A 139791-nucleotide genomic window follows, 5' to 3' on the forward strand; every position below is an offset into this window, starting at 1 on the left:
GATTAATTTTGACCACCTGGGGTTCTTTAACGTGCACTGCAACGCAAGCACACAGGCGTTTATGCATTTCGCCTCCATCGAAATGCGGCCGCCGCGGCCGGGATTCGATCCCGCGACCTCGTGCTCAGCAGCGCAACGCCTTAGCAAACTGAGCCACCGCGGCGGGTGCTGTGGAACTACGGTGTGAACAGTTAGCTTATAAAAGCCCGTAGAACCCCCTTTTATTTCTCTACTGTACCACGCTTCAGTGCTCAAAATTGATGGTACCACAGCTTTTCTTTCTCTTTTTTTTTCTTTTTTTGCTATTAATTCTGCCACCACGATGGCCGCGTGATGCCTGTAGTAAACTACATTTTTAGCGCCAACTTAAGTAAACTGCATGCATAAAAATATTATGCAATGCTCTATGGCTTTAGAGCAATGGCAGTAATTTTATTTTAGAGTAATGGGAGTAATGGTAATTTTGACAGCACACCGCCGCCCATAGCGGTGCTGCAACAACATTGAAATCAGTTGCTAGGCTGGTTATTTCATATACGAACGGCTAGGGACGTCACTTCCCACGTCGCAAGCTGCCATCGCCGCGGCAGCTTGCGCAACAGTAATCTTTAGCGGGAAACGTGCGCGGGGAGCGCTACGAGCTTCGCATTGCTATCAGGAGCGCCTTATCAATTATGTGGTTGGGATGCTTGTTTTGAGCTTGTTCTTTATTGAAACGTATGCTGTTTTGGATGTTGCATGCGTGATTCCAAAAAAAAATGTATGCACTGTTCGCTTCACTTTGCTCCGTGCTTGTAACCTCTACCTTACGGGGTTATGAGCCATTGATGAGTCGCTGCTTGTAGCCTCTGCCTCACGGGGGTATGAGCCATTGCTCTGCCCTGTACTGCCGCCGGGATCGGAACCACCATTGTTTTCTGTCGACATTACACCACGAAACCCTGGCATCCCAGCTATAGACAGCTTTGCTGTAAAAACAGCATCGCTGCAAAAAACGCTTTGAGCATTGACAGAGCGCTGCCGTTTATGTAGTAGAAATCTAATATCGTAACAAGCGTGCCCCTTCAGCGCTGACGAAATGCCTGGCATCTGTGTTGTAGAACACGAAGACTGAATCAACGTGGCCTTCAAGGCGCTGAAGGAGTGCTGACGTCTATGCAGTAAAAGAATGAAGAGCGAAATAACTGCGGATTTCAAACGCTGGCACTGCAACCGTCTGTAGTAGTCGAAGAAAAACTAAGTGGACGTGCCGAGTTCGTCCAAATCGCATTGAAAACGGAATTATTTCCGTTGACGAGCTGATCTCGTCCAAAGCAAAATCGTCCAGTATCGCGTTTAAGCTCGGCCAAAACACCTGAATGGGTTAAATTTAAAAGAACCTAGTAATTTGTAAACGCAAACACACAAGTACCCTCTTGTGTCACATCACGCATCGCACTCACACCCCGCCTTCTCCATTTCGCCAAGATAAATTTAATAAAAAGGAAGAAAAGAAACCAGCTCCGCAGGTGGTCAACACTGATACGGTGCAACTCAAATTCCCATCCGCGTTGTTTTTCATGGACATTGCCGTCAAGCAGTTGTTTCTTGGGGTGCAGCTACAGCGACCGTGTCGCTTGGGTGGTATAACATATCGGGTTTTACTTTCGAAGCCTTACGGTACGGCAATTTATAAAGAAAGATGCAAGGGTCCGAAATTGTACCCTCATTTCTCTCTTGTGGCAAAAGTTGTAGAACTTCCTGTGTTGCAGGCAACCCCTGGATATCGTGAGTGCTATGAACAGCACCAGGAGAGCTCCGCAGATTAGTCTCCCGCACATCTGCAAAAAAAAAAAAAATGTTATAAATTTTTTTTCGTGCGGTGAAACCACTGCTCTGTATCGACAAGCTACAAAATGCGGCATAACGCGTAGCATAGATGTCAGCGCTGCCATTATAAGTTTCGGCGTACACACAAGACCTCCGCTGCATGGCATATGCGAAGGAGCTCAGGGACATGCGGGGCCCAGTTACAATAAATTGCCCTCACATGAATCTTTATTTTTTTATTTTTATTTATTTATTGTTTTGAAAATTTTGTACTTGTCTGCAAGCTTTGAAGAATTTTGGGTCGACAAGCGGTGAACAGCTGAGAAAAATCGGAACGCTATCTGTAAGCACTTATTTGAGGACTATCTTTTAGGGGCGAAGCTCCTTATAGCGGCACCCGTTCGTCCCCGTCGTCGTAGTAGTAGTGTGTAACCAGTCTGAGAAAAATGAGAAAAAAAAATTCCGAAGTTGTGTCCGTAGCGCGGAATCGAACCAGGGACCCCTCGCTTCCGAGCGCGCGGCGTTAGCCCACTACGCCACGAAGCGGACATGGACACACGCACCACGATGGCAATAAATACCCAACATTAACGAAAGACCGCGTTTCTAGCGCGTTTCTAACGCGTTTGTGCTAGCGCGTTACGGCCCGTGTAAGAAGCTGGTGTAAGACGCTGTGGCCTCTCCGCCTTACCTTCAACGCGTTTCGAACGCGCTGCCCAAAGCGGTGGCAAGTCAAGTTCATGTCGAGGAGCGTTTATGAATACGGGGGGTATACTCTCTCAGCAGTCATGTGATGGCGTCGGCAAACGCGGTGCACGTTCCGGCATGTGTAAATGGCTGCGTAAGACGCTGTGGCCGCTCCCCCTTACTAGAGAGTACTGCACGTTTCTAACGCGTCTGTGCTAGCGTCCCCTTAAGCGGGAGATCCGATGATTCCCTCCGGAGCTTCGCCCACTCATCATCATTCACCCCGTGGATATGCTGTGAATTTTTTTTTCTTTTGCTTACTACGCACTGTTCAGTCTCTAAAAGCAGTATATCACGATACACATCTGCTGGAAGTCTCAAGAACATATAAGTAAAAAAAAATTATCTGCGTTTGTGACTTCAAACTGAACAGTCTCTGGCTACCCTGCACCGGGCCGACTTACTGCCACGTCCACTCATAGGTGACGCCATGACGTCACCTGCTTCGTTACACAGCGCTGTCCCAACTAATGCGACGCGTTCGGCGCGGTGTTTGCGTTTGCATCGCTGACGTAACACACATAGGAAAGACTTCACGGAACAGCAGGCGCACAACTCTACCGAGGAAGAATCGAAAATGAGGTCGTCACGTCGGAACGCTTCCGACAGGACCGCTGCTGGGACCTTCGCTTATTCCTCGGAGCCGGGGTCACAACGCGTTCGCCTGCGATGACTCCTCGTCTGAAACGAATTTTCTGCTCGCCACCAGTGCGCGCCATCCGCTTACACGTATAATTTTCTAGATCAGATGCGAAAGTGCGAACCGTGTGTTGAGACGGTTGCCACGCTTCGCCTTTCTCGTACCGTATTTGAATGACGTGTGCCACGAGCCGCTTGCGTCATTCAGTCAGATGGCCGCACGTTTCCTTCTGTTCACACTCCAACAAAGATGCAGACCCAGCGGCACACGTTTAGCCCACGCGATGACCACTCGTTCTTTCACTTTTCTTTGCCTTCTCCACGAGCTGTCAGAAGCTCATTACTTCGTGTCGACGGCGCGGACAAGTTTTGAGCGCGGTCTTTCCTTCAAACCCTTCTCTGCAGCTGCCACCAACGTCGCGTACGGACAATCGCGTTCGCCGCCGTAACGAGAACTTCGAAATCGTTTAGAGCGTGATTAACCCTGTTCGCGCGCTGAACTACAATACCGCGCCTATTGAATAGCCACCGCTAAGGCCCGCTTTGTGTTTCCGTGTGTCGCGTAGGGTCAATTCGCCTGTTGTTACGAGATTCAACAACAAAGAAAATGAGTGCCACTTAGCTGCGCGTGCCGCGTAGCGGAAATCACTCACTGTCGGATGGGAGTTGGCGGCACGTCAGCCGGTGTCAGGTGATGCGCGGTCCTGTGCGGGGTCGTGCATCGAGGACAACCTTCGTAAGAAGAGCTCTCTATCGTTCGTGCCTGCAGCGCCCATATGTTGTTGCGCTGGATTCAGAAAAGTGTGGAGGTGTTTCGGTGAACTGTTTTATTGTGAGGATGAATACACTTTGTGTCTTCGATGAAGCTTTCCTATGAAATGCTTGCCCGGTTGAAAACATTCGGTTTCTACGAAAGAGGTTCTGCACATGCGTTCTAGCTTTTTCAAACGTTATATCCTTCGTCGGTGTTGCAGCTCGAAGAATAGTTGTTAAAACTCGGCTAGGCGACTTTTAAGGACTGGCAGAATCTTTTCGTGAAAACATTCGGGCTCTTTCGAAGGCACAGCTCAAATTATGAAAGCCCGCAATCATTACATGTAGACTGCGTACATTAGATCTCACAGGAGACTCGCTGTGAATATTTTTACATCACCAATATTGCCGTACACCAATGCACACTGTATGTGAATAGTATTAAATGGAACTGCATCGCTAGGCACAAACGCTACATTTTTGTGTGCGCTCACCAATGTGGTCGTGTGTGCTACACTAGAAGCATTTTCAAGCGTTTTATTTTTTACGTGCAGTATTCCTCTATGCACTTCAGTGAAGAAAGAAACTCGGTACTTATACGCTGCATACCTTCTCGTTAGGAGAATTGCACTGGAATAGATGCGCCGATGAGCGAAATCAATATCATCAAACAAGCAGCCGTCATTATACCTCAAGGCTTCACAACATACGACCCGACAACAGATCTTTAGCGGTCCATGGCCGACTTTAGTCTTCTGCAGTATGCTGATGCTGCAAACGCAGGATGCTCATTTAGATGAGAAAAAAGACAGCTTATCCGCCAAACACAGTGCACGACATGAATCGTTCGCAGCGTCAGAGACATTAAAATGCGCATGCGCAGTTCCCTTGTTGAGGGCGTATAAGAAAGGCGCATGACCACTGAACGTATTCGTGACGTTAGCAACGCCATGACCGCATTGTTGGTACAGCGTCCATGATCAAATTTAACATCCCAAGACGCTTCAACTGAGTAACACCAAACAGGCGGCCTTTTCGCGAGCAAAAGATGCAACGTTTCCCACTAAAGTGTGGCCCAAGTGGTTGTCACAGAAGTTGGTCTTGGATCTCGCTGGTTTTGTGTTGTGCAGCCCTGCTATACATATACATTTAACCACAGTGGTTCCTCAGGCAGGCACTAGCTTTTCCCACCTCTTTTCACTGAGTTCGCAAATATCCTGATTGTAATACATAAATAATACATCATGCTCATGTGGACTTCGACGCTCTTTCGAATGTATAGTGCGCGTAAGAACGAGAATTACAGAAGTTGAACTCTCTGCATGAAAGCTTTTATTGAGGGAAGCCAGCTTTTCAAGCGTCTGGACATACGATGCACACGTCCTTAAAGCTGGCTTCACCACGGTAGGATGGCTAATGGGGAGGCGCTTGCTTTTCTAATTACTCTACCGCTACAACTGCCATCTAGCCTTTAATTCCGCGGCGAAACAACCTTGATGTGCCGCTTGTGGCTGGGAGTGACGTTCACGAACGCTTACTGTTATCGTACGGAGTAAGCTTACTCCTATCGTATGAGGCAAGCCCATACCACATGGTATGGGCTTGCGCAAGCACACCGCAGCTCACACCCATAACACAGCCCACCACACGACAATGGGCGGCAGCTCCGTCTAGCTCCGACTCGACGGACCAGCTCAACCTTGTCAACCGAGCTAGAAGGGCAACTAAGGCCGCTGGACTCCTGTACTGAAGGGGCCACCCACTATTGAGCGGAGGAGCTACCTACGCTCATGTGCTCTTTTGCATCAAGTTCATTCTCTCTCTCTCTCTCTCTCTTACTATCGTATGGGAATGGCCAAGAGCCCGATGTGCGTCTCCTGTAGCTGCGAGGAAACTTGGGCAGTGATATTGTTTTAGATGCGAGAGCCTCTTATGCTCGGGGCAGTGTCCATTCTGCGGCGTCCGCACCCATACTGCGCTTGCGCAACTCTCCCTCATTCTCCTCTCCTACGCAGGTGCGCGCTCTCCTCCTCCCCTCTCCCGCTCTCCACCACAGGTGCGGCGCAGCAAATCATTGCATATAACTCTCTCACTCTCTCCCTATCTCTCTCACTCTCTCCCTCGCCGCGCAAGTGTTGCGGCGCAGTATAAAGCGCGCGTTTGCTGTGCTTCCGTCATTCTCTCTCTGTGGAACGATGTGCGAAACGCCATGAACAACGTCAACGTCGGCGCTAGTTGCAGCGGCAGCGCCACCGCCGCGGAGCAGAGGAAGGCTCGGGAAGCCGAACGTAAACGTCAGCGTCGGCAAGCGGACCCCGAACTTCAGGCCAGGGAAGCCGAACGTAAACTTCAACGTCGGCAGGAAACTTCTACGGAAGCAACACGGGCTCGGCACGCCGAAGTGGAACGTCAGCGTTATCAAGCCGACCCCGAACTCCGGGCTCGGAAATTCGAAGCGCAACGGCAGCGTCGAGCGGCAGCTCCCGGTCCCGAAGCGACGAGGCAACGCGAGTCTGCGGCCAGAGCAGCAACACGTTCGAGGCCATTACAACGCCCGGGCTTCGACGGTGCTGACGCGCGGTTCAAGCGCGTCAGCACCACTTTACCTCGCAAGGAGCATGGTAGAGTACACCAAGACCTACAGACACGTGCCCTTCATACTCGCAGGGGACTTCAACGTAGACATACTGACAACCGATTGGCTGGTGCAGCACATGAAGGACGTATACTCTTTGCGATGCATTTCCCAAGATCACAAGCAACCCACCACCATCAGCGGAACATGCATAGACCTCGTCTTCGCAAATTTCAAACTCGACCCTCTGCAGCAAGACCCATTGACGCTACACTTCACCGACCACAACGCCATCGTCTTCAAGATACCGCGCGCGCCGACGCTAGCAATCAAGTACGATCTCTAAATAAAAACGCAACAACCCCGTACAAACGTCTCCTCTCTTCTCAATACATTCTCTCACTCTTTCATTGGGTTGTGTTCCCAAGTGAAACGAAACGGAAACTCGATGCGCACCCACCGCGATGTTTCGCATCCCACCATGGTTGCCCGTACGGTGAGATGATGTGATTTTTTAAAGACGATAGTCTTGTTTGGGGAACTTAAACGCTGAAAATTTGGTCTGTCTGTCTGTCTGTCACCCGATTCAGCCACCCGGCCAAAGTTGGACCACTTGCTTACCGCCCACACTACTTAAACTGGTACGGCTGTTCATACTTGTGAACGTTATCGATCACAAAGTAAATATTACGCATATCTGAGGCACCACATCACTAGGTAAGTATTAGGAGGTGTGTTCCTTTAATAGAAAATACATAGATACGTAACTCTAAAGACCCTAGTTTCTTAAGCTGCGCTGAAAATGCCATGCTATGCGCGCCGACGAACGACGTTCCCCGACTGCGCGCCGACGAGCGCCCTCTGCCATGGAGGAAGGAAACCCTCTGCACAAGCTCATGTTTCCCGATGTATTGCCAGATGGCGTCCATGTCTCACGCAGCGCCTCCTCAATTTTATCAATGCCAGCCAGATGCGGCCGATTCAACATAAAGGAAGCGCTGTCTGAGGCAGGGCAAAACATAAATGGCCGCTTGATGAAATAATGCGGTAAAATGAAATCTGTTCAAACAAACCTTCATGCCAGGAGGGAAATGGTACGAGAACAGCATCACGGGTGGCCGCGGATCAGACCAGCACTCATGTAGTACGGCCGGCAGAAGACTATCGTCTTTCGACGACATTTGCAGCGAAGCACGCAGATACGCGGCAAATTTTTTTTTTGTTTGTTTGTTGTTATATGAGTGTTCTTTTACAGCGAAGCTGTTTAGGGCTCACTCTTCGATGGTCGCTTCCGGATGTAGAAAAAAACTCTCAGTGGCTGTATGCTGTATGTGCGAGTGAAAGCGCGCGAGGGCGAGGGACGCGCGCTTTCACAGGGAGCGAACGCGCGGCGGAGAGCAAACGCGACTTCCCAGTGGAAGGGTAGCGGTGGGCGAGGAGGGCATCGAGGCACCCTAGACTGTGCGTGTGTGTGCCCGCTCTCCCACTACGGCGCATGCGCGCCGCCCTGCCGGCCTATGCCGCCTGGACCGCCGACTCTGGGTTCTCGTCCGCCTCTCCCCTAACAGTGTCGACAACGGCGTTTAGCCGTTCCGTCACGTAGACATCGCCCTAGCGCTCTTATCAGTTGCCCTTATCATTCGCCATGGCCCGGCCACGTGCCGTTCGTTCGGAGGAACAACGTAACGAGCGACGGGGAACTGGCGACTGAGGACAGCGGGAAGGCAGCGTGGGAGGGAGGGGTTGCGGCTTCTGCTCTGCGAGCAACTTGTACTTTGCGCGGCGCCGGGCGGTCGCGCGCAGCGTATCTTGAAAGTGATCTGCGACATGGCTCCTACCTTTGTATGCGCTGTGCTTTCGCCGCTCAGTTTCCCTTAAAGCGATAGACCGCATGAACCTTCGCCCGCTGCGGCTGGCGCGCTTGCTCACGCCAGCGTTTTGAGAGCGGTTGTGTGCTGTCACACAAACAACGCGCAGAACTGTTTTCGACGGCGGCGGCGTTTTGCCCGCGTTCGCACCGAACGCGCACGGCGTTGGTGACGTGTTTATGAAGAACGTGCCAACCTTTGCCGTACGCCCTATGGCGGTGTACCGCAGCGACCATAAGGCCATGGTCCCTGTGGTCACTAAATAAATGAGAACCGCCGGATCATATATATTTCTCATTCTTTAATAGTTCAAATAACCAAATGCACCATCACATCTTAATAGTCATAATTGGAAATACATAATTCCCACCATATAGTGACAGCTTCGCTGGTCTTCCATCACCACCCCAGTGGAAGGGCTGACAGTTTGTTTTTTTTTTTTTTCCCACAGCGAAGCTGTATATGGCTAGGTTCTGACCAAAAGTGCGTGCGTCGACAGGGTATGTAGAAAAAAGTCGCGTCGACAACATTGAATCCACAGTAGCCTGCTTCGCGCCGGGGGTCCTCCATGACTCCGGAGTGGATGACGGAATAATAAAACGTCATTTTGTACCCACCAATGTCTGTGCCTCATTTCCTTGTGACGTCGACATCGCTCTAGCGTCGTTATCAGCAGTTGTACTTTGACCTTGCTATGGCCAGGACGCGCGTAGTCTGCACTGAAGAAGAAGAACGTGCATGGAAAGAGCGCCGGCGTGAGCAGCAGCGAGAATGGGCGCGAAGGCGACGGGGAGCCGTTATAACCGAACGCGTGTCGTCCGAAGGATCCGCAACGTCGGGTAGCCGCTCGGTTGCCGAAGCATCGGCAACCAATTGCAGTATATCACAGTGACCACAAAGCCATGGTTACCATGGTGACAAAGAAAAGAGAAAACACAAGACGATAACAACAACGAAGTTATGTGTATGTGTCTTTATTCAATAAATACAGCAATTAACTATATGTAGCTCAATATGGTCATCAACAAGTACAGCTTCGCTGCTCTTCCATCTTCACATAGTGGAAGGGCTCTTAATTGTTATTTTCACGTTTATTTCTCTATTATTGACGGCTGCGAGGGCAAGAGACGTGTATAGCCATGAAAGGCATCCACTTATTCAATCAACGCATGTCTGTAAACGTCGTGCGTGAAGAATGATCGTGATATATGCATATTGGCCCGAACAGCACGCATGTGCATTTTACGCCGATGCTGGCTGAATTCGCGTATACTGCGCTTGTCTATTCGCGCATGTGCACGCACGATGCGTATTTCGCGTGAAATGCAGCGTCTCTATAGTCGCGGTTGCACGCTCCATCGCACGCGTGCCTGCATGCGCTGGAGACGAGCTTGCGCAACCGCGAAAACCCCGCCACTGCTGGCAGCATGCAGCCATCACCGTTATTCGGGATTGGCGAGCACCGTTTCAAGGCTGTGGGCGTTCTTTCTCACGCGCTTCGACGTTGAGTCGGGTGCAGGTTCTTTCCGGAAGACATGTCCTCTCTTTGGTTCCGGATTACGGTAATTACGAGCGTCGATGTGGCGCGGTCAAGGCGCGCTCCCGGGAAATGTTTGTATTTGTGCGTGCCTCACGGCCGATGCGTGAAAGGATCGCCCTTGTGATTTCAATGGTCAGGTATATAACACGCTTTTGCGTTCTTGCTTGATTTGTAGGCGTCATGAATAGGCAACTGTCTCTTATTTATTTTTATTTTTTAATTTCAGAGGTCTTCTTGCGTGTTGCTACTCTGCTGTCTTGGGACAGCTCACATTATTTCTTATTTTTTTTTAACTGCCGTTGAGTACATAAGCTAGGAACAATCGCAAAGGACAAAGGTGCCCTTTCTTCTGACTTGCTGTGTTTGGACAGGTTGCGCTTAGTGTGGGTGTCGATAACCATTGAGGTTTGAAGCCAGATTACGAGAAATTGACCATCCGTACCCTCATGTGCACATTGGCTTCTAAACGCACGCCGATGTTACAAAAAACGGTAGTGTCGCATATTTCTCTCTCTCTCTCTGCTCTTTTTGCGCTTCACAAGCAATACCTTTCGTTTAACTGAAACCGAGCAGCACGCTTAAACTAAACAACGTGAACATCATTAAAGCTACTTTTCAGTCTGATTCACGGCAGAACAGGATTATAGCAGGAGTCAACATGGGAAGTCGTCTGCATAATCGATCTGTGCCCAATCGCGCCTCTCTCCTTCTGGTTGTATACTGTACTGAACCTAACTCTGAGCCCCACGAGGACGACACTCTCTTGCTTAGAAACGGGTTACACCACGTCGTTCCGAAACTTTTGGCGCTGAAAGCTCACCTGTCCGAGTCAGGTATAAGTAGGTGCAGGTGTCAGCATGTCATCGTGGTTAGGAAGGAAAAGGGAGGGGGTGCGAGCAGGTATTATTTTCGTCTTGTTTGGTTTTATTTCTTTCTATCTTCTCTTCCCACTCAAGCCATTTGATGGGGCAATGAACGAAACTTGGTTAATCACTGCTTTGGATAAGTTCAGGGTCATCGAGGCGCCGACGATCGCATACGAGGCAGCAAGAGCAGTTTCACGGTCGGCAGCATTGTTTAAACATGCACCATGGTGCGGACGTTGCTCCCTACGTTTGTGTTAACGCATCACCACTTCTCATTCAAGCTCTCTTTCTCTCTCTCGCTCAAATTATCTCGAATTTTCTGCGTACGTCTGACCGCGTTGTTCAGGCTCAGTGGCGCTGTAATTGCAAGTCTCGCCGCCACCGGAGCGCATTCCCGTGAAATCGGACGGTTTTCAACCCAACATCAGAGCATTCTCGAGGAAGCGATTCGCGCCTTTCAAGCTGTCTGAAGTTCGTCTGAGCAGTCAGGTCGAAGGCATCCCACATGAAATGCCGCTTCTACTAAAGTTACGGTCGACATACGACGCCTTCCCCGAGCCGGCATGGTGTTGCGAACCAGTTTTAGCAACCCACTGATCGAAACCGCCGTGGGCAGGGCGCGGCCATCTACGGCTGCGCTGACTGGGATAACGATGGCCACCGGCCTCTCTAGCGTACATTTGTGAGTCAGATTTCATAATACGAGACGTGCAGTTAGTGTTTTCAGATATCGATTTTGAATAGCGAGGCAAGAATGGTCGCGAACAAATTGTCCAGCTTTTCGGGCAGATAAAACTTGATGTACGAGTACAGGGATGCAGGATTCACTGCGTGGAATGGGGGGTATGGGTCAGGTGATTGCTGGCACAAAAATGCAACGTTGTATCCGTCTATATACATGAACACAGCGCTCGCATGCACGATCGCACGCACGCAGTTGCTGACTCACTCCATCAGATCTACCCTTGCCTGCTGGGTGGCGGTAAACAGAAGGTAACCGCTTGCGAGCATTCTGGCGGATAGAGAGAATTTCTATATCGAAACTATGCAGCGTTACCTAGTTATCTAATACGGAGACCCTAACGGTGGCACGGACACCAGCTGCGACGTTGATCCTAACTCCGCGCCTAACCGTAATAAAACCTAGCAGCTAGGAATAATGATATAATGGGCCATAAAGAGTGATCCACGTGAAATTCAGTTGGCTTGTCAATAATTCCAATAATGCACCATAACCACGCAGCTAGTCCGCGCAGCAACAGAGCTGGGTCACAGTCATTTCCATGCATATTACAGATACCGGGCGTGACACCACAAATATTTACCGTTCCGAAAGGAGAAGAGGTGGGGGGAGGGGGGGGGGGGAAGACATAACATGTAGTTAGTTTTCCATTGGTTTCAACAGCCTGGTTTAAAAATGACCACATTGCAGCTTTTAGGTCCCCCCTATGTTGACATGCGTTCGCTTTGTCCTCGCGCAACATAATACCAGTCATTTCCGTACTACATTATTTCTCCCGCGTGCAGCCAGTGCGGAACCACCTTTTGCGTGGTTCAAAATGCAACGAAATGCAGCATTTGTACTGCACCACTTTTTTTCTGCTCTTTTTCAACTTTCACGACTTTAAGCAATGGGTGATGAATCACCTCCAGTCTTCGAGAAAGCATGTCATTTGCATTACGTCATGCTCTTCTCGTCGAGAGAACCAGCGTTTTCTCTCGCCCTTCTCAGCAAATGTGAATACGTGGAAATGAAAACTGACAACGGCATATACAACATACCTAGAGAAAAAAAAAAAACAAAGAAACCGGACTTGTTCTAAGCTCCCCCATTGAGTGCTGCGGCAGTGTATAATCTCCCGTAACACACACACACACACAAGCCCACGTGCACGGAATAATAAACGTCTCGAGGATGAAGTGGATGAAGTCCGTATGAATCACGCATGCAGTTGCAATCGTACGGGTAAAACGGGAGCCGTTCGCATCTTAACTCGCCACGACGGCGACGATCTCACAAGCTTGGCATGTTGTGTACTAATACAGTGAGCAGCGCAAGTGATCGTGCACGCGGCCTCGTTCGCGCGTTTGAAAGGTGCGCCAGCCACGATCTCACGCGAGGTCATGACGAAGACAAAAAAAAAAAAAACGAATAATTCGGCATCAAAAGCGAGCAATGCTTCGCGACTACTTTAAAAACGCAGGCGCCACACGACCTTCGTGCGCTATCAAGAAATATGAAGATGCCAGCCACAGCGAGCTTCATGGTCAGCCATTTGCGCTCCTTCGTTATCTATTCTTCGCATCGTATCTCTGCTCATTGTTCGTTGCGCGTCGACAGCCAAGCTCTTAACTGTCTAAAATCGACTTAGTGGAGAGGTTCTACCGGATTTTGATGGAAGTGGCATCGATTCGTGTGAGTGTATTGAGTTCTTAAATCATATATTTATTCCTGTAATAAACAATCTTCGTTCTGCTTTCATTCGCTCTCTTGTAGAGTTTTCAGAGAAGATGCATCTTTGAGATAGCAGAGAGCATCCTGAGATAGAAAATCCAATACAAATGATAGAAAAAGAAAACGTCGCATGTTTCCCCTGGCAAACCTTCGCGGTGAAGCCGGCGAAGACTTGAAGATCACAAGATTAGCTACACAAGCCACGAACCTATCGCGACGGACTGGATGAAGTGAAGAGAAAAACAAAATGGTAATAGATACGAAGGAAATAATAAAACCAGCATTCGCAGAAAGCGATCCTATTGGCTAGTTGTTTTACGAGAGAGCTTTCAACTTTCGCGAGGCATTGTGCTTCCAATAGACAGGGGGAAGCAAGTGCAAGGCGCTACATTTTTTTAAATTTATTTATTCATTATACCTTACAGGCACATTGAAGGGCATTGAATAAGAGGGGTACCAGTTTCTACATAACAGAGAAAAAGTTAGCATCAAATAAAATTGCAACAAAACAAAGATTACAATTGTACTGTGAAACATCATTATGCAATGTTATCAAAGACTGTATTCAGGTTATCACGAAAGAAATACAGACAGAAAGAAACCTTGATAACAGCGTGACGCCAGGCACGAACGCATTCATGTTTGAATGACACGGTGACTGCTGAGGGCGAGATGTCAACGGGTAGGATAAAAAGTATTTCACTATTTTTGTCTTTCTCATCTGAATAACGCGTGGTGAACAAATCAGCTGTTGTAATTCACCTAAGACCCATTCGGAATCCTTTTTCAAACACTGGTATAATACAGGTGATATAGCGATGTTTCAGGCCCCCATTCCATCAAGCTGTCGGTACGGGATTTCTCGCCTTGAGGACCTCCCCAATTTTTTTTGGAAAACTATGAAACCGAAAATGAAAACAAAATCAGCAAGGTGATTGCCCCCCGTGAGAACACTTTCAAGTTAGCACTGACGCTAAGCGCTCGCATTGTAATCCATGATAGCGCCAACGGCAGTCAATAATACGCCTCGTCTTTATTTAAACCCAAAGGATATGTTCGGTGTTCAGTGGTGTTGGATTTGCGGGAAAGTGAGCGCTTGGCTGCCACTTCACTCCCACTTCCGCGCCCTTGCGGGCCAAGCACTTCCGACGTCGTCGCCGCGGGAGGCTAAGCTGATGGGAGAGAGAGCTAGCACTGCTGCCTCACTGCCTCACATCAGCGTCACAATTTTTTTTTTCAGCAAGCCTGCACTTGATAAGTCCACATAATGCCGACATCCCGCGCGATCCTTCTAAAACCCTTCAGCCAGCGTCCTAAGAGCTAAATAAAAGTATGAAGCGTACGCAGCATACATATATTCATTTCCCTGAGCAGAGGAAAGTCCCGTCGTCGGCACGCGTTACGGCAAGATAGACGTGACACACCGCCTAGTAATTTCCCATTGCGTCGCTCGGTACCGCACCCGCGTACCGCTTAGTACACGGTCTCCCACTGACATACACACGGACAGTATCCACAAGTCGCATGCCGACTCCACTACGCGCGCGCGCGCGCGCGCATCTTTTAGAAAACTTCTCCAGCGTCCGCGCGTGTTCTTCCGCCTCGTGACCCGGTGCACGTCGGTATTGCACGATTCTATGTTTGGACTGCGCGCGCTCACGCAATCACCACTTCCGTCACGAACCACCACCGCTGGCGACAGAAACAAAACCGCCGCTGACGCAAGAATTGTTCTCGCGCGCACTTCCCCGCCGGGAGCATCGCGCGGTCGGCTAAATTTGCCGCATCGCGATAAGATGCGCGGGAGGCGGCATATAGTGCGGTGGCAGGAACGGTGGCAGGCGCGCGACGGCGCGCTGGTGCGCTGAATCGGCGCGCGACCGCAGATCGCTACGGGAGAGTGACTCCGTGGCCACGTGTGGAGCGTCTCGCCGCGTTTGCTGACCGAGAGCGGCATCCTACGTCATCGCCGCGGAGGAAAGTGGTTGCGAAAGAGGGTCACCGATTGCGGCGAGCGTACTGCACGCGTCGGAAAGGTGTACGCCGGCGTGCAGTGTATACTGACGACTCGCACGCGTGTGTCTGTATGCGCAATATACAGCTAGAAGAAAACCCCTGGTGGTTTTTAACGCCTACTTTCATTTGTTTTTGATATATTCAAGCACACAGTGCATCCGTGACTCAAGTGTCCTCCCATCATTATTTTGGAGGTTGGCTCTCACTACGAGAGAAGGATTATATAATATTGAACGGGGTTGCACCTGCGCAACAAGGAATAAGGAGGAACATTTTATAGTTCTTATTTGTTTCCTTCTTACTGAAATTATAGGCTATATCAAGGAGAAGTCGTGAGGAACAACGCACCTCACCTCTTCTCACAAAGTGTTTTTTGTGCGCCAAAGAAAGCGAAACTGAAGCGAATAATTCTCATTAGGATGGCCTGTAAACACTCGCCGGAAAACTAACACGCGAGTCTGCTTCGCGGCGTGTTTCAATCGCACGCACACACGCATGCACATATGTTGTTCCCCCCATCACTTTTCCCTGTTGCTGTGGGTTACAGCAGAGCCCTTTTACTGAATTAACGGGTGGTTTCACATAACACACTCAAACATTATGACAAGGTCTTTTACTTCACACTTTCGGAAAATAATATTCGCCATACGGATGCAATGAATGCATAGCACTTTGTCTTGACGTTTGGCCTCTTCCTTATTGGCCCTCGCGAGCGCTAGCATCGAATTTTGCTATAACCTGCTGAGACCCGAACACAACTATGGAACATAACCGCTCTTCAAATTGGTTTTTATTGTCTACTGTTATGCTACGAACTTGAAAAAATAGTTTTTAAAACTTATATACCATGGTTAGATGCCAAAAGCTGCGTCTCCATGTGCGTGAAAAAATAAATAATAACTGTCTCCATCATCTCCTCAGGTTTTCTACGGTAAAAACTGCATTTCATTGATTAAACGCAAAGATGAAGATAGAACAACGTGTAGCACATTGTCATGTAGCTCCCGCTTCGGGTATTTTCACACAATCTCGTTGATTTCGAAACATACCTCAAGGTTCTGGCTTCCAGCCTTCTGGGACAATGGAGAGGTGTAGATCAATTTAGTTTCAAATTTCTCAAAAGCGGATGACAAGAACATGAGTAAACCACTTCTTTACGTTGGACACCGGCTACACATGCACCGCACTTCATACCCAGAATGAATATTTTGCCTAATCACTTCCAAGTGAACTTCGAATAGTTGTTGAAGGTAATGTGCAATGTATTGTACAAGGAGTCTCAGGAGGATAATACACTCCCCGATGTTCGTTGATCTGGACTTGAAGCATTGTGTTCAATTCCTCAGTGAATATTATACTTCACGACACATCGTCCCTGTCGGCTTACCCAGAATCCCTAGTCTATACAGGTGGCCGCAGCAAAAACAAGCGTTCTCCGCGACCCCAAGGTCGGCGCCTCTGGACCGCCCGCCGCCCACTAGTCACGGCCGCTGCTCATCGGGGACCCGGTCCGTGCCGTCGCAGGTCAGCACAGCCTGCAGCTGATTCATGCGATTGCTAAACTCGCCGCCGAAGTCGCCGACGCCACGCCGCGTTGCTTTCTCCAATCTTCGCCGCCGTCTCGCAAGTGTGCCACTGCAGTCTATGGGCCGCAACTGCTGCTGGTGGTCTTCTCCCCACTGCGTGGTCTCCAGCTGTTTCCCTCTCGCGAGGCTCGTTGGGCGGCTGCTGCTGTTATTGAGAGAGAGAGAGAGAGAGCGAAAGATTGTGTGTTGTGCGCTGTCGCACTACGCGGCCTGCGTTCGCGCAATGTCCCGTACACGACGAACGACGGTTCGGCCCGCACGCATACAGACATATACGCCGTGGGGCTACAGCCTTCGCTGCCTGCTGCGGCAGAGGCTCGCCAACAGGAGGCAGTGTCGTTTCACGCCTCGATGAGCGCGGGCGCCGTTCGTAAACGACGAGGTGATTCTGGAGACAAATTCGCTCTCATTCATCATATGTGTTTTCTCCTCCAAAGCCTTTGTGTGCCAGTTGCAGTGACGGTGGCGATCATAACGCATCCCCTTCTCCTCCTTCTCCTCCTCCGATTCGTGGCTAACTTTTAGTTTCTTTGTTGCCGCTGTTGCTGCTCTCCCTCCAATGCGATGAAACTTAAAGACGAGGGACGGTGAAAAAAGCCAAGGCCACGAGCAGAGCAAGCTAGTGTATTGCTTAGGCGATGCCGGCCGGCTGCCAAGTCGGGCTGGTTTGAAGCGGTCTTTATTCCGCTCCTCCAGCTTCTCTTTGATGGTCGAGTATAAGCTGATTCTGATTCTGAAGCACGGGCGTGAACCTCGAGCGTTTACAGGCTTCGCGCCAATGATGTACTCGTTCGATGCTGCCACGAAATTATTGTGCACGTGCTCTAAATCGAGTACTCCGGGCAGGGCACTAAAAAAAATGGTCTGCGCTGACGAAGTCCATCGATTACTCGAGAATAATACTATCTGATACATCAATTGCTCCTTTAATGTGAGTCGGATGTAAATAGGACGCGGTTTTGATTGCGTTAATACGCAACATCGTCAAACTCACAGTCTCATCCCTAAGTGCGCGTTTGAATTGGGCATCACTGTATTATTCACGCAGTTCTTTCTAAGTCACGTAACGTTCCAATAACTTCACATCTCCGCTACTTTTCACGACACTCGTGTACAACTCAAGCCGAGATCTCGTTTTTTTTTTATTTTCTTGGCTTTATTGTCTGCTGGCTTCTTCATGCGGTTGTTCCTAACCAAAAGCCGAGTCACTCGATTTTCCTGATTCTTCTCACTCTTACTATGAGTGCGAGCTGCAACTATTTGTTCTAAAGCAGGTCAAGACAAGGAAAACAAAATCGCACCGCATGAACAGCATCATATATCGCGCTTATACCCATAAGTTCACAGAGACTCTTCAGGAATGTAATGACTCCTGTTATTTTATCCCCGGGCCACGAGGTTCTCAGTCCCTGAGCCTATGCACGGTTTTTCTGTTCCTTCATTCATTCTCCCCACCGTTCCCCATTACCTCCCCGTGTATAGGGAGCTTCGAAAGGTGGGCCAGAGGTGACCCGAATCCCAAAGTGTGAGCGGCGAAAAAAAAAAAAGAATCGGTTCGCTTGACTCACAGCTGCTAAGGTGACACTTGTTACACCAGCATGCAAAGGCACGCCGTTTGCGACCTTCACATGTCAGCATCGTTTTTCTCTCGGTGCTCCAACGTATTGTCCCGCTCGTTTCCCAGCGCCGCACATACTGCATATAGTCGCGTAATCGAGAAAGAAAGCACGTCGGCCGCAGATCACCGAGGCTGATAACATGGCCTCCGCGGCGGCTTTCTTCTGCCGCATTTTTTCGGCTAAGCGCACGCAGCTTGCGCTGTTCTTGGTTTGACGTTTTATGGTTTTGGCTTTGGCTGGGCCGCGCTTTGTACGGAGCGCGTTGCCCTCTCGCCCTCGTTCGCCGTTTTTTGTCTCGCGCAGTGATTGCTGACTGAGCTCAGACGCTAGGATTGGTGGCAGCAGCATGGCAGCATGGGTAAGAGTGACAGGGATGCATTAGCTGAAGGGCATCTTCCCCGCGCTTCCGCAATAAATTTGGCAATGCCAAACATTTAAAATTGAATTCTATGGTATTACGTGCCAAAAGCAATATCTGATTCTGAGGCGTGCCGTAGCGGGGGACGCCGTATTAAATTTGATCGCCTGGGGTTCTTTAACATGCAGCTGAATCTACGTAACACGAGTGTTTTTGCATTTCACCACCATTTAAATGCAGCCGCCGCGACCGGGATCGAACCCAGGCCTTCGAGCTCAGCTGCGCAACGAGCGCAGCAGCGAATTAGCAAGCTTGGTTTGGCGGCTGCAACGTAGTCGGCGAGCCGAGGTCAGAAGCGAAGCTCGTTCGCATTCTGGGACATCGTGAGCGGTTGGCATGATTTGTGTATACCCTTCGGGCGATGTTGGCAGTACCGTGTACGCGCCGTAGATGAGAACTACCTCGTGACCTAGTGTCATGACGTCACGTGACACGAGCACATGTCTACGCCATACATCAGGCGTTAAAGCAGCGCGTAAGATTCATGGTGTCCCACACACTGTTTTTGTTTGCTTGTTTGCTTTTTTTTCTTTTTTTTTGCTTTCCCGAGGCAGTTTCCGATTTTCATAACCAACAGACTGTGTCCTTCTAAGTGTCAGCAAATAACATATACGCTTTAGTCCAATTACTTCATATTTAAATTTCTTTCGTTGTATAACTAGTTGGCGTAGCTTTGGATCTACATAAATGCGCTCTGTAATCAAAGTATACAAAATATTGTACGGAGTGTACCTTAAATTTGCATAACTGCTAACTTTGCAACATTTATTCATTAGAAAGATACTTTCAATCCCCTATATGTGAAAGATGCACCTTTTCAAGATGCTAATGTTTCAATCACATTGATCAATTACCACTGAGTGTTCTCTTTTTTTTCTATCTATGATATGCATATGGCCAACATTCACCTGGCTACAGCCGTCAGCTCGAACACTCTCTCTAGGTCTCATATACTTCTACGATCCCGCATAGTCTCGCTCATATAAAAAAATTGGCTGTGATTTAGCTCAGGTTAAACCTAGTCGAGTAGCGATAGCTACAGACCCCCGGCTGCGCTTAGGCTTCGCTTGTAGTGGTTTCCCACTGGCCTCCTTCAGGCTGGCCGACTTCTCACCATCCATACTGCGGCCTCAACTATGGCTGCGGCGACGCGAGCTCTCCCCTTCTATTGACCCTTTTCGCGGAGCAGTTTGTTTTAGAGAAACGAGATGGTGCTCACGGCGGCGCGCCATACCTTTCCTCAGCGACCGCGCACGAATACGAAACCATTACCGATTCTACCTTGCTTCTGTGCGATCAGCTGTCGGAAATGCAACTGAGTGTTCGTTAACACACTGTGCTCCAATCATGCTAGATTGAATCATGTGGATTGAAGACGTGTGCAGTAGTTGGCTACAAAAATAGTGACTGGGATGTTAAGGAATAGAATAGCTCTGTGTAGGCGAAGTTCGCGGACCGCTGCTGAAGCTGTCCGAACGTGTTACCGGCACTTCGTGATGTACGGCTTTCCTCGAGGATACAGAAATTTGCTGATCCGCCAGCCTTGTATCGCTAACCTTCAAAGAAAGGGCTTCATCCCCAGAACGTCGACAAATGTGAGTACCACTCGTTAAACAATTACAAAGGGAGTAGCGCCGCTTCCTGTCATAGTAAGTTTCGCGCACGTTATCTATACACATCTGTCCCAAATGGCAGAAAAACTTACGCCCACTCTATCGCCGATGTATTAAGAATAAATGAATGGGCGCACACTTGAATATATGCGCACTGTATACGCACAATAAATGACGAACTACACCTATGGCGCACGAATGGTCGAAGCTGAATGTTTCGTGATGGTCCACAAGAGTAAGCGAGTTACTGGCTGTAATATATTTTTGCTACAAGGTATTACAATGTACAAAACAGCTACGTTTCAAGCCTTGTGCGCAGCAAGAACAAATCTATTGGAACTGAGCACACCCGCGAGCGATTAGGCAGAAAAGGATCAGATAGTGGCCGCACCGATGAACTTCACTGAGTCAGAAACTGACAAGCCACTGCTTCAACATACTTGCCGAATAAAGAACAAAAAGCAAAACACACTAATCCTGACTGAATTCATAATCGGAAAGCTTGGATAGCTTGGAATACATATTTAGCCCCGCTTTTAGAACAAGCACCATATACGCTGCTTGCGCCGTTCGGACATAGCTTGATCAGCTCCGAAAGCGCTTTTGCATGTTCTCTGAAGCTGTGATCAAAGCTTCGTGTCGTCCACCTAGTTGCCGTTTACGATATCTCCGACAACACAGGTTTTCTACGCCGGGCCGGCGTCATACACTTCCATTGTAAACAAGGAGGCAACGGAGGCAGTTAAAGCAAGCAATGGACGCGTCACCACGTGATCAAACATGGCAGCGCCCACGGCATCGCCGCGAAAGGGGTCAATACTCCCGGTTATCGCAGCTGTGGAGCGCGGGATGTGACGTCATACAGAGGGCGCAGCGAGCGCCCAACGGCTAAAGTCCCCAACGGCTAGGGCTAGGGTGCCGCCTCGATGCCAGAGCCGCCGTTCAGGGTGGAGACAACCCGCTGGCGCCGCCATATTGAATCACACGAGCTCAGACTCAGCTACGCTTGCGTTCATAAATAGTGTTACTCGCAACGCACTTCCAAGTGCTTTGCCTTGATGATTTTTTTATCGGTATCGCATCTGCACATCTTTATAAGCAACAGCCGTTAACTCGTCGAAGGTCGAAGACGTAAATGTATGGCGCCAGGAACATGCCCCAAGTTGCCTAATTCAATCACATTTAATATGCTGTGTGTATGTTTGAAATACGCACTATTTTTTTTTTGCGCTTCGATGGTTGGTATACAAGGTTTGCGACCCCCTGTGTGTGGAAGTTTTTCTTTTTCGTTGTTGTATTTTGGTTTACACGTCACGCCTCCTTTACCGTAGCCAGCCAATCACGCACGGCGGTTAGTTTCCCTTGCGTTGTGCGTGCTCTTCGCGTTCGTTGCAATTATTTGACGATATCTCCGCGCAATTTTGCTTTTCTTGCCCACAAAACTGTGCGCTGACAGGATTAAGCTGGTGTAAAAATAACTGCGATGTGAAAATAAGGTTTAGTTAGTGCTGTAGAGAAAAATGTAACGTAATTTGTCTGTGTTAATCTTGCGTAGTACACACAAGAAACCAAACGATGCACAAAATACATTTACTAAGTAATGTCTAGTACAGTCAGTCATGAAAAGATATGTACATGAAAAATTATATGTACTGTGTGGCGCCTGTAGGTTATGTTGAAAGACGAGATAAAAAAAATTCGCGAGGTAGGCTCGACACACACAATTCGGGATAGGGAGAGTTTTTTTTTATTATTTATTCATTACATGGGGGGGGGGGGGTTCAAGTGAGTACACACAATATAAATGGAAAACAAGATTAGAAACAAGAAAACGCAACCGCGGGTAATATTAATCAAGATATCCAGCCAGAATACATCAGCTACCATCGAATACGTCGTATCAGCCAAACACATCGATGGCGAGTACAGAACATTTTATAAATAACCATTAGAACACTGATAACTACATTGAAAAAATAAACACTGCATACATATCGCGTAAAAAACCGTAAATGAAACTAAGACAGTCAAATATAGATTAGCAATGTTTTTCACTTCGAAAATATAGTCCATGATGATGTAGGGCTGTTGACTTTAACAGACGGCGCCCATCCTGTCGATTTCCCTCGTACTGGTCCTCTTCAAAGTGTTTCTAAGTACAAGTAAAACAACAAAAGTGATTATTGATATGAAAAGTTGCCTTGTAAATACAGAGAACCCATTACAGTGCTTAAAAATAAATTTTCGCAGAACTAATGCTGTATTACCTCGCTTCACACGTTTCGAAGAAATGCACAGGCTACAACAGACACCATGCCAGAAAGCGCCGAAACATTTTGGTCCCATGATACCCCTTAACTCTACTACGCCTGGGCATACCGCGCACAGGCATTTAAAGACCGTCACAGTACCCACTACGATCGGGAATGAGCACGAATGACCATCGGCTTACGACCACCACGCTACAAATATTTTCGTCTAAAAAATCAGCTATATAACGTAACAACCTGAGATCCGCAAGATATATCTGCGGAGAAATTAGAGAAAATCACAATGCTTCGCTTGCCACGTACACAACAGCCGCTCTCCCCGGAAGGAGCACTGCGTTCTTTAGTCCCAAATGACCAGTAGCGGAAAAAAAAAAACTGAGGAAAAAAAAAAAAAAGAAACGAGACACACGATGTGTGCTTCCCGTGAAAAAGTAAAATAGGTGGTTTACATGACGATTTGCAGCTAATGTAAGACTATTTCGCGGCGAAGCATTTTTCGTCAGTCCTTAAAATAAGGGTACTACTCGCATAGACTGCGCCGATCAAAACGGCAAAAGCCTATGCGACGCGCGCTCGCAAACCATAGGCTACTCAGACAGCATCGGTGCAGTGCTTAGTTCGTGAGCGAACGTAGGTGAGCGAGGATCAGAGAATACTTTCTTATTTAAATGAAATACACGGTGCGATAGTCTAAACTTTCTTAACACTTACCTCACAAATGTAGGAGCTATCCGTTGCCTTCCAGTGATACCGCTTTACTTGGGCTTCCCATCTCTTCCTTCGCTCTGGGTCCCGGGGGAAGCGTAAACAACGAAGCCGTTTACGCGTCGATCCGGTGCACTTGGGAACACAACAGCCCGTCATGTCGACTCGATGCACTTGACAAGCTTGTCATTCATGCGGCTGAACACTGTCCAGCAAGTAGAAGCGTCAGCGAAGCATCCGCGCGCACTGTGTCTCGAACTAAGCACCGGCACCAAGCAATCGCAACCGCTCGCTGTGATTCAAGATGGCGTCGCAGCGAGAAAGCGGCGGCGCGGGGGCGGTCAAAGGATGGCACCACCCTGAACGGCGGCGCTGGCATCTAGGTACCGGCGCTGGCATCGAGGCACCCTAAGGGTGTCTCGATGCCAGCGCCGCCGTTCAGGGTGGAGCCCTCCACTTATCAGAACTGATTTTGGCACGTAAAACCCCAGAAAGAAGAACGGACTGCAGGCGCATCAATGGACTTCAACGGCGAAGCGATGGCGGCGGCTCCGCTAAATCGAACCGGAAACAGCTAGCAGACGGCGCATCCCAGAATCCCTTGCTATTTTACGGGTCACCTATTGAGGGCCGTGGTGTGACGTCACAGTGCGGCCACGGCTCAAAGTGCGGCGACGGCGAAGAGGCGAAAACCAGTCGTAATGTAGCTTACGCTACAAAAAGTCCTGACCAACTCGCGAACGGCAGTGCGTCATCTGTAAGCAAACCGTAGCGTGCAGATAAATTCCCACTTATATTGGTGTGGCAATCTACAAGGCAGCAGTTGCGGTTGCGCAGTGGAACACTGCGCATGCTTCATTACTTTGTTTCTTCTTTCTCCCCCCCCCCCCCCCCCCCCCGTTTTTCGATAAGTTAACGTGTTTGGAATAAACGCACGTTTTTGCTGGTCGACGCCTGTCCGTTCACTGCGGTGCGGCTTAGCCGCCCGCGTTTGTAACTGTGGCGACGAGGTTTTCACTCACTCACTCACGCACGACCACGACGACGAAACGGGCACACGGACCATCATGAGCCACGCGCTGCCGGAGTTCGACGAAGACAGCGATAAGTTGTCGTCTTACCTTATCAAAGGTGAAGCCTATTATGAAGCAAATGCAATCAATAATGATGCTAAGAAGCGAGCATTGTTGGTAGCCGCACTTGGATCGAAGACAATTGATACCTTATGTGGAAGACTTGCTTCAGACAAGCCAAGCTCCGCAAAGTATGATGAAGTTGTGAAGGCACTTAATGACTACTATGATCCTGAGCCGCATGAAATTGCAGAAAGCTTGAAGTTTTTCAGCCAATGTCAGCAGGAAGGTGAATCAGTGCACACGTTCATGGTAGAAATTCGGAGGCTTGCGCAAAACTGTAAATTTAGTTCTATGAGGGATAGGATGCTAAGGGACCGGATTGTATGCGGAGTGCCATCAAAGAATTTACAAATGCAGCTGCTTGCGAAAAAAGAATTGACTCTGAAGGATGCGGAGCTACTTGCATTAGCAGCAGAAAATGCTGAAAGAGGTGCAAAATGTATGGGCACAACGTCGTCAGAGCAAGGAAATGTTCTAAGAATGAAGCAACAGCGCCAGTCTACATATGGGAAGGTTGAACAGCGTGGCAACGAAAAGCAGTGCAAGTGCTGTGGTAGTTCGAGTCACCGCGACGCGACTTGCCCGGTACGCAAGCGTAAGTGTTTACTGCGGCCAACAAGGCCATTTAGCTCGAATGTGCGGGCAGCACAAAACCGCGAACATAACGATAGCCATGATGGTACAGGGCGCGAGTGCCGAAAGCGACAGTCAGGCGTCACAAATTTGGTCCGTAACAACCGCTCGCACACTGGTTCCACCTTTACGAGAAATTTTCATGTCCAAGTCGCGCAACGGCGTGAAAGTAAATATGGGCATTGACACCGGCTCTCCAGTTTGTGTTATACCGAAGAACGACTACGAAGCCCACCGTCAGCAGTGGCCGCCACTACAAGAATCGCATATCAAGCTATCATGTTATCTTTACAGTTCCATGCAGTTTGGTGGCGCTAGGCTGCAAGGGCCCTATAGCCTCTGTGGTCGTGAATTGCTGCAGAAGCTGCATGCCGAAGGACAATCCCTCTGGCACGTCGCTGCAGTGACGGTTCCGAAGAGCACGGACACTACCCTTAAAGAACAGTTCGCGGACTTGTGCACGTAAGAGCTTGGACTCGTCCGGCAAGGGGCCCGCCAGCGCGCCTGCTGATCCGGAATGGAGCAAAGCTCAAATTTTGCAAGGCAAGAAAAGTTCCATTTGCACGGCGAGATAAAGTTGCTAATGAGCTAGACAGGCTGGTGGCCGCGGGAATCTTGTCACCCGTCACCAACTCCGAATGGGCCGCACCAACAGTTCCGGTGCTAAAAAAAAAGACGGGGTGGTAAGAATTTGTGATGACTTCAAGGTCACGTTAAACCCAGCATGTGAGCTAGAACAATACCCCCTGCCCGTGATCGACGATATGTTTGTTAATTTGCGCGGTGGCGAGCAGTTCAGCATCATAGACGCTTATAATCAAATCCGTTTAGACGAAGGCGCACGGAAATTGACAGCTATCAACACACGCAAGGGACTTTTCCGATACAGCAGGCTGCCTTTTGGTATCTCGTCAGCGCCGGCAATATTTCAGAAAAAAATTGAAGCAATATTGCAAGGGCTATCGGGAGTGCAGTCATACCTGGATGACTGTTCTCGTATCAGAAGAAAAAAAAAAGGGGGGGCGGGGGGGGGGGGGAGGAGAGAACAACTTGAAAGCGATTTTGCAACGCTTCCGCGAAAATTTTATACAGCTTCGTTCAGACAAGTGCCGTTTGCAGGAGCCATCAGTAACTTATCTTGCACATCATCGATGGCAAGGTTTTACATCCGATCGAGAAAAACGTCGAGGCCATAAGATTAGCCCCGGAGCCGCGGAACGTCAGTGAACTGCGTTCATTCCTCGGCATGATTACATTTTATAATTAGTTCCTGCCTAACCTATCAACGATTCTGGCACCGCTGTACAGACTGTTGGAAAAAGAAGCCAGATGGGCGTGGGGCACGAAAGAACAAACTTCGCTTTGTTCAGCGCCTGTGCTAGCCCATTTCAATCCGGACCGTGAACTCCTGCTTGAATGCGACGCGTCGCCTTACGACATTGGTGCCGTTCTCTTCCATCGCATTGACGGTGAGCAGCGACCTATGGGATTCAGATCTAGAACGTTGACAGTTGCCGAAAGAAACTATTCTCAAATTGAGCGAGAGGCACTCGCACTTGAATTTGGTGTCACAAGGTTTCGAGATTACCTACTTGGGCGAGAATTTAGTCTGGTTACGGATCACCAGCCGCTGCTGGGCTTGCTAAGACCAGACCGTCAAACACCTGTGATGGCCGCAGCAAGGAATTCAAAGATGCCTCAAGATGCCTTTCGCCTTTTCTCTGGCTCTCTCTCGACCTTAGTTGGTCACGAGACCATACACCACAAGAACAAGATACGACGTCACGGGTCGCAGCCAGTAATGCAAGCCAGAGATTCCTGAACGCAGACAATGTAACTGGTACTGCTTAAATCTATATTGACGCGATTGAATTGAATGGCACTTTCAACGGCTGAAAATATCTTCAACGTTTCACTTTTCGCGCTTTCGTATTTTCCGTTGAGATCGTATGGCTCGCCACGGTGAAGGAATACTGCTCGCCATTTCTAAATCCATACCACGTCATCACGTCGACTTTCACACGGAATTAGAATAATGTTACGCAAGTGTTACACGTTTGTAAAACGTTAAGGCGAAAGCCTGATTGCACACTTGGTCGGCTTTTTATTACGATTAAGATACGTTTATGAAGAACTGCGGCAACTGTCCATCGGAGCGCATGACAGAATTCGCCGAAATCGCCAAACCTACTGGTAGTGGGCTAGTGCATTCAGCGTATTCGCAGATGAAGGGGCCGTATGGGAGCGCTGGCATGATGAGTTACATCGGCGCCAGTGGTGGAAGAAGACGACGAACGTGTGAGGGGCCGTATGGGAAGAAGAAAAACGCGCCAGCAGTGGCACAAGCGCGTCTCTGTGACCACGTGACGTGTGCAATCAGGCAATCACTAGGCACACCCTTAGTAAGCCAGAACCATGGAAGGAGCAGCCATTGCTTCAGGGAAGCGTCCTCGTTTCGCAGTCCGGAGGCCTGAGTGTGATTCCCACCCAGACCGCAATGTGCCAACTTTTCTTTTCAAAGCAACTATAATGTACTTTGTTTACATGAACCTCTGTGAGAAATGTGGCGTCAATCCGAGCACTTGCTCACGTGATTTTACTCTTTGCGGCGTCGGCCATTTTTTGTCACGGCGCAGTTTCGCCAGGGTCACCGCCCTGTGCTTCCAGCTATTGAGTGTTGCAATTATCCAGCCATAGATTTTATTATAATGGAGCCACTTGGGGTACAAAGTGTGATTAAAGCTTAAGCTCTGACGCTGGCTTGGTTAACGTAATTTTTTTTGGAAAGCACTGTTACATATTTATCTCTGATACTTTCAAAAATATTCCAGCAATCTATGGACCGCCTGTAGACTGGAAAGTCGGGAAGGTGGTCCCACTTCACAAGTCTCGCAGCGAAAGTTCGCCTCTCAGCTGCCGCCCCATTTGTCTCACTAGCATTCCTCGTAAGGAACTCGAGCATATGTTTTCACAGTTTATTAAAGCATTTAGACAATAATTTATTCTTCATACGAGCTCAGCTGCACTGCTTCCTGAACAGTTTGTCCTGTGAAACCCAACTTCCTTCATCTTAGTCTTGATAAAGGTTCATGCTCTGACTGTTTTCTTCGACTTTTCCAATGCATTCGATAAATTATCTGTCTTAAATTGCTTCTTTTTAAGCTTAGTAAACTGAAGCTTGATCCTAACCTGTTTTCGTGGCTTGAGCACTCTCATCTTAGGGCCCATTCACACTTGCGACTAGGTGAGGTCGCGCGACCAAGTTAGTCGCAAAGCGACCAGTTGCAAGTAGTCGCAAATGGTTGCTTTTCTCGAAATGCGACCGTTTGGGGCCAGTCGCTCACTGCTCGATTTTTCAGTCGCGCGACCGCAGTCGCAGAACAGTTGAACCAATCAGGTGCGAAGGAACAGGACGTCCGAATACGCTGACGCTTATTTTACGCGACGATGACATTTTAAGCAGACGTGAACGGCATATCGTGAGACATTTCGGTTTAGCGACTCGTCGGTCGCATTTGTGAGTGTGAACATCGTTCGTCTTGAGTAGCTTTCTGGTCGCCAGTCGCAATTGGTCGCGCGACCTCGCCTAGTCGCAAGTGTGAATGGGCGCTTCACAGTTCGGTCACAGTTCGTTGCGTTAAATAACCACGTCACTCCATTTAGCCCTGTTGAATCTCGTGTTTCCCAAGGACCCATTTAGGCCCTGTTCTGTTTAATATACGTTAGTAATCAACCTAGGGGAATTACTTCGACCATTTACTTTTTTTGCTGATGACTTCGTTATCCTTAGCGAAACTTTGGAGAATGCTGATACTAACACCCTGCAACACGATATTAACGCCATCTCTAACTGGTGTGACATATGGTTAACGCAAAGTTAATCCATTTAAGTGCAAAACTATGAGTGTAATTCGACGCGAACTTCCTCCTCCGACCTATTCCTAAACAATTTACTACCTTGGAAGTCGTAACGTCTTACAGATACGTAGGCGTCCGCATAACCTCGTCACGTTCCTGGTCTTTACACATTGATAACGCAATCAACAACACTAATCGCATTCTAGGCTACAATCGCCGAAACTTCTATTCTGCTCCTCAAATTAGAGCTAATTTTATAGAAGACAAATTAGGAGTAAAATGAAATACGTTTTATCATCTGGAATCCGCGTTCTGAAACCCTGATTCAGTCACTCGAACGAGGGCAAAATAATGACGCGGGTTTTACTTCTAGCAATTATTTCACACCGAACATATGCGTTTCACCTCGCATTGATCGTTGTTCGTATTGCGCTATGTTCTGTGCCTGTATCAATTCCCCCGGCGTATTGTGTAGACCCAGATCGAGTAACCTGTCCGTACTTGTGTTAATCGGTAGCACTATTGCCTGTTTGTAAGCCTTTCTGATTAAGCGTTCCTTCTTTGTCTTCTCCGCAACCGGCCTAGTTGAGGTAGGGTGCCACGTACGTTATTCGGCTAATTACGAATGCCTGAACTAGTTTGATCAAGCTACCTTCTTTTATCCCGCTGTGTCTGTTGGATATGCGTCCGAGTAACCTGACGATCTGTGCGATCGCGCCTTCCAGCCTCCTGCGCGTCTCGCCATTGAGGCCGTTGGCCGCGATGTTTGTAAGCCCAGAACCCGCATGCTATCTACCCTGGGCACGGGGCGCCCGTCGGACGTCGTTAGTCGTATGTCCCTATACCGGGATCCTCGTCGTTCGTCTCGCCGTTCGGCTTGCGGCCTCTTCGCGTAGGTCTGTGAACTAACAGTTCGGACTTCTCCGCGGAGCAGGTCAGTCCAGTGTTCTCCAATTATTGTTCGACCGCCTCGATAGCACGTTGCAACGTGTGTTTTATCTGGCCGTCGCAGCCCTCGGTAACCCACAACGTCGTTGGCGTAGAGGCTGTGATTGAGCCCTTCGATTTCGTTTAGCTTGGGCGGCAACCCAGGCTTGGCGGGTCATGGAAAAACGTAGATAACTATTCCACCGATACCTATCAGCCTTAAACTAATTATATGATATATTTGTCGATACTGTATAGTACGTAGCGAAATATTGCCGGGATGAAAATGAGCTATCGCGTTCTCTCGAAGTAAACAGTGTCCCGGTTAAGGCTCTCAGAAAAAAAGAAAAAAAAAAAAGCATCGGCAAACGGTGCGCCGGAGATTTGTGGTTATCTTACCGCGGTCTTAGTGGTTGTGAAATCGTCAAAGACGGTGACTGCGGCGAGATTTATATCCTGAAAACAGGAATTGTGTCTTTTTCCCTGACAGCGTGACCTACATTGACAACGACGTGGCTCCCCTTCAAGAAAACACTCATCTCACGCCTGCTCTAACTTTAACCACGTTTACTGCGCTCAAGTCGAGATCGAGATTTTTGAAAATACGCCGATTGGCTGTGAAGCTTGCGCAGGAAAACAAAGTAGCACCAATGAAAGCGGCGTTATTTCTCCAGGAAACACTGCGAGAAGGCGTGTGCAGTTTGTCGGCAGTGCTGAACTCAATAAAAAGAAAGCTCGTTTTGACTTAACCTGTTAAAGGCATCACCGCAGCCACTAATTTAAGAGGGCCAATGAGCGAAAACACAACCTATACTTATAGCGCCATATCCCTGGCATGTGTTTTTACCAAAGCGCGAACGAGCCGGGGGCCTAACAAGCTTACGTGTATTTGCATAAACTCGACAAAAGTGCATTGGCAGGATGTTTCAGCTTGAGAATATTACCTTTATGTGTTTTCTGTCAAGATCTTACCCCATCCCCCCGTGCAGAGTAGCCAACCGGACACTTAACCTGGTTAACCTCTCTGCATTTCGTCTCTTATTTTCCTTCCTTCCTTCCTTTCTGTCAAGATCCTGCTACTGGGTGCTCAATATACGTTCTCGCTGATTACACTGGACCACATCGCCCGCGTCTCACGTTCTGCTTTCGAATAAGGTCGTCAAACCTTCGTTATTAACGTAAATGGCAGTGCTCTTGAGAAAAAGGAAAGCTCAATCATTAGTTTTTAACGCGAACGCTGAAAACCACAACAGCGACGAATTTAAAAACATGTTGAGACTTCAATTACACTTTATAACAACACTGAGTTCCTTGTTGTAGTGGTTAAGAAATTAAGAAAGTATCTCGTTAGGCAACCTTTGTGCGAATAAGTTTAACATAACTTGCTGTATTCAAAATATTTTAAAGATATATCTAAGGAATAGTGATGCTTGAATGAGACCTATGAGATTTATAGCCTGACACACTTTGTCAAAGATTTAGTGAATTAACAAGAATATAAATGAAAGTCAAGCAACCTGTTAAAAATCGTTTACAATGTTGTATTTTTGCAGTAAAACTAGACGTTACTATTATGCAATATAGATCCACTAGGTTGACCAATGGGCACGAAGTCGACACATTACTTCTCAGTTCTAACACCTAGGTATGCAATTTCACGAATAAGGCTTGTCTTACCCTGATTTAACAGTTGTAACAATTTCACATGAAATCACGCAGATATCAGTAGCGTTGAAAGCTCCAGTATTCGCGGCTCATGCAATTACATCAATCGGTTTAATTTTTCCGGAGGGGGGGGGGGGGGGGCTTATTTTACAGAGTTGTACACTTGGTTTGTTAAAAACCTTAAATCATGCAATTGTCACCCAGCTTTTCGAGCTATCTGATGGCTTAACTGGAAATTCTAGCTCTATAGGTCAATATAAATTCACATTTTTTTGCTGGCGGAGAGAAGCGGGGGCTTAACAGAGGCTCATTCGAGGATTCATACCTATATCCTTTGTTCGGTAAAGTTCTCCTTGTTCAGCATAATCGGAGCATCTCTATTTTTCGCACATATGTGAACACAGAAACCGTAGCAGACGCCACAACCTCCTTATAAGGGATCCGAGAAGCGAGGAAACCTTCCGTGTCGTCTACTTTACGTGTCTCTAATTGGCTACTACGCCGAACTAAAGCCCAATATGGTCGTTGTAAAGGACGCTCATGCAAAAATGCAGACAAACGACACCGCAAAGTAACTTCGCCGGCCAGACAGAACAAAGGAAAGGCCAGTATCCATTTCTGGCAGACAACGCCGCGTCCTTTGTGGACGAAGCATAATGGTCACTCAGTTCGCGTTCGCTGGGAGTTCGGATTCTAACGCACCAAGTATAGAACCGGGACTAATCGGACAACTTTCTATAGCCAACGCTGGAACACTACCGTGATCTTGGCTTTCGATACGGGCGCTTGTCGGCCAACGGAGAGCAGCCAATTAGACGAAAGCGCCACCGCCTCGTCGACGCCAGGTAGCGTCGACTCGAACAGACGTCGGCGTTTGCTTTCGAGGACGTATGCCGGTGGTTTATTTTTTTTTTTCTTTCGCTGCAAAGCCTTTTAGGAACGGCATAGTGGAAGCGGTGCTCTCCAATTTGCAGTCTGCGCACTGTGCGGTCTCTTCAAGTACGATCTTAACGACAGCCCCAGAAAGAGAGGCAACCCATTGTCCTCCTTCGAGACGCACAACGTCAGAATTAATAAAGACAATGAACAGAAAAGCGGGCAATGAAGAGAGGAACGTTCGCTCTCGAAGCTGTGTTTTCGGGAGGGGGGCTGCATATTCGAGAGCGGACTGTTTTGAGCAGATCTCTGTAGTCCAGAAACCAAGCAGCGGCTAAAAGAGGTAAACGGTGAGAGATAAACGAACGTATATACAACCTCGTCTTTCCCCGCCTTAGACAGTAAAGGAAGAAGTATACTACAGTGGAGACACAAATAGCCGTACAATGGACAAATTACTGTTATCGACATTGACGTCGGACAGGGACGGCGCTGTAGATAGATAGCGAGAGATATAGAGAGAGGATGTCGCTGAGTATCGACTTGACAAGCTGCAGTTTTTTAACGTGCAGCGAAATACCAGCAGTCGAAACGATTTGCGTTTGGACCCAATCATAGTGTGGCCGCCAGGGGAGAGATCTCAACTCTTGACTTCGGTGCTGCGGCTGTCACAACAGTGAGAAAAACTTCCCTTGGAGCACCTCCCCATGAGCGATTTGTTTTAGTGGAGTCATTTCTAGTAAGAGCATGACATTCATGATAAGCGCGTTAGTACTTTGTGTGCTCTGGAATTTGAGTGCTCTGGAATTTAATTAGCACTTGGTGCCAGACCCCATTTGAATGGTTAAGATTTTAGCGCGAACTTATTTTAAACTTTTTTTTTTTACTTATTTTAAACTTGTTGACTCATTACTGGTAGTGTACGGTCTACATGGGAAGCGAAACCCACATATATCGTGTTTTTTCCTGCGTGTTGTGTCTTATCTGCAGCTACTTGCTGCGAAGGCTTTCTGAAAACTTATCGAACAATTTTTATTTATTATTTTATTGTACCCTCAGGACCAAAGACGTTATAGAGGGGAGTGGGGCAAAGACAAATAAACAATGAAATAACAAAATAAGGTAGCAAGTGATAATGATTAAGGTCAAGTGAAACGTGGAGCGATGATTTCGGCTATGGCCACGCGAAATTTTGCGTTTTGTTCAATCGTAATAAACATGCCTGGGAGGTAGTTAAATTCTTCAGAAGTCCTAGGAATAAAAAACTCGGAACAGGCTGTAGCGCAGCACTGCCAACCGTCGGAGCAACCGGGCACAAAATTCGATTCACGCTGGGACCACGCGAGCGGTGCCGTACGCATGCGCCCTCTGGCTGGCAAAACAGATAACCAGCGACTGGCAACATGCAACAGCGTGGTCGCAGCGTTTGTGTGCTGGCGACCAGCAAAATTTTGGCCCGAGCCAGGATTTCGTTATGACGTTTGTTTTCTTATTAGTTAATTTTCTGATTTCTTAGCTCAAGCGGTTCGCATGTGCCGGCATCCGACATGAAGAGAGACTCGATGACCACGAGAAGGCGCGTGTGAAACGGTGGTGTTGATGAGAAGCGCTGCCCGTGGGCAGCGCGTGCGAAGGGACACACCTGTAGCGCTGCACTGCCGATCCGGGCAGCATTGCATGTGTAGCGTGCGTTGGAAAATGTGGCCCGACTATTACTAACTGTGATGTGAGCGCGCACAAACAACATTAATAGATCACACTGAATGACTGCAGACAACGACTGTCAAAACGCTGGCAGCAAGCGGCGGCGGCGAAGGTACGTGCGGTCTATCGCTTCAACGGGAACTGAGCGGCGAATGCACAGGTCAGAGCCGTGTGGAGATAAGAGACGGTGCGAGCGAGCGACGAGCGCGGTTGTTGGCAGAGTAGAAATGCGCCCCCCCCCCCCCCCCCTGCGCTGGAGCCGCTGCGCTTCTGACTGGCGTTTGCCAGTGTGGTATAACCATGGAGAAGGAGAGCGCAAATGCTGCTCAACAGCGCAGAAGAACGGAGAAGCTTGACTCATAAGAATAATCTTATCTTAAGAATAATCTTAAGAATAAGCTAAGAATAATCAGCTGAACCTTTGCTAACGCTACGTATATCATGGCATAGCCGAGCTAAGCCACTGCAACTTTTTTTTCGTTTTCCTTTCTTTTCTTTAATCATTGCTACCGCATAATGTTGTAACAACATACATCGCTATGTACTCGGTTGTGTGCGGCGCATTGGCGCATTTTAACACGAAAGTGTTTTATGCCGGGGTCCACCAAGACTTCACTGACGTATTTCCGTCACGGAAATACGTCAGCTTACAATGTACACGAACATAATACAAAGAAAGAAACCAGAAGAAAAAGTTCCACAAACATGCAAAATTTGGAAATCGAACCCACGACCTCACGGTCCGCGACGATAGATCGCCGAGCGTTTAACCCATTGCGCCACAAACGCATTTGCAGGGAGCTACACAAACGCGCCTTATATATCTAACACTCCTCCGTGTACCCGCGCTCTTGCTCGGGGCGGTGCCGCCGCCTACGAGCAGAAAAGAGAAGTACTGCATTATGACACTAACGCGCACCGACAGTGAACGCTTCGGTGGTCTCAGCACTATAGTGCCTAGAATATACATACTAGTGTGCCGACCGCGGGCTTTCCGGTGGCACGGAGAATGATGCCTTCCGCCGGCGGCCACCAGACGGCGATAGCCGTACGGACCGTGCTATGCCGAGCGGCGTCTCTAGCGAACGCGCGTGTGTGCGACAGACGCCAATGGGCTGTCCCAGCCCGTTTCGTTCTGCGGAGCGTTGTTTGAGGTGCAAAGCGTAATCGAAAGAATATGATTTCGTTGCACTTACAAACGATCGTAGGCACAGTTATCATTATAACGCTACACGATACGGGGTGTTTCTGCGAAAAATACCAATAAATAAATACGTGGTTTCCGAAGCGTAAATTTTTTCCACAGTAAACTATTATATGCGAGACATGTCCACAAATGCTAAATTCGCACCAAGTTGTATCTAATTACCATAAATTAAATTAATTACCATAAATGACGGTAATTAAACAGGGCACATTTTCATGGGCGACACACCGTCGACTAATCTTGAAGGAGCGCTCAATGTAGCAATTATTAAAGTGTTTCTCACAAGCGACAGCCGCCAGAGTTAGCCTTCGATCAGCCCTCTTATATTCTTCTCCCACTCGCCAAAACGTTCTGGCCAGTCAACAGGCGCTGAATAATGAGACTTGCTCGTTGTTTGAGCGCTATCCAGTTGTACAATATGGGACAAAACAGGTGCTGTGTTTACGCCTCGTTTTCTGCGACATCTCGGTTCCGTCCGTGAACAGACACAAGTGCGAACCACGCGCACAGAAAGAAACCCAGCAATGACATGCGGAGGCACCACATGCTACTTGCTCGAAAGCTACAACGCGCCGCAACCGACTGCGCTTATGAACGCGCATCCGAAGTGCACCCGAAGCGCAAGTGACGCGTGATGCGCCGCTCGGTTAGCACGGTCCCAAACAGTGTCGCCGTCTGGGGGCCTCCGGCGGAAGGCATCACCGGCGGTGCCAGCGTCTCCCATTGGAAACGCCCGGCGGTCGGCACACTAGTAAGTATATTCTAGGCACTATATCAGCACTACGACGCCTCGATGCCAGCATTCGAAGGGACGCTGGCATCAAGAAGCACTACCAACGCCACCTAGGTGGCGTTCACCGTACTCAGCACAGCGGAGCGTGGCCTCCGCAATTAGCTCTGAAAATGTTTCTGAAGTTGATCGCGGAGGCTGCAATTACGACGCGCTGTACGCGCTGATTTGACTCGGTGACGATTCAGTTACGTGCTTTGTCTTGCGCGTTGTATTAGTGTGTCAGTTACGTGCTTCGTCTTTCGCGTTGTGCTAGCGTGTGCAGCGTAGTGCAGCTTCCATATGCACGACGGTTGCTCATGGTCATCGACGTTGGTAGTCGTGATGGAGGAGACGTGCCACCAGGCGTCAGCGTGGGTGCATCAACGCCTAAGGGCGCTTTAGCCACAAAACACCAATAGACATTATATATCAATGTGCAATAAACATTACACTACTTCTGTGAAGACACGTTTCACTTTCGTGTTCTATACCGATTCCTATATAAGAGGGATCAACCACATTTTTTTTGTACATGTGCTAGCGAAAGCTTGCAAGACCACGCGTGCACGCGAACACACGCGTTTTTAAGCCAATGAACAAGGGATTTGTTGCAGCAACAGCGTAGCAGGCTGAAGCGCCACAGCCTTATACAGGGTGTTCATTTTTAAGTTTTAGAGATTTTTTAGAAATCGTCTGTGGCAGGTAGCATAATTCTTATCATTGAGCTGGGTTATTCGATGAGGCGGACAGTAGCACGAGAAATCGAAACCCATAATGAACTAATTAACAAAAATTGACTAATGAACTTCTTAGTTAGTTACTTTACGACACATATTGCGATTTACGAATTGGAGCCGGTGAGCTTGTCAGGATTAGCCACTTGGGATGAATTTCCAGAATGACGCCAGTATGGAGATATGCACCGTCAAACTCGCCGTAAAAATGCACTGTTGTTCCACTTACTTTCTAACCAAAATGCTGTTTTACACATTGCAGCACGAAAGTAACTCGAACGCCCATGTATTTCGTCCCTACACTTTGGGAAATAATATCTCGAAACTGGCGTCATCCTGGAAATTAATTTCAAGTGGATGCGTCTTGCAAACTCACCGGCTATAATTCGATCGTAAATTGCAATATGTGTCGTAAAGTAATTAACTAAAGTTTATTAGTCAATTTTTGTTAGTTAGTTGAATATGTGTTTCCATTTTTTGTGCTACTAATGTCCACCTCTTCGAAGAACCCAGCTCAACGATAAGAATTATGCTACCTGCCACAGGCGATTTTTAAAATTCCGTAAAACTTAAAAATGAATACTCTGTATATTAACATACTCTTATACAGATAGTTCTATTATCGCGGAATACAGCTGTGTAGATCGACAAGTCACTTCTCTTCATCACCGAGCACGCAAGTGAACATTCAACTACGGCTTGCTGATGTACTTGCTCACGCTTTTTTTTTTTTTTTTAGTAGCTGCCAAGGTAAAAGTGAGAGTACAGTTGATTACATGATGGAATGTGACAGTGTCACGCATTACTCGTGTTTGTTCATTCTGTGTCACGTCGTTGTTCCATTGATGAAAAAAGCCGGCGAAGCAGCGCCCCCGGGCCCGACCAGGTTACAAACTCTTAGCTAACCTCGAAGATCAGGCCCTAGAGACGCTTCTAGACCACTTCAATGACTTTTGGACATCACGCAAGCTATCGCAAGAATGAAAAACAACCGAAGTATGCTTTATCCCCAAACCGGGCAAGTCCCCGCACATTGACAACCTGCGGCTGGTATCCCTCACATCATGCATAGGCATGGTCATGGAAAGGATAGTACTCAAACGCCTCCACCAACACCTGGACTAAACCCAGCAAATGTTTGGCTTGTTTGGCCAAACACCATGTTTGGCTTTATACGACATTTTGGGACCCAGGACGTGCTAATTAATTGAAGAAGGAGATCGTCGTCCCTGCCACACGCTACACACCACGGGCCATTCTTGCGCATGGACCTGAAGGGGGCATTTGACAACGTGGCACACGGGGCGATCCTACGGAATACCAACAACACAGACTGCGGGAGAGAACATGCAATTACGTCATTGATTTTCCATCTCACCGCACAGCCATACTCAAGATCAGCATACAGCATCTGACCCCATCACATTCGGAAACAGAGACACTCCCCAAGGCTCAGTTCTCTCCCCGCCTGGCGAGCTACAGAGAAATAAGGCAACACTACAGACTGGCGAGGTGCAAATTTCCGCCACCACACCAGAAACTGAACAAGAGGTCGCATGGCGACAGCTGCAGGCAAGAACGTTTGTAAACCCGGTCATCTTGAATCTCTGTTACCCAGAGCTTTATTCGTCACACCAATGCAAGTTTTGTGAGGCCAGGGCAACCCTGGAACACATGTTATGGGAATGCAAACAAGGAGGGGGGGGGGGGGGGGGGGGGACGCAGCCTCCAGCCGAGCGCGCTGGGAGACTGCGCTGCTCAGCTCCGCCCTCGAAGACCAACTCTGGGCCGTCCAGCGGGCCGAGGAAGCCCCCAGAGCTCAAGGGCTCGTGGCCGACATCTAAGCAGGGGTATTCGCCGAAATCCCCGAATACCTCGCCGGACTATCAATAATGTTATCGTTCTTCTTCTTCTGAGAGCCTTAACCGGGACACTGTTTACATCGAAAGAAAGCGATAGCTCATTTTCATCCCGGCAATATTTCGCTACGTACTATACAATACCAATAAATATATAGTATAATTAGTGTAAGGCTGATAGGTATCGGTGGAATAGTTATCTCCGTTTTTCCATGACCCGCCAAGCCTGCGAGAGCATGCTGATTTGACGTTCACTGAAACGTTTTATCTCGAATTATTTTGGCTGAGCTTGATCGCGAGACCTCAGCCTCAGTTTTCTTGAATCGAGCAATTACGCACTCGTTTTGTCTTCTTTTGTTATTCATTTTACTCCCAGCCGCATTTACACATCTCATCTTTAGCTACTTTTTCTCCGTGGTATATATATATTATACAGAACGACTCAATAAATTCAAGTCAACAAGCCTCTTACTCGTACAAGCGTGACCATTTTATAACGTAACGCAAACATCCCGAACATCCAGCGAAGGAAGTTTGTGAGCATTGTCAGCAACAGCTAACCGTATCGCCTACGCACAAAATGCCTTTAAGTCTTGCCAACATACGCTGTGTGCATCATCGTTTGCCGCCATATACTTCAATGGAACGGAAATGATGACCGGCTGGGTTCGTATGCCTGTACTCTGTATCTGTCTTCTCTACCTCCTTCTTACTTTTATGCCACCTTTCACCCGCACCCCAGTGTAGCGTAGCAAATCGCATTTTCCGATCTATTAACCTTCCTGTTTTTTTCGTTTCTCTATGTAACAGAAATCACGCTAAGTAATGGTTAGAAACAACAAAAGTAATTTTCAGGATCATTTTCATTCAATGGCTCATTGAATAAGATTGACACAACGCCTCTGCATTAATCAAACGCACAGGCGATTTCTAAGCTCACGGAAGGTGGTATCGTCCCATTGTTGTCAGAAGAAGCAGCAAATGCAGCAGTCTATGCATGGGGGGGTTTTGTGTCGAACATCAGTGTTCGAGCTTCGGCAGCTGTGCAATAACCTTTGGTGCCGTTGACAACGGACAGCCGTTGAATGAACGTGCTGCTTGCGCAGTTTCGCTTCGATTATCCCAGTCAACCTTGAAGGAGCACGCGCCGCGAAAGAAAAAAAAAAAACCACGTAAGACTGAAGAAAAACTTTGGTATCCTAAATTTTCTTAAATGTTTAGGTCCTTTAATTCGTACAGAATAAGACTGAACTAAAACACAAAAGCAGTACATACATACATACATACATACATACATACATACATACATACATAATACATACATACATACATACATACATACATACATACATACATACATACATACATACATATACATACATACATACATACATACATACATACATACATACATACATACATACATACATACATACATACATACATACATACATACATACATACATACATACATACATACATACATACATACATACATACATACATACATACATACATACAACATACATACATACATACATACATACATACATACATACATACATACATACATACATACATACATACATACATACATACATAGCATAGATCAGGGGGATAATCTGTAAGAGTCCACCTAGTGGACTGTCCACTTCGGCTGTCGCCGTTGGCTCCAGCTTCATGAGCGCGAAGGAGACTGGCTGGCACCTGCGCGCTCGTGAAGCTGGAGCCAATGGCGACAACAGAAGTGGACAGTCCACTAGGTGGACTCTTGCAGAATACCCCCCTTGGTGAGTTAACGAAGCCTTTCCATATCGAAAATCCCACTCATAGACTGCTCACACAGGCAGCACCGTACGTGGAACGGCCTGCAGCAACACGTTCTCTCTGATAAATGGAAAGAAGCCCGCAAACGTATATCACGCCCTGGCAGTTCCGGACACCGCCCAAGAACACAGCCGTGTCCCCAGTCTACACCAGGCATGGAACGAACGCTGCGAGGAACGGGCGTTGCAAGTGTGAACGGTCGTTTGTATTACGCCTTTCGATTTCCTCGGACGTGACGGCACCCTCAAGAAACCAGTGCTGTAAACGTAATAACAAATCGCCGTGTCCCCCCCCCCCCTCCAGTTTTCTCATATCTATAGTCTTTATGTTGCCTTTCGTTTATGCTTCGCTTGTTGCTTCCATGTACCTTCCTGTAGTGCAACTAGGGGGTCTCTCATGTATGTAATTTATAGTATGTACGTCTGAACGCTTTATATAAGCGCCCTTTAATTCTCCTTGAAAAAAATTCCAACACACTGGTCGTGCTCCAACAAACAAAGGTACTACGGGACTTTCTCGCGAACAGTGACTTGATAAATTCTCTGACTTAAAGCGCAAAAAAAAAAAAACAAGGACACAAGAAGGTAGACTAGGGGCGCTATAACGTAAAGCTATTCCAAACTTTGTGGAGTTCCACAAGGTGCGGTCCTCAGGCCTATGCTGTTTAACATCGAACTCATTGGCCTTGGAGCTGAGCTCCCTGACAATGTTAACATCAGCGCATACGCGGACGATATATGCATATGGGCATCTGGAGTAACGCGTCCGCAAATACGTGCAAGACTACAACGGGCCACAACCATAACATCAAAATACTTGCGCCGTTACGGCCTGCAACTTTCCACAGCAAAATGTGCTGCAATAGCATTTACAAGGAAATCAATGACACGGTATCCGATATTCGTTGACGGAGCCGTGATCCCTGCTGTCACGCACTATAGATACTTAGGTGTCGTCATTGACCACAGCCTATCTTGCTCGAAGCATGTAAGTGCACTGCGGACCAAAGTATCCAGTGTTATACACGTTCTTCGTGTTGTAGCTGGACTTAGGTGGGGCCCATCTGAAAAAAGGTATTTTGCAGCTATATCAGGCGTTGTTTGTGGGCTACCTACGATACAACATGCCTGTGCTTTCCAATATACGTATAACTTGTATTCGCTCATTAGAAAGCCTTCAGGCCCAAGTTCTACGAACATGCCTAGGCCTGCCGCGGTGTGCATCGACTTCCGGCACTATAGAGGAAAAACGGGCCTGTCCAATTGAAGTTTGCATGTCCTGTGAGCCACTTCGAGTTCACCTCCGACTGCTGACTCGACACACACATCATTCATTGTCTTCAATTCAAGAAAACCGCCCAAGCTGCACCTACTCAAGATGTCTCACTACTCACTGGCCTATCATACCCTCAGACTTCGCACCTATCATCATCTCTGAAGTGCCACCGTGGACACTGCATAGACCAAAGGTGCGCCTTCACATACCTGGGATTTCGAAGAATTCGCGTGTCAATTCCACTGGCCGTAAACAACTCACCTTGGCCCATTTGGCTGGGCTTTACGACGGCTCTGTGCACATATACACAGACGGATCGGTTACCTCATGCGGCTCGACCGCGGCCTTTGTGATCCCTCAGCTGGACGCATCCCGCCAATACAAATTGGACCACAAATCGTCTTCAACAGCTGCAGAGCTTATCGCAGTAAGGGAAGCTGTCTGTTTTGTCTCCTACCTGACACCACGTACATGTACTATTCTTTCTGACGCAAGATCCGCGCTGAAATCTATCGATTCTCTCTCTAGGAGCGGCCAGTACACATGCTAGCGTTAGACATCATGCAAATATTTGATCTTGCTCAGAGGAACGGTCACTCAATTACCTTCCAATGGGTACCTGGTCACTGCGGCTTGGCCTACAACGAGCTAGCTGATGCGGAAGCAAGAACCGCTATTCCTACCGCCGTCGAAGTAAGGATTCCTTACTCGCGGAGCGATGTAAACTCTTTGTTGACCACGCGCATGCGGGATTGCGCAGCACAATACTGGGCTCAACCAGACCATCGGTACAGGCGCCTGCGGGAAATAGGCTGTGAGAGGACTTTTCGCCTTCCAGCTAAAGTCAAGCGATGCCAAGCAAGCATGCTTCACTGGATTCGCCTGGGCGTCGCCTTCAGTCGACGCTATGCACATCTGATTGGCCGTATGGACAGCCCGAACTGTGAACGCTGCCAAGTGTCGGAGACTCTCCAACATCTGTTTTGCGACTGCCATCTCTACGCATCACAGCGGAAAATATTGGGTTCAACGCTAGCAGACAATGGAAGACAAACATTCTCCGAAAGTACTATTTTGTCCGCCGTGTGTGGCTGTACAGTAGCATCAATAGCAACAAGGGCTGCCCTAGCTGGACTACTAGAAGACCACACTGCATGACTAGACACAAGGCTTTAAGGAAACAACTGTGTTATTGCATATATGCACCCCTTCTTCCTGTCGTCATCATCATCATCATCATCCATCACTCTTTTTCGTCCCCTTTTCTTTTTCCCCTGTGCAGAGTAGCAGGCCAGAGCATGCTCGCTCATGTCGACCTCTCTGTTTTTGAAATAAATTCTCTCTCTCTCTATTCCACACTTTTCTATTCCGATTCTGCAATCAGCCCACCACGATTGGTCAAAACATTTTCTGGCCACTCCCAACTTCGCCTTTCTGTCACGCTACGTCACGCAAACCGCGATAGCTTCCCATCTGATATAACGTGTACACACTGATTATGCATGATTAAACCACGCAAAAGAAAAATTATTATTCCTGATTCGACGTTTTTTCACCATTAGCCCTCTGCTATTGGTCCAATGTTTTCGGACTGCGCCCACTTCGCCTGTCTGTCACGCGACCTCGGAAAACCGCGAAACTCACCGCGTCAAAGTGACGTGTACGCGAAAAAAAATGCATTAATATGCCGAACAAAACTGAAATTTTTTTCCTAATAGCCAGAGACTGCCCCGTTCCGAAAGGAATAGAAGATGGCTGCCCGCCGATCGCCCAGGGCCGCGATTTTGTAGCGATTCCTTCTCCGATGATATTCCTTTTCGCACTTTTCGCGCTCTGTCTGTGGTCAGAGCGACGTCCCGCCCGCGTTATCAAAGCGGTCAGCCGGCCGTGAACGGTGGATGATAAGAGTGGCATAGATTTCAGTTCTTGTAGACAGTATAGTAAATATGTGCAGTTTTAATTATTTTTATAGTTTAATTTATTTACCTATAAGTAAATAAATATGAGATACATATATAAACAAACAAATAAATATATCATTAATTAAGCATTACATTCTTGGTTAAAGAACCCCAGGTGATCAAAATTAATCCGGAGCCCTCCACTATGGCGTGCCTCATAATAAGAACTGATTTTGGCACGTAAAACTCCAGAAAGAAGACAGTATTGATTGTTATATTAATTACTTATTATTAAGTCGGAGAGGTGCAACTTGCCGCGGATGAATTTTCGCGGTTCCTAATGTCCTCGACTTGATAGCCACGTTACGGAGGCTGATAATTCCACTTAGTGCATTTGAGCGATCTTGAAGCACGGCAAAGCTCAGGAAGACGGTTGAGCTAGTTGTTGCATTCTCGAGGGCTCGTCAACGCTTCCTAGCTCAAGAGGACGGCAGCTAGCTTGTGACACCGATCTTATTTCAGATCTGTTGGCTGCTCGATCCAACATTTCTGTCATCGATGCAGCTGCGCGCTACCAGAGTCTATTTTTGGAGCCTAAAAACGGCCCTCCCTCAGAGCCTAGAGGTCGGGCTTCTATTGATGACTATGTTTTACTCGTCATTTCGCGCGTGCACGAACTTGACAGAGCGGGCATTTGTGCGTCTATATAGGTGTAGGAGGTGGAGGAAGGGGGCTTAGGTTGTGCATGTGTGTCTTTGTGCGGAGGTGTTAGTGCGTGCGTGTGCGTGCTTGCGAGTACAAATGTGTGCCTGCTCGCACCCTTTTCGTTTCGGTCGTTATGATCGTCGTTCCCACTCGACCTCTTCGCCACTTAGAGATTCGGAAAACACAGGTGTGTCGTTTATCTTGCCTTTTCTTGAGTACTTACTGAAAAAAAGAAAAGGAAGCGAGGCAACTTTCACCCTGAGGGAAAGTAGATTCGACGTCGACACGGTCGGCGCTTTCTTTCTTTTTTCGCTCCGTGTGTATCCAGCAGGTACGTGCCGTGTGCGCTGAGCGTGGAGAGAGAACAGATGGGAATCAAAGCGGGAAAATGCGGCAGCGAAAAGGCCCCCCTACCTTCCCGTGTTTCTACACCTAAAGAAAACGGCCACCCTCCCTCAGATCTTATTGTGATTTCCCCTTTCACTTCTTCGAACCAAACATCGGGTGCAACATCAGTGGAGGTTGCCGGCCGGCTTCAAAAACACACTGACTAAAAACACGAGGTTCCGCACGCGTTCGCCAAGGTAACTCCGGCATGCCCCAATTGTTACAACGTGTCGAAATAATCAATCTGGAAAAAGTTCCCGCAGATCCAACGCGTATATATGCTGGAATCGATGTTTAAACAAAGCTTGCGTGAATCGTTTCAGTTAAATGGTATGCTAAGAAACACACGATGCGCCCAATTGTATTTTGTTTTCAACTTCAGTAAATACTTACTACCCGCGCTTAAGCTGTTTGACAGGCCCCCGGCCACGTCTACTCGGCGAGACGCCGAATCCAAACCCGGAGAAAGGGGCAAACAAACTAAACCCGCATCCTACGCCTTAACGAGTGCAACGCGACAGCATTATGAATATCATCAGGATTGCACTGCCTCCAGGATTACGAATTACAATTCGTGTTACAAATTATATTAAAACGTTGCTAAACCGAACTTCAGCAACGTTGAAAGCTGGGCTAGTTCGCATGGTTCCATAGGCTCCACAGCGCTCCTCCTGTGGTTTTCGTTTATCTGTGTTTTGTCTGTCGCGCTGTCATAAACCAACAAAACGAACTGCTGGGGTAGTTGGTACATGTTCAAAGCTAAAGAATAAGTACGAAAACAAGAATGGACAAGCACCTGTCCAGCGAGGAAACATATCCATCTGCAGTGGTGTCAGGAACGGTCCCCCCAAGTCATCTCCTTTGATTACAAGAGTCTCCGAGATTGTCCCAGTTTTGATTACACCATCCCGGGGATTAACCCAGTTTTACTGTATACTCCGGGACCGGCCCAGTTTAATTGGTGAGGGATCGAACACTAAACGACCACGCCAAACAACGGGGAGGTGAGCAAAGAAAACATCGCTTGAAAAGCCGAAGCGCATGCATTTACGGGGGCATAAGAATGATGCCGGGAATGTGAGTGAAATTGGAACAGTAATTCATGCGCGAATCCTCTTCAGTCACGGTGCATCCGATAGCGCCTGGTAATGCCAAGAGCTCATTTCCTGCTGATTCAAATAAAGCAGTCTAGGCAGTCAGAAGAACACTGACACGTGACGAGCGGAAAGGGCCACTTCTCGCGGACCACTTTAGAAACCACTGCTACGCACAGAATTAAAGAAACTACTTAGTAATGGCGAGTTCTTGCAGCGTTATATCTTTTTTTTCCTTTTTGTTTTAAGGCTTCGACGTTTCGTAACGAAGGCACCTGAAGTAAATCGCTTTCGTTATTAAATCGGGGACACTTGCAGCTTGCATATGGTCGCTTTATCGCCCTTTCAAGAAGCTGCAATTGGTGTAGAGAGCGGAACAATGGCTCGTTTGCGGACGTAAGCGCAGAGAGCGGCGGTCATTTCCATCTGTCCTCATTGTGAATGCGCCCGGATCCTTTTTTTTTTCCTTCCTTTCATTCGCGCTTATTATTGCGCATAACGATGTGTACGAATGTGGCAGCCACTTATTGTATGTTGCCTTGTGTCAGCGCTTGGTATAAGGTGCATGTGCTGCCACATGCTACTTAGCAAAGCTCTCCGCAGGAACTCAAGAACTCTAGGAAACAGTGAGGCAGCGATGGTAAATACGTGGATGTTCTCAAAAAGATGCAGGAGGCTGTGGGTTGACAGGAGCAGCTTGACAGGAGCCCACAAGGGGGTTGGGTGCAATCGGCGATAGCAGCAAACGCGAGACACTCAGTTAGATGTTAAAATATATCAACCAGATCGCAAGAAAAAAAAAGGAAAAAAAAGGCTTAACGCGAAAGGCGTAGATTGACACCAATACTCACATACATCGAAAGCAGTAAACGTAACGCGGAAATTCGTTACTCAAATGTAAATTATTTTTTAAAGTAGAAAATCGTGAATTAGGAGGTCTCGTTGTGTAGTTCTCGAAATATCAATTCCAGTTCTCTTGTGTTCATTCAAAAGTGTGGACAGTGTATTTGACGATTTTTCTTTTGAGTATTTCGTTTTTAGCAGTTACCACCTTCTAAATTGCTTTATGTCCAGTGGCACTTGACATCTCGTTGTGTTGAAGCCCGGCAAGGTTGCTCAGGAATCTGTGATTCTCCCTTAATTGCTTTTGAAAGCCATAGTTATTTTGTATTTGTACTAGTATAAGCGAAATATTGGTATCTGCCTGTGGGAATAGGTCGGATGTATGACAGTCGTTCGAAACAATAAGCAGTGTTCTATACACTTTTTTTAATGATAAATATTTTTGCATTTTTGTGAACCCTACACTAGGAAACCGTAATGAAGGTTTCAGTAAAATATAGAATTCCAAATAATAGTTTTTACTCAGAATATGAGTAATGGGTTACATCGACGTGTCTACCAACCAATTTGGTCATTCCAAGTGATAATTTGCGAAAAGGTTACCAACTCTATAGCTGTTTCTCCATATAATGGGTTGAGAACGCCATGTGCTATTTGTTGGTCTGTTTACTATGTCTTTCGTTTTGTTTACGTTTATTTCTAAATATGTTACGTCAGAACATTTATGCATTTGAAAGAGAAGCAAGCTACTCTGTTTTTGAAGTTCGTTGGAGCCTTTATAAAATAGAAACATTGACACAGCGTCAGCGTATAGAACATATTTCGCTTCTGTGTTGATGTTTACTAAATAACTAATATATACATTAAATAGAATAGCGGTCCGCGAATACTACCCAGTGGTACGCCTTTCGCAATAAGGTTCAAGTTAGACCGGTATCCTTCAATTGGTACTAGTACAAACTGTTTTCTGTTGTTTAAGGAAGACGTGATCAACCTTAACGAGTGCCCTCTGATACCTGTAACTTTCAAGTTTCTTAAGTAGCATATTATGGTCAATTTTATCAAAAGCGTTGGTAAAATCCGCGTAAATACCGAGCACTAATTGTTTTTCTTCAAACTGTGACAAAATAAAATATTTTTGTCCCAGGAGGGTAAGTTCCGTAGACCTAAACTTTCTAAAGCCGTATTGCGCCGTCGAAGTCATATTATGTTTTTTATAGAAAGATAGTTATTTTGGCAGTGCATAGGTGTTTCGAGTCCACTGGAAAATATAGGCAAGACCGAAATTGGTCTATAGTTTCTTATATCGTTCTTATCCCCCTTTTTAAAGATAACGATCACTTTAGCAATCTGCATTCTTCTCGGAAAGACGCCAGACGATAAGCAAAGATTAAAAATGTGAGTAAGGTACGGAGACAAAATATCTTTCAGATATTTAATTGGTCGTATTAGCATGCCGTCAACATCGCACGGAGAGCTATTCTTAAGGGAACTAAAACAAGTGCGAACTACTTCCTCAACAACAGGCCGTAAAAACGATGAAGGATTCCTTTCAGGCATACATTCCTAAAAAATATCAATTGGAAAGTTAACCGAGAAGGCGTTCCGTTGGCTGCCCTAAACAAGGGTAGCGGGATGAGGGAACCGAAATATGAGAGAGAAATAACACATGTTGTTTAACATATGCGTGCGCAGGGAATGTATAACGTGGATCAGAGTCAATGAATAAACATTCTGATTTGTCAAGGATGGCTCTTTGTCCTAATGATCGAAAAAGCAAACAGTAGAATGTTTTAGTCCGTCTATTAGAAGTGAAACGAGATTTGGGAAAGATATTGATAATTAGGCAATAATGTACAACCAAGATTGATAATCATCCAAAACATACTTTAGCAAAATGTGTCTACTTTTACACCGGAATAAACCTTTTCATCTCTCCCTCTCTGCCGTGAGAGTATCGGCTACAAAAAGAAACGAAGTTCTTGTTTGGAAGGAGTTAAAAACTTCCGTCATGAGCCACGACACGCTCATTGTCTGCACAAATGCGCAATGCATAAAGCGATGTTTGGAGGATCCTTAACCAGCGGCAAGTTACGGCAAGAAAACCTCAGTAATTGAGGTGTCCCAACACGCGCCCCAGTATTTACATCCTTGTATACGCGGCGACCTTAATGCGGCATCGTTCGCCGAAGCACGAAGCCGAGGTAACCCTATACTCCGGAGCGCCGTCCTCAAAATCGGAAGTTACGCACCATTAAATAAACTCGCCTCGCGCCGCATCCCGGTCCTCGACGCGGCGTTCATTAAACGCCGGTGTGGGGGGAGAGAGAAGACGAAAAGACGCGGTCAAGGCTAGCTCCTCCTCTCGTGCCTCTCGCTCGCTGTCCCCTAGGGTGAAGCAACCCTTTCCCTGTCCAGCCGTATAAGCGGCTCCTCCGATGACAAAACACACAACCGCCGAATCGCCCGTAAGGTCTCCTCGCCTTCTTGCCTCTCCCGCCGTCCTCGCGCACTCGCCGAGATTCCACAGCGACTCCTAGCCGTAACAAGCGCCGGTCGGCGAAACGAGCAGCGATCCTCGGTCGTACCTCCGTCGACCAGCCGCTGCACGACTGTTCAGCGCCACACGCTGAGCTGAACCCGCTGAGCTGCGAGATCTCTCTCCGCCAAGCGGCCGGTGAGCGACCTTGCCGCCTCTAAACCGGGAAACAAAAACTGGTTTCCTTCACCCTCGCCTGCCCTCTCTGGACACCTCTGATATATTATTTTTTTATTTATTTCGCCGTTCTCTGGGTGTACGCCGCCGTGCCGGCGGCACTCCCCCTGCTTCAGCTGATCCTCCTCGCCCGAGCGGTATCCTCAGCATCACCATCGCCGAGTTCCTCGGGCGGCGGCGTTTGCTCCAGAACTCAGTGGCGGCAGCCAACAGGTTACGCGTGGACGACCGCTGGCGAGCAGCGGGAGCAAGCGAGCGGTCAAGAAGAGGCGACGTGCCGGTCGCTGCGTTGTTCTTTCTCCGTGTCATTGGCTCTGTGAGCCAGGAACGTTTTGTGTGCCGGCGTGGAAAGTGACTTCAGTCATCGCCCGCGGCCTTTCTCACAATCTTTGGACCGCACCGGTGCTTGCGTTGTCGTCGTCGAAGAGAGTGAGATTCTCGGATCGGTGTGGTGACCGTGCGCTGCCGTGCAGTGTCGGCCTGCTCCGAAGATTCGGCGGGCTGATCGTTCGGTGGTTGTTGAACCGCTCCCGACCCCGTTGACCTCCCCGCAGGTTTAAGGGGCGTGTGCTTCTCTTCTCGGAGCGACCTGTGCGTTGACCAGAGGGGCTGCTTCGTACACCGAATCACTAATGCCAAACTGCAGGTGATCCTGTCACAAACGGTTTCGAAGATTCTTGTTTCGTCTTGGGTATGGAAAGGCGCCGCTGACCGGAAACTCCCTTCGTCTCAGTCATGCCGTGCTGACACGATGCTGCAACAGCGCGTAGATCCTGCTCGAGGAACAACAGTGTCAGTAGACCGCCAAGGCCAGTGGTGAAGACGAGTGACGCACGAATCGCTTGGCAGACGCCACCGCAGCTCGTTGGATTCCCACGGAATCTCACGGTCGCGGCACTCCTTTCAAAGGAGTAACCTCTCGGCGTGCACCGTCTTACAAATCGGTGAGTGCCTTTCTTTTCTTTCACCTTGTTGCCCTTTGGTCGTTTCTCGCCGCGTGTATGGATCGAGACGGGGATCCAATTTCTGTTTCGTGTCTCCATTGTGCGTCTTTGGAGGAAGGACTGCGTTTTGTGCCCTCCTTACATAAGAGGCGGCACGCCGGTTCGCGCACCCTTCGTGAGTCACGTTAGCCGTTTTTCTGGAGGAACGTCCAGCGCTTCCCTTTTTTTGGCGGCCCGGTTTTCGCTGCACGCCGTGCCGAGGCCTGAATTCGTGAGGAGCCGACGCGCATAACGTTGCGACCGAAAAAAAAATTATAAATTGAGAGTGAAGCACACACACACAAAAAAAAGGCCACGTCGTTTCCAAATCGATGTAGTACCCTTTTGTCCAGCTTACACCTCCTGGCCAGCAATGTGCGCCAGTGACCGTGAACCTGGCGCACGATTACACGATGATTCGTTACAGCGCGTGAGGAGTGTAAGTGCATCGGGTTTAAAACAAAATCGCATAAAAAAAGTTTCGGTTGGCCTGGCGGTTGTGAATCCGTGCCAATGCGAGTTCTGGGACAGCAGAATCGATTTCTGCCGCCTTCTACGGAGGCCCTATGCATCTGATAAGCTTTATGAAGGTCGTATCCCTGAGGTCATTACTGGACATCGATGTTGCAGATATCTCTAGGTCAAGCGAATAACGATATCATGTTCGTATGATGTGTGTAACAGCCTCCTCATTACGGATAACCAACCAGCGACCATCGCTGTCCTTAATAATCCGTTATTGTCAATTTTTGCGAATAGTCGCCTGGGAAAATGCACCCTCGGTTATATATACTGGTATTCCCGGTGGTCTCTGCTACACGTCTGTGATCTCCTGTCAAAAGAACACGACACGATGCTTTGGTAAAAAGCAGTGCCTTCTTTTTTTTAATACTCCTTGGATCGACAGGCATGCGTCTATGCGTTCTGGCGAACTTGATTTGCCCTACGGTTCCTATACCGACAGCTTGATATCAACACTCCCGGCGGTGGCTCACTCTCCCGTGGTAAATTATGCTGCGCGATCAGGAATGCGAATAATCTGTGCCACTCTCCGTGAATTAATGTACTCCAAAGCTGAGGCTTCAATATAGCGGCATGGAGAGTGGATGTTACGTGCTGCCAAGTGCCGTTAAGTCCTTCCCAAGTTCTATTTGCGCATGGCGTCTTTTCGCTGCCTTCATCGCAAAGAACGTGGCTTCCACTTACCTTGTAAAAGAACATTTCCCGTTAGAGTCGCCGCGATATTTCCTCCATCATTTACAGCGGCATCTCCGGAATGTTGGGCATGAGCCAGTGGTTTCCTCCAACGGCAGCTTTGTCTTCCCAGGCAACTCGGACGGCTAATTATTTAAGCTATGAAGCAGCCAAGGCACTTGGTGCATTCTTTCCCACCGAGCCCAGCTGACTGTAGCATAAATTGCGGCAGCGGTGGTGCAGTGCAGGAAAACGAACGATAAGAATCTGTAAATTAGTCCGCTGGCGTTGCGACTAGGCCTTATTTTATTTTGTATATAGGCGTTACTGTCACGCCGGAATGAAAGGCGAACGGGAAGAACGTGTCTCTTACACTTCTTTACTTGAAACTGTGACGTGGGATCGTGAACCAACCTGAACGCGTTGTAGCCCAAAAACTAAAAGTCTCCGAATGAAAAACATCGCTGACGGAAACTGTGGCGAATGCGGGAACAAAATATAAAAAATAAACAAGAAACTGGGCAGAAACCGTCGTAAGATGATTGTCAAACGATATGCGGTAGACCTGCAGAAGTATGTAGCTGGGGCCACTTATTTGTTAGCTTTATTGGTGAATGCTCCGAGGCGTGTGGGTGTTGTCACGTTGCTTTGCTTCAAGTAGCTTCCCGCATTACAAACCACATTAAAACCCTTGCGAGCTCACATATCTTTCACTGGCATCAGTATCGGTCCACAAAATCACCACCTTTGACTCCAGCTGTACTTGGCCAGACAGCTATCCACGTAATGTGGGGGAAAGAGCCTAAGAAAGTTTCACCTTAAAACAAAGAGAGAGAGAGAGAGAGAAATTTAGAGATTTGCAAAAGAAAAAAAAAAGAAATAGAAGAGTAACAAGGCACATTACATCGCATCAGCGAGACGCAGAAATTGACGTCAGTGCTGGGAAATACGGTGAAGAGAAACAACCAACGAATATCAGTCCAGGTGAATCAAATGCTGCGCAACGTGCGCGGTGCTTCCTATGGGTGGCATGCTACGCAAGTTTTGAAAGAAATACCATGTAGTTACATTTCATCGCATGTGCGCATTCGTGGCCACCGATAAATTTTAACCCGCTGTTGTTCACCTCTAGACTCCTCCAGTCTATAGTGCATGTGTTGGTGCAGGCAAGAAGACAAATAATTATTGGTTGAGCCCTTACTGGACTGGCCAATAAAATGAATAAGTACATAGTATGTCGCTTCAGGGATACTGCACATGTACCAACTCCAAACGAAGCTACAACCTCAGTGTATTGTCCCCTTTCTTTTTCTTTCTTTCTTTCTTTCTTTCTTTCTTTCTTTCTTTCTTTCTTCTTACGTCCTTTGCCTTTGCGTAGGGTAGCAAACCGGACGTGCGTCTGGTTGGTTTCTCTGCTTCTATTGTGTTTTTTTCTTTCGCCATTGGACGTGTCCTTAGGCCCGCAGTGCTCAAAAGAAACCCAACAGTGACATCACATTGCGCTGACATAGACATCACATTCTTCCACAAATGCAACTCGATTTTAAAGGCAAGCTGTTGTCAATAAGCGCACGCACTTTCAGTCAGTGCAGCCCTGCAATGAACGCTCGGTGTGCGCGTAGTATGCGATGATGATGATAAGTGGTTCTTGAGGGAAAGGGAAAGGTTGGCGCTATCTTCTGCAGCCCTTGAGGGAGCACGGCTCAGCGCCAAATTCCCGAGACGCCATTAGGTTGACCTCCTCTCTTCGCGGTAGTTAGCAGGCGTCAGCCGGAGGTTTCTGGTGCGCACTGTCAAGAGCTTTTGAAATACCGGATCCGTGTGAAGAATTCAAACTCTTCGCGGTGAGTTAAGTATTTTACTCTGCTAAGTTACCTAAATAGGCCGCTATTGTTTTATATTATCCTGTTTATTTTGCGTTCATATGTGAAATGATCACAACGACGGAGTCGCATCACATCTACTGGAAGAAAATAGAGTACCAAAAGCCTGCCGAGTGGCTGATCCAGACCATAACGGTGGTGCAGGGTTTCCAGATTCAACGATGAAGGGTGAAAAACAATAAAAGACGGATATGGTCATCATGTATGAAATGCGGCACCTAATAGCAGCCAAGTACTAACCTTTGCCACTTAAACTTACCCTGCACTGTTAATTTTATTGTATTCGTACCTCGTAGTGGAGGGCTTCGGATTAATATTGACCACCTGCAGTTCTTCTTTGTGCACGTTTCTGCATTTCACCTCAACCAGAATGTGGCCGTGACCTAGCGCCTGCAAGCAGAACTCTATAAGGGCTGAGCCACCGGGTCCCCATTCTTTGACATCTTTGCAACTGTCACGAGGTTGGTCATGAGTTTTGACATGAGGTTGGTCTCCGTTCTCTGACATGTTGCAACTGTCCAATTCCGCGTTTCACGAGTACTGGCAGGTCGTATTCTCCGCACGCTTTTTGTCGTATCGCTAACGCATAAAAATCCAGAAACCAGAGCGCACGCCATCGTTTTCTGGAGCGTGAAATCGGGCAACATCACGAACAACATGGCCCATGGTGCGTCCTCCTGCAACTCGACGCTTCCCTGTGTGCTGCGTTTCATGGGAGACGCTTGAGCTGACTGCTTGTACCTAAAGAGAAGCAAGCCCCGCCGGGGGGTCGTGTGCTTGTTTTGCTCTCGGCCTTTCATTTTGCTGCTCACTTCACACATCGGGCACGTGGCTTGTCCGTTTCACACTGCTCTAATGCGGGCTTGCTGCCGATTACGCCGTCGCTCTGCCTCTGCGAAGTGTGACGGCACTCCGGTCTTTTACTTCTCGTCTTTGAGAAAATAAGCGGTTTTCTTTGCTCCTGATTGCCTGTACAGACTGCGCGGAGGCCCGAAGCGGAGCAAGCCCGTGATAACGACTTGACAATGATCTTTGCCTCAGCTCATTGTGCGCACATTGAAAAAAAAAAAAGCAAATTTAAATAAACGTGCAGTTCGTATAGCAGCTGCATTTCAGTGTTTTCTCCTGAAACATTTTTGCATTTTTTTTTTTACCGTAACAAGTCAATATCTAAAACTCATGAGCTCCCAGATTTCAGCTCCTGATGAATGCAATGCACAACTCGTTGGACTTATTACGCCACACTCCGACTTCAACGCACGATTCTAGACTGGTGAAGGCTTCATTTAAGGGCATTAGCTTAGGCATCCCGCCTATATCGTTTGGTGGTCTGCTAAAGAAATCTGTTCAAATTGAGGCTTCGAGTTTGATTTTAAGTTGAGAGTGTGGTGGAGCTCCTGTGATATAAAGGGCATTGCAAATTTAAGCTGTGCGCTCAATGCAATGGAGCAGCAACGTCAACAAAGTAATTAAAAAATATATTTTGCGTGATGTCGGTATAGACATGCACTTTATAAGCTAAGTACATGGACGCATGTAAGAATTGTAGACATCGCTCTCTCTGCTGTGTTCGGAAGCTGGCATAAGTATGAAAATACGTTTTACGCGCGTTGATGACGCTCATGTGGTGGTACCACCTCCACCACGCTCATCACTTTCTCATTGCGATGGAATGCTCATCACTCAACTTTTTACAGTGCAGTTGGCTTCTATGACTGTTTCATGTGTGAATTCGTGGTTCGTGGGTTATGGCACGTGTTTCTCACGTCTGCATCCAAATTTCGCATCACAGATGTTGTTTTTCCTCGCTGCCTAATGAAGCAACTGGCTCGCAGCGATGATTTACCTTTTACATAACAGCCCCCGACAGCTGCTTTTCTTCGTGTCTAGCGGGTCTTCATCGTCACCGCATTTCACAATACTTGCATGTTCGATGACAACTTAATTGACGCCTCGTGCTTCCCGTTCGTCTTCCGGACTTCCACTTCCCCTGAAAAGCGCCAGGTGCTTCGGATAGAGGGCGGTCTCGTTCGAGAGGGACAGAAACGAGGAAAGGCGGGGAGGTCAACCACAATTGCGTCCGTGCTGCTACTGTGCACTGTGGGAGAGGTCATGAAGACGGCAGAGAAGAAAGAACGACAGACAATGCACGCAGGCATATATACTTGAGTATTCACCGTGCATTTGAGGAAGCTGCACTGCTCCGTCGTTTTCAGAAACTGCATGCGCTGTCGTCGCCTTGCGCATATAGATGACTCCCAAGGCTCGCCGGCGGGGCCATCCCACAGCCTACTCGCTGCAAATTACCGTCTGCTTTCTTTCTTCTTTCGTTTTTACTTAGATTCCCAAGTTGACCAATGATCCACATAACTTATTTGTACTCGCTCTATTACCCAATGACAACTGAAGAACTGATTTCAACGACCTCTCTCTCTCAAATAAAAACCACGTATCTACATAAAACCCCGCGGTTTTAAGCGGAAGGCTCCCACGACTTCTTCTACGCGCATGAGATAAGCAGATCCACGATTTAGCGCAGTGTATGTAAACCCGAATGCGAGACAAAACAAAATAATAACGTAGGTTTTCCATCGCAGCACAAAACAAGGGACTGACCGACCTCATTCCCGCGGCGGCATTGCTTCAAGCTTTCCCCGTTTTCACGCCTCGCCACGACCGGTATATCGTTGCGCGCGCTTCCCCTCCCGGCCCCTCGCGGCGCTCGCGCAGTAATTACGCTCGAGGCGTCTAATGGTCCTCAGCGCGCGTTACGTCATCGATTATGCCACAACTATCACGTCGCGGCTGCGAATCACGCTGCACGCACCCCCCGCCACCTACTCAGCGCGACCCCTGCGGTCGGCATCGAAATGAAGTTTGGAAACATCTCCGCCGCCCCTGGCGTCGACCTGACACGAATCGAGCGTTTGAAAGGTTCTCCTGGAGCTACGGCTGGGTGGGCAGCAGTCGCCATTCATTCGGTATACAACGCACGCACGCTTACACTTCGATTCGGAGAACGTTTCGTTTTGGTGGCTGCGTACCTATGCCCGAGTCTTTTATTTGTGAAACAAAGGAAACGACAGCGGCACAGTGCTTTAGTACTTATACGTTTTTGGCCCTTTTGCCAGCAGTAAGGAAGCGGGGAAGGGTTCAGGTTGACAAATCGTAGCTTTCGTCACTGCGACCGGCGTGACTTTATAAGCAGCGAGGGAACGCGCCTCCTCCGTATAGAGCGTGCGGGGTGGCCAGTCTTTGTGCGCCGTTTGGGAAAGCGAAAAGTCTCATCCAAAAGAAAGAAAAGCAAAGTAAATAAATGCATATACGCAATCACGGGCGTTCCATGCCGATGGACAAACAGCGATTTAGGCGGCGATTGTCTGGCTTGGAATGCCGGCTCCGCCTCGCTACTTTCTCCGCGCGGACGCTTTTCGTTTCTACGCAAACTGCGCTTTCTTCTTGATTTCTCTCTCTATCTTTCGCTTTCTCTCCTTGTCTCTCACTCTATTTCATCCAGCGTATGTGTCCATTATCAGTGGTGACACTTTCCTCTGATTTAGGACGCGAAGGGCACCGGCACGATGGTGCAATTCTATCGCGGAAGATTTTTAATGGTGACCTGGACGGTCGTTATCTGTCCGGTATGGAGGAATTTCGTCGGTTATTGTGGCCTCCACACAAGAGAGCAGCTGTAGCGGCCCTGTTTGTCGTATCGTATAACCGAAGAAAGTACGCATCTTCTTCATATTACACACACTAAGTCGGTTATTGTCGTCCCGTCTGTTCCACTATAGGCTTGATTCGTAAGTTTTTTGGCGCGCTCAACCCGCTATACGATTACAAAACGAAGCAGTCACAGTAGCCCACTGCGTCTTTTAACCGAAACTCCTACGCACTTTGTTTGTCTTGCCCAGAATGGGCCAGTTATTGCCGGTCTCTTGGATGATTCAGGAGGAGGGACCTCCACGGGAGTCGGCCGGCGCTTCTTATAACCGGAGCGCGCACGCACACAACAGTGACCTGAATCAAGGCGGCCAGAATGCGCCCTGAAACAAGGAAAATGGCACGGGTGCGCCAGGACTTATTGCGCATTCTGTGCGTGTGTACGGCACGTGCCTCAGTGTTACTCACGAAGAAAAAGTGAACAGTATAGGTTGATGGGGGGGGGCTCTGATATATGGCATGTTTTTGGTTATACTTTCAAGCAAGTGATGAGCATGAAGCAGAATTGGTGGATGTGAGGTAGGGGTATATACATTATACATAGCAACTATACAATACCTGCGTGCGCCCGCCCCGTGGTGTATTCGGAACCAAGACAAGACGTGGGAAAATGAGTTTTGCCTCTGCTCAGCAGGGCAGCGGCAGGCAAAGGCCGCGCGCGCGAACACAGTTGCATAATGGGGGGAACAGCGCGTGGCAATTGAGGTTAAGCTACTACGTGAAAGGACACAGCGTGAGAAATGACACTGCAAGGCGGGAACCGAAAGAGCTAAAAAGGAAACGTGAGAGGGCAGCCCGGCAATCTTGCGTTACCCAAACTGCAGTTCGCGGACTCCACTGAGGGGTGTCTCAGCACATTCGACGAGGTATCTTGAAGCAGTTGCACCGCGAACCACGTATCCCGATCTTTTAACAGCAGAAAAGGCTGGTTATCTCTGAATGTTCAAACTTAGCCCTCGTTTAGAAGTGTTGCGCTCAAAGAAACAAGCTCGATGTCATCATGAGGAAGAGCTATATTGGCATTTTGGGGGATATTGGCGTGTGATGGTTTATAAGTTAAAGGTCACTTCGTCTACTATCCGAGTGTTAGCTATCAATGAGAAATAAACCAGAAGTTGTAACTACAACGAAAATTTTCACACCAGTCGTGCGTGATCAAGTGGCTTAGTCGTGGGAAGACGTCACTCTTTTAAACGAGTATAAAGTTTGAGAGAGACAAAGAAAGAAACGGGATGTGAGCCAGATAATTAATATGGGTTTCTATGCATGGGGGATATGGGGAATGTTGGGAAAAGGATAAATAAACGCGGAAAGAAGGGTATTCACTCCGGCGTGGGGTCATAATCTTTAGCATAAGCCTGTCGTCTAAAGCTATTGAGCATCGCTTTTAGACGCAGCTCTGTAGACACCTGTCTAGGTCTGGAGCCTATAGAGATCTACGCTTAGAAGGCGGACGACTCTGCACGATAAATCGAGAACAGAGGACAGTGCCCCTCTATGTTGTCAAAATAGAAGCCAACTGCAGAAGAGAGATGTTCGATAGTGTCATCACGAACACCTACTTCACAAGCAGGGTTAAATCTGCCATGTTAATGCGAAACACATTGGCGTTTGTGAATGCAGCGCCGAATCACAGATGGTACAAAAGCGTTGATTCCAGTCGTAGCCGTCGAGGAGAAAGTCTGAGCTGCAGGTAGGAGCCCAGTAAATGTACACGTGAATCCGTGAAGTCATTTTAGCATCAATATGCTAAGTTCACTAGCCAACTTGAAGCGCCAGTTTTTGAGAATGAGATGGAGATGCATCGCGTACCGTGATGAGCAGAACGCATGATTTCGCATGGTCACTAACCATGTTGCCTCAGTGAGCCCCTCCATGCATGCTAGGGTTTCCGAGTGATTCGTTTAAAGAAGTGTGCTCAAGGCTTACACAGAGTATGAATTGCACCATGGATGAGTGTATACGCCAGGAGGGTGTTTAGGATGGTGCGGCCTACACTCCCCTCTGTACGTACTCACACGATGGAGTTGAAAGCGTGGAACAAGTCGCTTGGCAGTGCTCGTGCTGTACAGCTGAAATGAAGACGCTGCATGAAAGATGATAATGCAGATGTTCTTTTTTTTTCTTTTTCGCGCAAACCTTCAAGTGGTTTAGTGATGACAGAAAAATTCCTACGCCTTCTGATGTCCTTGCTACGCGACGTTAGATTGCTTGACACCTGACGAACTGATAGTGTGTCTGTCTTTCGCCACTTGGCAGAGCAACTGTCGGCCATGCCTGCCCGTCTAAACCTCCTCGAACCTTGCTGAAGCAGCAGCACCACCACTAGACTAAAACGTACAAGCCAGTAGTCACCTCTGCGGAAGCATGTCAGAGGACAATGACGCACTCTAGTGGACTACCGTTCGCACCGAGATGTGATTAGGCATGCTAGCGCACATTAACCCCAGCTGTCGCGGCTCCAGCGACCCCTGCGCACCATCCCGCCCCCTTCGTCTCTGTGCCTAGAAAGCACCGCGCCGTTTGAGAGAGCCGGCTCGCGAGGTCGTCTTGTGAAACGCGATAGAGAAGTGACACGCGACGGCGACGCAGTCCTTGCGCAACCATGTACACGCTTCGCCAAAACGCCGCGCTCGCATGCGCGTTCTCTTTCTGGGTGGCTGGCTTGCCGCGTATTATAAACGCCAAGAGTTTGCGTAGATGACGTGATGAGCGAGCTGCTCGTGCGTTCAATGCGAGAGAAGTGATGGATTGTGTGCGATGACAAATTAGGGTCATTCATTTCTCCCACCGTCGTTCCTATGTCTGTTTCCTTTCTTCTTTTTTGCCCGCGTCTAGCGTCTATGTAAACTGTGTAGCATCAAGCACTTATTTTCCGGTGAAGGAAAAAAAAAGCGTGAAGGGCGATTGATGTACTATAGAGTTTGTAAGCAGCAGTGTCCTAAATTACCCGTGAAGACGCGATGTATTACTGCATTGTATACACGCCGTGCGAGTAGTGTCTGCGTGACGGGGTCATTGCCTGCGTTTTCGAGGTCTTTTCTGGTCTCCTGTGCAATGATGGGAAATATGGTTTAGTTTCGTTGTAGTACATATCACACGCGTGTAACGTGCTCTTCTGTGATGCATTCATATGACAGTGAGAGAAAAAGAAGAGAAGAATTAATGATACCTGCACTGTAAACTTTGTATGTCACAGTGTCTTAGATTGCGAGTGAAAATTCAAATGTCCATATTGAAGTTCTCTGCCCAGACAGAGTGGGTCCACCGCAGTCCTTGTCTGTGCAGTCGACATGTGTCTCATTCCTTGCGTAGTGATGGCAGTTGCGGCAGTTTAGTACACCTTTCAAGTCTGTCACCTTCAGTGTGTACTCACAGAGTCACACTGTAAGCTTAGTCATGTGTCTCAATGGCCTACCAGGCTTCCAATATGTGGGGCTTCCTGTACGCGTCATCGTGTTACCACAGTTCCTCTTAAATCTGTGTGCCGTATATATAAGCAGAACTGGTTTTGTTAGAGCGAACAGCTTTACTGCAAGTGACTCGTTCAATCTGGAAATAAGTAACAGATTTATTCATTCGTCGCACGTCTTCGGTTTCTCCGAAGGCGCACGGCATCAGTGAGCAGATGCGCGCAAAATGGATGAAGCAGCATGTGCAGCATCGGTCGCGCCTGCAAGAAGATGAAGTGGATCCGTTGTAACTCCCGTATCCTCTTGGCTAGTAGGCGCAGCGAGGAATCGCAAGCTATCCGAGCGTGTATTGCGCCAGGGCCTGTCAGCATCAGCCCGTCACGGGCCTCGGCGCGTTCGACCAAGCGGTGAGCGTATGAGCGTCGGACCGCCCATTGCAGACTCAGGGCGCACCAGGTCAGGCACGGTCACAGCAAGCCTGTAATCAGACCACGTGCCGTTACGTCCCTAGGCAGGCCATCCGTCACCTCGGCATGCTGGCGCCTGCAAGCTCGTACTACTGCGGGCTCGACTACGTCAGATGACTACGTCAGTTCGCGCGCTGCTTGGCACACGTTACCACTCATACCTTTTGTGTGGAATTACGACACATTTTTGTATCAGCGTGCTTACCCCGCTCGACGTTACTTCTTCGTTCGTTCCCTTCAATATTCCCTGGGAAAATAACGGGGAAAAGCATGCCTCTAGAAGGAGTTCGCGGGGTCATCCTGAGAAAGTAAAATGATGTCTCAAACGAATTGCGCTGTAGATGTAGAGCATTATAGTTTGTTGCACGCACCGACAAATTGCGCTATCTGGTCACGAACTTTCCATCTAACCTTTTCTTTTTCTTCTACTACTACTTCTTCTTCTAACGATATCAGATCATCAAAAGATCTCATGGGGGCCATCTCTTGTGCAAGCTCAGCTGGAGCAATCGCTGGTTTACGTGGCCAGGCTATAAAGCAGCTTATAAAGCAGCTGCAGCTGCAGTGACGACTACCACCACCACTACCGTCATAGACAGTCGATAAACTACAGAAACTCCTCGCGCTATAGAAATGCTTAATCTACTTGCTACTAATATTGCAATGCCAGAAAAGATGTTTCTTCATTGCCAACATATATGCCACCTCGTGATGTGCAGCCTTATATCCAGAAACCTGATGGCACCGCACTTAGGCACCTGATGGCTAACCTCAAAATAGTTCAAAAGACTTCAAGAGGTTTCAAAAGGCTTCAGAACGTCTTCAAACATTCGTAGTATCTGTGCGACGTCCTGTACAAAGTACTGCTGACCTGGTACAGACAAAAAAAATAGTTCGTCAACTTAAATGAAAATACTGACGCCTCTGGGGCCACGCAGCCGAGCATTTCACGCCTTTGTCCTCAGCAAACGAGTTGGTTCGCCTGCTGGAAGAGGGACCTAATCGACAGTATGCTCGAAGCACTGTGGATGAAGAGTCAATGTTGGGATGTCAACTTAACATTCCGCATATTAACACCAAGCGCTTTACACGTAATGCAGATGCAAAATCTTTGGTGGTAGAACACCTCGACAGAATATCCGACAGACAGCTTCAATTGTACACAGACGGCTCTGTTGACAAAGAGGATGGAGCTAGTGCAGTGGCGTACGTGATACCGACTCTCCAAGTCTCATGGGCTGCCAGACTTGACTGCGTCGCGTCTTCTACGGCATGCGAAAGTGTCGCTATTGCAGCAGCATTGCGGCAACTGAACAGGCTGAGGCCGATATATCAGCCACAGCCTGTTGTTTTCTCTTCAGACAGCAAGGCTGCGCTGCAATTACGACTGCGTGGGTTTCCTCTTAAGAAGTGTATTCTTAAGAAGCGGGCATTACATGCTGTTAAATAATTACAGGAAGTTGGATGATATCATCGAGTTCTAGTGGATACCTTTCCATATCGGCTTAGCAGGCAATGAGGCCGCTGACCGTCTGGCGCGCAAAGCGCTACAGTTCAAGCCAACGAACAAGGCTCCATATAATGCATAAAGAGGCATGAAAAAGGCCATCTTAAGCCACTTCCGTTTGTTGGTGTCTCCACCGCATCAACTTCGTGTGATTAAGGGATTTACCAGAACTGATGCTGCTCTCCCATATCGTATCCGTACAGGGTCAGCGCAAACTCCAGCTTGGCGGTGCAAGACAGGACTTGGCCCATCATCATCGTGTGTGAATTTTGAAGCTCTTGGTGAAATTGATCATTAAATACTAAATTGCCCTGAATTAAGCAGAATGTAAGATATTATTAGGTGAACTCGAGCTCAAGAAGGCACCGCACTCAAATGCTACTGATATTTTGTTCCCGCAGAGATATTGGATATTTATGAGGGAAGTGCTTCAGCTCCTCCTAAAGTTCATTCGTGATAAGGGTTGGGAAGTGAAAGGTGAGCAGTGTGGGCCGTCGTGGATTGGAAATCGCGCAACGTATTGAGCTCTGTGTAAACCTGTTTTTGATACCTTGTGTGGCTAGCTGAACCGCGAAGTGTTTGTGACCGTATCCCATTTGATAGGTGGCGTTCAGGCGGAGCAATTGCCATCAACTTTTGGAAGCTAGGGGCGCCTGCAGCAAGCAACACCCCTCCTCCTTTTCCTCTGGTAGCAATGAATCAGAATTCTTTGGCGTTCTTCCGTTTACTGGGTGCGACTTGTTCTTACTTTTCTTGTTTTCAATCACACACGAACCGCCATAGATGCAAACACGCAATGCTCGAATTCTGCGTCTTCCTGAACTTCGCCGCCACTGCTCCACTTTCCTTTAGACTGTTGTGTTCCAGCTTGCCCCCTGTACTTTGCAGTGCCTGGTGCTGATCATGTGTCACGAGGCAAGAAGCGCAGAATTTTCGTAGGCGCGTGCGTGCGTGCAAAAGGCGCTCGCGAACCGGTGCCACTTATTTCCGCCTGGCCAGCGCCGGCACCTGCGATCTGGGAAACGCTGCGGCGGGGAGCTTTGAGGAGGCGACTGGGCTATTGTGCGAGCGCAGCGGGCATAACGTCCAGGCAAAACGACGCTACGCTATGCAGAGTAAAGTTCAGTGCAGCGCTGCCGAAATAACTACATGCTCTTGGTAGTGGGCTACATGCGCATGCCTGTGAGCGCCGCAGTATAATCGGATTTGTCGGACGTACTGGTGTGTTACAATTCGACCAACCGATGCTCCAGACCGGCAAAGCTCAAGACATTAACAACTGCATCAGCGTTCAGATCTAACTTGTTTGGCGTACATTTGGAAACAGGGCAAGGTATATCATTCGTTTTATCACACAATGTACTGTCCCGCTCTTGAAGAGAGCGCAGTGCTTGTCGACCATTTTCTTTGCCGTGTATGTCCCGCACCTTGAGCTGTGATCAAGCGAATGTTCGAGAAGCACGACGTGTTAGCAGCTTAGTCCTAAAGCTGCGCGAACAACTCGGAAGGGCGTCGTGCGACGCTGCAAAGTGATGGCGGAGTGGAGTTTTGTGTTCTATTTCAGTATAGTGGATACTATAGGGCTGGTGCTTCGGCTGCACTGCATGCAAGTGTCCGCGGCTACTCTGGGGCACTCCGGAGATCACGTCGGAAGCTGCTCTGGTTCGGTCAAGGCAAAAACCGTGGTTTTAGTGACCTGAATTTCTTCAAGAACTGGAAAAAGAAAGAAATGACTCTAGTACACATGTTCGGTACCGAACCCGGAAACAGCGCACCGTGTCTGAGAGATGTAAGAGGCGCGCGTTGTGAACCTCTACTTTGTATCATCGTGCATTCGAGCTGGGGATTTTGAAGACTCCACAAAATTTTCGAAGATGGGTCTTTGTATTCATCCACACAGGAATAATGCGAAGTGGTGTGACTTGGAGGATGGCCCATGATTCGGAGACAAGTATGATAAGGAATCAGGCATCTCTAGAACTTTCTCTAAAACTTGTTGTTCCGTCTCTTTCATGTTGTCGGAAAAAAAGAAGAAATTGTAGGCAGAAAAGGTGCGGATAACAAAGCATTCCGTTCATGTCATCGAACATCATTAGTATGTATAGGTATTGCACCGCGGTATGTATGTTAGAGGCTGGGCGCGAAGCACATTCTTATCACACCTATAGAGAGAGATAGCGCGAGAGAAGGATAAAAAAAGATGAAAGGCAAAAGGTTTAACCAGAGTACCTGTCCTGTTGGCAACTCACCACTGGGCAACTGATTGCGAAGTCCTACAGTTCCTCATTGAGTCCAGATACTAATAAAGAAAAGACAATTGCTTTCAAAGCAACCCAGGCTGATGTCGGCTGGGGCTAGGGTCATACCAAGACTGTTTTCTAAGAGGACGGCTGTCGAGCGTAGGGCAGGGTCCTTTTCGTTGTGCTCTGAAACAAGGAAAATCGCAAATAAGGTGCGCAATCGTTTCTTTGCACTAACAAAGTACAGATTCGAGACGTGGCCAATCTGATGAGGAAGAAATAGGCATTTGTGAATGCTGCTCGACGCCACAGGTGTCATCACACGTAGAGTGTGTTCAAGTAACCGACTATACACCAACAAGTTGTGCCGGCCATCATGGCGCCGAGTCTATGACGTTCTACTGCCAAGCAAGAGTGTGCGAGTTCGACTTCCCCATATTAACGCAAATCGAGGTCCTACGTGAATATGGAGATGGACGTGACGCTTCTTTTTAATATTGTCGCGTCAAAGTACGTAGTAGGGCGTGACAAGTAAAACCGACAAGTTACGAAGACACCACAAAAAATCGAGATAGAAAGATCTCGTCGTCACAGGTATCCCGCGCACAAAAACATATTCCAGTAACTGGCGTCTACTGCCTACAGTGACGTGCCTTTGTAGAAGGCGATATGTTTCCAGCATAATATTTTATTCTGTGACTTGTATGGACTTCCTTGCTGTCCATGCATACTTTGGTATTGAGTGCTTGACAATCTGTTGCTGTTTTTCCTTCGAGCCTCTTCCTCCTTGAGGATAGAATAAAATCTTTTCGCTGTTGTTGCTTATTTCTAAAACTATACTGAAGAATATTTGTTGGAAGGCAGCACTCGTATCTTTGTTTTCAATTGTTGCGCGAAGTTCACGTGATGATCAGAGCTGGCAACATAAAGTTCCTTCACCGCTGTAATGGAATGCGGGAGAGTTTGCGTTTGGCTGGACAAGTTTCTTCTTCAGCACACAACACAAAATATACTACGCATCAAACTGCACACACGCAAGAGTTCTCCCACAAAGGGGCGGTACCCGACCCATATGCCACAGACATATAGTCTTCTCGTACGGCTGTGGGTCATCTGTTGGAAACACCTTCGACATATTTTCTTAACCGCGCGCCCCTGTGCGGCCTGTGACCTACAAGCCAAAGTCAAGGTCAGGCGCATGCCACGATCCGGCTGCGTACACCGTATTTTTATTCAGGAAGCGGAGCTTTAGTATGCAAACCGATGCCACACCACTACGAGGTGTTTCTATAGGCATGCGCCTCTTTTCTGTGAATCACTCGTATCACGCTTTCGTCGTTGATGGTTCTTTCATCATCGACGTAGTTCAAAAAAGTAGGGGCCGAATTCGCGAAGCTTCTCGCTCGTAAGTGCCGTTCGCCATTGGCCGTCTGCCTTCACTAATATATCCGTCGTCACGATCGGCTGGTATCTGCTCTTACGGACTATTCTAGCGTAAGTGCTTTTGCATGAGTATGGGCCAAGGTTCGGAAGAGGAGAGTGTGGATAGTGGGCTAGGGGAGGGGGGGATTTGGTTTTGTGGTAATTCAGCAATGAGCCCACGAAGGAGCAGTGCTGTATGTTTTGTGTGTTAGTGCTTTCTTTCAGCAGGAAACGCTGAGAAGTGATGTAAAAATTTAAAAAACTCTAACCTCACACACTCGCCGATCGAACGGTTTTAGAGATCGCGCATTGCAGGGTAAAAAAAAAAAAACAGGGAGAAAACTTACGAGGAAACGAAAAACACTGCGCGAGCTGAGCCTGTTACTTACACCGGTCGAATTAATATTTACTTTTTGACTACGTACACTTTCAACAAATAATGCGTGGGTGATCAAGCGGAAAGGCTTGTCGTAAAACCAGGATTGTAACTTGGGTTGTCTGGGTCAGACAAGCCAATTTGCTGCGACAGAACATGCCGTACCTAACGCATATATATATACACATACGTGAATGTGCTGTCGGGCGATAAGCAGCTCAGGATTTATTGGTTTCGCTTATGTACTGAAGTTTGCAAGGTTAAAGCACTCCCTGCAAGCGCCTCCTCAATCAAGCAGGCCTGTAGCCGCGACAGATGATGCACGTGGCCTTGTAGGACGCAGATGTCCGGGATCGTCGGAGATACCTGCATAGCTTTCAGTGCGTGATTGATGGGCGCCGTATTCTGGCTTGCTATATCAATCGAGACTGGTTTTGCATTGCATTTATATTGCACTACTAGGGACATTCTCTCGCACATTTCGTCCTCCGCGAGTCGTTGATCCAGCGATCTATGCTAGCCTTGGCAACTAGTGTAGGTGGCCATACGGATATGGATGTTCAATGCTGCGGCATTCTGTTCGTTAACGATTCTGACATGAAGGGCCGTACGCCGACATTGACAGTTTTATATATCGCAGATGGCATTCGTTCTGCCAGTTACTTGACACGCGAGTATTTGACCCTGCTTGTGATACGCTTTTGACGTTAGCCTTGACGCAGGAAAATCCTTCTGTGGTGTAGATGTGCTGTTTTGATCACATCAGTATGTATAAGCAGAGTGAGACATTGCATTCAGTCAAAAGAAGTTGTGGTTGTTTGAGATGCATTTTGCTGCGATTGCAAAAAAAAAAAAAACTATTCTTACACGGCATCGGCACTGACAGCAGATTGGCAGTGCACGCGATTAGCATCTGAAAATAGGCTTGCGACTTATTTTCTCTCTGGAGCCCAACAGTTCACGGGCGCGGATACAGTGATAGTGCCTTCAAAGGCATGTTTTTTTTGTATTATTGCCATAGTGTTCTGCCGTACATGGAGAGTACATGTTAAGCTTCAGAGCTTCATCAGTGTCATCACTCAGCGCCGAGCACCTAAGGTACTTGTAGTGACATCTAAATAACAAAACAAAGGTTAAGCTGAATGGTTCTTCTTCTTCTTTCTGGGGTTTTACGTGCCAAAACCAGTTCTGATTATGAGGCACGCCGTAGTGGAGGCTCCGGATTAATTTTGACCACCTGGGGTTCTTTAACGTGCACTACAACGCAAGCACACGGGCGTTTTTGCATTCCGCCTCCATCGAAATGCGGCCGCCGCGGCCGGGATTCGATCCCGCGACCTCGTGCTGAGCAGCGCAACGCCTTAGCTGACTGATCCACCCCGGCGGGTAGCTGAATGGTTATTTAAGTTTTACACAGCACACTATAGACTTACCTCTGCATACAAACTATTTTTAATGCCCGAATCTGTGCGATGAAAAAAAGAAAGCTTGCAATGATTGTTCTTGCGTTGCACTCAGTCAGAGAGATGCGCGAAATATGAATAGAGAGCACGCAGGATGAGCAAATTGAACAAATTAAAACAATTACAGCAATGTTTAGTATGTTCTTTAGGGCATATTACATATATTTACTGGGCCCCATAACATGATAAAACTTCTGAATTTCCCACCTTTCTTCGTGCATATAACTTTGTTGACACATGGTAAGCAACTTGTCGCTTACTTTGCTGAATGAAATGTATTCATCTGCGTGAATGTACAAGGCGATGTTTGCACCGACATGTCCACCTGTGTGCTCCTTATCGCACGACTTAAAATGCGCACCCAGCCTTTTGTCAACAAACTACAAAAAAAAAAAGTCTCCACATGCGGCACATAAACACAGTTCCAGCAGAGGTCAATTGTTTAGCACAGTTTGTCACATTGCTTATTGCATCTTGTGACAGCAATGTCCACCGATAATAAACTGAAAAGAGGTGCAACAACAATACCTCATTAAAATTACTAACACCAAGAATAGCTTAGATCACCACTTAAAAGGGAACTATGCGGAATTTAACGTTACAGTTCCTGCACAAGACACCGTGGAAGATTATTTTTAAGGCGACGCCTTAGGTGGTTCATGGGTGGAAAATTCGATGTCCGGCTTAATGGCACCAAAATTCATGGTGCCACCATGGTGCCACCAACAAAGATAGCGTTAAGGCACTCGAACCCACAACCTTTGGTGTTACTTAAAGTGAAGTTAATTAAAGTACAGTTAATTAAGGCACTAGATCCCACGACCTTTGGTGGGAGAAAACAAGTAATAGGAAGCAACAACGCATTCGAATGAGAATGTAAAGTAATTTAATGAATGTCTCGTGAACGCGCAGGCTTATTACCCTTCATCCTCTTTAGCGTATGCTAAAGTGATTGTCCACTTTTATTGTGTTTTGTGCTCGCAAAAGTTAACCTCTTCCGAGGTTTATGCTTGCTCTGAACTGCTCCCGTCTTTTGCTGTTACCGTTATATACGGCGACGCACTCAAACAATTCTCCCCCAAGGTGCCTTTCTTTTAAAAGAAAGAAAATCCCCAGATGAAGTCAAGCGTTTAATCGCCTAATCGCATCCTACACGCACTGCATCCGACCCTGCCGTCCTTGGAAATGCTGTTATCCCCGGTTGACCTGCCACTAGGAAAACTCTGCCGCCGAAGTACTTGAGGACTCGCCACATCGAGCACGGGTGATACACGGCGAGCCAGGGACGCGTGTTGCGAGTGCAAAGGTCGTTCGTAGTAATTTGGATACAGCTGCACTCTGTAGGACTAATTTTGTTCAGTGCGGAAGCTACAGCCTTTCCAGTCGGTACAGGCGACACATACGTGATACGTTTGGTTCCACGGCTCCATTGGCCGTATAACTAGCCACTTGACTTCCCCGCTTCGTATAGCAGTCGCGGCGAATCAGTGGTTGTGGCGTTCGGCTGCTGATCACGATGTTCGGGGTTCGACTTACGGCCGTGGCGGTTGCATTCCAGTCTGGGTGGAATGCCAAAACACTCGTACGTTGTGCATTGGGTGCACTTAACGAACTCCGTGGGGTCAATAATCCGAATCCCTCCACTATACGGCGTTCCTAATAGCCCATCTAGGCAGCTTTGGGACGCTAAACAAAATAGCTAATTATAATTTATTTCTCTTGCACAGTTCGCCATACCGCTGTGTCTTTCGAATGATTTTTCATTAGCTGGGACTTCAACTGCTAAAGAAAGAAGGGAGGAAGGAAAGGCAGGGATGTTAACTAGACTTTGTCCAGTTCGCTACCCTATACGAGGGGAGGGGGATGGGGGAGTGAAAGATGGCCAGCCAGCGCTTACGACCTCGTCTCAACACGTTAACTGTCGATGCATACCCGAACCTTCTCATTTTGGCTGTGCAGCGATCATTTTGCGAATCGATTTAATTTCGGAATTTGGTCGGCCAGGCCTTGTTCCAATCATTGCGTCTTAGCTGTTTTTATATCTTGCCATAGCAGTCAAGTGCGAGCACATCATGTAGAACTTTTGCTAAACTGGTGCCAACATGTGTACACTGCTGCTTCACGGTTAGTTATTTGAACCGTTCAAGCACATTAAGTAGGATCGGTGGTAAAATGCTAAATTATTGGTTTTTCCGGCTTGAAGTTTATCAGAACAGTAATAAAAACCTGTTGTTGCGTGACGCTTACCTATTACCGTCTATGGTGTTCTGCTGCTGCGCCCAAGCTCACTGCTTCCATTCATGATGATGATGATGATGATGATGATGTCCTTAAAACATGGCACGTACATTGGCCAAGAATTGGGCACCTGAACCTTTAGGTACTGTTTCTAGAAACCACAATTACTGTACAATTTAGTAACCAAACAGATTCAGTACAATTTATAATAGTAATGCCATGATTGAACGCTCAAATATCACTAAGAGAATTGTAAAAGTAGGGATTTAAAATGCTATTCGGTTTGTTGACTGAATGAAATCACAAATGGCATCAAATACGTCCCTGTGGCTGAAGCCTAGTGCCACAAAAACAATTTGGGGTGAGTGATAGCGTGGCCAATGAGCAAGAAAGAAGGAGTTTGGATCATTGACAAAAACATATTCAGATCGTCTAATTCGAAAGCTGTAAAATTTTAGAAATGTATGCATCGTTAAGATCATACATTTATGATCATTAAATGTATGATCATTAACATTGCCCTGCAGATGTTAAGAACATCTGCAGGGCAATGTTGGCAGGTAGGCTTCCTGATAAATAACATTGTTTGCCACAAACCTATAGGGAGTCCTACACAAAGGCGCGGGGCTTCACGCTCCAAAAGAACCAGAGGCTTAGTTTTATAAGCAGGGCTGCTTGAGAGCAATACACAGCCGAATTGCAATATTGGGCGCATGTACATGTTGTATATCATTATGAGAGAGTCCCTACGCAGCCCATATTTTCGGTTGCTCAGTCTGAGCAGTAAACCCAATGCACGCTGTGCCTTAGATGCTACATTTTCTATGTGTGTACTCCAGTTGAGTTTTCAATCATAAATGATTCCTAAGTATTTAAGCGACTCAACCTGGGGAATGGGTTCTTGTTTATAAAATATAGAGATTGAAATTGGATCTGTTAGTGGGAACACCAAGATTGCGCTTTTACTTACATTTGATGGCGCGCAAAATGTCTGAAGCCACACCTCAAACATACTCAAGTATCTTTGCAACTTTTGGTATAGAGAGTAAATGTCATTGTCGGCCGCGAAGAATGCAATATCATCTACATGAACGTAAGCTTGCACGTCCTTACTAGCTGGAATGGAGATCATTAATATGTTAAATATTACTGGAGATAGGACTGCTCCTTGGGGGACACCGCCAGTCTGTTCGAATTATAGACGAGGAGCAGACATCCTTAAAGCAATAACATTCTCTTGATCTCAAACATTCTGCCAACTACGCAATAATATATTTTGGGACATTATGACTCTATAGGACATTCAGTAACACTGAATGTTCCACGGAGTCATATGCTTTAGTTATGTCTAGTGTCACTAAAGCAGCATATTGTCTTCTTTTTCTAGCAAGTTGTATGCGGCTCTCTAAATCAGCATGGGCACACCATATTGAGCAGTCAACTCTGAAGTATATTTGATTTGGATTTAATATTGAACTATCCGTCATCCAGACAGTAATTCTGCAATGTAGAACCCTCTCTATGAGCTTGACCATATTCGAAGAGAAATAGGTCTGATATTTTCTATGGAACCTGCTCCTTGTTTTTTAGGTATCGGGATTACTTTAGCTACTTGCCAATCGTATGGTATACAGGCGTTGTTTATTGAGAGAGAGAGAGAGAGAATGATTAATGAATAGCACGGAGGTTAACCAGGACTGAGCCCGGTTGGCTACCCTACACTGGGTGACAGGAAAAGGGGAGAGAAAGATTAAGAGAATAGAAAGTCCGCTGGGGATATCGCCGACGTAGCATAGATCTCTGCTCTATCACTGACGATCACTCAGTCCGGATCACAGACGGTCACTCACTCCGGTAGTTTTCAAAAATCGCAGCAGCGCTTTTGTGGCCTTTTGTTTATTGAATAGTGTATAATGGTTAGGAGGTCACAAGGAGATAGTTCGAATAAAAGTTTTATCATATGCACTGTAATTCCATCAGGATCAGGAGCTGACAAGGATAAGTATCGGATAACTTGAGCTAAATCAGGCAATGCAAGCTCATTAAAGTCTGACGTTAAAGCTGGTTTTTGCAAGTTATATGACATGAACGACGTGAATCTACCCTCCAGGCCTTTAATTAAATTATGGGGTTTTATGTGCCAAAACCACGACCTGATTATGAGGCGTGCCCTCCAGGCCTTTAGCAAGGAATTCAAGTGATTTTGTCATTTCATCAGACGACAGAATTACATAGTAAATATTATTTGGTGATGGCAGAATTTTGCGGTTTCGCACATATCTTAGCGCTTTTTTTGTTTCTAGGTTTTGAAAGGAATTCCTACCCGCAACAATTCTTGCTTTCTTTGGTCTTCGGTACATTGTGGTACTGTTGAATTGTGGTATGGTACAATTTTTGATACAGCCTACACTTAAAATTGTTGGTGCGGCTTCATATGGAAAACACTGCGCCAACGCAGTAAAGGCGACAAAAGAAGAGAAGACATCAGAAAGCGCTGACTATATTCAGAGCTGTTGCACTATTTGTGTGTGTTTGTGTGCTTTATTGCCTATTTATTGCTGTTCTTCCACTATGACGTACACTATACTCGTGTCATGGATCATTGGTTTGTTTGTTAAAAAAATTAATTGTGGGGTTTTATGTTGCAAAATCAAGACCTGGTTATGAGGAACTCCGTAGTGGGGGACTCCGGAATAATTTGGACCACCTGGGGTTCTTTATAACGTGCCCCTAAATCTAATTACACGGGTGGTTTGGCCTTTCGCCCCCATCGAAGTGTGGCCGCCGTGGTTTTCTTGGTTCTTTTCCTTACTTTATCGTGGCAGTTAAATAACGACATCGAACAGAATCTGGCTTGCAGCCACTTTCTTTACGTCACCAAATACGCACACTCTCCCTTTTTTTTTTCACAAGTTTTCCTATTCATCGCTTAATAACGCACCTTACACCATGCCACCCACATGCATATCTCGCCGCACCGGTCACCCACTGCAAGTTTACCGCCCGCGCGCGCGAGCTCCTACCTTTTCAGTATGCTTCTTTTCCTGTTTTGCCAAAGATTGGAACGACCTTCTTCAGGATATTGTTGCCATTACAAGTCCATTATCGTTTGCTGAAAACATGTATAAGCATATTTCGAACTGACACCACGTGGCAATAGGTTTTCTTCGTTTCTGTGTTTCCACCCCTTACGTAACACGCCCTTCTTTGGGTCATTAAGCCACAAAAAAAAAAAGAAAAAAAAAAGAAAAACGCTAGCGACGTTGAGTTGACGCTAGCGTATATCCCACGACGCTTACAGCTCCACTCTGAACTAGTAAAAAGAAGCGCGAATTTCACGGCAACACGCCGCCAAATATGCGCCCTCGGCGACCGTGCAGAACGACCTATACGCGGTGCGGTCGGTCACCGTGGGGTGTGCGACGGTGCGCCGCGAAGAGCGCGCGCTGAACTGGAAAGATCGACCCACGCGTTCCGCGCTGAACCCGAAACAATGGCGACCCTCGGGCGGCGACACCTCGGCTCGCTTCCTCAAGGCCACCTGACCCCTGCCGCGCTGTCGCGTGCCCGTCCCGGAAGTGGGAAAGATGTGGGCCCGATGTCCGACCTACCGGCCAGGGCCTCGTAAAAGCGCCAACCTTCTGGCGCTTATTTTCGAAGTATTTCTGGTGCGAACGATTTATTTATTTATTTATTTATTTATTTATTTATTTATTTATTTATTTATTTATTTATTTATTTATTTATTTATTAACGCGATAGCGTTAAGAGCCCAGTGTCGCAGAAAATCCGGCGTTGGTGTCGGCGTAAGCGCCGGCGTCGTTGGCGGAAACAATCATGCCGAACCACATCATCCCGAAGCACCCCGACCGGGCAGGCCCTTCGAGTGGCGCAAGACGTTAATGAACAAAAATTGAATTTCGCAAAGCAAAATCCGTCAGAAAAATCGGAAAGTACGACTTAACCACAGTCTACAGGCGTGATAGCGTCGGATTGCAATTTTAATATACGAGAGAAAAGACTGATAAGCAGCCAAGGATATTTGAATGCTATCGCGTTACACTTCTAAAGGCGAAGCTTGAGCGTCCTCCAAACTTATTTATTTATTTATTTATTTATTTATTTATTTATTTATTTATTTATTTATTTATTTATTTAGGGGGGGGACTCCGGATTAATTTCAACCACCTGGGGTTCTTTGCCGTGTACACAATGCACGGTACACAAGTATCTTTTCAAACCTAGGATTCACTATGGGAAGAAGCTTGCGGCAGGTGTTTCTGGATTTTAAGATTAGGCCCGCCAACCTCAAAATTGTATTATTATTATTATTATTATTATTATTATTATTATTATTATTATTATTATTATTATTATTATTATTATTATTATTATTATTATTATTATTATTATTATTATTATTATTATTATTATTATTATTCGTTGTCATTCAAATTCCGGGCGGCAGGAAGGGAGGTCTGCTGCCACACGTCGTACATTAAGTAGCGATACGCTATACTTTTAATAGCGGTGTGCTCAAGCGTCTTTGGAAGTGGACTTCGAAGCCGAGTTGTTTCTTAATTAAACGAAAGTGAGGGCACCCCATTCCGCACCCGAGCACCACCAGGTCGTGGTATCAATTCTTGGTCACAGCGTCCAAATTCGTATGACGGCAGGATGTAAAAAGCGCTGGTGCATTGAGATTTCGAGCCACGAGAAGTCAAAACTGATCACGAAGGAAGCAGCGTGGAAGACGAAACACAAGGTCAGGAAGGACAACAGCACCAAGCGCTGATTTGTCGCCTCGTGTTTTCTCTGTGGCGATGCTTTCTTCATAACTCAACCGTGTACCAAGTTCCCCAGTCGTCAATCTTTTTGCGACCAAAAGTTATCCACAGTTTACCCCTGCAACGTTTCTCAGAGCCCAGGGGATCCTCGGGGTCCTTTAACCTGCTCAGTCGATTGTTCGATCTGTCAGTCGATCGATTGAGTCGATCAGTGATCGATTCGTGCATCCGTCAATCATTCAATCACTCAACGGATGGATGTATGTAAAACTTTAATGAAAATCCTGAGGTACGTGACTCAATAAATAAATTAATGGCGTCGCCGTCTGTGGCACCAAAATATATGAGCACTGATATTCCCCGTGGAAAGCTGAAAAGGCTGGTCTTTAAATGAGTGCATCGCTGTCTGCAGTCGTTCCCCGATGAGTAAATCGAGGGTCTGAAGACAGCGAGTTTTTTTTGCCCGTTTCCCTTCACGAATTTCCTGTCCGTGTCCTTCCGCGCTGGTCAGTGGGTTTGCGTCTAGACCTAGTTACTAAATTAGGTTTCTCGTGTCTACCAGACTGTCAGCACCAGCGGCCACGCGTGACAGCCCGTGACAACACAACTGCAAGGTGGTGGTTATAGGAAAGCTTCCTTCTCAACCGTTCCACCACGTGCCTTCCTCAAGATATTCGCGCAGCTCTAGTTAAAGCGAGACACGCCCATCGCCTCTCTCTCTCCAGTACGGAAAGTTTTTATCTTAGGCCAATTTGCGACATGCGGAAGAACACTATTAGAGCTAAAGAGACGCACACGGTAAAAAAGAGACACTCAGTACGACAACGGCGGCGCATCTAATGTGGCCCATGAGGTGTTCATTTATTCATTTCATAAAACCTTACAAGTTCCACAGAGGGGACGTTGAGCAGGTAAGATGCTTTTAGATTGAATAGTGATAATAAACTTCAGAGCGTGAGAAAGAATAACGTATAAGTGCAAGCTTAGAGAAGTAAGATGACAGATAGATAACGCGAAGGAGAAAAAAGGCGGTAAGAGTTCACCCATGAACAAAAATGTGGAGCAGAGATCATTACACTGTGTTTATGGCAAAAACAACTGGCTCAACATATCGCAAAATGTTACGACATCGGATGCAGAAAGTGGATATATGTGGGAAGCGTCGGTGCAATGTCTCTGAACACTAGAAAACAGTTTTCTACTGTCCATACTTCAGCCTTTGAGGAATGTGACATATATTAATCATTGATCTTTGTTTATTCAATATGTGTGTTTTAGTGCAATTGGCCGGCCCCGCGTTTGGCTGCGAACTGCTATGAAACTAAGAGGTTTCATTTGACCAATTATCATCCTTCATTCATTTGTCAATATAACGTTGTAGAGAAGCCGGCGACATATTGTGCTTGTTGCCAACATTATAAATAAATGAAGAAATTAATAAATAAATATCGTCTGGCAGGTTTTTTCAAAGGAAATGGGGCACAAGTCATATCCGATGAGTCGTATACCAGTGTGCAGCCAAACACACCTGAAACATGAATGCTTATGAATCCGACTAGGTGTGCTTGTCGGAATTTCCATGGCCAGATAATTCTCGTGTTGTATGACGTTGGAGTATGCGCCGCTTCAGACATGTTATATTTAAAAACAAGGAACATGTATCACTGCTTATTTCCAGTTTAAAAGAGTAATTTAACCAAAAGAGTAATAATAAAGAGTAAATAAAAGAGCAACATCAAAGGAATAACTTAATCAGCGCGTTCCACAAAGCTGGCTGTTGCCACAAAAGGAATACAAGAAATGGCCGTCCCTCATGTTGCATTTCTGTTTGCTTTTTATGTACCTAAGTAGATTTTTAAATACCCTAAGATTACGTGTGGACATTACATAAGGAGAGGGGGTTGCAATCAAGCAAGGAAAATATGCACAGTTGGAACTGGTGCAGAGAGAACAGAGAGAAACCATCGGATACATAGCAAATATACACGGTAAGTGGTACAAGCAATTTAAATTAAAGTACCCAACAACCATCACGAATGGTGACGGAATGATTGAGCGATTCAAAAAGCAAATACAAGTACACAAAGAGACAAAAAAATTACTCAAAAATGGTAATAGCGCCGATTGAAAGCCGAATGAATCTGTTAGCGCGACGATTTCGGAAGGTAGCGAATTCCATATATTTGTTCATAAAACAAGCGGAGAACTTTGATATCTTTTTTTTAAATCGGGGAAATGGTTGAACTCTAAAAGCATGATCACCACGGCCTGAAAGCTGATATGCCGGAAGAATATCAGTGTAAGAAAGCGACAGATTACTGTGATATAGGTTGCGAAAGACAGATAGATGGGCAAGTGTTCTTCGTGTGGCAAGCAACGTCAGAGTGAGCTTTCTTTATTTTTAATGGACGTGCGCTGGGGCCCTACAATGTAAAACTATTCCCGATCTGTATTTATTCCAATCTCCTGACATTAAATTTACATAACCACCAACGCAAGCATCGGGCGGTAACCCCCCGCGTTGTTTGAAGAGCCCAATCAAGCGCTCTCCTCGTTTAAAGGAGGTCACTTTTGTTTGGTTTCAAAGTGAATAGAATGGCCTACATTGAGCGGCCTTTCATATCTAATTTTCTGGCAGGAAGTGAGGAGCACGTTGAAATATAAAGTGTTTTGGTGGTGGCCGAGCCAGAGCAGTGAAAGTAGATAACCGGAGGAGGAGGGTGATGCCGGCGTCTGCGATTGGCCCGCTTCCCCTTATTTAGCTTGCGTTGCTGCTCAAAACTCGCAGTTTCGTGCAACGGAAGGTTAGAAATTCCGATTGAACGGATACTCTACGAAGAAGATTTGGCAGAGCGATGTCGTATACATGCCGAAAGGTGTCGATAACGTTACACTGCCACCCAAAAATATTTATTATACGCAAAGAAATTCATGCTCCCCGGCAGCTGCATGCGAGTAGCCAGTGCCAGAGTGATTGGCGGGCAGCGATCTTCTGTTCCTTTTGGAACGGGGCAGTCTTCGGCAATTCAGAAAATAAATTCAGTTTCGTGCGGCATATTAATGCATCTTTAGCGCGTACACGTCACTTCGACGCGGTGAGTTTTCGTGGTTTTGTGACCTCGCTTGACAGACAGGCGATGTGGGCGCAGCCGAAAACTTTTGACCAATAGCAGGGGGGCGAAGGTCTCGAATTAGAAATAACTGTTTTTCTTTTGTTAGGTCTAATTATGCAGAATCACTGTGTACAGGGTCGACCACATCTAAGGTGAACACTTCATTAGTATTCAGGACATCATAGAAGCTGATGTTCAGTACATAATTCGAAAAATCATTATTGTGTTAATCGACGCCATGATTACACATCGTATAACGAACATTTCACTCGTGAAGTAGAATAAACGCTGTAGTTTTACCGGCTTGAATACTAATGAGGTGTTCACCTTAGATGTGGTTGACCCTGTACACGTGATATGATATGAGGAGTTCTCGCGGTTTCCGTGATGTCGCGTGATACAGGCGAAGTGTGGGGTCGGCCAGAAATTTTCTTGGGCCAATCGTGTAGTGCTGATTACAGAAATTGAATAGAAACATTTTGGAATAGCCTGAAGTTACATCGCACCTGGTAATGTGAGATTGAGGGGGTGACAAACCGTGGTGCTTTATTTTGTGTTGATTCGGATCAGGCTCGTAAGGTTTTCATGATGAGGTTGCCATATGATTGCTGCGCATTGCAATGGCGGTCTGGTTAAGGTACTGTGCGCACGTAGTCTCGTACTCGTATTCGCGAGATATAAATGTCCTATGGTGTTGGGCTGCTAAGCACGAGGTCGCGGGATCGAATCCTGGCCACGGCGGCCGCATTTCGATGGTGGCGAAATGCGAAAACACCCGTGTACTTAGATTTAGGTGCACGTTAAAGAACCCCAGGTGTTCAAAATTTTCAGGAGTCCCCCACTACGGCGTGCCTCACAATCAGATCGTGGTTTTGGCACGTAAAACCCCATAATTTAATAAATTTTTTTGAGATATAAATGTCGTTTCAAATATCATGTTTTTTTAGAGTTATAGTAATAGGTTCTATGTGATTATTCCAGGTTAGATTAAAATTAAAGAATGCGCCTATAGGTACTTCAATGAAGAAACTGCTTCAATTTTGGCGTCATTTCCATTAGCAGATTTACTCAAACCTAAAGTAATCTTTAGGTGCTTAGTCTCTTGCACAATAATTTACATCTTTCATGTCTTACACCATTCTGTTAGTTTTATCAGATCAGACTGTACAGCAAGGACATCCGAATCGCTAGTTATTTGTCTATAGATAACGCAATCGTGAGCAAACAGCCACACTAATGGAGTTATATTGGATGTGATATCGCGTATATAGATTAAAATCATCAACGGTTCGAGTACGGACCATTGAAGAACTACAGATTTAACTCGTGAACGGTCTGACATGTAGTCACTTACCTTAACTGACTGGTAACTGTTAGTTATACACTGTTAGATCCATCGCGTCATCATACAGTTTACCAATTTTTAGTAGTAGGCGTTTGTGAGGCATTCGAGCAAACGCTCTAGCAACGTCAATAAAAACGACGTCTATCAAAAAGATTTCTGTTGCTAGTGGTGAAGATCAGTTATTAGTTCAAGTAATGCTGTGACTGAAAGGACCGATTTTTCCTAAAACCATGTTGATTATCAACGAGTAAGTTATCTGTGTCACCATGTGCCATGTGTCAGTTTCCAGTCTTCAAGAACGCAAGCCCAGTCTGACTACTGGTGAAACATTAATGCGAGTAGAAAAGCAGAATAGTGAGAGGTAAGTTTTAAAATCTTACTTGCGTCTAAAAATGCAGTTTAACCTTCGACTCCTGTTTCGATCAGTTATTGTTATTCTCTCCAGTTGTACATCAGAGTTACAGGGGAGGGGATAATATTTGTGTACTGAATCCGAGCTGGGTTCATGCCTGGATGACATTGCTGGGAGGTGGAGTTCGTCTCATCTGCTTTAGATTTATTCTCTGTTGTTTTCAACCTCTTCGATATTCTTTGGGCGATCACTAAAACACCTGACCAGCCTGCTAATCTCAATTTACCACGGGTACCCCGATTCCTTCCTCTGTATAGCCGCGTGCAGATAATGCCGAACACATTCTTGCAGTATCCGTGCTCGTCTCCTTATCCCGCTGAGATCCCACAGGCGTGCACTGTATACGCCTCGAACAGCGTTTCACTGAGAGGAGAGGAGGAAAAGGGTGAGGGTAGCCCGTATGACAGCACGCTTCGCTGCACAGCCTACGCACATTTCATTTTGGTCTCAAATTTTTCTTGGGTTATCGTCGTCTTCTTTTTTCTTTTCTTCTTTTTTCCTGGTAGAAGGGTATGGCAAAACTGGGAGCTCCCTGGATCACTCGCTGCCAACATTCACCCGCCCCTTTTACGTATAGCCGAAGTATAGCCACGGGGCATCTCACACGCCGCCGCCACGAACTCACTGTGCGTGGGAAAGGGAGAGTCCACCCTGCAGAGTCGTACCCGACGTGCGTCCACCCTGCAGATGACACACGAGTGAGGATTTCCCGCACGCCGACGACGGGCCGCCCCGGCTACACGCTACGCGGCACACGGAGTCTGGGGTAAAGGACTCAGGGGTGTGGGAGGGGGTGTTGATCTGGCTCTAGCGGAGACCTTCCGCATTCTCTTTTCCGGTAACGAGCCACGGTGCGCCGTGCGTGTTGCCGCCGCTGCGTCGTGGACACGCCGAGGCGCAGGATGCGACTAGGAGCGAGGCTTCCCTCCTTCTCTCTCAATTTATTCTTTCTCTCTCGTTTACTTTTTTTTTCCCCCAGAACGAAAAACAAGGGAGGGGAAGAGAGGAGGCGGAAGGAAGGCCCGGACCTAATTAACGGGAAATTGGGCGACCTGCGTCCACCTCGCGTGCTCCGGGCTGTCGTGCGTGTCTGTAGAGCTGCATTGGTGTGCCGGTGCGTGGTTCGAAATGGCGCTCGGCCGCGTGGTGTTTTTTGCCGGATGTCGATGGTGCCGCACGAAGCGGTGGTCCGCAGACTCGTCGGCTCACGGAACAACGGGCACGGAAGCGGCGAAGAGACAGAAACAACGCTGGGCATGAAAACGAGGAAATCCGGCTGGTCGTGCCATGTACCGAGAGCGCAGGCTGCTGTGGACAAATTGCGCGGCGTGCACTGGCGAACGAGGCACACGGCATGCGCTATTTGCTGGGAAGGCTTTCACCCCTCTGGGAAAGGAGCAGTAGCGACCAACACTGAGGTTGTCTGGTTGTGCGCGTGCGTGCCTTCTTTACATTTTTGACAGTGATGAGAAAGAGGGGCGCATCGTGTGTTTGACTTTACCAGCTCTGGCAGGAGGGCGCCATCCTGTTGAACATGGGGCAATGTCATTGTTTGTGTTACCTGTTGGGTGGTGTTGTAGAATGCATTAGGTAACAACGAAGTAAATTCGGCTGCCTAGTGGAACTCATTATGTTTTGTCCATGGAAGTTAATTAAATGACGGAGAAAGACGTGAAAAGCAACGTTGCGTACTTCGCCGTTTCGTTACGTTAGCAATCGCCGTCGTCTTTAAGTATATATCGCCAACTACCGTAAGATTTAGTTGTTGCACATACCAAAACTTTTTTAAACACATGTTTGTTTGTTTGTGCAAGCTGTGAAGCTTGGACATGACCTTTTGTTGATTTGGTGGTCACCGCTCTAAGTAAATTCTAAAGCTTGAAAAGGAAAACACTGCGTTGTAAAAGGATACGTTTGGCTTTCGTTCCTCAGGGAGCGATTGAAAGATAAAACTTCTGTTACGGCGTTCGTACTAAACAGGGCGTTATATAACGGTTATTTGCGAAAACAGGAAGTACCCTTTCATGGTGGTTCGTCGCTTACTTGAGCAATGAGGATGGTTCTTCCTCTTGTGGCAATCACTAGCTGCTTCGAATGCCACAGCTAATTTTTATTTCTGAGAAACACGAATACAGTGTTGCAGAGGTGAATAAAAAAACTACTCGTATACGCTATATCCAGACAAACGCCACTTCGTGTCGGTACATGCAAGCAGGGGGTAAAGCGCTCCCGCTGTTTTTGGTATTTTCCTTACAAGGCCCCATGCCCTCCACGCAATATACTGTTTAGGCTGTAGCGCTCAAGCAGCAAGCGCGTATTATACAACCACAACTGCAGTATGCCCAGTTCGCGCTGCAGGAACTTGAAAGTCCGGCACCAACATATCTGCAATAACGGCCTCTTTTAATACTCTAGATCGCAAGTTTTTCATTTGTTCATGAGTAATAGTAACGACTGAACTTCTCACGCTGTTCTTATGCCTAACAACTCTTACCATTCGATTATCATTTATTTTTGATTTGAGAAATATTACCAGTGGCTTATAAGTCGGTAGGTCCTGCTTAGTTACCAAACAGGAAGCTCTATATTTCTTCCTAGATATGCTGATTGTGTAAGTACAAACTGATAATCCGTTCCTGTAGAACTTCCTCATTGAAAAGCCACAAGTGCTTCGGTAAAGCGGGTATAAAATAAAGTTAATCCGCTGTGACGCGCTATACGCACGCGTAAACGAACCACTGAAATCCCTTGTCGCGCGTCCTCATTTCCTTCCCCTCAAGCGAGGATAATCCCCCACTGAGCGCAGAATAGGCCAAAACTCACGGGGAGGTTACATTACTGCTCACGCCAACGTTCCCGCTCGGCGGATCTTCGAGGAGATCGAAATAAAGAGAACGTTTCAACGGAAATAAAATATGGAAGGGGGGGGGGGGGGGAGAGAGAGAGAGAGAGAATCCGAGCCAAAATATTATGAAGCACGCTTCAGCGTAAAGGCGCCGGTCCTCTTAACATGCCAAGACCCTTTTTGGAATGCCATCCCTGGAGCCTATAGTCAAGACTAATGTACCAGATGGTTTATTTTACAGTAAATGGTAAACGTCCATTCAGTATTTAGCTACAGACTACAGCTGAAACATGGCACAAAGGTAGGCTGACTGCTTTTTATTTCGTGGATGTTGGCATGCACCCTATTTCCTTCGTGTCCTTGTTTGTATATGGGTACATACCGAAGAATAATAATAATGTGTCCTCTCAGCCTTCTCTTTTCTCACTATAAAGAACAACTTTCTGAATTATATATACTAGACGTAATTACATACTATACTTTAGTATTATTATACGTATTATTATACGCTTCGTTGTACTTTTGTCCTGAATAAGAACGTTTTAAGCAACAACAGAAACCAATCAAGTAACCCGTCTTGAACGGCGGCATTCGTATATGCTAGTGGGCGCTCGCCACTTTTCTTTTCTGCGCGAGTGCTTGCTTTGCTGGACAGCCGTGCTCTCGCGGACACGTTCACAACAAACACCTGCGCGTGTATGTATGACATACCTTGCACTTGACACTATGTATTTTCTTGTCTGTGTCGTTTCCAACGCATCACTGAATCTCTGGGGATTGCGATCAATCCTTCCTGCAGAACATCGACTACTGTCTCTCGGCATCGACTAACCACCCTTCTCTCTTCCGTTCTTTCGTCGCACTATTTCTACCGTATGTGTACCTGCGCACGGCTGATAAGCATGTATTCGCCCAATTGCTGTCACACGCCTGCATCGTGAAGGCCTCAGACGTCGCGTCATGTCAGATGCAGAGGAAGGGCAACTTTGTTGAAAGCTAAGTCCAGTCAGGGTCGGTGGAGCAAATAGAGGTGTAGTTGTGAGCCAGGCCTAGAAGTTAGATGTTGGAGCAGTGCCTACATAATGTTTCACTTTAACAAAGTGGCGCAGGAGCCAAAATCGCCGAAGGTGACTGTGGTTCTTAAGTATATCGCATGCAAAAAGAGAACGTTGTTTTCGTTATTTTAGAAACTTAGCGACCCGATGCTGTAAACGCAGACACTGATAGTTACTTGTCGGCGAATAACGCGTACATATATGTAAAATAAGCGAAGAATAATAAGTACGAACAACGCTCTGTTGTAACAGTTTCACATCCTAATTTAGCGAAATACAAATAAATTCTTCACTAGTCGTCGAGCGAGAGTCCCACTTTATTCTTAACAACTTTTTCTTGTGTTTTCTTAAGGCGTTGCTATGCGAGAAATATTGGCCCCTGTTGTGCCGTGCGCGAGAGTTATACAAAAAGTAACTCGTCCTGTTACTGCGTGGAGCATACTTTTTTCTGAAACCTTTTGTTTGACTACAATAGGTGTGGCCACGTGCGCATACATATGCTTGTATATTTGTTGTGTTTCGAACTACAGCGAATCGTGTTGTCGTTCTTGTTTTGTTTTTCGTCTGTGCAGACATCTAGTTCGCAAATATTATTTGTGTGTGTGTGTGTGTCGGAGGGGGGTGGAGGAGTACGTGTACGTGTGCAAGCCTCAACCATATTCAGCCAATGCAAAACATCCGTGAGCACAAATGAATTACATAGCGAGGGTCCACATCCGTTCACTCCCATAATGCACTTACTTTCTTGCGCACGCGCACTTCTAATTTGCAATTTTATGGCGTGGGCAAGGCACTTGCGCTGCTGCCATCTTGGCACGCACGAAGGCAATCAAACTGGCTTTACAATCAGCGGCATGCATGAGATAACTCGTACGTCCGTCTCCCACTTCCGTTTCGTGGACAGGTTTAAGCGATGAAAGGGGCTAGTTGGTACACGTCCATGATTACGTTACGCTGAGTTTTACACTAACAAAAAAAGATAACGAAGAAGGTAATAAGGACGCTGACGGACGAGGCGCAATCTTGCGCGGTCGTCCGCTTCCGCGTCTTTATTACCTTCGTCGTCAGCTTTTTCTGCCACTGTAAAACTCAGCTCGACGTAATCATGAAAGTGGATAGGTTTGTTGCGAGTAAGCTCAACATTATTTTACTGGTTGCATAATGCTACTCGTGTAATCGCGAGAAGTGACTTTTATCTGTAGCCCTCCGTGCTATCGAGATCTATACACTTCGCTTACCCAACACCCGCTGTGACGGTTTAATTCAAGGCGCTAAAATTTTGCAGCAAACCACATCGCGCTGCATGCCTACCTAATTGACATATTAAAGAATGTTGCCTCAAACGAGTAAATTTATGCATGCGCTAAGAGACGTGATTTTAAACTGCATGTAACACGTACTAATTATATTGTTCGTTTCTGAAATACGCCCATTAGCGGTATCCATACGAAGATAGCTCTCCATATATGTGCAGAAAATCGATTTACATTACGTGATGCTCCTCGAGAATTGAGCGTGTCATTATAAGAGGACCGCGACATGTAACACCTCCTCTATGTCCGTTTCAGCAGGAGTTAACAAGCTGCCGCAAGTCTGGAATGGAATCTTTGTTTTAAGACCAAGCGGCAATTTTACTTGCCGTCATCCGCGACACGCCGCCGTGTTGTGTCATTATTTTCACGCCGTCCTCATTCTTGTTGCACCTTGACGTGGCAGGCCCCGAAATGAAGTTCTCTTTCTACCCCGTCAAGAGAGTAATAATGGCGAGGCTCGACTGTAGGTGCGGCCAAGCATCTCCCGCTCGCGTGATAAATAGACGCCACGACATCTTCGACATCTTCCCTAGCGTCCCAAGACGCTCCCATACAACAGTGCCCCAAGGACGCGGAAGATTTCTTCGAGATTAGGACGCATACAAATCTGACCTTGTGCAATTTCGAGGTATACCACAGTTACTGCACTGAGAGGCAGATACAGTGAGCGGCTCACTTGGCCAGCCTCCAAAATTTTTGTTTCGCTGTCTATGGGGATTCGTGCGATAACAGGCCCTGGCGCGGCAGTCTGAGTTAAAAGGCCGGAAGCCGAGTCTAGTGGCAACGCATTGGTGTCACGTTTTGTTTTGCAGATGCGAGTTTGTAAGTGCCGTCTAATCGCTTCTGTAACGTGCTTACAGGAGGGCTAGGACGAAAGTGTGTGCTGCTTTCGAGTAGCATATTTCCGGAACCCGCCGCGGTGGCTTAGTGGCTGTGACGTGGCGCTACTTAGCTCGAGGTCGCGGGTTCGATCCCGGCCGCGGCGGCGCCATTTCGGTGGGAGTGATCGAGATGCAAAGACGGTCGTGTATTTAGATTTTGGTGTACGCGTTGAAGAACCTTAGGTGTACTATTGCTCGCATGCGGTGCCTGGCATAGAGATGCGCTTTTATAACCACGTGTTTCCTCCGGACATCCATCTGCAAGATCAAGAACGTAAGAAAACACGTATGGAGTGCTTAGATATTTCGTGTTGCTCTCTCTCTCTCTCATAACACGCAATCAATCGTTCTCGTTAATAATTTTTGGAGATTAGTTGTTCTTGCCTGAGCAGCACGGCTCACATAAATGGCTCTGCTAAGGAAGAAAACAAAAACGAGGGCTGTATAGTTTTACTGAAAAATAAAACAGAACGTAATCACGTAGCTGCTCGACCAACGAACATGCAATATTCATCGAATGTGTGGAAAGCCGCGCAAATGACACAGCGTCGAATAATGGAAATGCTTTCCGGAAATGCGCCATTTAAATAAAATAAATTATTGGGTTTTACGTGCCAGAACCACTATCTGATTATAGTGCACACCGTATTGGTGGACCCAGGATTGGGCAACAGAAAGAGAGAGAGAGAGAGACAAAACTTTATTTTGATGAGACACGGAGAAGCGTCGATCTCCGTGGTGGGTGGAGCCTTCAGTCCAGGGCCCCAGCGGCGGTGGCAGCACTTTCGGCTCTGGCGATAAGCTTTCGCTGATCCTCCAGTGCCGAGCTGGTCAGCACCATCTCCCACTGCTCGTGCGTTGCGTTTCGATTTGGGGAGTTATTGGGGATATTTTGGCATGCCCATGTGGTGTGGTAGAGGGTAGCTCGCTCTGTACAGAAAGGACAAAGGGGCTGATAAGGGGTGGGGTACATCGCGTGAAGGAGCGTCAGGTGAGGATAGGTGTTGGTCTGGACTCCAAGTCGTGGCTTCAGCTCTGGTGAGGGATGGGTGGGGTGGCGGCATCGTTCTTCTCGAAAGGCGGTAGTGCTGCAGTATATCGTAGTAAGTTTGTAGTGTGTCTGGACTTGGGTCTTCTGGCGTCTCTTGCAGTGCCCGGTTGCAGTGACCTCGGGCTATCGTGTGTGCACGATGGTTTCCGCTGACGCCTTCATGTCCCGGTGTCCAAATTATCGTGGTGCGGGGTATTTCGTTGAGGCGATGTAGAATATCGCATGCGATTTTATGTAGATGGCCGTTCGCGTAGGCTCGACATGCTTACTGACAGTCTGTAAGAATATATAGTTCTTCGTTTTGTCTCGAGGCAGAGATGGCGAGGGCAATAGCGGCCTCTTCGGCTGCGGCGACGTTCTGCGTACGAACGGAGGCGGATACCAGTTCTTGCTGTCTGTGTCCAGCCACGCTGATTACCATGCCCTCTACATTCGGGTACATGGCCGCATCTGTCCAGCGAGCAGTGGAGAGAGTGCCGTATCTCCTTTCTATTGTTATCGCTCGTGCTTTTCTCCTGCCCAAGTGATATTCCGGGTGCATGTTACGCATGGGCAACAGAAAGCTTGATCGTGAATTTTTCAGGATGGTCTACAATTTTCTCATCGACACTTTTGCTCTGACTATAGTATTTGACAAGTTGATCAATTGATAATAACTAATTATGCAATTAGGCGAAATACAAAAATAGTCTGACTTGCTTCGAGCGACGGCAAACAACATTACCTTGCATGCTTCTGTCCAGCTACGTGGCACGCGCATATTTTTAAATTTCGGCACAAGTTACGTGGAACACATCGTATAGGTGCTCTGTCATGCCAAATTTAAAAGCGAACGGGAAAACAAAGTATAAAACCCGACGCATATAATTAGCTAAAATTGCAATGTGTCGACGAGGCGAAGCCGGGTGCTACGTGCATGTATTCCCGCCCTGAAATTATACATAAGCAGCTGCGAACGCATTACGACAGCGTCTCACACGCTGACGTTCGCGGAAAGAGAAATGCACTTTATAGGACCATATCATTTAAGGATTCTGTTCATTATCCATTCTTTCTGCACTTCGTCATTGGCTGGCACGGCGCCAGGCCTTCGCGATCGCCAGTATTGGCCACCAGCTGCACCTAAATCAATCGAAGAAATAAATCAAGAATAAATTAATGGAAAAAAATATCCTTACATGATACGGCCTCTCGTTCGTTTACTTGGGTTCACGGGAAGACGGAACTATCACATCATTTTCATTCGCTAGCTGGCTCTTGGACAAGCGTCAGTGATTTCTGGTTCCACATCCACGACATCTCTAATCACGCATTGAGCCGCTTTGGAACGAAGGCTTCACAGAAACTATGTGTCACATCTGCGGCGCCTTGGCATATAGCCTATAGATTCCTCCCTCCTGCCTCGCACCCCCATCAAATTGTAAGACCTCCCACGCCTAACTATAACTCGCGACTGTTCCCTATTCCTACCGTAACGGCGTCCTGTTATCGAGAGATCAGTCACGCTGGCAGGCGGGCTTTATTAACGCTTCGTGAATGTGTATACGCGTCGCTTGTATACGACCGAGGCTGCCATCGACGCTTCGCCGGTGTCCTCCCCTCCATTTTCTCACGCTGATCTCAGCAGCGCGCCCCGCCGCGTTTTTCTCTTTCTAGGCCACGCGTTGCCCGAAGCGAGAGTCGGCGAGCGAACGCCGGTGACCGCCATCGGACGGCAGCGGCGGCCTTCGCGTCCGCACGCCCACCAACTCCACAGCGCAGCCGCGCAGAAACCTCGCGTAGCAAGCTGCGCGTGCCCCCCCCCCTGTATATATACTTACTTGCGAGGAAGGTACCGAAGGGCGGCGGTGGTGGTGTATCCTTTCACGGTGTTGCCCGCACACTGACACAGTGCGGCGCGCCTTATGTGTGATATGCATGTGGGAGAACCAGATCAGCCTGGCACTCGCACTGTGTGCTGTTGGGGTGGAGGTAAAGCAAACGCCAGTTAGCATACACAACAACGCAAGGCGCCGTGAATTGACCATTCGTCGATGTATGAGCGCGCGCCTCTTAGTTTGAAGTGCTGGCTATTGTCCCGGAGCTCGAACATCGCGGCTGAATTGAGTTGTTGTCGGCCAACTTCCGGCCAATCGTGCTAGTGATTTAGTGCGCTGTTTCATTGCATTGTTTAAGACGCATGTATGACGCTCAAGATGCCACTGTTCTTGAGTTCCCGAGCGCGTGCTCGCAGTGTTCCACAGATGCTCATAGAATCGTACGGTGACACGAAGCACGCTTTTTCTTCGGAGGATGTATGATGCCTGCTACAGCATCCTCGACGATTTGCTCCCCATGTACGGCTTCGTCTTCCACTCGGCCTATCTCGACGCGACTGCACCCTTCCAGCCCGTCTATGGCTCGAAGTAGCATTTTCAAACGCATCCTCATTATCTTATCAGAATGGCCAACAGCCGACTGTGTGACTTATGCTAGTGCAGCAAAACAATCACACGGCTTCCTTGTGAGTTTCTTCGTTTTAGCCAAAGAGCAACTCTATCCTCCCCATTAGACCAACAGGAAAATCAGCTACCCACATAAACCGAAATTCTTCGACACTGGTTTACGAGGACATCATCGAGAGAGACTAAAATGCACTGCTGCGTTATATAATAAGCGGATTGTGGGACGAATTGTGACTGGGTGACTTAGCGCATTATGTGGTCTTGTATATCTGTGCGTGTGACATTGACACTGTGTGCGATTATATGCGGCGACTTTGCCAATTTCGTGATAGTGCCCGCACAGATAGTCTTATGTTAATTCCTCCCTTCTCCTTACTTTTGCTTTCTTTTCTCACATCTTTCGTACCCCTTTTCCCTTTCTCCAGAACAGGATAGCCAATCAAAACAGAGATATCTTCCGATTAACCTTCCTGTCTTCCCTCTACATTTATTTTCTCTCACTTCATAATTAATAATTTAATAATATTTAATAAAGTTCTTTGTCTGTATGTCTGTCACTTCATAAAGCTCTTTTCATTTAGGAGGCGTAGAAGCTCTTGAATCCCATCTGTTGCACAGCTCCTTGCCGGGACAGCGGAGTTTTCAATTTCTAAAGACGATACAGGTGTTCGATTCGCTGAACATCATAGCGAAGGAGCCCAGAAATTGGCCCGCCTACGTACCCAAAAGTGCTAATCGACTTAAGGCACAAGTTAGTGACATGATTCATTAGTTGAAAATGACACCGCAGTGAAGGTGGCATGTGCTCCTTGAAAGCGAACTATAGCTCGAATTCGTGACGTTGCGCATGGTAAAGGAGTACTTTAATGAAAGTTACTCCTTGTCCCATATCCGGTTCATGAGGATCAAAAGCCCACCGCAAAAGACGATTCGCATAAGATGGTCTTACCTTCTATCAGCACGAATTGCAGCTCATGCAATGTAATTCGCTTGATGAGAATATAAACAAGGTCTGTGCTGCGCACTCTTAGGCGTTCATGTGTGTGGATTGTTTACGGTGTAGGGCGTGTGAACACAACGCGCGCGGAAGCCTCCGCGTGTGGTAGAGAACAAGCATGAGCAGAACCGCAGTGTGCAGGTACGCAGCTTACTCCAACCGAAGTGCGTCCGTTAACAAAGCATGCGCAAGTGGCCAGTCGTGCGCAAAATCTAGATTGCGCCCTTTGTGTCCGAAGACCTCATTCAATGGGCGGGGCCCGATTATACGGCAGGCAGCAGCGTCTAATACTAATGGCTTCAGCTGCTTCTGAAATTTAAATCGTGCCGTTTATCAAAAGACTTGGGGTGGGCTTCGTGAATAGAGCGGCGCCATGGCGCGTAGGCGCTTATGTGTAACGTTGCCTCAGCTGTGTTAAGCAGCCGTGTGAACATATTTGAGTTAGGCTCGTTCTCTGCTTGCTTAGAGCGCTGCCCACGCATTACCAGGAGCCGATAAACGATTTCACTGAACGTCAACTGCTGTTGAGCTAGAAAAGTGAGCCGTCGAAGCGGAGAAGGATTGTTGTGGCAGGAAAGCTTGCATTCCGCGAAAACTGTAGTCGGACGGCTACAAAATAAATCACCTCAGTTTCTAGGGAGCTAAAACCTTGTACTCGAAGAAGATATTTTCAAAGGCTTGCGAGTCAGAATTGCGATCGGCTGGTTTGTTGGGCACAACTTTAACGGCAAAATGACGAAAGCGGATTGGCGCTCCGCTTCATCTGTCGTTCTTGTTTTAAGTGATACTAAAAGAGCAACATGACGCGCACCGGTTGAGTCAGATTACCCTGAAATCGTGCTCATCCTTTGGGAAAATCCGAGAAGGTAACGTTATTTCTGAAATGCAAGAGTCTGCGATCAGTCTGATTAGTCTGATTATCCGAAAGGCACAGTTTGTTAGAATCGGGTCCGTCGCGGTCTTTTGAGACTGTCGTCTTCACCGGGGTCAAGCAACTATTAATATTCTCGCACCGTCGATATTTCTGTATGCTTCGTCGGCATCGTATACCGGTGGCGAGTTCTCCTGAAAAAAGCCACGTCATTTTTTTAAATATTTTTCCTGACATCAGGTGGCGAGGCCAAGCTGCTGATAATGAGTCACATCGCCTGTCTGACTCACGTCAGATGCGCTGTTTCTTATATGCCACATGATTTGTTCCAAAGTTCGATCAGTGAACCCATGCGGCGAGCGGCGGTTTGAACGAGGAGACACGAACAATGACCGGAAAGCTAAGATAACCAGGACCCAGATTCATGAAGTCACTATACGCACGAATGAACTGTTCGTAAACCGGTAAACACAAGGAACGGATTTCCGGCGTACCCTCGGCTCTGCTTCGGCACGTCTATTTCAAGCTTCACTTGCTCCGCGCTCAATTGCGTCTGTCAGGGCTGGATTGCGTTCCAAGTAGCAGTAAGTTAAAGCGCCAGCCACTCGGAACGCGTGTGAGCCTTGATTATACCGCGGGAGTATCGCACGGCGCGAAATAGACGCGCAGAAGCATCGTCGGAAATACGCCTCGAATACGTTCCATTTGGTCCACCTGCTGTGGAAAGTCGCGATGACGAGATGATCTTCTTCTTTCTGGGGTTTTACTTGCCAAAACCAGTTCTGATTATGAGGCACGCTGTAGTGGAGGGCTCCGGATTAATTTTGACCACCTGGGGTTTTTTAACGTGCACTACAACGCCATCCACACGGGCGTTTTTGCATTTCGCCTCCATCGAAATGCGGCCGCCGCGGCCGGGATTCGGTCCCGCGATCTCGTGCTCAGCAGCGCAACGCCTTAGCTGACTGAGCCACCACGGCGGGTACGAGATGATCGCGGAGGTTGACCTCTCTCTGATGACACAAAGTAATTGTACGAACGAAGAGCGTTGTCAATCTGCCGTGATAAATGCATATATATATAGAGAGAGAGAGAGAAAGACGAGAGAAAAGGCAAGTAGCGAACGTTCTGAAAAAGATGCTACGTTTTCATACTTATTGCTGCGAAAGCATCAAATAACCCATTGAGCGACAAAGTTGGCATCTGTAGTTGCGAAACGGCACCTAAATTTCCATTGGCTGCGGCGCCACGTCACGTGCGTGCCTCGTCGAAGCAGAGCGAGCGAAAGGAAACACCTGCTGCCACGCTAGCGCGCCAGGTGTTGCGCGAGGGTAGAGGGCATCGCCGCGACGCCACGTCAGCCTCCCTCTCGGAAGCCTGTGTTATCCGCCCGTTCCTTGTCCGCGCAAGCTCCCGCCTGCGTTCTAACTTGGCCTCGGTTAATCGCTATCGCGCAATTAACCATGTCGCGGCTGAAGCGATGGTGAAGTCAGTGCTATCGCGTTCCCTGCACGTCGGCCCTTTCGATAAGATACTTGTACAAAAAAAAGTAAGACTTCAGCAAATTAGAGAAAGAGGGCAAGATACATTGTTTTTATGAATAGAGCTTCGTGAATGGAGCGGTGTCACTGAATTGAATAGAGCGCTGTTCTGCTACACGAAGCGGCAGCGCACAAACTGGCACACAGTGTGTACGGTCAGACTCGACTGGCGCGCCATTTGGCGTGCCATAAGTCACCGCAACGGGTGCGAAATCTTCAAGCGAGTCCGGCACGAGCGAAAACGAGTGCAGCCCGATGAACTGGCGAGATAACCTCCGGCGAGTACCTGCAGACCATATAGAACGATGCCGTCTGGCTACGCTTTGATAGAGCCGGAGGCGGCCCGCACTGCTCCCGCTGCTTCGCTCGAAAGTGTCTCAACACGGTAAGCGTGCACGACTGAGCAAGTGCGCGGATCCACGGCACGCTTCTGACAAGGGGTAGTTCACGTTCGTTGGCCGGAGAAAGTAAATGCGCCTTCTTTTCCCCGTTGGAAGGCCGCCCCCCGTATACCGAGAAGGATAAGCGCCTCGTAGCAGCCGCACAGAGATCGGCACATCGCCCTCACTCCGCATCGAGTGCACGGGACACGCTTGCCGCGAGGTCTGCAGCTGCTTGCTGCTGTGCTACTCTGCGAGGAAGCGACGGCACGCGCAGTGAAAGCGGCGTGCGCGGTGCGGTGAGCGACGCCGACCGCGCAAGGCACGCTTCAAGGATGTCACGTCGCCCGAATAGGACGGCAGCCATGCTCGCCTATACGAGGCGCTTCGTGTTACGAGGCGCTTGCCCTTGTTCCTCGTTAAGGCGCCGGGAAGGAGTGTTAGGAATCATCAAATTTAGCGCGCCCGATCGAATATTGCGCCGCCTGATTGAATATTACGCGTTGATTTCTTTTTTTTTTCGGTTCTGTTTATAGGCGACTGTTTACATATACGTGACTCTTCGATGAATAAGATAGAGAAAAAATATTGAGCAAACTTTAAAAACAGCGACGCCATTCGTAAAACAGTTTGTTATCACGTAATGTTTTGTGGCCCTAGCTTGCCTAGACTTGTTAGTTGGTTAACGGTGGATCATTACAGAAAAATTAACCACGCCTGTTCGCAAAATAAGACGAAATACAAGCTGACAATTATTTTTGTCCTATCAGGCGAAGGAAGAGATTCAAATCTGCAAGAAAGGACTGCGGGATATGTGACGTGACACATTAATAATGTTTGGGATCAAGAGAAACTGCGCCTGTGATTGCGATTGTTTTTCGTACTAATAAGTCATACTTGTTTCGCTCATGCGCTGAGCAGCATGTTACAAAGCATTATTCCTCAAGCCCAACCTTTCTTTTTTTTAATTTTTAGTGAGTATGCACTAGAAAATGCTATGCTTTCTGCCACATTCATCTACACGCTCATATATATGCACTCACGCCTCGGTTTAGCTGTTTTGTTGTGCTTACAGAAAGATTGGAAACGTTTTAGCTTACTTGTCGTCAATAGCAACTTTGCCGGAACGTGAATTATAGCGTGCGGAAGACTAACTGTTTTACGCTGACACCGGTTTTTTACAAGGGGTCGCCTATTTTAAAAGGCCCACTCTCAACAAAAGCGATACACTCGTATTACGCAATATTGCTGCGGAGCAGTGAGACATGATGTGTCCATGAACAACGAAGACGATTTGGCTAGGAGAGCGCGCGGCTGGTTCGGGCAGCCATCTTGTGTATCCAGCATTACTGCAGTTTGTAAATACGTGCAAATACACCTTCGCTTGACTATTTCTGTCCCGTGGCATTTTGGTGGAGGTGCGGGGTATTCCCAAGAGACCACGGAACTCCTCAGCGGTCGTCGCCTCGGTAATAACATTATGGCGGAGAACGCAGGACCTTCGCCAGCGGCGACAAACCCAACCATTATCCTGGCCTATCCGAAATATCCAGGAACGTTCTGCGGAACTGATAACGTCGACGTGGAAAATTGGATCGCCATGCAGGAGCGTGTGAGTACCCACAACAGGTGGGATGCAACCGTAATGCTGGCGAACTTGATGTTCTACTTGCAAGGGACGGCGAGGGTGTGGTTTGAGAGCTATACGAAGATGAGCTTACGGACTTGGAAACGTCTAAGCAGAAGCTTAAGGACTTGATTGGCCGTCTACTTTGGCGGAATAATGCTGCGAAGAAAGACCTAGCGACTCGTGCGCAAACTTCCACGGAATCGTACGTCGCTTACATCCAGGACGTGCTAGCTCTGTGCCGCAAGGCTGACAGCGACGTGTGCGAGTCAGACAAGGTCGGGCATGTGTTTAAGGGCATCGCTGACGATGCTTTCAATCTGCTATTGTGTAGTAATTTTGCGGCAGTCGGCGATATTATCAATGAGTGCCAACGCTTTGAGCAGGCAAAGAGCCGCCGCATTGCAACGTTGCCAACGTCGTTCTTCCGCTTGCCGAACACAGCTGCGACTTCCTCATGCGAGGACAGCAGAATGCAGTGACCATCGACTTCGGAAAACGTGACACGAATCGTGCGGCGCGAAATTGAAGCAATGTCACCTGCCACCCCTTTTCCACGCGTCAGTGATCCCTTCTCATGTTTCCTTCTCATGTGTTTCCTCCAGTGTTTCCTTCTCATGGGGCCCTGCGCATGCAAGCCGAACGAAGCCTTCGCCGCCCTCGTCCGCTTGCTAACGGCGCCACCTTTGCTGGCTCACTACGATCCATCAGCTGCTACTGAACTTCACACAAACGCCAGTGGTCATGGTATAGGAGCTGTTCTCGTTCAGCAGCAAAACAACGCACAGCGCGTCATTGCATACGCAAGGCGCCTTCTCTCGACCACACAGCGGAAGTTTTCTATCACGGAACGCGAGTGCCTGGCGTTGGTTTGGGCAGTGGCCAAGTTCCGCCCTTACTTATTTGGCCACCCATTTTTCGTTAGTCACTGATCACCATGCCCTCTGCTGGCTCTCATTGCTGAAAGACCCGACTGGAGGACTGGGTCGGTGGGCACTGCGGCTACAAGAATACACTTTAACTGTTCTGTACAAATGACGCCGACTGTCTCTCCCGTCACCCAGTCGACAGTCCAGACTATGATGCCCACGAAACGGATGCTTGCGTCCTAGCCATTTCAGACTTGCGTGACATTCGCAATGAACAATGTCGTGATGCCTCTCTACGTCTCCTCATCGATCGGGTTGCTTCTGTGCATCCCAAACCCGCTATCAGCGCATTCGTACTCCGCGATGGGGTTCTGTACCGCCGCAATTTTCGCCCTGAATTTTCGCCCCGGAACTTTTGCTTGTTCTACCTCGACATCTTCGGGTAGAAGTTCTTGCGCAGCTACATGATGCGCCCACCGCCGGTCACCTCGGTGTCCCCCGTACCTACGACCGCGTACGACGCCGCTTTTACTGGCCGGGCCTGTATCGCTCTGTGCGCCGCTACGTTGTTGCCTGTGCACTCTGTCAGCGCTGCAAACGACCTGCTGTATTACCCGCTGGACGCCTACACCCCATCGATGTCCCTTCCGAACCATTCTTTCGCGTCGGCATCGATCTCCTAGGCCCTTTTCCTATGTCGAAAACCGGCAACAACTGGGTTGCTGTCGCGACTGACTACACGACGCGTTACGCCATCACGCGAGCATTGCCGACAAGCTGCGCTACGGATGTTGCGGATTTCCTTCTGTATGACGTCATACTACATTACGACGCCCCGAGGCAGCTGCTCACATTCTTGTCCCGCGTTGTCGAAGATCTTCTTCGTTCCTATTCTGCCATGCACAAACTAACCACCGCATATCAACCCCAGACCAATTGACTAACTGAGCGGCTCAACCGGACGTTTACGGAGATGCTATCCATGTCCGTTTCTCCGGACCACAGGGACTGGAACGATTCGTTACCCTACATAACATTTGCATATAATTCGTCCCGCCACGAGACCGCCGGCTTTTCACCATTTTATCTGCTGTTCGGCCGCCACCTAACTTTGCCCTTCGACACACTTCTTCCACCCGCGCCCAACATTCCAACTGAGTATGCCCGCGACCTCTTTGCTCGGGCTCACACAGCTCGCCAGATTGCCCGCTCACGGCTCACAGCCTCAGAGGTAGCGCAGAAAACGAGGTACGACAGTCGCCACCGGGATGTTCACTTCTCCCCTGGGTCCCTAGTTCTTCTATGGACACCAAGCCGACGCATCAGATTGATCGAGAAACTTCTCCCGCGCTACACAGGGCGTTCAAGATCCGGCGCCAGCTCGGCGACATACACTACGAAGTCTCTCCGCTGGACTATCGTTCATCGTCTGCCCCTGTTCTCATTCGCATGTTTGTGCACCTAAGAAGTGATTCTGAGCTGAGAGCTACGGCCAAGAACATCAAACACAGTAGCCATGCAGGCAGGATTATTAGGAGTCATTTTCGTTTTCAGTCTAAACGGTAGCACCATTTATGGAACGTGTTCAACTAATCTTAGTGCAGAGAAACCATTAGGTTTTTTCTTTCTTTCTTTTCTTACAAGACCTTATTTTCGCTTTTAATAAACAGCAACAACAAACTTCGCTATTTCATGTTTTCATCACCGAAAAAATCAAGGCACTATGAGTGTGTTTGTATTTTCACTAATTACGAATTACTCCTAACCAGTTTTCGAAATTTAATCTATTAAAGTCAAGGGCTCCTTTCTGCAATTATTATCAAAACGTATTGTTGGACTAGTTGGTTTGTCATAGTCTGCAAAAGGTGCCAAAGAGAGAGAAAGAGAGAAAAAAAAAGCAAAGTAGGTTGCAGTTAACCAGGTTCCACCTTGATTGCTGCTCAGAAAACACGAAGGACAAGCAAGCAAACATCAAGACGATCACAATGGGTGACCCTTGATGGCTCCCTGTTTGTCCTTCGTGTTCTCTGGAACCATTCACGTGCAATTCTTACTTGAGTTACGAGGTCTAAACTTTATAATATATTCCATGTATGCCTCGCATATCACAAATCATAACGAACATTGCGACTAATTCTGACATTGCTCTTGGTGACGCATTGCACAGGCGGTCCTCGATGGCGCTCGGACTCGACTCGACGGTGCGGTGGCTGCGGCCTCTGGTAGTCGTGTTTACGATCGCCGCACTCGGGTCGGCTCAGGAGAGCCGCTTCGTCACTGTGCCATGCGCCAAGCTGTTCACGTCCATGGCGCCCATGCTCAAGCCGTGCTCTTGCTACTTCGTCGGGCCTCCTGACAACGGAACAGGAATAAACTGCGACAGGGTCGCCTTCCAGGTGAGCAGTACGCGCATAGAGAAAAAGATAGAGGGAGGTTCTCACGGGTAGGGGGAACTGAGAGGCAGATTTCTGCGCTGTTCCCCTGTGACGAAGGCAGACAAAACTTCAATCTGCGCGTGCTCAATAGAAGTCAGCGCCACCCCCGTGGAAAACGGATATCTTTCGCGAGTGTCCGCTTGTTCATATGATTGGCGGGTTGGCGCAGCCTTCCCTTAAGTAGGCGTAGATCGGTATTGCGCCTTCATTCTTTTCCGCCACTGTGCGACCTTCTTTTAGGGGGTAGTCGGCGTTTGTGTTCTCCTTTTCCTTCCCACTTGTGTGCTAGTTTCCACGCCTTGTCTTTCAGTAACATGAATGCCTACTAACTAGCTCGACTTTCAGTCGTTGTGAGGGAGTTTCTTTAATAATTAATTCTGAAGTGCTTTCCCTGGCAGCGCGCCTATCACGCTAAACGACGAGCAAATGAGATTATACGCACAGAAAACGTCCACAGACCTACAACATACATATATAACACACCAAAACCGGCAACGAACTAATTAAAGTATACCTCGCCGAGGTCAGTGTCTCTCGGGAAGGTTAAAGGTGCCTTCTCTTCGCGGGACGAACAGGCAGTTCTAGTCTATGGGGCAGAGTAGTGAGTGAGTGAGTGAGTGAGTGAGTGAGTGAGTGAGTGAGTGAGTGAGTGAGTGAGTGAGTGAGTGAGTGAGTGAGTGAGTGAGGTGGTGAGTGAGTGACGTGAGTAGGTGAGTGAGTGAGTGAGTGAGTGAGTGAGTGAGTGAGTGAGTGAGTGAGTGAGTGAGTGAGGAGTGCGTGAGTGAGTGAGTGAGTGGGAGTGAGTGAGTGACGTGAGTGAGTGAGTGAGGAGTGAGTGAGTGCGTGAAATACGTTATTTCGGTCCAGAAAAGACGCAGGGGAGACCCCGCGCTACCCGGCTAGTCCCACTTAGGGCCCGCCAAGCCGATCTTGACGGCCGATCGCGGGAACTCTGGACGACCAGGGTTTGGTCGTTGAGTTCGGGGCTGCCAAGACCGCAGTCCACCTATCCTCGCTGAAGGCGGAGCCGATGGCTTCACACTCCCACAACACATGGTCCAATGTTGCCGTTAGCCCACTGGCAGGGCAGTCCGCACTGGGATACCTTTTAGGGTATATAGCGTGAAGAACCGCAAGGTTAGGATACGCACGGGCTTGTAAAATTCGAAGGGTACCTGTCTTGACAGATAGTAGTGTTTGGTGATCTCATTATACGTGAAAAAAAGGTGAACATTATACAGCGCAAAGTAAACCTCAGGCCTATTTGAGGCAAAATATATCCGTGAAACATAACCGTGATCCGCAGCGCTCATTTATTTAAGAATACACATTTTACTGGTTTTTAGGTTAATAAAGGAAAAATCAACGCTTTAGAAATGGTGTCGAAGAGACGCTACGCGTTAAAAACAAGCCGACGTAGCCGGGTTTAAGCCAACATTAATAAAAGGTCCCAACAGATGGCGCGAGAGCAGGGCGAATGCGGGAAAAATTCAGCAAAACCTCCATTGCATCTATCATGGGACGAGGGGAGGGAAAGAGCGTGAGGGGTGGGAGGGGGAGAAGAGAGGATGTTACGTATCAGGGGCGGCAGAAGACTATCGTGATTAGACGTCATCTGCAGCGAAGCAAGCAGATATGCGGCCAATCTTTTTTCTTTGCTTCAAGAAGAAAACAAGCTGCAATAATTCTTTAAAAAGTCTCTTTAAAGAAAGAAAGAAAGAAAGAAAGAAAGAAAGAAATAAAGAAAGAAAGAAAGAAAGAGAGAAAGAAAGAAAGAAAGAAAGAAAGAAAGAAAGAAAGAAAGAAAGAAAGAAAGAAAGAAAGAAAGAAAGAAAGAAAGAAAGATGAAAGCACACCGCGTCATCTCGATTGTCAGGGACAGCTACGTTCCCTGGATGTCCTGATCAGGCAATATCACGTTAACCAACCTGACTTATGATACTAATTTGCTATACATTTCTTTTTCTTTATGTATGTTTAGACAGTCTGTCTGTTCTATGACATTTCATTGATTTTATCATAATTAGTTACTTAGATTTTATGCTTGTCCTTTTCTCTCTCCCACGTTCATTTCACATTACCTCGATCACCTGTATCTGAAGTGGCAAGTCTTACACTTATCAGGGTTGACATCTCTCGCATTGAATAAAGTATTATCTCTCTCATTCTGGATGTCCTTAGCTAAAAAAAACAAGTAAAGAAAGTGGAAGGCGATTCGACCTCTCGTTGACGTCGACGAAGGACACTGCCTTCCTGAGCGAGCTGGAGGTGAGAATGGGGTGGAGTCACTGCGCATGGCGCTCTATCGCGTCAACCCTTGCGTGAGGAGAGTAGGAGGAGGATCTTCAGACTGCTAAACTTTTTTTTTCTACTGTACCATCTTCGGGATTGGCCCACATTCTTAGGCTGCATTATCCCCGGCATCGGCCGAGGAAATAGGCTAGAAACACGCACACCCGTTGTGGAAACGTAGGGCTAACTTGCCAAGAAAGACATTGTCTTTAAAAAGGGCATCTGGTCTCGCGGCATCGTTCAAATTGATCCACTTGACTACGTCTTCCACCAATGTCGCGGCGTCTTGGAATAGAAGGACGCCTTTAGCGTCGATGCTGGTTGTCACCTCAGCCTGTATATACAATCCTGTTTGTACGCAACCAAAACGGATGGCCCCGCCTGGCTCGCAGGGCAACTTCCCGATGCTTCCGTACCGGCAGCGGATCCACCGGTTCTCCCAGCGGCACGCCGGCGTCCAGGACCTCGAGGCGCAGCTGTTCACCGCGAGCGGCGTGCCTCTGCGCGTGCTCGACCTGTCGCACAACCGGGTGCGGCGACTGAGCGAGCGCCTGCTTGAGGGCGTGCACGGCTCGCTGCAGGAGCTGCACCTGGGCTCTAACCTGCTGGGCGACCAGCTGAGCCCCGTGTTCGCCACCAACGAGTTCCGCGCGCTGCGGGAGCTGCGCCTCCTCGACCTGTCCGACAACCGGATACAGGGGGTCGACTCGGCCGTCTTCAAGGGGCTCGACAAGCTCGAGGTAACCGACGACGCTGTTCTGTATAAACTGCTTGCTTTCCTATACTGCCGCTCGTAAGAATGCGTTAAACTGAACGTAATTACCTCGGGGAGATATGTGAGACAGATGTAACGCTTCTCAAAAAATACGTTGTTGTCTTCGTATTTGTTGTTGTTGTTGTTGAACAGGTAGACAAATGAGAAGATATAAAAAACTACTATTGGTATCGTAAACCTGTGCGGCAGTTACTGCCTCTCCTTTTTTTTTATTATTTCTTGAACAATATTGAAGGTTCCGTCTAGGCCAGAAGAGTTGTTTCATTCGGTGGCCGGACGCAGACTATTCAGAAAGTGCCATATTTTTTGTGATGCTCTTTTATTTATTCTATTTTTTTATTTTGTTGGTGTTGTTGTTGTTGTTGTTGTTGTTGTTGTTGTTGTTGTTGTTGTTGTTGTTGTTGTTGTTGTTGTTGGTGGTGGTGGTGGTGGTGGTGGTGGTGGTGGTGGTGGTGGTGGTGGTGGTGGTGGTGTTGTTGTTGGTTCTTGTTCTTGTTGTTGTGGCTGTTGAGCAAATGACGATACCTCTTGCGTGGACGAGATGCTTATTGGTTCTCGGGTTTCATTTCACCTCACGTAATTGTTTCATTCAGTCAACAATATAACGCTGTGGAGATGCCAGCGACATATGTATTGCCAACATTGAGCTTTAATTAATTAATTAATTAAGTGCCATCAAGTAATTCATGTCATTAAGTGTCAAAAATAATTGCTTATGTTTGATCATCCTACTGGCGTTAGAAAGCATCTCAAAAGTGTTATTGATAATTCATTACATCGTCTTGTTTCTCTGCCGTCAGAATCCACACTTCTCTGGCTTGTAGCTGCGCGCTCATTCACTGCTCACTTACAACTTCCTTTTTTTTATTGCGATAGCAATTATATGGACACTTCAACCGGATTTCTGCCGTCGCCGTCGCCGTGAGGTTCCGTATAGATAAAATCTTCGCCGCGCGCCGTATGCCCCAGCGGAAGCGTGGGGGGACGCGCGCTATCACGGAGAGCGAACGCATTCAATCTCCCACGCACAAGCAAGGAAGCGGAAAGCCAGCGCCGGAGGGAGCAGGGGGGGGGGGGGGGGGGGCACTTCTCTGCCAACAACCGCGCTCGTCGCTCGTCCGCACAGTCTCTTATCTCTCCCACGCGCAAGCCAGGAAGCGGGAAGCCAGCGCCGGAGGGAGCGGGGGGGGGGGGGGGGGGGCGCACTTCTACGCTGCCAACAACCGCGCTCGTCGTTCGTTCGACCGCACTGTCTCTTATCTCCACACGGCTCTGACCTTTATGCGCCGTGCATTCGCCGCTCAGTTTCCGCTGATAGACCGCGCGGGCGAAGGTACGTTGCGCTGCCAGCGTTTTGACAGTCGTTGGCTGCAGTCATTCAGTGTGATCTATTCATGTTTGTTTGTGCGCGCTCACACCACGCTTGTTCATTCAGTTAGTAATAGTCGGGCCACATTTTCCAACGCACGCTACACATGCAATGCTGCCCAGATCGGCAGTGCAGCACTACAGGTGTGTCCCTTCGCACGCGCTGCCCACGGTAAGCGCTTCTCATCAACACCACCGTTTCACACGCGCCTTCTCGTGGTCATCGAGTCTCTCTTCATGTCGGTCTACTTACGCCGCAGCACACCTGCTTACTTAATCAGCTCATGTTTACTACAATTCATATTGCTACCAAGGCCGCTCACCTTACTTCGTATGACATTGCTGTGTTGCTATCGCATTCATTGCTTCGCCCTTAGGGCGAAACTGTGACATTTTTTTTTCGATGCGAATGACGAATTTGAGGATAAAATCACCAAAATATGCCAATAATATGTGGTAAGTGGTAAGATTTTAAGGAATTCTTCAATGGCCCATCTGCTCTTAATTTTAATCTGACCAGCAAAAGAGTCTGTATAAGGTTTTAGGACTCTAAGGAGGAGATTTTGAGGCTCAACCTGAAGCTATATGGCTCAGCAAGTGTTCAACGTTCTGGCCGTATACGGTTGCCTGCTATTCCTTTTTGTAGCTGCATTTGGTTATCACGCTGTCGAAGTTGTGGTATTTGGCATCAGGAGCCCGCAGAGACAGCGTCGAAGCTTATCTGCGTCGAGGGAGATTCAGTGTATCAGATTAGATGCCCCCAGACTATCGCATCTACTCGAGGTCTTTTTGAGGAGGTCAGTTCCATTTACCTGACGAAATTGCTTCTGCGTAAGGGTTTAGTCCGAATACAGGAAATGCCTCTGTCTGGTCTGGTTGAAGGATATAAGTGCAGCTTTCTCCATAAGGAATAAGAGACATATATGGGAAGGGGGGGGGGGGGGGGGGGCTCCTTGTTGATGACATGGACCTAGATTATTGTCTTTTCGATTATTTCAGATTATCCCCGAGAGGTTTTCTCTCTTGAGTTACGCGAATCGTACAGGCAAAAACGAAACTATGGGTATTCTAACTGTGACCCACATAAGCACAGAAACACTGTCTTTTGTTGGCACTCACTTAAACCTGTTAACAGCCTAACGTCTGCTAACTGCCCGCTTTCAAATCCGAAGGAAAGAATGCGCATGGCGAAGCCACTCTCCCGAATAAATTAAGGTCACGGATAAGCTATAAGGACGACCTATGTCTTGTGCCGAGTGCGACCTATGTCGTAGGCGCACTATCTCAGAACTGCCGCAGTGCAGTCTTAATAGATAAAAGTAAACGAAGGCGCTGACGTGACAACAACTGTTCCAAACCCACATATCGCCTTAACTTGTTGCTGATACCGCACGCTTCGCCGTGTAACACACGGAGTTTGTTTTGATTTAACGAAAAAGAAAGCGGGGGTGAGGAGAGGTTAATAAAAAAAAAACCAAGTCGTTATTACAACACAGCTCTTCCCCGCGTTCCTTTCACGCTCGAGAAGCGGGCGCCTCATCGCTCGCTCGACCGGCTCGAAGAAGAGGTGCGCTCGCTTGAACGTCGCTTCGCTTTCCTTCCACGCTCATCGCTGGCGGTCGGCGCTGCAACAACGACTGCAAAGGGTGGCCCGGCTACGGGGCGCGAGGCATGCTGAAAGACCCCGCACTGTCGGCGCGCCGACAGCCGTGGTGTGTTGCGCGAGACACGGATCACGTTTTTTTGTCGTCGTCGCCGGCGAAAGGCGGTATCCGCCCATTGAAAGCTGCGGCCTTGTGTCCTACCGCTGCCGGTCAACCGGCCGCCGACTATACGTCGGGGCTGCCCCTCTCTAGCGCTCTCTCATCACGTAGTAGCCAGCGGCCGCGTCTCAAGGTTGCCGTCGAAGCATACTGCCCCGCGCTGCGCGGCTTGCGAGGCGGTGAAAAAATTCCACCACGGCCGCGCTGCGAAGCCGTGTAGCCTCCTGGCTGCACTGCATAGCTCCGTGTTTACTTGCATTCACGAACGGCCTTTTCTGAGACCTTTCGCCGGCGACCACCCCTTCCTACGGCGGTGGTGGCTTTGGGCGTGCGCATTCGTGGGAGCGTGCTGTGTAGACGTTGGCGTTCGTATATAACAGTCGTTGAAAGAGGGCCGAAATGCTCGCCTCCTTGTGCGGCTTTTCGGTGGGCAGTTACCGCCAGCCGGACCGTGGTTAATAATGTTGCCCGACGGGTTTGCTTTGTTTATCAGACAAGGTTTTCTTCTCCTCGAGTGTGTGATCAGAAGCACTCTTGCGGTTATGCATCTGTACGGTCTTACCGTGAAGAATAAGAAAAAAATGATATTCGAAATTTCTGGACCAACGGGTGCAGTATTTTATGCAGTTCTTCTTCTTCTTTCTGGGGTTTTACGTGCCAAAACCAGTTCTGATTATGAGGCGCGCTGTAGTGGAGGGCTCCGGATTAATTTTGATCACCTGGGGTTCTTTAACGTGCACTACAACGCAAGCACACGGGTGTTTTTGCATTATCGTTTCCTCTCTTTGGGGCTGAATTCGTTTGTATAACAGCGTTTAGTGTGCACGTCCTCGCTTTTTCACGCTGGTTACATCACTGTGGCCTTGAGCGGCTGAAGTAACAACAATAACAACAAGAATAACAACAACAATGACAATAATAATAATAATAATAATAATAATAATAATAATAATAATAATAATAATAATAATAATAATAATAATAATAATAATAATAATCAATCAATCATGTTTATTTAACGTGCCCAGGAACAACCCTAAGGTCTGAGTGCTGGCGCACGCATACATTACAAAGCAAAAACAAGACACTCAGGGAAAAATCATTAAAAAATAAATGAATAAAAATAAAAATTCTGAAAAGAAGAGAGTACGGACAACGAAGCGCAAAGTAAATACAAAAGAAAAAGGAGGAGAAGGGCGCTTGAACAATACATGAAATTATAATACAAGGCAAAGCTCGGAAAAGAACGATGACAAGGAATTATGAAAGATATCAAGTTCACGAAAGTAAGCGTTATAAAGATTCTGTATTCTGTGGACAGTTGAGTGTTCGTGATGACAGGCAGGAACATGGAAAGGTCTATGTTCTCTGGTGATCTTGCGTGGGATGCGGAACATGACACAGCTGAGAAGTTCGGGACATGTGAGGTTACCATGAAGGAGTTTAAAGAGAAACAGAAGGTCAGCGCGATTACGTCGGTCGCGAAGTGAAGGCAATGACAACAATCCAACAGTGCTAGTACAGGGTGCAATGTCCTGGTTTGCAAAGCGGTGATTATATATGCTTAGAAACTTTTTCTGGACACGATCTATAATGTCACTGTTGGATTTAGAAGAGCCATTCCAGACGACCGACGCATATTCGAGTTGAGGAAGACAAATGGTTGTGTATAATTTGCGGAACGGTGTAGGAGACTTGAATTCTCTCGATAGTCTGCATACAGAACCAAGAGAGCGCATACCCCGCATTGCAACACGCTTAGTGTGAGCCGAAAAGTGTAAGGTTGCATCAAAAAAAAATAATAATAATAATAACAGTAATAATAATGCCGTAATTCACGTGAGATTAGAAATTGCGAAAGTTCAAACATACACCTTGCACCCATGATACGCAGTTCTACGCAGACACTCTATGTTATAAAATGGTCAAATTATTTAACGGCCAACCGCATTACATGAGACGGCGATCACGGACCCGAAATTAGAGAGCGGCTGCGCGAAAGTGTTACCACGACAAATACCGTCTTTGCTACGCCATCCGATCGGAAGCTGTGCTTGCGTATTATGTGACACAGGTTGAGCCAGCTAGGGCGCCGAGCCCTGACATGTGCCGTTCGCCACTTGGCCCTCTTCTTCTTACGGAACCAAGAGGGCAATCGACATTGTGTGCGATGGCCTCGACACGCAAAATAATATGATAATCAGAGTGCCCGCCGCTATTACGTGCGCGGCCGTTGCGCCGTGGCCGAAGCCGGATCACTCGATTTCACAGCACGTCCGTCACAGCAGCAGTCCTCAACGGAGGAGGGCAATAAAACGGCCAATCGGTTCAACAACGTGCATGAGGCCCCGCTGTATTGCGCGTTCATCATACGGTCGTCGCTCAATATTTCCCCCGTCACGGCATGTCCTGGGCCGCCTCCAATTTCCCGGTGCGTGCCACACGCTCTGGGGTGGGCCGAAGCGTTTTTCGAGCCCACTTGTCGGGTTTTGCAAGCGTGCATACGCCAGTCTCTTGCTCCGTGCGCCAGTCTAAATTGTCCGCGTCTCGGTCGGTGGTCTGAGTGTTCTGTCGTATGGCGAGTTCCTCCTCGTTTCGCCGTTTTGTTTGGGGTCGCTCACCGGCTTCATGGTTTGATTGATCGATCGAACCGTTGATTCATTTGTTTAATTTGTTGTGACACTTATCTGTTGATTGATTGATTGATTGATTGATTGATTGATTGATTGATTGATTGATTGATTTACCGGCCCGAAGCAGCAATGGGCCTGTCAACAGCCCGTAATGTAGGGCTTCGGATTCTGACCATCTGCGGTTCTATAACGTGCATATAAGCCTATAAGCGCACGCAAACCCCCACAAGCGCCTGATGCCACGACCGCTAGTCGAAATCACGACTTCGGGCCCAGAAGTAGGGAGCCATAGATTTGCCGCGCATCTAGAAACCCGAGGTGACTGGGCTACAAAGTTCAACTTGGCTTATAAGTCTGTAAATTCAACGGTTCACCTTGGCGTAGTCCGTAAGTTCAACTCGGGAGAACCACTCTTTCACCAGCTGCTTAAATGGGCTAAAATAGCACGGCACCCCCCTTTACACGATTTATCTGCCCCGGCTGGAGACATTTTGTGTTTTTTTCCTGCGCGAGTTAAACACGTTCGGCGCTTAAGTGGCGCGCGAAGCACACGCCCCGCTCCAAGGTACACACATCAACTGCGCTCAACGAAAACAAACAACAGAGATGAGATACCATCGCTGCAAAAAAAAAAAAAAAATGTGCTCGCTAAGCTGTTCGCCGTTAGGAGTTTTCCTCTTTCTTTTCGCTGTGAAGGGCGTGGACCTCACGCGGCGTAGTGTAAGGAAACCATTTCACGGCATGCGTCGGCTTCTCGCATGCACTTGTGAAGATACAGTAAGAGTTGCGAAACCGGTTGGTCTCGGAGGCTAAGACAGGCTAGAGGGGCAAAGTACTGAAAAGAAACCCAGATTTCTTTTATTATTATTATGTAGGAGGCCTCAGTTGAGATGCAACAGCGCCGTGGGTGTGCCATTGACATCCTATAGGCGCTGTTTGTTACTTAAGTGTTGATTCGTTTGTTTGACTGCATATATAGAGGGAAAAGATAAAACGTCGGTCCATGCACCCGGGATGCGCGGTATTGCGTAACAGAAGGGACTCTCATAAATGAAATGGCAAGTGGTTCCTCTCGAGACGAGATATATATTGGCTCTTAAACTTTTCCTTAAACATCAGAGGGTATAGTATAATGTATCCAAGCAGCACAGGTGGATAGGAGGGACGCCGTTGCGAAGGCCACAGCGTGTACTCTAAGCGTGGTACACTATAGCTTGCTGTTGTTTTCCTCCTTTTTAATTATTTCGCCGTCTTATGTATCATCGCGGCAGGGAATCATCTCCGCGAACTCCTGCTCAGCGGCAAAGCTACACTGAGCCACCGCGGCTGTTGCACCCTTTGATTATTGCTGCAGAAAAATTTCAGAGATATAAACGGCCTTTATGTATAGCTGGACCTCCTTTTTTTTTCTTTTTTTTTCTTTTTTCCAATTCGCTGATTCGTGCGTGTACGTACCGGCGCTCCATAAACAATATATTCATTGGTCAAACACAGAACCAACATGAACGTTTTGATTGATTGATTGCTTAATTGATTGCATGACTGAATGATTGGTCTAGTGATTGATCGATGCTCCAGAAACAATATATTAATTGGTCAAACAAAGGACCGATGTGGGCTTTCTTGATTTATTTATTTATTTATTTATTTATTTATTTATTTATTTATTTATTTATTTATTTATTTATTTATTGATCGATCGATCTGTTTTCCGGAGACTGCAGCGGTGAAAAGTCAATTCTGTCCATCGGGGAAGAGAAATCTCAGATACGGCCTTTAACAACTCCACTGTCGGGAACCCAGCCGGCCAGCTTCTACTCGGTGACGGTATGCCACAACCGCAGGTTATTCTCAACTGCGACATATTGATCTAACTAAGGAGTTACCTTTGAGTTTGAAGCAATTTCAGTTTTCATCCTCATCGGAAACAGAGTGACGATATATTTGGAATGAACGAAAGGAAAGCAAGGAAGCAAACCGCCTTTTTTCAAAGGCCTTGTTGACGCGAGATAATTGTGCGTTTTGTTAACACAGCGCTGCCTATACGTCGTATTCTTCTCGAAAAAAAACCACTCAAGTAACGCTAATCGTATACTGGCTTGAGCGGAGGACGCCGCGAGTGGGGCTCGCGACCTCGAAGGCTTTCCGAAGGCAATGAGTGAGCCACGAGTTCGTGTATTCTCATCCCATTTGTCCCGCGCGCTCGCCACTGGCGCTCTCGTTTTCTCCACGATGATTGCTGGGCAATGGCCACGCGCAGCACTTTGCGTCGTTAGCGGCGCCGGTAGCCAGGGGCGGGAAAAAAACAAATTTCTTGCGCTCACGCTGCCGGCCTGGTTTCATCGTCCCGAAGACTCGGCCACGCACGTTGCCCGCTAGCTACACATTCACCAGTTCACTCTCCTGCGAATGCACACACAGCTTCGCTTTGTATACTCTCAACGGAAAAACGAATCTCTTTAGCGTTTAGAACGTCCGCCTCGAAAATTGAGTTTTTCTTTTCCCCTTTAAGTATACGAACTGAATGCTCAGCATGCAGGAGTGCGTGAAGAGATAGGTATATCTTTAAAGATGATGAAAATAAGATGACGAAGTTCATACCCGGCATCATTTACGCACGTAAACGTTTCATTTCTTCCAGTAAACCTTAGTCGCGACTTTAGCGCCTCGCCTGTGCGTTTCCTTCATCTTGTGTCATGTCTGTCGTGCTACAGTGCGTTAGACTCAGTCAATGCCGACTTGTTCAATTTTCTGTCCTGCTAAAATAACTTCACATTTAAAATGTGTGTGTGTGTGTGTAGCTCGGAGAAGGTATCTGTGACGCAGAGGTGTTTTTATATTCACGCCTCCTCGCCAACTTCCTGTCACATATCCTCTAACAAAGCATAAGTTCTGTTAAGTTCATACAAGTGTACGTCATTGGCACGCGGCTGAATAATTGTGCCTCTTTAGATTTGCGCCCACGAATTACCGCGCGTGTTGTCCGGAAAATGTATATCAAGCATATACAGCTTCTACCGTTGCCTACTGGTTCAGTGGCGAAGGTGCGCATTTGTCCACTTTCTGCAGAGTCAACTGACCTCAGCGACTGTTTTCAGAGCTGATGCGCACCCCGGAATGCTAGTGTTCCTTTCTCTCTCTCTCTCTTCTTTATTTTTGTGTACATATCCCCCTTTCCTCGGTGTAAGGCAGCAGGCAGGCTAAACGCGTGCCTTGTTGACCACCTTGCCTAGGCAAGGTGCCATCTTCCTTTACGCTCAAAAATCAAACAGCCCTGCCCCAATTTATGAAATCTTAAATAAGGAACATGACAGTTAAACTTTAAATAAGAAACACGCCACATATCGCAACCGAAGAGGCCCAACATGGCTGGACAAGCGTCTTGGCCTGACGGCTTCGCGCAGAGGGCCTCAGCACGGCTGCCCTTTGCACTCTATAGGTGAGGCCATTCAACGCACTGCGGCGCTACATACGCATACGAGAGCGAACAGATGTTCATAATAATAAAGAAGAAGAAGAAAACACACTGCCAAATGTCTCTGTGGTGTTGCTCCGTTGAGACTGAGGACACAACGATCGAGCCGATGCTCCTTCCTCGCATCGCAAAACGTTCGCGCAAGGCAGGATGGCGGCGACAGGCGATTATCTTCCTCGAAAATGGGGTCGAGTTCGCGACAGTAAGATGACCGACCCGTTGACCTGCGCTGTCCGCGCGATCGATGCATCGACGCGTTCACTTGCCGCAATCCCTTGCTCCACTTTTTCACTCGCCAATTGGCTCCCATAACGCAGAGAGGTCTCAACACTTGGCTCTCGCGCACTTGGTCTCACCGTTCGAGCAAGCACGCACTGTTCTTCTTGACGACAGGATAATCGCTTATGTTCTGGCAGGTATGCCGAAGCTGTCCGGCGAACTTTCGTTGGTCTCTCTGGGCATATTTTAACAAGTACAGTCCGTTCTCTCCCTCTCTCTCCTACCCGTCACGGTAGCCCAGTAACTATGGCGTTGCACTGCTAAGCTCGAGGTCGCGGGTTTGGTCCAGGCAGCAGCGGCCGCATTCCGATGGGGGCGAAATACAAAAACGATCGTGTACCGTGCATCGGGTGCACGTTGAAGAACCCCAGGGGGTCAAAATATAATCCGGCGCCTCCCCACTACGATGTGCCTCATAATCAGATCGTGATTTTGGCACGTAAAACCCCAGAATTTACTTTTCTCTCTCTCTCTCTCTCTCTCTCTCTTGTACGCACCTCTTAGAACTAAGGTGCACAGAAATAGGACTTTACAGAAGCTTGATATATCTGTACTTCGGCGACTAAAAATGAAAAAAAAAAAAAGACGTTGACAAACAAGGACATTTATTGTGCTAGAGTCGAACGCTCCAGACAAACTTCCAAATTCGGGACAACTTCGACCATTAGCAAAGATAAACAGCGTACCTTAACAGGAATCTGTCTTCTATTTAAATCTTCCCGCAGGGTAAAAAATTAGCAGTGGCTTAGCTCGGCTATGCCAGGATATACGTAGCGTGAGCTAAGTCGGCCACATCTTTCCGAACCGGTAGACCTGGTGGCATGGGCTGCTAACAATACCCATTGGTAACGCTAAAGAGCGGAATCTTCTGCTTAACGAGAAAGTTCTTGCACGTTGTACAAAGCCGCGCCGCGGTTTCACTCCACTCAGGCGGCGCCGCTAAACTCAATGTTTCATACATGGCACTACTTACCGGCGTCAAGTCTTTCATGTGCCACAGTCTTTCACACACGTCCCACACATATCCAAACGGATTGTTTACGAAGTCCGTCTCGAAGGTCCGAGTCGCACTTGCTCTTTCGCTAAGTTTCACCGTATAGTCAGTCAATCGGCGAGCCTTGACGTCATCGACGGCGTCCTGTTGCTGCTGCTGAGATGGTCGGGCACGTACGTCGCTCAGCCTCCTGGCGACGCCGCTTTGCTAGACGTTCCTCCATTTGCTCCGGTGTCTCCGCAACACGTTTAGCCTTCTTCTGTTCGTTCTTCCTACGCTCAACCGCTAATTGCCAGGCAACTACTTCGGGATCCGATGAGTTAAGCTTCTCCGCTCTTCTGCGCCGCTGAGCAGCAATTTCGCTCTCCTTCTCACAGCGCAAACGATCAAACGCCGGGCAAACGCCCGGTGCGCTTGCTGAGTGCCGTGTGACGTCACTGCTCCTCGCGCATGCGCAGCACGGCTCTCCAGGAGCCACGCGAAACTGCTCAACCTCGGCCAGTGTAGCTCACGCTACAAAATAGTTCAACTAATCTCGAAGTTTCTCTTCGCCTATTTGAATTTAATCATTCGTAACAGTCAGCCCGAGACACGTTAGCGTGAGTTTTCGGTAGTACGTGGGTACGTGGGTATGTTTTATGTTACGTGGAGCCAACCTCACCGTTATAACGCATAATTCGTAAATGCATCATGGGGAAACGACCATGGTACAAGGTTGTTCGTTGGTATATCTGATCACTAAAGCTTCAAAGCAAAACTTATGATAACTGCCCAATATCCTCTAATATAGTTGGCCTTTTCGCATCCTGTTATTTTGACCAAAATATTTTTAAAGTGCACAACAGCAATTCACTTATTGCAAGACTGTAATCATCGTTAGGCGCCTTTATCGTGTTTGTGCGGACAGATTTTTTTATATATATTTTTTCTCCTCATCTTTCCTTACCTATTCCATTTCTTGCAAGTGCAATGCAGCCAACCGGACAGTTGAACTGGTTAACCTCAGAGCTACCTTTCATTTCTTATTTCTCCTCTCTCTCTCTCTCTCTCTCTGTGTGTCTCTCTCAATTGTTGTACCACCATTCCACGTTAGTCTAAGATCGCACGCAATTTCGCTTTACTGGCGTTTATTCTCATTTCAAACTTCAACAGTTACCAGTATAGTATATCTTCTTGTTGCAGATTAGAAACAATAAATAAAATAACACGCGCACACGAGTGTGCTTATCTTACGTGTGTAATTCATTTCGTGATCCGTATCGTGTACTAAGCCCTGGAAACATCCGCCATGACGTTTTCTAACATCGGCTTCGGTTTCTAAAGTTCTTCGGCGAGACATAGTCCTTCTGCAGCGATCTTGCAGGCGACTTCCACGCGATAAGTGCGACTCAATTGCCAGCCAGCCGAGGCATCGGACCTCGCTGCAAATCGCTTCAAGGGACGCGTACACCTCGCGTGCATGCATGCAGCTCGATTTCCTATCGGCCCGACTTTGCATAATCCACTTTTGCGAGCGAGCATTCCTTCGGCCTCGCGATGTTTTGCCGTCACCGCGGCGTTTTTCCGCACAGGCTCAAAGTCGTACGTTTCGGCCAGAAAAACTGGTTTACCTGCCACAGCGTGACTCCGTAAGTCTGCCTTGAAAGTAATCGTTAGGCAAGCCTGGCTGGGGGCTCCCCGAGTATTCGACAATATCCGCGTGACGCCCGCGCTTTTCTGGCTCAGTTTATATCGTGTTTCGGGGCACTTTGCTAAACTTTATTTCCTTGTATAGAACATTAGTGACTTTGGTTTCACGAATAGTCAACTGAAAAAGATGAGGGTTCTGATTCCCTACATACTCTCACGTAGAACAGCCGCACAAAACGTTACCAGTAATTTTTGCTAAACGTTCTCGTCTTGTAATGTAACGCAAGATACTAATCTTTATGCACGCGTAATTAAACGCTTTATAATTGTTAGCAGTGTCTGCTTACGTTCGTTCCTCATTTCCGGGTACGGTGCCCGCTCGCTGTGGGAGCTTGTGCTGCTGTTACAGTGAATGAGTTCAGAGCCGGAAGAAACCGCTGAAAGGCTGCTGCTTTTCATTTGTAATATACAGGTATAGGAATTTTACTGGTCAGCTAAATCAGAAGCTGCGTTTCTGCTCAAATTGTTGGTCTGCTAATTCTGTAACATATTCTTGTAGATAATTAGTGTAAATATGCTTAATACCTCCTACGTTCGACGTTACATTTGCTGCTGATATGATTGTAATAGTAGACGGCATATTCTTGATTAGAAATGTGCATGCGGACATGCAGAGATATTATTATGTGCCAGTCTTGCAATGTGATTTCCTGCTGCTATGATTGTATTCCTATATGATAAATACTTGATTCCATATGTAAAAATATGAATGCATGCAGAAACTAAAAAGTGTGATTTACTGAGTTTAAGTACGTGTGTATGCGCATGCATGCGCGCCAGCACTTGAATAACGCATTAGGCGCTCAAAAATATCACTGCAGCAGAATTTCTGCCAACCCTAAAATGATGCGACGTTTCTCAGCATGAAGGTTCCACAGACATGCACACGAATGCCTGAAGTGCAATATGTGCATTGATGCTGCATACTGATGCGTTTCTTTTTCTTTTCTTTTTAATCTTCTCTTGTTTTCTAATCTTTTCTGCCCTTACCCCATCCCCCTGTGCAGAGTAGCCAACCGGACACTTAAGCTGCTTAACCTCTCTGCCTTTCACCTTATTTTCCTTCCTTCCTTCTTTCCTTCCTTCCTTCTCAGCGTGGAATGAAATTGCGAGGCTTCGTGAATGAAATTGCGAGGCTTCGTTCTCAACTACATACATTGCATCTTGCCACTTATGGAAAGGAAGTATGCAGCGCATGACTGGGCCGGTCGTTTCAAAGGCGCATACGGTGGTACCATGTATTCGAGAAGGCTATGTGTGTGTTTACGTGGGACGAATGTCGCATATATACTTGTTTCCATTTCTCCAGGAGTGAGCGTCCAAGCGCTGTTATCGCACACTTTACATGGACACTGGCTCTCGATTTATAGCTATACAGAGATAGGCAGCAATTGCTTTCTCTAGCAAATTATCGGACGTTCGTGGTATTTATTATATTCGAGTAATATACGTATCTAGATTCATGATCTATTCGTAATGTATACGATCATGGAGCAAATGGTTTCGTGACATTTGCCGCGCTAATTTACTCCTGAAAGTTTCGCATGCGCCCTGTCACACATTTTGCTACAAAGAACTAAAAATTGACCACTGTACATTACCTCATGTTGTGCGTCTTGTCTTTTTATCGTGCAGGTGTTGAACATCAACGACAATGACTTCAAAGAAGTGCCGGCATCGAGCTTGATCGACCTTCCCGCCCTCACATGGCTCAGTCTCGACGGGAACCGCATACCCGAGCTCACCAAGGACTCCTTCCCGCCTTTGGAAGCGCTGCAGACATTGAACCTGACCAAAAACATAATATCCCAAATCGAAGAAGGCTCCTTCGCCAACATTCCCAGAGTACAGGTCCTCTACTTGGGCTCCAACAGAATCAAAAACCTTCCCGCCGGTGCCTTCGACGGGCTGCAGCGCTTGACCACGCTCGATCTGTCCAACAATTTCATGGTCCACATTCCCACCACGACTCTGCGTCGGTTGCCCGCTCTAAAGATGCTTACGATGAGTTCCAACAAGATTCGTTCGTTCAGCGGAGCGGCGCCGTCCGACCTCAAGGGGCTCGAGTACCTCGACCTGAGTCGCAACGAAATATCGCAGATCGAACCGGGCAGCTTCGACGGAATGAAGAGCCTCAGGGCACTCAGGCTTGGCGTCAACCAGATTCGAAAGGTGGACGTGGCAACCTTCAGAGGTCTGGTAAGCCTCGAGGCCATCTACCTGGAAGACAACCAGCTTCTAGTCTTCCCCTCGGCACTGCTCGGCTCTCTGCCACGACTTCAGAAGCTTCACCTGGACTATAACCGGATAGCTGTTCTCTCGCCCGGCGTACTCAGCGCTGGTGTCAGCATCCGAGAGCTGTCGCTGGCCTACAACCTGATCACAGAGATTCCCAACGGCACCTTCAGGGACCTACAGTTCCTCGAGACGCTCAATCTTCGGGGCAACAAATTGAGTACAATTTCTTCGGGAAGCTTAGACGGACTGCAGAACTCTCTGATGGCGTTGGACCTCGGTGATAACGGAATTGTTTCGGAGGACCTGAAGCTAGAGTTCCCCAACTTACAGTTGTTAAGCCTCGGCAAGAACAAGTTGACCTCCATACCAGCGAACGCATTCTCTAGTCTCAAGAAGCTGAAGAGAGTGGACTTGAGTAACAACCAGATTCGCTACCTTCCTGCGGGTCCCTTGGCGGCACTTCGCGAGCTGCAGTTCCTCGATCTGGCCTACAACAGCTTGACAGACGTGAAGATAGGCGCGTTGAATAGCCTCGTCGACCTTCGAGAACTTACGCTCAAGAGCAATTTCATCAAGGACATGAATACCATGGCCTTCCTTAACCTCACGAGACTGAAGACGTTGGACTTGAGTTACAACAGGTTGAGCGGAATACGAACTGGCACTTTTGATCAACTGCCCGCATTAAGGAGGCTTAAGCTTAACAACAACATTTTAAACTCTTTCAAAGCTGAGCTTTTCGCTAAAGAAACATATATAGAAGACCTCAACTTAAGCCACAATCAAATAGCTTACCTTTATCCCGATTCTTTTACTATGCACCCAAGGCTTCGCAAACTGGACATCAGCCACAACAAACTGTCTTTTTTTCCGAGCGAAATAATTCGGTCAATTTGGTCTTTGGAAGTTCTTAAACTCGGATACAACAAACTTCACACACTTGAAGATTCGGATTTCGCTGATTTGCCTAGGCTCAGGCATTTGGATCTTCAACATAACCAAATAGGTAGCGTAGGTGACAGGGCCTTCCAGAATTCGACCCAGTTACGCTATCTTGAGCTGCAGCATAACCAGATCTCGCACCTTGGTGACAGGCTGTTTCAAGGAATCAGCCAGCTGAACCTTGATCTCAGCTACAACCACATGAGCTCACTTTCTCCCGACGTATTTAGTCGACTTCGAGACTTTAAGCTCGAAAGCATCAACCTGGCTCATAACGAGTTTAGCACCTTCCCAACGGTAGCTTTAAGAAAACAGTATTCGTTCTTAGAAAAGGCGAACTTCTCCAACAACCACATTGAAGACTTCCCTTCGAATGCAGATGTTCTCGTAAATATCAAAGAGCTCGATGTCTCAAACAATCCTCTTACCACAAACGCTCACCACGTTTTACTCGCCGAGCCCAAGAGCGTGCGTTTTCTGCACCTGGCAAATACCGGCATACGGAGCTTGCCGCTGATTGAAAGCCCGTTCTTGAGGCTTCTCAACTTGTCCGGAAACAGAATATCAGCCCTATCACCCAATAACTTTCAAAAAACTACCCTCCTAGATGTTCTAGACTTGTCTGGCAACGAAATACCAAATCTCAGCATCGCCACAGCTGGTGCTTGGTCGAATCTGAAAAAACTAAGAAAATTAGACCTTTCAGACAATCCCATATCGTATTTGGTTAACGGAGACCTTCAAGATCTGAAGAACCTTGACGAGTTTAACTTCTCGCGGCTTCCAAGACTAAACCACATCGAGTGCGAAGCTCTGCATCCTTTGTCCAGGCTTACTAAGCTAAATCTGTACGGATACGGAAACTTGCAGGCTCTGCAAACTCGAAAGTGCCTGGAACCTTTTGAAGGCCTTGAGAGTCTCGGCATAGAGATTAAGGACAACTTGTTCAAAGATCAGCTCCAAAAAGTGTACAGCCCTCGCTTGAGCCATCTTTATGTTACTGGCAAAGCCATCAATGGGCTGTCCTCGAGCGCATTTGCCGGGATACGCGGCCGCGAGTTGTGGGTAACCATTTCCGACACGAGCATCTCCGACCTGCCGACGACGATATTCCTGCCTCTGCCGCTGTCCACTAAACGCGTTGTGAACGTGAACTACAACCAGATCAAGAGGATCAATCCTCAGCTGCTTACCGCGCTGTCCAGCAAGCAGGCTGTGTTGAAGATCGAAGGCATCCAGCAGAACCCCATCACGTGTGACTGCAATCTCATTCCACTCTGGCGATGGATCCAAGACCACAAGACAACGCGCGAAGATGACGACAAGGAGGAGGGCAACAACTCGGCGCTCATCGACCTGGCGTGCGTCGAGCCTCATCACCTGAACAAGATCCTCGTTGTTAACCTGCAGATGGACGACCTCTTCTGCGACGATGAAGCCAATGACGAGGAGAACGAGGAGATGTCGGCCACGTCCAACCGACTCAACAAGGTGACCACAGCTGGAGGCGTGCCAACGACGCGGACCTCCACCACGCCGATCAACAACAACATCGTCCGCAAGACCTCGCCTCCGCATCGGAAGGAGCCCGATATCATCTTCGAGGCGCCAACGACCGCGCGGCCCCGCCAGTCGAACGGCCAGAGCGTGCTCACCAAGGTGGACACGATGATAATCGGCATCGTGGCGGGCGTGGTCGCCTTCGTGTGCATCCTGATCATGGTGATCTGCATCGTGCGATTGAGGCGCTCGCGGCCGCACGGCCACTACGCGTCCACTACGGGACCCATGCCCATTGTTAATGGGCACCCGGCGAAGTGCACGTGCCTCAAGCCGCCGCCTAGCACGTGCACATGCTTCCCGCCGTACGCGGTGCCCCTCGCGTACCACCCGGGCTCGAAGATGATGGGCCCACCCTCCATGTACAACACCATGTCGCGGTCTACGGCCTACTTCGGGACATACGAGAGCGACGTCGACCACCGGTGATGGCGCACCATTGCGACGACGCTGCTGTGTGTGTTTGTGTTTGCTGTGAGACTGCGTAAGAACCGAGCCACCAGTGCTTATCCCGCATACGTTTAGCAAAGGAGGCGGAGAACTCACCTTGACGCCACTAGCTCTTGTGCGTTCTGTGAGACATCGAGAAAATCAAGTTTCCGGTGCCTGCTATATGTGTGTTTAACAAAACCGGCGGAGAACTTGCTATTTGAAGAAACATTGTAGACGTGCGCGCATGCAAGACTCAAACGCCATGTGGATGTGACTCTATTACATAGGCCACTTACATTTGATGAGGTGGAAATATTCGATATGATAGCAGCACTTCCAACTGCAGGAACATGTACGTCACACTTTACAAGCTGCCACATATGCGGCGCAGAGGTCTTATTTTGTAAAGTTTCATGTCATTTCCCATTTTTAATTTCTTAATAACCGTCGCCTCGAGTGGCCGATTCTGGCGACAGCGACGGCAACTGCGCTGATAACAAAGGATGATAAGAATAGAAAATTCAATGAGTGCATACGCAAAACGGCCACTGGATGAATACGCTATACATTATAGTACCCACGCAGCCGTCACAATCAAACGTATTCTGGCTTCAACTGGACTTGCTACAGCTTTTCGAAGCAATATGATTGCACTCTCTCGTTCTTAAACGAACGGTCAATGGTGTAGTAGTACTCTCTGTGTCTAGTACAACATGCTATACGAGACTTTAGTAGACAACCTCGTTATGAACACTATCTGAGATCAGCGCCCGGCACGCCCGAGGTTCTGTCAGGCATTCGGAAGAAGTTGGTGACCCAAGAATTTGTACATCGAAACGCACATATTTTTTGTCATCAGGGCATTTCCTTTTACCTGCATCCGAACTCCTTCCATACGCGTGCGATTATAGAAAAAGAATATTTTGTTATCGCTTATCAAGAAGTGCGGTCACTTGGCAGCCCAGAAAACGTGCTTATAAGTACGTCATTCATTTGTTTCTAGTTTGTTGATGGCATTTAGCGTTCAGTTAGTGACAAAACATATACCTGTCATTAATGAGAGACACAAAATATTTTTTTTTCGTTGCACAGGTTAGGTTCTGCCTGCACGATTTTGTCTGTGAATGTCGGGTTAAAGGTAGAGATAGTCCAGGATGTGCTTCATTTCACTTGTAGTGTAAGTTCTTTACGAATGTTTACCTTAACGCAGACAAATATGCGCATTGTCTTTTGGTTCAATGAATCACTCACGATGCTAACCTCCACGAACAATATGTTGCAGGTGAAAAAAGTTAAATAACGCATGCAAGGTGTATATCAAGCGCATACTTCGAACTAAACCCGGATTCTTGTTGCTTGTTGGCGCGTCTGTCAGTTCTACCTCCTACTGATAGTCCTAGAGGGTCCTGCCTGAATACTAATATAAAGATTGTGCGTGCTCAAGTCAAGCTTCCAGTACGCTACAGTGCATGGAGCACTCTCGTGACATTGTAAATATGTGAATAATGTGAAATCAGCCTCGCTCACGTGTCAAAGATTATTCGCATTTTTGTGTGTTTTGAGTTTTAGAAGGCCTTTTTCAAGTTTACGTTGCCAATAACACTTTATTGCTTAGTTGTTTGTGAGAGAGTTCAATGATCACGCTATTTAGAAAGTCATAACCCACTGCTGCCCTTCGTAAATCAAAGATTTGCTAGTTACGACGTTGTTGAACCGAGTTCGGTTATAGGTTGTGTGAAACATCGTTACTGGCATTCTTTGTCGATGTGTGCCACTATTTTAGTTTGTATAGGACGCATTAAAGTTGAAATGCAAAGTCATGGCTGTTCCTGTTTATCTATCTATCTATCTATCTATCTATCTATCTATCTATCTATCTATCTATCTATCTATCTATCTATCGTTCTTGCCGGGGTGTACCCAGAGAGAAGCACAACGCCAGAGACTGGCAAGTTTCACTATATTACTCGTTCGCTTCACTCTTGGGTATTTTGCCTAATGAAAACTGGCACGGGTTCGCGTGCTCCCACGCGCATGCGCTGTCGTTCGTGCGTGCCCTCAACGATTTTTCTAGCTTTATCAAACTGAACAAAAGGTGACGCCAGGGCCGCGCCACTGCCGGCAAGTGTGACACCGCTGAATCCTCTAGCCTGATTTAGGGTTTTCGTTTAGAATATTTTGCAATAGAGCAAACAAAGGTAAGCCAAACTCGGTTTAAAATGTTCCCACCTAGTCAACCCAGCAGAGGTGACCCAGTGTGGGATGCGTATAGTAGAAAGTCCATGCTGCGCGAAGAATGGTTGACTGCTGGACTGGACGGATGATGTTTATTTTGCCATAGAAGTGCAACACAGCACGCAGGACACACAAGTAGGTGGGATGAGTGTTTACCCTGTACAACCAAGGTAAACATAATATGGAGCATTCTCGTCCGAGCCAACCCAATTTTTGTTGTGTATCTGGCCGTTCTCGTGGGCCGACCCCGAAAATAGCACATTCTAAAGAAGCAGCCAGCAAAGAAAAGAAAGGAACCGCGGTTTGTACAGTCATCGTACATGGCTTTTTCCTGAATTAATCATTTTGTGCCCCGAAAGAAAGTGCGTAGAACTGCATAATTAATTCACAATTTATCTTGAGATTCTGCTTTGCATCAAATGCCAAACACACATTACTCTAGATCTGAGGTCGCGCAAGGATATGCTCGAGTACGGTCCCGCTCTGCTCGGGTTGCTCCTGGAACGCTCTCGTGAAACATGTATTATGTTAAGCTGTGTGACTTTCAACATAGATATATTTATGAGTCGTGACAACCATTATCTACCAATCCAAGCATGCTTCGCCTTACGCAGATGTCAACTCGAGTTGAGTTTGCTTAATTTTTATCACTTCCAACTGAACATGTAATTAAGCATCCGGTCTTCTACTACTGTGTCCCCTTGACACGGTAAATCTCTTATGGCTCGTTCAGCGCAGCAAAAACTCTCGAAACTGAAAATGACTGTCACCTTGGCGCTTGCGAATTTTAAGTGGTAGCAGTGTGACAAATGCACCACCCCACATCTCAATATCCATATTCACACACGGAGTGGCCCGATAACTTTTGAAAGAGACTGTAACCGTCAACCAGCCTGCCATTTCCATGCACCGCCTATTCCGATTAGCGCAGTTATCAAGTGAAGACGTGCTTCGACGATTCACTACGCTCTAGTATTGGCTTGACAGGCTCAGAAACCAGATGGAGGAAGTCTTCAATCTTATCGAGCAGGGTCAATTGGGCTAGACATTAACAAATTTGTATCGCGGCTCTTTCTTCGAAACTAATTAGCGCAACGAATCAGGCAAGATGGTGACGAGGAGGAGGTGGAGGATGTTGTTGGCTGTGCGTGGCTGTGTACAGCCTTGCGATATTTAATTGTCGTCGAATGCTTTGTCCGAGCGGCGACTCATTATCTGAAAACGATATATCCTCCTTAGACCCCTTGTACAATATACTGCACATTGCATTCGACATTTCTTGTTTTTACAGCGAAGCTGTTAAGGGCTCAGTCTTCGATGGTCACGTCCGAATGTAGAAAAAAAACTCTCATTGGCCGTATGCTGTATGGGCGAGTGAAAGCGCGCGAGGGACGCGTGCTTTCACGGGGAGCGAACGCACGGCGGAGAGCAAACGCGACTTCTTCCCGTCGCGCGAAAGGCCGTGGAAGGGGGGGGGGAGGGGAGGTGACGTTTAGCTGTGGCACCGAATGCGTATCTTGCGACCGGGCGCAAGGGGAACTGGCGACTCAATCTCCCACGCGAAAGGAGGACAGCGGGAAGGCAGCGCGGAAGGGAGGGGTTGCGGCTTCTGCTCTGCGAGCAACTTGTACTTTGCGCAGAGCCGCGCGGTGCGCAAAGACCGCATGAACCTTCGCTCGCTGCTGCTGGCGCGCTTGCTCACGCCAGCGTTTTGACAGCGGTTGTGTGCGGTCACACAAACAACGCGCAGAACTGTTGTCGACGGCGGCGGCGTTTTGCCTGCGTTTGCACCGAACGCGCGCGGCGTTGATGACGTGTTTATGAAGAACGTGCCAACCTTTACCGTACACCCTATGGCGGTGTACCGTAGCGACCATAAGGCCATGGTCCCTGTGGTCACTAAATAAAGGAAAACCACCGGTTCATATATATTTCTCATTCTTTAAAAATGTTACGGGGAAAAGAAGCAAGGAATATATTTACACTGTATTTACAAGAATGGTAGCGGCTGACAAGATCATAGCTCGCGAAGTCCGGAGCGTCGTCTTCTTCAAGACATCTCCAAACGTCTTCTTCATCGCTGTCACATCACCCCCGGCGGCTGAAGCACCGACCCGGTGCTGGTTAGGAGGCGGTCGAATGATACGGCTTAAGACGCGCCACGTGGACTACATCGGAGCGAGGCTGAGCCACAGTGGGGTCAAGAGGGGCGATTTCGTAGGTGACGTCGGTTACTTGACGCAAGACGCGGTAAGGGCCAGAGTAGCGTGAAAGCAACTTCTCCGAGAGGCCAACGCGTCGCGACGGAGACCAAAGGAGAACCAAGGCGCCCGGCGTGTAGTGGGCGTCACGATGGTGGGTGTCATATAAGCGCCGCTGCTTTTCCTGCGAGTCCACAAGTCGACGTCGGGCAATATGGCGTGCCTCTTGTGCCTGGAGAATGGCGTCCCGGGCATACTCTGATGTGAAATGCAGGCTATCAGGCAGAAGGGTGTCGAAAGGTAGCGTAGGGTCGCGGCCAAACAAGAGGAAGAATGGAGAGAAGCCTGCGGTATCGTGGCGAGAAGAATTATAAGCAAAGGTAACGAATGGTAATGCAACGTCCCAGTCGCGATGGTCAGCGGAGACATACATGGACAGCATGTCAGTAAGGGTCCGGTTGAGACGCTCGGTTAGACCATTCGTTTGTGGATGGTATGCAGTAGCAAGTTTGTGTTTAGTCACGCACGAGTGTAGAATGTCATTAACAACTTTAGAAAGAAAGGAGCGGCCTCGGTCGGTGAGGAGCTGTCGAGGGGCACCGTGGTGAAGGATGACGTTTTCTAGTAGGAAATCGGCGACATCGGTTGCACAGCTTGTCTGAAGAGCCCGTGTGTATCGGGTGGCGTAGTTTGTGGCTACAGCAATCCACTTATTTCCCGAAACAGACGTAGGAAAGGGGCCTAAAAGATCAATGCCTACGCGAAAGAATGGTTCTGATGGCACGTCAAGTGGTTGAAGGCGGCCAGCAGGGAGTGTGGTCGGCTTTTTGCGTCGTTGACAAAGGTCACACGCAGCGATGTAACGGCAGACGTCACGGTAAAGACCAGGCCAAAAAAGCACCGACGAACGTGGTCGTAAGTCCGTGACACGCCAAGGTGACCGGCAGTCGGCACATCATGAATCTGGGCGAGAACAGTCTGGCGCAGATATGAAGGGACAACTAAGAGTCGGTCAGGGCCGTCAGGGCGCATGTTACAGCGGTACAATATGTCATCGTGGAGTTCAAACATTCAAAGGGAAGGATCGGGCGTCGTTGAAGTCAGCCGTTGAATAAGGTCTTTTAAGAAGTCGTCCCGCCGTTGTTCCGCTCCGATATTGTCAAAAGCACTCAAAGAGAGAACGGTGACAGGAATGTCGGCCATAGAAACGTCAGGTGGATCGACAGGGTGGCGCGACAAGCAGTCCGCATCTTGGTGTAACCGGCCGGTCTTGGATACAACTGAGTAGTTGTATTCTTGAAGGCGCAGAGCCCAGTGGCCAAGGTGCCCAGAAGGATCTTTCAGGGAAGAAAGCCAGCACAAAGCATGGTGGTCCGTGATGACTGTGAATTGCCGGCCGTACAAATAGGGACGGAATTTTCCCACTGCCCAAACGAGAGCCAGACACTCGCGCTCAGTGATGGAATATTTGCGCTCAGCAGGGGAAAGAAGGCGGCTGGCGTAAGTAATAACACGTTCTTGTCCTTGTTGTTTCTGGGCCAGAATAGCTCGAATACCGTGGCCGCTGGCATAGGTACGGGCTTCTGTTGGAGCTGATGCATCAAAGTGAGCGAGAATGGGAGGGGAAGTAAGCAGCCGGATCAGCTCAGTGAAAGCAGCAGCTTGCTCACGGCCCCAGATGAAGGCAGCGTCTTTCTTGAGGAGCTGAGTAAGAGGGCGTGCAACGTCCGCAAAATTGCGGACAAACCGACGAAAGTAGGAGCAGAGGCCCAAGAAGCTGCGAACGTCCTTGGCGCACGTTGGCACGGGAAAGTCTTTCACTGCCCGGATTTTATCTTGATCAGGACGTACACCCGAAGAATCGACGAGATGTCCAAGCACGGAAATTTCACGACGACCGAAGTAGCATTTGGACGAATTCAGTTGTAGCCCCGCCCGACGAAAAACAGATAGAACCGTCGATAGGCGTTCGAGGTGCGTCGCAAAAGTCGGGGAAAAACGATCACATCGTCCAAGTAACAGAGGCAGATGGATCACTTGAAGCCGTGTAGGAGGGGGTCCATCATTCGTTCAAGTGTGGCCGGGGCATTACATAACCCGAAAGGCATCACTTTGAACTGATAAAGGCCGTCGGGAGTAATAAAAGCCGTTTTCTCACGGTCCATGTCATCGACGGCAATTTGCCAGTACCCTGAGCGAAGGTCTATGGACGAAAAATATTGTGCTCCATGGAGGCAATCCAGGGCATCGTCAATGCGTGGTAGCGGATAGACGTACTTCTTGGTTACCTTGTTTAGGTGCCGATAATCTACGCAAAATCGCCAACTGTTGTCCTTTTTCTTAACTAGTACAACAGGGGATGCCCATGGGCTGCAAGAAGGTTCAATGATGTTACGAGAAAGCATCTTATCAACTTCGTGTTGGATGATGTCTCGCTCAGTAGGAGAGACGCGGTAGGGTCGACGATGGATTGGGCTCGCATCCCCGGTGTTAATGCGATGTTTGACAACAGATGTTTGTCCGAGAGGACGGTCTCCAAGGTCGAATAAGTCCCAGTACGAGGCAAGGAGGCAACGTAGTTCATTGGCAAACTGGGGCGGAAGGTCGGGCGCAATCATTTTCATTAGAGCATTCAAGTCTGAAGGGGCAGGAGGCACAGCAAGAGTTGCACACGAGGAGTCGTCAGCATGCAGTTAAACCCGAAATGTGGTAGTCTCGGGCCGGCGTGATTTGTGCAAGTGATGTGCCGCGCGGGAGAACTTATGTACAAAGTCCAAAGTTCACTAGCGGAAGACAGGACGTGTTGTCCGTAATGGTAATGACGGTGTGAGGAAATGCGACGTTATGCGAGAGTAGGACATCCGGATTATGGGTTACAATGTAGTCACCGTCTGGAACGGGCGGAACGGGTGAAACACCTATGTAGGTAACGGCAAGGTGAGGTTTGCCTGCCTGCGGAGCGGCTGGTTTTGCCTAGGCCTGCTGGTTTTCCGCCGGCTTCTTCTTCTTCTTGGGTTTCGGCTTGGTTGTTACGGAGTTGCGATCCCCAACTGAACCACTCTTGGCGAGCTGCGGTTTCTTTGTGGCCTTAGAATCATCTGGATCATCGTCTTCAATAGTTCAAATAACCAATTACACCATCACATCTTAATAGTCATAATTGGAAATACATAATGCCCACCATAGCACAGCTTCGCTGGTTTTCCAGCTCTAGGAGAGCTAAAATCCCCTATATTTGTAGCCAGTTCAGTCTTAGGTCTTGCTCTTGTCTTATTTTGCTCGTGTGGCACCTCGACATTTGTTTTCTAGCTTGCTTTGCAGAAATAGAGGTACGGTATTACAGGTATTTGCAGTACGTCTCCAGGTCCGTCGCGCACTCCGACTTCCTTGTACTGATAGCCGGCAAACATTCATTTTGTGCGTCTTTGCGCTCTAAACTTCCCTATTCTGTGGCTGCCAGTAAGAAAAAGTGAGCAATAGAGAGTAAACACATCCAACAAACAATCCGCTGCTCCTTTAGCGCGCGCGAGGCGTCCACAACACGTGCAAAACATTGCACGTCCACCTGGTGAGGCGTTTATTATCTTAATTAATAAATAAAGTGTTGAAAATGTTATTAGGGGATTATTACATTTTTGTACGTGATAACATTGTTCAATAACTAGCAAATAACAGCAAACCCGGACATTTTTTCTGTTCCACAGAAAACTGGCACTTTCAGTTTTGGTTTCGTAGACACCGGGTGGGTTTACATTTTTACAGCGAAGCTGTTAAGGGCTAACCTTTCCATCGTCGCGTCTGGCGAAAGAAAAAAAAAAACTCTCATTGGCCGTATGCTGTATGTGCGAGTGAAAGCGCGCGAGGGCGAGGGACGCGAGTTTTCACGGAGAGCGAACGCAGGGCAGAGAGCAAACGCGACATCCCAGTGCAAGGGGAGAGGTGGGCGAACAGAGCATTGAGTAGTAGTAGTAGTAGTAGTAGTAGTAGTAGTAGTAGTAGTAGTAGTAGTAGTAGTAGTAGTAGTAGTAGTAGTAGTAGTAGTAGAGGCTGAGGAAAAGATTAAAAGATGCATGTTCCTGTAGCACTTATAGGGAGCACGGCTCAGCATCTGAGGGGCGGAGAAAGGGGGATAGAAAGTAGGAAAAGTGGAACAAGGGGAGGGAGAAGGTAGTCGTCATCGTCTCGGGCAGGGTGCCCTTACAGTCGAGGCACCCTCGACTACAGTGCCTAGAATATACTTACAAGTACATTCTTACAAGTATATCCTAGGCACTGTACCTAGACTGTGCGTGTGCGTGCCCGCTCTCCAACTGCGGCGCATGCGCGCAGCCCTGCCGGCATCTGCCGCCGACTCTCTCTGGGCTCTCGCCCGCCTCTCTACCCTACAACGGCGTTTAGCTGTTCGTCACGTAGCCAGCGTTTTGACAGTGGTTGTGTGTGGTCACACAAACAAAGCGCACAACTGTTGTCGACGGCAGCGGCGTTTTTTTTTTTTTTTTTTCGCCCGCGTTCGCACCGAACACGCGTGGTGTAGGTGACGTGTTCATGAAGGACGTGCCAACCTTTGCCGTACACCCTATGGCGGTGTACCGTAGCGACCATAAGGCCATGGTCCCTGTGGTCACTAAATAAATAAACACCACCGGATCATATATATTTCTCACTCTTTAATAGTTCAAATAACCAATTACACCTTCACATATTAATAGTCATAATTAAAAATACATAATTCCCCATCAAAGTACAGCTTCGCTGGTCTTCCATCTCCACCCAAGTGGAAGTGCTGACAGTTTTATTTAATGTATCTTTTGAAAGAAACTGCGTAGGAAGAAACTTTTTTTTCAGCAAAATGACGGCGAATAAATTCCACATCTAACAAAGTGGGAAAAAAAATTGTCATTTAAAAAAATTTGCACTTCTGACGCCTCACACCGTAATTGATAAGCTCTAAACTGTTTACGTGAACACCGTCACATTTTTCTCATCTGTACATACCATGATCGCGTTTTTTCTTGTGTTTTTCCCCGACCTCCTCCTCCTATAGCGCCTTTCTGTCCCCATTCCCCTTCCCCATGCGGAGTAGCAAACAGGCGCTACATATATGCTGGCAGGATCATCTGTATTTCAACAAAGACATCCGGACATACCATTGCACTGCAGTGGATTCCCAGTCACTGTGGAATAGCCGGAAATGAGCAGGTTGACACGGAAGCAAAAATGGCGCACACTGACGGGAAGATTATAAAACTTCCCTTTTGCCGTTATGACATCAACGCCTTGCTACACAACTCCATCAAAACGTCTATGGAGCGACAATGGGACAACCCCGAACATCGGCAAGAGCGCCTCTATAGACTTGACGCCGGTTTGCGATTACGACTTCCACTTCGGATGCGGAGAGGCCAGGAAACACTAATCCATCGATTACGGCTTGGTGTGGCGTACACTCGCAAATATCTTCACAAGATTGGACGAGAATGGGACCCTGATTGTAGCGTCTGTCACACTCCCGAGACAATAGAACACATACTTTGCGTGAGCCCTCAATATGCGACCAAGCGAAGGACACTAAAACGTAGTGTTGACTGTTTGGACTCCCGCCCCTTTTCGGAGGCCAAGGTTTTAGGCGCATGGAGAAGCGTTGATCATGCCCAGCGCACCATAAGATCACTTTTGAACTTTATCTGTGAGACGGGCTTAGACGGTCGTCTCTAGGACCTGTGCAGTGTGCAGTGCGCGAAATGTGTTTGTGCGATGACGTTCTGTGTGGACAACACTACTCCTGCGTGTAGTGTGTGAAAAGTGCACAACCGCGTATTGGACAACGTGTGTAAATAGTAGCTCATTGTACGATATCATAATCACCTGTCACCTACCTCTCTCTGTATCTCCCACTTCCCCTTACCCCAGTGAGGAGTAGCAGGCTAGAGACACGCTCTCCAGGCCGACCTCTCCTCTCTTCTCTTCATTAAAACCTACTCTCTCTCTCTCTCTATTTCTCTCTATCTCTCTCACAAGGAAATAAAGAACTGATTGTGGATAAATCCGCGATCAATTCGAACAAGAACGACACGTGGGACGTCGGGTAATATTGTTGATGGGGAGCCTGTTCAAGCTCTTATTGATCGAGCACAAGCTTCAGTAATGCGCTCCGATCTCCCTAGTCATCTCCGTAAAGTTCCGACACTTGCCGAGTCCCCTACTCTCCGTGTAACCAATGGAAGCACAACAGCCGTGATTGGAATGTACAATGCCCGTGTTACTGCCGTCATATACAAGAAAACGTAACGTGCAATTCCGAACGTATATTCGTGCAAAACTAAAGAATATTCCGTGCTTACATACCGGTGGTTTCTGCGAAGACTTCCAGTAATATTTAAAAATCATCTGTGGCAGATAGCGCAGTAATAATCTTTGAGCTGGACTGCCTAAATAGACGGATATTATCTGGGTGAAAATCGAAATGCATAACTGAGTAATTAACAAAAATGCACTAATTATGTTTTGAGGCAACGTAGTCGCCATCAGGTATAGGGGTGGAAAGGGTGTAAGCTGGACGTATATTGCGGCTTGCGGTGGCAGTCGAAGAAACTCGACGGAGCGTAGGCGGGGTGGGCCGGCAGCGACGTTGTCGGAGCACGAAGAGAGTTCTAGTCGGAGAAGTCCCGCGGAGCAGTCGATGAGGGCAGCGTGTGTGGACAGAAAGTAAATTCCAAGGATAAGATCGTGGGGGCACTGTTCTAGGACAGCAAAAAGAACAGATGTGTGGTGACCAGAAATAGTGATGCGTGCAATGCACATTCCAAGCGTGGCAGGTCTACTCCCATCGGTTACTCGGATGATCGGTGAAGCCGCGGGCGTCAGGACTTTCTAGAGGCGGCGGCGGAGGTTCGATCTCATTACATAGATGTGTGCGCCGGTATCGACAAGAGCAGTAACTGCCACACCATCAACTTCAAGAAGGCTTCAAGAAGGTTGTATCGTGGATGAGGAACAATCAGAGGATTTTCAGGCCGGGTCGTAAATACAGCGTCACCTCCGGGGGCTACTCTGGCTACTTTACCGGGAGGAGGTCAAAGGGAGACCGAGAGCGGCGCGGTTATAGGCGAGCGGGACTGACGGCGCTGGGGCGATGGTGAGCGGCTGGTCCGGTTTTCCCTATAAGGACGTTCAGCCCCTGAGGCCTCAGGACGGAACGACGGAGCATATTGTGCACGATCCGGGGACCACCGATTGTAGTTGTTTGGACGGTATGACGTGGGCCAGCAGCTGCGGCAATGGTGGTCATGTGTCCAACCCTAGAGCATGTGAAGCAGATAGGCCGATCATCAGGCGTGCGCCATTTGGCTGAATTTCGAGAACGTGGCGTGAAGGTCGTGTTCGGTGTAGCAGCAGCGATGACTGGGGAGCAATACCAGGAATTAGGGACATTTCGTACAGTTTCCTTTTTTCGCCACCACGTGGCGTATCGACCTTAAAGAATTCGAAATTCCCGCTATGACGTATGCTATGACGCACAACTAAAGAAAGCGCAATAAAAAGAAACACACCCTGAAGCTGTGGCTTCACCTCGGTGCTTGGAAACGAGCGCGCTTTTGTATCAGCGTTATCTAGAAGACGGCCAGCTACTTGCTCTACTGACAATGAATCGACGGTTTTGCTAGACACTTCGCCAGAAAGCTCGTCCGCATTCTGGAGAGATGTCTGATCGAGATAACGGTTCCCGCGAAGCTTCCGATGAATATATATTTTTTTCCTTGAGCAGACTTTTTATTTGTACACCACTGTGGCCACGGTCTTGCGTATACGTCAGGGTTCTGTTTCATGGGTTTCCTATAAAACTGGCGTGATCCATTGTTTAAGAGGAAGCTTTAGCTCAGGCCTATCTTCGATGCCAGGATTATCAAATACATGTAAAATGCATGAATGCTTTCATGAGAAAACCGCTGAACCGATTTGAATGAAATGTGTTGCATTTAAGAGGGAAAGTTAAATTGCAGAGACTGCAGCAAATAGAATTTTCGTTTAGATAGTGTAATGTTTTCAAAGAATTACAGGATGTTCGTAAATTAAAAAAAAAATAGAAGCATGAAGTTTACAAATCCGAAACTCAGCCATTAAAAACAAATATGGCATTTCTATAAACTGCACCCGTTGGAGCATCAAAAGCGAACAATTCTTTTGCTTTAACTTAAAACTTACGTGAATTTGTTATAATGTTTGGAAGGGTTTTGCAAATGCAACATTCACAACATAGTGGTATATTTCAGGATGGTGTATGATATATGATTGCTATCCGCTTTCGATGTATTATTAGGTGCAGTTTACAGAATTCCGATATCATTTTTAGCTGCTGAGCTACATAGCTCTATACGCCAAGTTTTCTTTTTCGAAATTTGGCAATTCTTTAAAATTTGACGTAAGAAAGGTAGACCTAGCCTATAATAAAATATCCCTTTCGGCAATCACTACACTTCAACTTTTTTTTCTAATTCAACATAACTCATCAGATTTGGTGCATCGGTTGCTCTGAGAAACTATTGCCGATTTCCCATGTATTTCGATAGGAGCCCCCAAGCTCAATGTTCCCCATAGTTCGAGCTTGAATAATATACTTGTTGGCAAGATACGTTTGTAAACGTGTGATCGTGGCCCAATGAGCTAGAGCACTGGCGTACTGAGCTCAACGGCAGATGATATATTTGCAAAGCGTCTTGGGAAGGAATAGGAGAAAAGAAAGGGAGCAGGCTGGTATGTTATTCAGAAGCGTGTCTGGTTGGCTAAAAATTACTAAATGCGTTGGTCGTCATACCACCTTCCGTTCCATCAGCATAATTTCTATTTCATTCCGCTAGTATTGTGCTATTTGTCAATCAATCGAGATTAGAACACCGGTGTCATGGTATTGTATTCCGTCGCAATTCTTTATCGCCGTCACTTCAGAATCCTCTCATCGTCGTCATGCCGTCGTCCTTATATGCCTTCGTCGTTCTATCGACATATTCATACCTCGTAATTCCATCGTCAGTCACTGAATAGCGCTGTCGGCCTGCGGTCCGTTGTTCTACCATCGTGAGGTAACATTGGCGAGCGATGGTCATAACAAATCGGGTCAATCAGGGAGACAGTGTATGGCCGCATATAGCCGAATCACTTGAAAATGAGGAGAAACACTACGGATTCTAAACAAAGATGTCTTAGCTAACACGGTGTGTCGCTTCTTGTTCGCTAGATTGTGTAAATGCTAATCGCATTAACTTCGATAATCATCTTAACATGGGTTCTGCAGGAATTCGTTCGTCTTCGCGACACTAACGAACTTCTTGTCCACATTGTTCCCAGCCTATTAACACCTCGAATTCCTAGAGGTGATCGTGCTCAGGCATGTGACGGACGACCCGAAGTTTGATGGAGGTAGCGGTATGATTTCGACAGCGGCGCCGCCTATCGACCAGGAGAAACACATTTGGGTGGGTGGGAATAGCGGCGAAAGGCACACTTCATCAGTTGCTAGACATCACAAGGTTTGAATAAACCTGACAAAGAGTTAGAAATATATATGCATTGCAGTCGCGCTAAAGAAATTGAAAACTATTGGATTGGTGCGAGACTCGCTGCAAAAACATTCATTAGGCTGTCTCAGGTATCCGAGCTATCCTTAACGGGAATCAATGAGATGAGTTTCGATAGAGCTCCTTACATTTTTCAAGAGCGGAAGACGTGCCTGGAGGCAGAGTCGACGGCAATATTTTGTTGCTGCACAAAAATATCTAGATTTTCGGTCATGATCATTTTAACGGAAAAACCAAAAATTAAATAACTTTTCAAGAAGTACTTAGAGTACATTGATAAAATTGTAGCAAACAAATTCTGAAAAGTTAATTTGCAACTTTTTTGTGTCCTAAGGCACAGGGCAACTTACTACTGATTTCCATTAATTTTCTTCGTTATATTTTCAAGCGAGTTGAATATTCTGCCGTAGGCTATATCACAATTAGCCCAACTAATTAAACTGAGACTTTCAAGTGTATATTGTTCTTGGACAAATGTTTAAGACTACGCGGATGCTGCAAAATTTCTCAACATTGGGGAGGGGAATATGAAAAACAAAACAGAAATGCAAAGCACTTTATTGCCTCATAAATTTTTATTTTGAATGCTATTTCCACTCATTCAGTGGCGCGACCCTCGTGTTCGCAGCCTTGTATGTATTTTTGTAGCACTAGGTGCGTTGTCTGCGAATTTACGTGAATAAGCAAGCAGATCATACTTTAATCTGGCGGAGAAAAAAAAACAAGGAAAGCCTACGTTGTTAGATGCACTGTACTGAAACACAATTAGACAGTCTAAATTTGCATATATTTCTAAACAAGGGTGCCTAAATTGTCGATTGAAAAATTGACATCATTATAATGAAAACCGAATAAAGCAATAAAGATGGCATGTTCCGCGTGAAAATATGATGAGCGTTTAGCCTTGTGGGTCAACAATTTCTGTTTAATGAAAAAAAAAAAGCTTCTAGTGGCCGTGTATTATCGTATTTCTGAAAACCAGTAACCAGCGTATCTAAATTTACATTCGCGCCAAAATTAGTCTCGAGTTCTATCACTGTAGGTACATCCGAATGACTATATGAGATTAAAAGTGAGATTAAATGGCGGGCGGCGGCGTGTATGGTAGTGTTCACCTATGCCTTCGCTATAGTATGTTTGCCGCACACTTTAAAAGCACGAGCATGGTGATCAACCGATGTGCTTTTTTACAACTCATCCCTAAATGTAAGCCGGGTTCTCCCACTCCGGTGGTTGTTGCCAGCCTGATCCCTCCCTATTTTCCTAACTGTCCATTGCATGGTTGTGTTTTCATACCAAATATTCACATAACCTCTGTAATGTTCGGGGTTTTCGCTAGTTATCAAGTAACCATAAAGAAGGATGCAGGGCAAAAACTTGCTATGATGCAGCTTGAAGACCGCCCGGCGGCCGGTGATCACATGACGAGTATCTTCACAATATCGAGAACGCGAGCTAGCTTCGTAAGGCAAAAGGGCTAATGGGTGGAACAGAACCGGGCCGGCCAAGAATGGTCTTTCGGGCTCGAGCCAGGCCCGGACCTGAAAAACCGGCCCGTGCAGTGCCTCACTTCAGTTAGTCTGATCAGCAGATTCCCATACTGTCACGTAGTAGTGACGCTGAAGTAAACAGTCGTAAACTGTATATGACGAAACTGATTCTTTATTGGGCGAAAATGCGCCCACAAAATCAAGCTACACCAAAGCACACGAAGCGGTGACACAGTCGGCGATCGTCGAAATCTGATCATCGGCGAAACGCGTCGGCTTTTATATATGAGTCATCGAAGGCCCCAGAATACCCCTGGTACCCGCATCTCTTCCAATGGAAGAAACGCAGTATGTGGATGAGCTGAGTTGGCTCGAAATACGCAAGAGACTAAAGTTTTCATAGGTTTCCTGTTGATGAAAACAGTCGCAAGCAATGGGCCGCCGCGGTAAAAAGCGAAAGTTGGATTATGATACCAGATCATCCATTATGCGCAAAACATTTCGTAACCCATTAAGCTTCTCTTTTATTTTTGATTGGCGTGAATTAGCGATCTTAGGATCGTTACGATCTTAGGATCATATACGATCTTAGGATCCTTTTAGCGTGCCATTATAATGCTTGCCACACTGTGGGAAAGCTAGATTAGGATTAGCCTTGAAGTAGTCGAGCGAGCAGAGCCCCACAAAACGCTGCGCCCCCCCCCCCCCCTCCTCCCCGCGCTGCCTTACCGCTTTGCTGCTTTCGCGTGGGAGATAGAGTGGCAAGTTCCCCTTACGCCCGATTGCAAGATACGCCTTTGGTGCCGGAGCACAGCGGCGCCCCGCCTCCCTCCCTCCCATACCCCCACGGCCTTTCGCGCGACGGTCGCGTTTGCTTTCGGCTGTGCGTTCGCTCTCCGTGATAGCGCGCGCTTCCCCCCCCCTCGCGCTTTCGCTGGCGCATACGGCGCGCGGCGACGATTTTATTGCCCTTGGAATCTATACGGAACCTCACGGCGACGGCGACGGCAGAAATCCGGTTTAAGTGTCCATATAATTGCTATCGCAATAAAAACAACAACAAACAATAACAAAGTAACAAAGTACCGAAGTTCGTCAGCGGGCGTAGAAAGGGCTAAGACGCACCACATGGTTGACTTCACGCGTAGAGTTTCTCACTATATTACCTAGAGGGAAAACTGGCGCTGCTGCGCTGTGGTATCCATGGGAATGCCGGTATATTGTGACTTCGGATTGGCATCGTTCTTGTAGAGCCAGAACGCCTTGAAGACGCGCCTGGCTAGCAGCGTTCCGTCTGTCACAATGATTCATTTCCTGCTAAAACAGCACGTAAAAACTGCTTTAGCTTTATTATTACACAAAAACATGTTTTGTTTAATTTTGACGACATACTATTCAATGCAGAATTCTATGGAACGTAAAAAGTATCAGCTGGCCGCTAAAGTTGGAGGGCAGACGAAAAGATTCTCCCTCGCTTTGGAACAACTTGTCGTCTGTTCTTACTTTTCTTCGCTTGATTCTGCATTGCAGGTGAGTAAACTTTATTGGGAGATGTAATATGGGTGAATGAAAGCCTTTTATGTAGATTTCATTTTAAGAATGCGTTATTTGTGTAGCCATATAGACACGTTTTAGACGGGGCCTCGTACAACACCAGCCAACACAAGCCTCGCAGACACATATCCCGTCATTCCCATGAGGGCACGGCGCCCTTTAAGAAAATCGCATAGACGGTGGCGCCAGTTTACCCTCTAGGTGTTATAGTGAGAAACTCTATGACTTCACATCGTGCCCGGCGCCGCTGTGATTACGAAATGCCGTCTGGCACGACCTCATAGTCCAGTGTGCCAATACGTCGGATGATCTTATATGGTCCGAACAGGGGCGGATCCAGGTTTTTCTGAGGGGGGGGGGGGGGGTCAGCTTCTGTCAATGATGATGATGATGATGATGATGATGATGATAGTAGCCTTTCTCATTTACCGAAATGCACTGTTTCTGCTCACGATAAACCCGCGTTTTATACGGCTAGAGCAACACCTGTAGCCCGCCGTGGTGGCTCAGTCAGCTCAGGTGTTGCGCTGCTGAGCACGAGATCGCGGGAACGAATCCCGGCCGCGGCGGCGGCATTTCGATGGAGGCGAAATGCAAAAACGCCCGTGTGCTTGCGTTGTAGTGCACGTTTAAGAACACCAGGTTGGCAGAATCAATCCGGAGCCTTCCACTACGGCGTGCCTCATAATCAGGACTGTTTTTGGCACGTAAAACCCCAGAAAGAGGAAGAAGCCCTATAGCGAAGCCAGGTATCGGTTTCTCCGAGCGTAAAGGAAAAGGACGTTACCCAATACAGCCATGTGCTTGGCGGCTGTGCCTGATAATACAGGGTGTTCAAAACTAATATTTATGGTTTTCTTAAACTTAGGCACTGGGAGGCACGCAAAGACCACCTGTGCAAATAACTTATGTGGCTAGGTGGGCACAAAGTGAGAGGATAATTATCGCTGTGAGCAGCCGAATTCACTTAAGTTGAACAATTATTTTTTTGTCGACTGCAGTAAGTGGGTATGTTTGTATGGAAAACTTAGAGACAGTAGTGTTTCTACACAGTATCGGTCGGAAGAATTATTCTAGCGTTTTCGTGCTCCGAGATATCCGACTCCAAATTCCTATTGTCGTACTGCGAAGAGTTATGGAATTGACGCGGGAGTGGTTTATGCTTTGCGTTGCTGTTGAAGGGAGGCATTTTGAACCTTTTTAGGGCATTGACATCCTGATGGGTGAAGTGTTGTCATGAAATTCGTGCATGACAACATCAAACTTAAAACGGCAGTATATATTGCTACACGCGTGTGGTATTTGGTTGTTTGAACGAGGCGCGCGGGCGCCTAGACGAAGAAGACGAACTGCTCTGGGCTCTCGAGCTATCGGCTGATCTGGCCAGCGCTGCAGCTATCATTTGTAAATATACTTGTAAATAGTCTCCTGTACTTAATCCTTCGTTCGCGTAACATTTTGGTGGAGCGTGCCGTTCCCCGTCCTCGCCACGGAGCTCCGCAGCGGCCGCACCGTCCAGCTTTCCGCCATGGCTCCCGGTGACACCTCGTCTGCTGCTGCTACTGCAACTCCAACTACAACGTACGTCACGGTAGCCACTCCCCGCGATCCTGGAATGTTCTCCGGCCAAGATAATGTCGACGTTGATGACTGGCTACGCATGTATGAGCTTGTTAGCCGCAACAACCACTGGGACCCTACCATAATGCTAGCTAATGTCCTCTTCTACTTGGCGGAATGCCTCGTGTCTGGTTCCGGACACACGAGGAGGAGATCTCTAGCTGGGACGCTTTCAAGGAGAAGCTCCGCGACCTCTTTGGAAATCCGACCGGTCGGCAGCAGGCTGCAAGGAAAGAGCTTGCTACTCGAGTGCAGTCTTCCACTGAATCGTATGTCTCGTACATACAAGACGTCCTAGCTCTTTGCCGGAAAGTCGACGAGAACATGGTCGAAGTCGACAAGGTTGGCCACGTTCTCAAGGGGATCGCGGACGATGCGTTCAACTTGTTGATCTTCAACAATGTGTCTACCATCGACGTCATTGTCAAGGAATGCCGCCGCTTTGAGCTCGCCAAAAGCCGCCGCGTCATTCCACAATTCTCCCGGCTCCCTAACACAGCTGCGACGTCGTCCTGCGTCGCCCTTACCACTTCGCCCCCCTCCAATGAGACCTTCACGCGTATTGTTCGCCGTGAGATCGAGGCTGCCAGTCCTGCCATGTTCCATCCGCGCCCACTTGACCCCATCATTGACCAACCGGCCCCAGCGATCTCCCTCATTCAGGAGGTTGTGCGGCAAGAGTTTGCCAACCTCGGTTTTCCTGCTGCCTGCTCCATCTCCCGACCTGACGCCCGATTGGTGCCGACAGCTGCGCCTCGCAGCGATCTGTATTCCGGATACCGCAACCCTACTGAATGGAGAACTCCGGACGACAAGCCCATTTGCTTTCGTTGCCGCCGCATTGGCCACGTCGCTCGCCACTGCCGCACCTCCTGGTCATCGCCATATTCGAGCTACTTTTCGCCGTCTCCTCGCCCATATGCCGACCCTCGCCGCTACTCGCCTCGCCGTATGCCTTCGAGCTCTCACGTATCCGTCGATGACAGTCGTCCCACTCGCTCGCCGTCACCTCAGCGCCGTCGGTCCCCGTCGCCCCAGCCACGCCGCTATTCGTCGCCGACCCATTATGGACCCTCCCGGACGGAAAACTAGGCCATGCAGCTCTTGGAGGTAGTGCTGCATCACGTTCGTCCTGTCCAAATCCTCCGTTGACGCTCCTCACGAACACGAACCTAATTGAAGTAGATGTAGATGGTGTCCCGTTGACGGCATTGATTGATACTGGAGCCCAAGTGTCTATAATGAGCGCTAACCTATGTCGTCGCCTCAAAAAAGTTCTTACGCCTGCCGTCACTCGAGCCGTACGCGTCGCCAATGGCGCCACTGTTGCCGTCTGTGGTATGTGCACTGCTCGCGTAGGAATTGCTGGCCGCCAAGTTCCCGTCCTGTTCTCCGTGCTGACCAGTTGCCCTCATGACCTAATCTTCGGGCTCGACTTTCTGACCACGCATTCTGCCCTCATCGACTGTTCCACCGGTACGCTGTGCCTCGAGCTTCCTCTTGTTTCCGACGTTCGCCCCGAACAACCGCACACCCTATGCGCTACAGCGTTTGTTCGGTTACCTCCAAAAGCCCTAACCTTCGTCGAATTGGCCTCGACGGCAACCGTGCCTGATGGCGACTATGTCGTCGCCCCTATTCGTGATGTCCTCCTGGCGCGCGACATCTCTGTGCCACACTCCGTCGTTACCCTTGCCGCTAATCGGATGTGTCTCCCCGTTGTCAATTTTGGCTTGACGAAGCAAGTGTTACCTGAAGGCATAGCGGTGGCCACGCTCCGGTCAGTGACAGACGACCACGTCACTGCTTTTGCAGCCGACGCGTCTCCAGATCCTCCTGATTACCCGCCGGATGCCTTGAACCTCGACGGCCCATTACGTCCCATGGTCGCTCCGGACCTCGCCCATGGCCAAGCAGCCGCCCTGTATCGCCTTTGCTCTCCTATCGCGACATATTTGACACTGACAATCGCCCACTTGGTCAGACGTCCCTTGTTAAGCATCGGATAAACACTGGTGATGCTGTTCCCATTCATCGCCGACCGTATCGCGTGTCCACGGCAGAGCGGCAAGTTATTCAGCAGGAAGTCAACAAGATGCTCGCCAAAGGCATTGTTGAGCCCTCGTCGAGCCCTTGGCGTCGCGGGGGTGCTCGTCAAAAAGAAAGATGGCACGTGGCGTTTCTGTGTTGATTACCGCCACCTAAA

The 139791-nt window shown here is 47.8% G+C and overlaps 1 protein-coding gene and 1 long non-coding RNA gene across 2 annotated transcripts in view; one reads left to right on the forward strand and one right to left on the reverse strand.

Moving 5' to 3' along the window:
- The window catches only part of LOC119455082 (uncharacterized), a 4693-nt gene extending 513 nt beyond the window's left edge, over positions 1–4180 (reverse strand). The window contains exons 1-2 of the long non-coding RNA XR_005192763.2: positions 3849–4180; positions 1704–1820 (exon numbers count right to left, since the gene is read on the reverse strand). This is a non-coding gene — a long non-coding RNA (uncharacterized LOC119455082). The remainder of the gene's footprint in view (positions 1–1703; positions 1821–3848) is intronic.
- Positions 4181–49418: 45238 nt separating this feature from the next.
- On the forward strand, positions 49419–120731 carry LOC119455654 (protein artichoke). Its single transcript, XM_037717070.2, has 4 exons — positions 49419–50542; positions 98206–98434; positions 101158–101505; positions 115377–120731. The coding sequence occupies exons 2-4, from the start codon at positions 98216–98218 to the stop codon at positions 118908–118910; spliced, it is 4101 nt and encodes a 1366-aa protein (XP_037572998.1). The 5' UTR covers positions 49419–50542; positions 98206–98215; the 3' UTR covers positions 118911–120731.
- The last annotated feature ends 19060 nt before the right edge of the window (positions 120732–139791 follow it).

The sequence above is a fragment of the Dermacentor silvarum genome, chromosome 6 (genome assembly GCF_013339745.2).
Source record: "Dermacentor silvarum isolate Dsil-2018 chromosome 6, BIME_Dsil_1.4, whole genome shotgun sequence".
NCBI classification, from domain to species: Eukaryota; Metazoa; Arthropoda; class Arachnida; order Ixodida; family Ixodidae; genus Dermacentor; species Dermacentor silvarum.

Coding starts and splice junctions, on each gene's coding strand:
- LOC119455654 (XM_037717070.2), top strand. CDS start 98,216: ATGGCGCTCGGACTCGACTCGACGGTGCGGTGGCTGCGGCCTCTGGTA. Junction 98,435..101,157: donor GCGACAGGGTCGCCTTCCAG/GTGAGCAGTACG, acceptor CCTGGCTCGCAG/GGCAACTTCCCGATGCTTCC. Junction 101,506..115,376: donor AGGGGCTCGACAAGCTCGAG/GTAACCGACGAC, acceptor TTTATCGTGCAG/GTGTTGAACATCAACGACAA.